Source organism: Pholcus phalangioides, unplaced genomic scaffold (assembly GCF_987345545.1).
Source record: "Pholcus phalangioides strain wild (caught in Gottingen) unplaced genomic scaffold, Ppha-v1.0 ptg000015l_1, whole genome shotgun sequence".
NCBI classification, from domain to species: Eukaryota; Metazoa; Arthropoda; class Arachnida; order Araneae; family Pholcidae; genus Pholcus; species Pholcus phalangioides.
In genome coordinates, this window is record NW_028301608.1 from 31,180,631 (window position 1) to 31,324,809 (window position 144,179).

The following is a 144,179-nucleotide window of genomic DNA, read 5'->3' on the forward strand; positions in this document are numbered from 1 at the left end:
TGGGGGGGGGGGGGTGGCACCCCCCCACACCATTAATGAGTGGCCCGCGGAACGCGATAAATGTTTTATGTGGCCCTCGAGCGTAAAACGTTGTGAAGACCCCTAAATTTAAATCTTATTTCAGAAAGGTCACCGAGTACCGTACAAGTATCGCCGATTTTATACGAGTACCGAGCAGGGCTAGTTTATGGCATGGGCAAAAGGGACACTAATTTTCAGAGGGAAACGAAAACACTGCTTTTTGTGTGTGTGTGTAGAACCGAAATAAGAAAAATCGGGCACACGAATGTTTATAACACATCGATAGGAATGAAAAAAAAAATTAGGATATTTTAAAAATTTTATGGCTATTACTAAACCACATAATACAGTATGATCCTCGTTCATATTCCTCTACGGAGCTTCAAAGGAATTGGTAAATGCTGGAATACACGTGTTGTGCACCTAACGTGAAGCTTATGTGTAGTGCTGTCATCTGCCATTAATTTTTTAAACTATGAATGAAGCGTAATGATTGAATATTTTACCGTTATAGGCCTGTTGCTCTAACATCTTCAATCATTACACTTCATTTAATCAAATATGGCTATGGTTTTCGTTGCCGGTGAAATGGAGGTCGACCCAGACCAACACCTCCTAGAGATGGCAACCAATGAAGGTCTAAGTTCATCTGTAACGTCATTAAAACTACCTAGCAAGTTTTCCACATTTTGAACCACCACATTACATTTCTTATTTTGGCGTAGAATCTTCATGCAGTGTTTGTGAGCCAACCAGGGTCATTGGATTGACATAGAAATTGCCAATTCGAGCCCGATCATTTCTTTTCAGCACAACGATACTTGGCACGAGCAGGAAATATTTTTCCCAGGATATTCAGAGGGAAAATTGACTCCTTGCTTATGTCACGAGCAGCATGCTGAGGCCTATTTCTAGGATATGCTGCCCAGACCCATTGGGCCAGCACCTCCTAGAGATACTGACGTTCCAAGCAGTGTGCGGAGACCTATCTCTAGGAGGTGCTGGCCCAATGGGTCTGGGCAGCATATCCTAGAAATAGGCCTCAGCATGCTGCTCGTGACATAAGCAAGGAGTCAATTTTCCCTCTGAATATCCTGGGAAAAATATTTCCTGCTCGTGCCAAGTATCGTTGTGCTGAAAAGAAATGATCGGGCTCAGAATCTGATTTTTATGCCCACATCCAATCACTATGCGGTATTTGTGAGCCAATCAGGAAGATTCTACGCCAAAATAAGAAACTGAATAGGATGCCGTTTCAAAATGTGGCAAACTTGCTTAGGTAGTCTGAATTACGTTTATAGCAACCCGTGCGGAGGCTTATCTCTAGGAGGTGCTGATTGGTACCACTTGACATTCCCAATACTGCAGCAGGGGCGGAAATAAGCCTCACCGAAACCGGAAAAATATTTTAAAAATTATAATTTGCTATAAACGATTGACGTTTTCACGAAAATAACTGCGGAGTCTTACACGCCTGAACTTTTGAATTGGGCCATCGATATCAAGCATATTCATAATAATCGTGGCACAATTCACACGCACCGACATAGTGTTTTATAAGGTTACCTGTAGAACACCAGTCCTATAATTCGGCCTTTATCACGGGAACCATTCTTCGTAGAAAGTATGGTTCTAATTTAAAAACCACCCGGTACCAGTTTTGAGAGTGAAAACACTGTCACAAAATAAGAATCTAAATTTCTATACTGTCGCCCAGTCTCTTCAGGCCAAAAGGAATCCTTTCCAAATGCAATATATTCGCCAAGATATTCTAATCAAGAAAAGGGCAAGAACATGATAAACTATAACGGACGACGCCTCTCTATCCTCTCATTTATTGTGACGTACTTTTTCATCTTTCCTACGATCTTGGAATTCAAGTATCTCGGCGAATTTCGCAGTTGGAAACACTGAATTTTGTTGGCCTCAGGGGAGACATCAAAAACTTTCTAATTGGAAATTAGAGGATCGTAAATAAATTTTCATAAAACTTAGTTTACATTTGTGGCATCCTATGCAAGTTTTCGTTCAACAAAGTAAAAAATTGTCTGCTTAAAAATGTTTTATCAGACAATCAACTCACTCGTAGATCGAGCAAAATTTGATAAAATTATAGAAAAAAAATAACCGAAAAGACATTTTTCAACTTAAATAAAAACCAATTTTAATATAAGCATGACATTTTAAAAGCCAACCTGCGTACAGATAGTTTAAACTCGTATGAATTTATATGTCCATATTTGATGGGCATGACATTTAAAATGAATTTCGATTCAATCTTGAATTGCGTCAGTCTTATAGATTTCTCCTATTTTCGTAGGATCGAAGTTGGATCAGTCATTTTGAATTTCTGATGCTCACTCGGAGAGCCACCAAATTTACGAACAGCACGAACGGTTGGAGGCATTTTGGACGTTACCCGAAATGATTCGTCCTTGGTAGACGAGTTGGCCGTATTCGCCTGGCAATTTTCCTGCGCGGCTTCCTGCGCCTCGATACGACTACGCGATTGGGAATCGCTGAATAGCACCCGTGTCCAGATTTCATGTCGTGAGAGAAAAAATTTGAGCGAAACGTACACTTTTCGTCGACGGGGGTGGGACGTAGACGCTTGAAAGGTCTCGCCGAGTCGGCATCGGTTTTCGCAACCAAGCACTCGTCGAACCGCAGATACCTACGAGCGTTTTGGAGAAGTTTCATGCGCAGCCCATTGGGCGTGATGTAAGACACGGAGATCGGGTTCAATCCGATCTTGCTGCAGTTTCTGAGAATCGCCACGGAGGCTGTACCGGGACTCGAAAAAGCCACAAAAGCTTTAGGATTGTTTCTTCCGTAGATTTTGATGGATCCCTCTGGAATCGCCAATCCAACAAAGAAACGTTTTATGTCTTCATGAAAAATTCCTTCCGGTAAATTATCCAGATGGACGAAGGCATCACTTTCCCTACGAATTGAAAATATTAAAAGTTAGTTCTTTTTACATATCCATTGCATAGATTTACAGGGTGACGCATAAAAATTCATATACTTTAAAAATTCATAAAAATTTAATTGGTATGTTTGAATATATGGCTCGCGAAAAGTAATTCTCAAGAAAAGGAGGGAAGGGGTTGTTTTTTGTACAGGGAAAAATCCGTTCGAGTTTTCGTCGATAGGTGGTGCTACACTAATAAAAAAAAAAAAATTACCAGAAATATGTAAATCCGGGTCCTATGAAATGCAGGATGTACACTTAACAGCTCACATTCCTGAATTTTCCCGTTACTGGAGCTGACATGGTTTCCATTGTGATGTTGACATTGGTGGATAAAACACTATTGGTGAAGTTGGTCACGAATCAACCGCTGCAACTTTACGGACGTTTCAGACATAGAAGATAGGACCTGAACCTATCATTCCTATCGAAACTTTCGCACAGCACGCACCATCAACAAAAATTTGAACTAATTTTTCATGTACTAAAAGAAAAACTTGATCAGAAACCACATTTTCAAATATACCAATTCCTTCATTATTTTAAAATGAATTTTTAAACTATTTACGAATTTATGGGCTCGCTGTACAAATTAAATATTTGCATCAATTGGCATATGTTATCGTCAAAGTGATAAAATATCTAGTTATTTCATTACTGATCAGATTCAGTAGGGGTGGAAGGTAAATGTGTATTTACACACTTTAACGGAACGTATATGGGTCATTTAACTAGTTATTTCGTAGGAAAATATAGAATACAAACGAGTTTTACGCTTTAACCGACTGTTATTTTATGAAATAACTAGGTATGATATGAAATAACGGATTTCATAATTTAACGATAACACTGATACAGTACCTTTTCGTGGTAAAGTTTTCACGTTTAGGAATTATAGAAAATTGGCTGAAGTTTGCATGTATTGAAATCGAATCCCGTCATTTAAAACAAAGCTTTACTGCGATTAGAATACTTTAAAAAAAGTGAATATTAATTTCGTTAATTAAAACATTTCACCATTTTCCGTTGCATTAAAATCGCTTCATTTCATTCACTCCTAACTACAAAGCGACTCCGATCTATGTTTCGTATTTTGTCTGAGAAATCAATTTAAACCTTTCTCCTCAGAGACACCCAGAAAATATGGTATTCAAGATTATAATCAATGCCCCAATTTTATCAAATTGTATTGTTCGACCGTAATTCCATAAGGCATTATGAATACAAAATCGAATGCGCCTTGTAATTATAATTGAATTACTGATCCGGAAAATGAAATTCGATCGATAGGCAATCACCGAGATAGATTAATGCTGAGGATAAATAAATAAGGGTTGAACAGCTGATGCGGCATTGAAGGATATTTTAAAGAGTTTAGGTCAATTTAACATACAAATTCCAAAACGTTGATCGCATGCAAATCGATACAAGAAATCCAATATCATTTTTAAAAAATTCGATTTACAAAAATAAATATCTTCATTAGACAACTTGAAAAATCTTCGCTTGTTCGGGCATCTTCTAAATCACATATGATGAAACGACTTCATTAGGTTCTTTTTTACGAATCAGAAAATATATCGCAGAATCTCGTCGATAACTTAAAAAGGTTACCAACATTCACTGCCCTTTTTCTAAAGCTAATGAAGAGTGGCTCATCGCTCGAACTGGTTAATTATGAACCACAACATTTTCTGAATACATCGTGAACTTTAAATATTTATAAAGAGCTTCAACTGCCTTCTTATGATAAAAATGGTTCAGAAATTCTAGACGTACCTAATTCAGAAGCGTTAAGCAGTCAAAATAGGAAGTTTTGCTTCCTAAGCACCTATTTTTCAGTCATAAAAATGTTTTTTTTTTTCTCTGTAAGAGACTAATAATTTTTTTTTTTTAATTGGAAAAAACTAAACACATTTGCCATCGGATCGTATTTTCTAGAGAAATGTTCATCTGAATAACCCAATGGGATCCCAACGAAGTTTTATTATTACAATATTTGTAGCAACTGTGATACGTTGGAGGTGCACGATACAACCTCGTATATGGAGTTTCCCTCCGATACTCAAGAGTGGGAAAATGGGTTTAGGTATCCAGCTATAGCGAAAATTCTGCTTCTGACTAAACGACTACAATGACCATGCAACGTAATAATCAAGTAGTAAAGTAAAATTATCAATCGCCAATTGATGAAAAAAACTTCCCTCAAGACGTAAATATAAAACTCTCTTCAAAAGGCAATTTAACACTGCCACAAAAATTATTTTTGAAAAAATTAAAGCGATGATGAGACAAAGCAACTGCGTCACTGCAAGTAGTTAATTGAATGGTTGTGTAGACTTTCATGGCACTTTCGCACAAGGTAGTAGTAGTAGCTCTGTTCATGCAAATAAGGGGGGGGGAGGGTGAATTTATAACAGGGGACGGATTTCAAGCACTTTCCTTTAAGTGAAGCCCTATACAAAGATTAAAAATCATCGATTTTTAAAATAACTCGCTTCAACAGAAAAAAAAAATTGCTTAAATGCATTTCCTAAAAAAAAATGTCTAAAAACAATTATTTCAGAAAAACAAACACTATATGTCATCGGCAAATTCAACCCATCACGTATGGATAAAAACGTTGATTTTGTCCTTACATTGTCTCAATTTCTAGAGAGAATGTATTTTTCAATCCGTGTGTTACTATATAATAGCTAAAATTAAGTTAATAAGTCCGTACACGTACTTGAAATTAGGATCCTTGAGTTTTATGTAGTCCATGTACGAAAGAACGATTTCTGGATCTACGGCACCTGCTCGTGGTAGATTACTCAACGAAAACACAATCGGTTCATTTATATAAGATTTTCGTTGCGTCTTAGCATCAAACATCGCCAAAAACTGTCACCAACTTCCTTCGTTCTAATTTCGCATTAACGCTGCTCATGTTTTCATGTAGAAACGGGAAATGTAAGATATACGGTGTTTTGATATTTTTGCCCGCAACACCCGGAAGTTATCAATGCGAAATAATAATATGCACGGAAGTTAAAATGCTGATCCAAACCGTTTGCTCAATACAGCCAATCAAGGTATTTTCGACCCAGAAAGCATCAGGCTTACCTTACCTCTTACCTCTCTGAGAAATATACAGTCATTTCACTTCACTTATAGTTTCAAAAATAGATGACGGCACTGAAAATTCACGCAAAACACTAGAAATGCAGTCAAACTATTAGATACACATGCACACTTCTGGCACAATTCATTCGGTAGTAAATTGAAGTAAAGTACAAAATATAAAGAATATTTCAAATTGAAATTAATTTCATTGAAGTTATTTAAAGAATTGAAACAAGTGGAATTGTTTGACTAAGTCGGAACAATGTTTTTAATTAATTTATAAATTAGGAAGACAATTTATTTCTTTACAAAGAAAATTCCATAATAAAAATAACTAGATCTGAGATATCTGAGAAAACGATGGAAGACTCATATCTTTGTGATCAAATTTGACTCAATTTTATGTTCCAGGCATGGGAATTTCTCGAATAGTCATAAATTTATTAGCATAAAAAATTAACGAAAGCATTTCTTCATTTTAAAAACATTTGATCATTTAAAATGAGAAAACGAAATATTAAAAAGAAATGTGGAATGATTCACAAACCCAAATTAATTTTATTAAGTTATTTAAGGCACAATAACAAATGAAATTAGTTACGAAAGTCGAATTTTTTGTTAAAAGTATATCTCATAATCAAGAAAGAATTCATTTGGTTGTATAAATTGTCTAGTGAGTAGTATATAAATAGTATGTATATAGGTTGTATAAATAGTAACTAGTGAAATCTGAAGAAAAAGGACCATACATTTAATCAAATTTTGAACCAATTTAAATTTTTAAACGTACTAATTTTCTGTTCTGTCACAAGTAAATGTTCATTATGCTAGCTAGATAGAGATTGAATGAGAGACAGAGAGAGAGAGAGAGAGAGAGAGTGAAAAAAAAAATTATAAGCCCTCTGGTGATCGAACGGTGAACGATAACAAAAAAAACAAGACAGAGAGAGTTAGAGGGTTGACGGACAGGCAGACAGACACGAGGAACGCTCAACCATCCAGAAAACCCCATACACAGAAGTGCAGTACATGGGTCGTGGCGTTGCGTGTGCGGTCTTGACACACACACGCCGAGGGGCGCGCGCGCCCCTTTTTATATAAAAGCCAGCACAGAATTGATCCAGAGTCCACGCGAACTTTCTCCGGTGCGGGTTGGTCGTGAATTTCTCGCATCTGCCTTGTGTCCCGCACACGTCCACATTTTCATTAGAGATACCTCTCTCTCAAGAAGTGTGTCTCTTGAAAACTCAAAGCTATCGCTTGTGTTTCTTCGGCAGATTGTTAAGTTTCGAGTGTTTAGAAAATTAATGAAAGTTGATAATTGTATATAAATACCGGTTAATGAAGGTCATCATAAAGACTGAATTATGAACTCATTTCCGAAGAATTTGCATTAAAAAGGAAAAGAGCCGTGGGGACTTTTCTCGCGCGTGACATTCTGAATAGTCCGTATTTTCAATTTTAAAAACTTAAATTCTTAAATTTTTCCGACGACGTGTTTCGCTTCCTGCTTTCGTTAAAATGTCGTGAATTTTTCCGGCGGACCTACTTCGTTGATTTTTTTTTTCTTTTCAGTGGATCATTTAAATATAAAAACATGATGTTGCTTCAGTTCGTTTAAGGTGTCATTGTGACAGAATCATTTATATAGATGATGACTTTTATACAAGGGATTATCCGTATGAGTGGAACGAGGAGAACATTTTGCATCTTTATTATCGCCTTTTATGTCTTCTGTTTGTGCGACGTGTGTCTAAGTGCAAGAGGAAGAAGTCGGACGCATGGTGAGTTTTTTTTTTTTTTTGGTTTTTGTGATTTTTATGAAATTTTATAAATTTTCTTTAACCTTCTTAAATTCTCAATTTTTTTTTCAAGCTGATAACTTTTTCTAGTTAAACACGCGTTTTAATGCCGGAAAAATCTATTTGGAATTGCACTGCTTATATACAGGATCTTATTGAAGATATGCGAAACCTTAAAAAATCGCACATAAAATAAATGTGTATTGAATTAATATGTTTTTTCCCAAATACGTAACTACCTTCTTTATGATTGAAATTATGGTAAGAAAAAATTAGGATTGCAAACTCCAAGGTAAAAAAAAAAATTCAAACAAAACATTTTGACAAATTAGCAAAATCACAGCCGCACATGCTCTGCAACAAACATTTGTTGTCTTCAATTGGGACATTTGCCAGTAAATTCATAATTTAAAAATATAAGGAATATGACATAATTATGTGCAAAGGTGATTCTGAATTTCTATCTTCAAACTGGCTGCAGTAATGAACGTTTAAAGAATTCTTTGCGCATATGCGAAGCTACAAATTACGAATTTAATAAATAAAATTTACAGAGGTTAATTTCCAGGAATGTTAAAGAATTAAATCTTTTCTCATTCCGGACTCCGATTTACAGATGGATACGTTCTGTTTGAAATTCCTATTATCACAATTTGAATTTCTTTACAGTCAAGATACATCTGGGTAATCATATCCCGCCTGAAAGTTTTAATTATCATGAGAGTTTGTAGGTGTATCATTGGATGTCATCTTATTTATTTCATGTTTTTTATTTTGGCAAAAATTTGCTTTCTGGATTTTAAATAACTCTCCTTAGCAAAATTTACGAAATAGAAGAGCTTTAATTTACTCACAGTCGAAGACGTACGTATCGGATGCAAAATACGAAAGGAATCGAGAAAATCATTGAAAAATCTTCTGGCAGCACTGTCTTTGCTTGTATAATGAAGAAATGCATTTAAAGGTTCCTAACAATCTTGGAAAAACTTCAAGGGAACGTTAAGAGGATGCTAATATTCTTCATCCAACCCACAGGATTTACAATCACATTTCAGTATAATTAATGTTATTTAATATGAATGTTTAACGTTGGGCTAATTACACTGTTAAACGTAGCACATGTCTACTGAAGTTAGATTTAAAGACTTTTTTAATATCTACATAAAAACTTGATCAATCATTTTTATACATGCGGTCTCGTGAAAGAGTTGAAATTTTTGCTGACCGGTGAAAATGAGAGAAATAATTTCGAAAATAAATTCGCAAATAAAATTTTTAATAAAATCGCAGTACTGTACCAGATTTCATTACGTAATTCTCCTCTCCCGTTGACATGAGTAACCCTGAATCCAATCATGCTTCGAGATTTTTTTATTTTTATGTTCCGGGTCGTCTTAACAGCATTATGGGTCAGTCGGAAAAAGTGACTTTTTCGAGGCACCCTCCCTGACTAGAAATGCCTGATTACCAATTTACGTGATTACTGTCAAAAATCTTGACCAGATATTACCATGAGTCTCCCGGGCGAGCCCATGAGTTATGACGGCACTGTCTATGGGAAGTTCTGCTGAATTCTGAAAGTAGTCACACGTTCGAAACCACGATTCCCTGGAAACCTGAATTTTAAGCACCAGAATTTTTTTAATTCCTCTGTGTGTCCACTCCTTCGGGAGCCAGGACCCAAAGCCGTGGCCTACTATGAAAATATGGACTACAATATTTTACAACATCTCAGAACTACAAGGGGGAAGGTACATGGCACCCGGTTGAGAACTGTTGCTGTGTGGCGAAAAACCTAAGTAAATCCAGCAAGTATATAATTTTGTAGCACGAGAAACTCCGACAGTCCATTTCCGCTTGTAAAATTAGGTGACGAAATCATAAACATATTTTTCTCCCGCAGTTGCTTCACAAAAGGTCTCGTTACTGCAAGAACCCCAATAACGACCACACACTGGCGTAGCTACTTTATTTCAATTAAAACATTTCCCTAACCACTCTCTTATAAGTTTTACGCCAGTGAATTTAAACATTATCTTTAATAAAGTCAACGAATTCCTAGAAGTCGCGTAAGAATTCCTGGAAGATGGGAGGTAAGGCAAATTATTTCCCGTTGCCACAGGAATCGAAAGACACTGCACAAGGACATAAACGCAATTAGCATATCTAATTAGTTGTGAGAGACGAATCTCACTCAGAAGTTGGCGAATTCCAATTATAACCGGTGCTATAACATCCTTTTGGTGTCTCTGTGTCTCAGAGTTTTGATAATTCCTCAAACACGCCAAGTTTTCGATTTTGCGGATCCAGGAAATTGGCTTATAATTATTTTTCCTTGTTGCTGCAGGAAATTGTACTTTCAAATGTTTTCCGCGTTACACACTTTTATGTTTCCCATTAATTTTTCTTTTTCCATTATAATCGTATTATGCATTATTTTTTTTTAGCGTTTTTTGCTGGTTTTTTTTTTTTCCTACTGAAAAATAATGAACAGATTACCAAAGACAGCATATTCGGTATATTTATTGTATATTTAATCTGATCAAAATTGAGGCGGAAAAAAAAAAGTTAATGACTTTTTTTATTGAGTTATTCGAAAGAAAATAATTGTATTATTTTATTAATTTTTTTTGTTAATCAGAATTTCATCAATGAAAATAAATTACGAAGAAATTCTGTCAATTAAGAGAAATTGTTTGTTCGTCAGAATTAAGCAGGAAATTAATACATGGATTTTCATCTGATGACTTTACCATGACATCATTTTTATTTTGCATTATAAAAAAATATTCACACACACATAACACCTCTTCACTTTTTAAAGGTTTTAAATGCTTTTTAATGACTCATTTTTCAAGTTAAGACCTGAGATACACTTATAGATTACGTACCAAACTCAAATGGTCCTAGTGAAGATAACCACTCAAATTAATTAATTAATGTTTTTTTTCCAAAGAACATTTCGGCATACAATAAACAGAAAACAATGAAATTTTTTATTTATCTATCAGGTGCACTGAGTGGTGAGATTATAGGAACCCCTATATATATGTGAAGCATGATATTGCCGTCAGCCAACGAAGGCTGATAGTGCCATCTTCGTCCCGCTGAATATCGCGGGCAGGAACTCCTGGAGGCATCCTCTATGAAATGTGACTTGCTTTGATTCGAATCAGCTTAACGATCCAGCGTGACGATCAAGGCTGTCTTGAAGAGATTGAGGACCCGTCACTTTTCACCTTCTGCAAAAAATAAATAAATAATTCAGCGGTAAAACACTGAATTGAATTGTCAATAAAAAATGAAATGGGTATTGGAACAGGAATTGAAAAAATCATAATAAATACACATTTTGGATGATTTTGAGGGCTCACCGTGTTTGGTACACACACATATACATATATATTGGTGATCACTTTACAAATCCACCGAAACAACCGTCTACCTGGGCGTAATTTGACCAATTACTCCGTTTCGTACACTTAAAATAGCCTTTGGAGAGCCCCATGATAGACGCAAAATGATTAACATCAGAGCTGCATCATATCCCACTTCAGGACTCTACAGCCAACGGTACATCCCTGCGCTTTAGCATAGCTTCAAAACCGATTTACTGTTAATTGATGGTGTTCAGCCGATTTCACTGCAACAGGACACAATTATTTTTGTCCACTCAGTTTATATCTTTGCATAATCTTATATTAGTTATGATCAACTGTTGTGATGAGATCCGGACCTATACAGAGTGGGCGACACAGACGCATAAGCCATCACCCAGCGATTTAAAAAACGACTGCGTATTTTAGTTTAAATTTTAAGTTCCTATCAGAGTCCTAGCTTAAAATGATAATATTTCTAGACACGCCACATAAATAGAATGTATCATATGCGTTTGAATAAAAGGACACGCACACATAAAAACAGAACACCCCTCCACACACACACACCCTTTTGGTAAGACTTTTTACGTCACAGCCAGGATTTTTACCGAATCGCTCACATTGATTTTTCTAGTAAATTTGTAATTTATATTAATTTTGGAAATTTATCCGAGTGCATACTTGACAGCCCTGTCATCTTTGTCGTCTTTCGGACCTTGCATACATAGTTTTTAATGAAAACACACTTTTTAGAGCAAAGTTATAATCCGAGGTAATAATTAGGGTGTCCGAGAAATATAATATTAACCGATCTAATCGCACACTAATCAAGACTGGACAAATCTAAAAAAAGTTTCGTGCTAGACCGGGCATCAAAACGATTAAAGAATCATCAGCGGTTTGAAACCAACAACACTAAACTTACTTTAGAAATTATAACAGATAGTTTAATTTCTATTTGACAGGTGGCAGCAAGGGCCCTATATTGTTTGATGATGGATGTTTGTTCCGATATTTTTCTATGAAAAAAAGACAAATGCTACATAATTTTTTTATAAAATTTTTAGAACTGAAATAGCATAGTTCTATCCCTTTTGAACATTTAATATACTGCTTAATAGGGGTGTATAATATATAATTATTTTTTTTGGAAAAATATATATTTTAAATATTTACGCAAAAAATAACTATTTTTCCCGTATTCCATGAATAGGATCAAGTTTGCTATGTCGCTGAAAATGAAATTTTTCATTTTTCACAACAGCTGAGTTGCAGTGAAAGAATACAAAAAAAACCAAAATGTTCAGTTTTTTTTTTTAAATATATATGCCGATAGGGCAATGTGAACGAAAAAATACGTGCCTGATCAAAATTTTTATATGCACAGGGCCTGTGGGGCAATAGATTTGTCCGTCCTTGACTTTCACACTAGCTGTAATCAGTGTCTCTAACGTAATATAAAAATTTAAATAGCCAGACCAGGCTGAGGATGAGAATTATATTTCCACGAGTTTCAAAGACCTTGCAAAAAGTATGTGTAGCATCAAATTATCATCACTAATGCTATATCGAGCAGAAATGGCACAACCAAACCGAACACACGTCAATGATGAGTCAAACTTTTTAGAATATTCATGACTGAAAAAAATCTTTGAAAGCATCTCACGGGTATCGAATTCCATTTCCACTCTTTTATATAACTCATACTTAAAATTTGAAGAGTCTATAAAGCAGCTCCAGGGGGAATAGATAATGTTGAAGAACGGTTAAAATAAAACCGGGAGAAGGTTGGCATCACGCTAATGCTAATGGAGCTACTAAGTCTTCAGGCATCACGTCAGCATGAATATGACCCATGAATACCATTTGAGAACTTAATCGACTCGAATGTACGTCGAATAAAGAAGAAAGACACAAAGGAGGGATGAACTGTCTATTTATAAAATAACAAATTCGCCGCTCCAAGAGAGCTGTCGGCATGAGGAATGAAGAATTGTTGCTTGAATTGAAAAAACTTTGAATTTCCATGTTTTGTAAGTATTATGTTTGAAGGTCTGCCTACGCTCTCTGCGGAGAGACTTCTTCAAATAGTAGATTATCTCGCATTCCCATCTCGAAGTTGGACAACCGCAGAAAACCAACATCCGCCGACCGTCAATGTGTCGCCAACGGGGTTCGAACCTGGATTCTCATGATGAGAGTCTAGCTCGATGCCCACATGACTTATAATACCATATCAGTTGTGATTGAATTTCTTTGATGTAATATCAAAATTTAAATAGCAAGGCCAGGCAGGTTAAGACTTGTTGTTCGATTTTGACATAAACGTAATAAATAAATTACGTTTAAATCATAAAGGGAATTCTAAGTAAAAATAGCGAAATTTGGTGGTTTATCTATAATAACCGGAAAATATTATCACTCGAGAATTATATTTCTACAATTTTCAAAGGTCTTGTAAAGCACTAAAGCAAATTCAGCATCGAATTCTCATCCCTAATACTAGTCGGGCAGAAATAACACAATCAAACCGAACACACGTCACTGATGAGTCAAGCTTTTTAAAATATTCATGCCTGAACCACATCTTTGAATGCAGCTCACGGGTATCGAATTCCATTTCCTCTCTTTTATATAATTCATACTTAAAATTTGAAGAGACTATAAAGTAGCCTCAGGGGGAATAGATAATGTTGAAGAAGCGGCTAAAACACAACCGGGAGAAGGTTGGCATCACTCTCTGCTAATGGAGCTACTAAGTCTTTGCATCAAGCATCACGTCAGCATAAATATGACCCATGAATACCATTTGAGAACTTAATCGACTCGGATGTAAGTCGAATAAAGAGGAAAGACGCAAGGGAGGGATGGACTGTCTATTTATAAAACAACAAATTCTCCGCTCCGAGAGAGTTGATTGTGTGGAGAACAGAGAATTGTTTAACTCGAAATGTCACTCTTGGGAATCTAATCTAGCAATTACCCGCGAAGCATTGCAAACTCTGACCCGTTCCCAACACAAACGTGCTTGAATTCATAATGGATCGGGACTGGATGAATCATGTTTTCCCTGCAAGGCATATGGTTTTCGAGAATACCAGTCGGGGAGAAGAAAGGTACGAGGAAGTCAAGCAGCTGTAATTTTTTTGAGAATACCGGGGTAGATTGTATGTGTAGTACCCTTATTTTCCCAAACCCACATCCGTCGGGACCGCCCCATCCCAGAGTCGACCCTGAATAATTCGCTCTGCTCTTGGTGGTTTGGCTCCAATTTGTATCGTTTCATTCCGATTCCACATGATTCCTTGGCAATTTTTTTGTACTAATAGACTCCACCCGTCATCCAGCTCGGAATCGTATATATCTTCTTTTTTTTTTTTTATATCCTGCATTCGGTATGTGGGTGCACAGAATGAATGTATTGTGTGCCCGTTTCTGTATCATTTGTCTTTTCGCGCCGCAATCAATCATGTCGTATGTAGGTTGTCTGTGATATTTTCTGTATAGACGAATGGCATTGATACAAAAGGGCTTTGCACATGGGAAATGAGGGAGTGCTGAAGTCACAGTATGTGATGAGTCACTTTTTTTTGCGAATTCTGGAAAATTCATGTCGGGTCATGTAATAATGTTTCATTTTATCGAGATCGATTTATTTATGAACAGTGTGTCCAGAAAGCCCTCACAAAGGCCTTTTTTTTCCTCTCCAAACGTTGGGCGTAGGCAGAAACCTCCAAAACACAAAAATGTTTCATATTATGTAATTTTTTGTGCAAACATTTTACGTAACCTAATTACTAGGGCTAAGATTTTTATGACTTTGCGTATTGTTTATATATTTTGATTATTTCGTTATTGTTACTTTATTTTTATGATAAAGAATATATCATTATTTCCAGTGCTTTTAGAGTAGTTTTCATGATCTTCAGAATTTAAGGCATATTTTCATATTTCAGCATAACAATGGAGAGGGTTTTTTTGCCTCTAAGATCTCTCTCTCTCTCTCTCTCTCTTTCTCTCTCTCTATCTCTCTCTCCCTCTCTAGTTTCATTTAACGCAATTGGCAATTTTAGGAATAGCTGGGCTTTTTACTTTCCTTTGAAATCGTTTTTGACTGGCGATTTTTCGGCGATATGTAGCAACTGTTGGCAAATTCATGTATCTTTGGCACCATTTCTGAAAATTATGGAAATTTCGTATGATTTCCCGTATTTTTTTTTCTCGAGGAAATATAGTCAACCTATTTTATAAAAGCATATTTTAGGTTTCGATGACATAGTTTTAATTTTTTTTGGCCATAAATTTATTTTTTTATAGAGCATATTCTGTTGGTTTCTAGGATATAAAAATTTTAGTCTAATAATTTAAATTAATTTAAAAAAATAGAAAAATTTAATTTTTCGCGTTTTCTTATTTCTTATAGCTGGATTCACGCAAAACAAAACAAGTCTCATAGCTGTACGAGAAATATCAACCGAAATATTTAGTTTTAAGTTTGAAAGGAGGTTCAGGGGTCGTTAACAAACTGAAAAGCAAAATAATTAAATTACATTATATACAGTATTATTAATTATAACGGCCACTAAGATAAATCCCAATTTTTTTTTCTTATTCGTCGAATATTAGTTATTCATCCAATATAACGACCTATTCAATCTAATAAAACGTCTGAATTTTGTTTATCCTGTTTTATTTTGTCCCTAAGAATGGCGCGTTTTTCGTTTACCATTACTGTGTTTGACCTTCACCCTTGATATTAATAAATTCGATGTTTAGACGCGTGTATGTGTATAATTCTCTTTCTCTCACACACACAACACACACATTATTAAAGCCGCATGTTTTATATATTTTATTCATTAATTATCATGCAAATTTTCAATCATCTGTACAGGCATCATAGCCTCCGGATGATAAACACGTTTTAAAAACTAATCTAAATCTCTCTGTACGTTGAAAATGAATAAATTCGATTTCGTTTGAAAAAATATAAAATCTCTTAAGGATAATTTTTTATTATCAAACGTTCGATATATATAACGACCTCCCAATATAACGTCCTTTTCGCGTAGAACGATTGGGTTCGCTGAACGTCGACAGTTCATCCCCATTCAGAAAAAAAAAACCATAACTCTTTGGGCCTCCGTGTGTATTTCAATATACGTAGCAAACGCATAGTCAAAATGCAATTATATACCAATTTCTTTACTTACGGTTTCTTTAATTAGTATTTTAGAAAACACATCTTTTAGTGTCATTTCAGTACAGAATATAGCTATATAAGTATTGTTCTCATGTTTTATTATGCAGAGAGAGTTGATTTTTTGAGAGCTGCTTAAATTTCACGTGTTCGGAGATTTATGAAACCGCACCAAACTGAGAAAGAGTATTAAAATTAAAATTCAAAGAAGAAACTTTTCTACTTTTCTAAGCCACATTTTATCTGTTTATGGCAGGATTTCTCAAACTTTTTCCTTCGTGGCCCTAACTCTAATCAACGCTTTCCTCTTATTCTTATCAACGCTTATTCGTGGCTCCCCGGATCAGTTTAACAAAAAATGTCTACAAAAAACCTTTGTTGGGCCATCGCCACGTGGCGCCCTTGACAAGCGAAGAACCAGGGTGACGCGGAGCGCATCTTAGACAACCCCTGGTTTATAGATAACAATCAAATCAAGAAAAATTTTATATTTAATAATTTTCAATTAAGTATGCTGGCAGCACTGATTTTACATCCGTTTTCGTGAAACAAAAATAATAGTTTTAATAAGTTATTATTTATACGGGGGGGGGGGGGGTAATCATAGAGGATTACTAAAATTTAATGAATTACTTTTTTTCGCAACGTGCATTAAATTGCTTTCATTCGTTAATTTCAGCATAAGAAATGTGGCAAAATTATCAGAAAAATTTACTAGCAAGGAAAGAAACCCTAGGTGTTGTCCTCAAAAAATTAAGTACATTGATCTCACCTCTGAAACACATAAAAGAAAAATATATATTAGAGGCGGAATATATGTCTATTAAATTAATATATCTATTATATGTATTAAAGCCTCAAAAAATCATTCAAAATGATAACAGTTGGCTACTCATCGCCTCTTGCGCTTCTTGGCAATATCTATCGAAGATATATCTTTTAACTTTTTTTCTCCTTTCTTTCCTCCAGCTTCTCCGTTTCAAGAAACTATTTCTCTTGTTTTCTATTTCTCTTCCTTTGTCTGCGCTGTACTCGATTACATGCTGAATGACATCACTCTAATCCACAATCAGTTCACCGTTGTAAACCGTATATATGTACCTGTTGCAGGATTTACGACTCGCCTGCAATGTGTTATACCATGTGGTTGTGATAATGTGCCCCACATACTGCTGCAATAAACGATTTGGAGGCATTCTGTTAGTTATTTGCGTATCTTTTCTTGCACTTGTGTACGTCAGCGCTGCCTATCGGCTGTTTTTTTAATTATTTTTTTCCTTGTGTTAAAAAAAAATTCCCGTGACAGCTGGTATCACTGCAAAACTGTTTTTTATTTCGGTTTTTTTCCGTTTTCTACTCATTTTTCAAGTTTCTACTGAATTTTCACCCACCCATTATATTTCTGTTCAATAAAGATTAAATTTTTTTCTGAATGTACATTTGAAAATTTATATAAGGATCCATATCATGATTTCTTTTCTTTGAAATGCAATTTATTTTGTGTGTACTGAGTAATATTTGAAGAAATAGTTCTCACGCTAACGATGTAGCTATTTGGGAGCTCAAGTTAACTTCCAGCCCCATTAAAAGCAATGCGATGACACAACAGGAAAAGAACAATTTCCATTTCCTCCAATTTTTCTGTTTTGCCATTAATCTCAACGACTTGATTGGTTTCTAAGAAAAACTATCGTCTATATAATGACAACTTACTTAAGAAAGGGTGCATTAAATGACTCAGAGTTTTTTTTTTACCAGGCTTCTTCGGGAATGGAAAACGATATATAATTGTACTTATGAGAATTTAATAGAAGAAATATTGCCGATGTGTGTGTGTGTTATTCGAGTTCAGAAGCCGTAAAATGACCGTATTCATTTATACAGGGAATCGTAGGCTGCAAATTGTAGCAGCGGAGATGTTGTGTTATAAATGACAAATTCGCAGATATGCTTTCACATTTTGAATATCAAAGTGTTTTATGAGGAATGGGTTGTATTCTTCAAGGCTCTAAATGGAACATTTCTTTACATTGCACCAAGTCTTAGAAAATGGTCTCATGTGAAGAGAATTTGGAAAACACATTTGGTGGGGATTCCGTTTCGCAAGAAACGAAATCCACACCAAATGTCTTCATGTCCAAATAGTAACATCAGTCTGTATACATTCGGAAGTGCTTTTTTGGGGAATATTCTTTTTCTTTTTTACTAGTCAAACATGATTACTACTACTACTTAACCGTACATCCACCTCCTACATATTGCTCTTCAGAATTTTGGACGACTTGGTACATTCCGGAAAGCGATGTGTGTTCTGAGTGTATGTGTTGCCCAAGTGCAGTGGTTCTCAACCTTTAGAAGTCCGGTTAATTTTTTTTTTCCATTTATTTTGTGAGTGGAAGGCCCGTCACAAGGCAACTTAGATGAAGCAGGTGAGTCTGGTGTCCCCGGCGCTGGACCGGACGGGGACGCTGAATTAACCCTTTTACTCATTAGTTCCTAACCTTTTTCTGCCGCTACCTAAAATTAACAACAAGATTAGCTTCATCACCCATGGAACTCTTTATTTTTTAAAATTAATGAAACCAGTGCATTCATAACAGACAGTAAGTGGATTTGTATGGCCGATTTCGGGGACCCACAGAACAAGTTTTGGTTGTTACGCATCCAAAATTCCAGGCTGTAAGTTGATTCATACAACCCACCTCTGAAGCCTGCTGCCACCCACGTTTGGGTCGCGACCCATAATTTAAAAATCCCTACTTTAACTAATCCTTCTATATTGCACGGGATGCCGAAATCAGTGCTTGCCCTGGCTGACGTAGTATCTAATTGTGACCTTGCCTGGTCATACACTCAACTAATAGGAAATAAATAGGAAAAATTAAACGGTGAATTACCCATGGCCCAGTTTGGCTGATGGCAGGGCCATGTGGTTGAGAAACACTGCCCTAGTATATTTATGTTGTCAGAATCGTGCTTGTTTTATGAATCGTATTGGTTTTTTGTTCTTGCTGGTGCTGTCACCCGTCTTTCATATTCTGAAGTAAAAGCTGTAAATGCTTGAATGTTCATGTTATGGGTTTGTTATGGGCGTCCTTTTCTTAGCCACCTCTTTGGACATTTTGCCTGTTGTGGCCTTGTATTTGTATTTGTAAGTGAATTATTATTGGACTACCTGCTCTCGACGCGGAGACACTTTTTTCAAATGAGAGATCGGCTCGGATTCACGCCTGAAATTGAAAAATCTCAGAAACCAATTTCAGCCGAAAACAAGTGACGTCATTGGGGGTTTGAACCTGGATTTCTCACGATAAGAGTCCAGCACGATATCCAGTGACAATGACACATGACTACATGATAAAAAGCATCATATAGATTCCCAACGAGGGCGATGGAATGTTCCAGTGGGAGCGGTAGAAGCTACAGGTGCAACATAGGATTCTATGGGTTAGATTGCGTTGGGGGTGATGGGAGAAAAATATTTCTGACAAAGGCGGCGATGGGACAAAAAAAGGTAGGGAAACTATGATATAGATGGCAATCACAAAAACGTGTGTTTTGTCTCTATATTGATGAAATGATGAATTTCATAATTTCTGGATTTTAACTTCTACGGGCGCACTCAAAAAATTACTAGAACGGGAATAAAATACCTACTAGTTATCATAACTTTCCTTCGGAATGCATCTTTCTTCGATTAAAAAATGCAAAGTAAAAAACAAAAAAATAAGCTAAATCTAAAGTTAATTTTATTTAAAATTTAGATTGCACTATATAAGTTCCGATATGATCGAGTTTTGAGTTTAGGTGATTTTAAGGAATTATTGGGTGCTGCATGCACAGAAATAATTTGCAAAGTTTTCTACATGGAGTTTTGTAGAGCACCTTCAATTTTTATTACTTTATTTCAAAATAAAATTTATTGATTTTTGGTGAACACAGAAAATATATCTCAAACAAGTTCGATATCCACCTGTGAAGTGAAATACACTTTCTATTTTTCATATGAGAAAGCACGCATTTTTCACCTGTCTCTGTATATATGTAGGACGATTTGTTTCCTTTTTCTCTTATTTGATGTAAGTGGCGTGACTTCATGAACGCAACAGATTTTTTTTTTTTCAAATATGTAATTACTTTGGTCGAGTAATAAAAAAAGGAACGTCTGGTTTGAATATTTGACTTGGCACGTCGATGTCGTAGCAACAGTAAAGTCGTTCAATCTATCGATTGATAGTATCGCATGTTCTGTCGGTGTTACCTTGTTTTACCAGAAATCATCACATGTCACTGATCTGTGACGTCGTGAAGACATATCATGAAGTATTTACGCGTAAAGCAGTAGGTGTAAAAATGCATTATAATTTATTAAAAAGCATTTTTTTCCTTTTTTTTCAAACTAAAAAAGAACATCAACGTTATGGATTTATTCGCATGATGACTAACTGAGACAGTTGCAATATACAGGGTGGTTCAGAAAAGATGGGAAAAACTTTAAGAGAGGTGATGGTACACACCAATACAAACAATTATCATCCTAGAATGCATATTCTAGCACGAAACGCAAACACGCTAACGCGTTTCAAAACGGTCGCTCCACAAACATTAAAACGGCATTCCTGTTGAAATTTATTGGGAGAAGAAGAACACCATCCATGCAGATGTAACCTGGGGAAGAAGAAGAAGCCGTATGCAAATCTGCGTCACATTGAATAAAAGGAGCGACGCCAGCCCTGTGAATTATTCCAGCGTGCAATCGTTCTAACAGTTGTAACGTACTGGATGACGTCCTCGCAAACCACATTGAAGCCACCAATGAAAAAATTGTCCTTCACTTAAACGTCAACTTGATGCCGTATACGAGGGTATACGAGATTTCAATAATATACCGTCAATCGGTAGCGAAAAATCTACTACTGAACCGTACATGCACCTCGTATACATTCCTATACGGAATTTCTGATGAACTGATACATAACGAAATGTGCGTGCACGTGTTGTGAACTTTGACATGAATTTTATTTCTGTGTAATGCTTTTGGAGACTATTTAACGGGTAGATCAACTCGCATTTGCGCCTTAAAGTTGGGAACCACGGAAAGCCAACTTCAGCCGACCACCACTTTGGTGATGGTGGGGTTCGAACCCGGGTCCTCGTATCGGGTGAAACTTCCTCGTCAACGTTTAAAAAGACGCTTGGTGTCATCAAGAGATGACACTTTTAAAAAGAAATACGATAAACATGTTGGAGTAAATCGAAAAGCTCTGTCCATACTTAGAATAAGACAACCATGAATACATTTTATGGGCATTGTATAATATTTTATCATGCATATAATATACTGTTTCTAGTTTTTGTTACTACCTTTTTTATTAGGGTTGATATAATTTTTAAATATAGGAAATCCATATTTGTTATGGCCACAGCCACCTCGTTGGGCATTTTGCCGGTTGTGGTGTTGTACAGTCGAATCCCGTTTTAACGAATACCGATATAGTGAAAATCTCGTTTTAACGAACACGTTTCTAATCCCCAAATAAGTTTGCGTAGGAACAACGCAAAAAAACTGGAATTCCTTTATAACGAAGTGATTTCTCCGGTCTCTTGGAGTTCATTATAACGAGATTCGACTGTATTTGTATTTGTATAAAAGTAGGTCAGGATTCCAAAATTTTTACGAGGAACTCATTGCATCTCACATTACAAGAATTATGTGAATATTTTCTTTTTTTAAAATCTAAATCAGTGTTTCCCAAAGTGGGCAATATCTCCCCCTGGTGGGCGATGTAATGGCCCAATGGACCGATAGATACGGATTTAACATAGGATTCTATGTGTTTAGGAGCCGTTCAAGTATTACGTAAGCAAATTTTTAGCCATTTTTGACCCCCCCCCCCCTTGTCAGCAAAAGTCAGCAAAACGCTCACTCCCTCCCCCCTCCCTTGTCAGCAAAATTTCGTCATCATCTCTGCCCCTCTGAATCCCAACTCATTTTCATAAAGGGTGGTTGATGACGTAAGCATTATCCAAGCCCCCTCCCTCCCCCTTGTCATCAAAAGTCAGCAAATCGGAAACCCCCTCCATCGATGATGACGTAATACTTGAACGGCTTCTTACCTGAATTGGTGGCCGATGATAGAAAAAAAAAATTTGAAGAAGGGGACGACGGAATAAAAAGTTTGGGAAACTGATCTCTAAATCGACAAGTTTAACTGAAATCCTTCGGAAAGAACATCGTCAGGTGCTTCCTACGGCGAAATAAAATAAAGCAAGACCACACTCGTCGATTCTATTCAAAACTTATAGGCGATGTAACACAGAAATCCAATAGGGAATTTAGGAAATACAAATCCCGCAGTCTCGAATTTCCTCAACACTGACATACATTGAAAGGGAGGTCGTTTGCACAGAATGCTTCAAAAACTGCCTCAAACATACGCTTGCCCTTCTTTCTAGTGTTAACTAGGTGGGTTATTGGGGCCTGATCCAGGAACAAACAAACGAGGTCGCCCCCCTCCCAAAATTACTGTACGCTTTCCAAATTCAGAAATTATTTGTCTCGTAAACTGAGAATTTTTTTAATAAATTCATAAATTGTTTCTTTCATCAATTTTCGATTTTCGCTATTATTCATAATATTCCTTGATTTTGTTTCATTACTCTTACAATTATTCCCTTCATTATTCTCGCAATGATTTCGTTCATTCCTGCATTATTTTTCATTGATACTTGAGTTTTCATTCGCTAAGGAAATGTTTTCATTAATTGTTGCATTACCAGTAAATTTTTGCATTATATTAATTCTGGAGGGAAAATATATTTCTTTCATCAATTTCAAATTCTGAATTTTCAGACTGTGTTCATATTTTTCAGATTTCCTGTACATTCTTTAATGATGTTATGCCTTATTTATATACCGATTTCCTCCAAAAATATCACGATCATTGGCTCAAGAAAGGTCCCAAAAAATGTCTGGGTCCCGGCTAATGTAACCGATGTGGTTAAGACGCACTCGAAACCAGTGGCGCAACAAATGGATTTAAAACGGGACTGGACGTCGATTTGTAAAGACTTGTAAGATGAAAACTCGTGGTAGAGAGTTCTAAAATGAAAAATATATATATTTTGACGGTTTTTTTTTGGTCATACTATTATCAACGACGTTTACGATAACCAAGATGTCGATCCACAATTAAAGGAGCTATTAACCAAGTGCAAACTATCCTAGATTTTTCACAAGTTTTCTCCCCGATATTTTGTAATGACCACGTCAGAAAGAATAACGAAAGAATCCTTCTCTCGCCGTTATTTCGAAACGGGCGTTATTGCAGTGCTTAACGTCAAGGGTTTGACATAAATTTATATCCGTTTTCAAGAACAGCTTGAACGAAGCACGGGCGCCGTTTTTCATGTCACTCTTGCCTCGTAATAAAGTTGTCAAAACCGAACGACCAAAACCTCACCAGCTCGAGAGAGAAATCCGTTAAGAAAATTAACTCTCTCTCTCTCTCTCTCTCTCTCTCTCTCTCTCTCTGCCGCTCTCTGTCGATTACGAGCTAGGTCTCAACTTTCATCCAGTAAAGGTATAACTGTAGCAGCAGCACTCGTCAAGTCTCCAATCCAATCGATACCTTTCTCTTACAAGGTCCTACAAACCGAGCGAGAAATCGCTGCAAAAACACCGTCGAAGAGACTTCTATACTTCCATGTGGGTCTTGATTACATATCAATCTCCATGGTTTTGCGGGCCTGAATCTCCGAATCACACACACACACACACACCTTCAGCCCAATTCGATTCGGATCCCTCCTCTCTCTCTCCTCCCACTGTACAAATGATATTGCTTCAATTTTTTGTTTCTTTTCCAGAACGATATGGCTTAAAAATTCAGCCAAAATAAATGGGCGCAGCGTAACGCAAATGACTGTAATTTCTCAGACGAATTGCAATCTTCAGTCCTCATACCTCCATCTGCAACGGAGGGATAACCCAAAAATGCACTTAGTGGCCCGATCCTATTACGGCGGCTTCCCTTTCGTATTTCTCGTCGAGATTCTTAGTAGTCCTTGGGATTCTTCTCACTGATAAGCCAACTGTTCCAGTTCTGTATCGCTATCCTCTTCCTCTCTCCTCCTCCTTTCAATCCTTCAGTATCTTCAGATATGTCATCCACTTTTGGTTACTGATCCTCCTCGGGAAGCATAATTGGATTCCTATTCTCTATCCTTCCCCATTAGGCTAAAAGCCAAAGGCTGCAAAATCACTTATCACGGCTTTCCCCCCCCCCCCCATCCTCATCTAGCTCTTTTCTCTCTCTTATCCTTTTTCTCTTCATTATAGCGATTCAATCCAATGAATTCCATTGAACCATTTTCTTCATTCTTGCAAATTATATGTGCTTTATATGCGTTTCCTCTCTCTGTCTCCAGCGCTAAGCCTAATGCGTTTCCAGAGAAAGAGATTGGCTTTTCTCGCTTCTGGTTTATTGGATGAAGTTAACGAAAACAGCTCTTGAAGAGTTTATCTGGTTATGGTTTCTCGTTAAAGAGTGTTAAAAAGAAGGTTAGGTGTTGGAGGGGAAAAGGATCCATGCCTGCCAAAGATAAGGAATATACAGGATTTTCGATTCGAATCGTTGCTGCCGGGACATGTGTTATGCGTATGAGAGTAAACGACTTTTCTAATCTTATGTGTGATATATAAGGCGAGTAGAGATGTTACCTGACTATAGAATCAGGAGAATATTCATCCATAATAAATGATACTCGTATCGGTGATAATCTTCTGCCGGTAACATCACACTACGAGAAGATCTCACAATGGAAATTTCGTTTCCATTGAGAATATTTATCACCATTCATTTTTCGGACGTTAAACGAACGTTAAAAAATAGTAACAGTGCTTTTTACGAAACCGTAACTATAATCGCAGCTAATTTCCGCTGGATAAGTACAGGTTGCAAATTCATATATCCTTATATATTATACTTTACCTTCTGAACCGTTCATGATAGAAATATTTTATCAATTTGAAAAAAGTTTTAAACAATGCGCTGATTTCAGATATGCTATTCATTCTAATAGAGGCCGTATATGTACTTTATTTCTTTCAAACCGAGCACAACTCAGGTCTATCACCATCTATGAGTGTGATTTACTACCTAGTCAGCAGTGCCGGAAGTGTAACTGTGTGTGTGTGTTCCTAACACTCTGAGAGCGTATGTAGTGTTGTGTTTGATTTGATTTTTCTGTGCTGCCATCTATATTTCAGAAGTGAAGTGAGTGATTTGTTATGATTTAATTATATCTGTACTGTTTGCAGGTCTATTGCTCTCTGTGGCGAGACATTTTAAAGGGGAGATCGGCTCGCATTCGCGCTTTAAAGTTGGGAACCACAGAAAACCAATTTCGGCCGACCACCACTGTGGTGATAGTGGGGTTCGAACCCGGGACCTCGCGACGCGAGTCCGCCACTATAACCATTCGACCACCACAGCAGCCGTATATATATTGAGATGCAAAATTTAATTTTTTCTGTTCGGACCCCCTCGTCTCTAACTTCCGATTAAAAAAAGTTGTTGCCCTGTCTCTCTTGAGACCAATGAAAAATATAGCAGTCGAGATATTGCTGATTGAAAGTTAAGAGTACATCTTATAATTTGAATTACACACACAGTGTGTGTGTGTGTGTGTGTGTGAAATTCTTTTGCTGAGGTGAGACCCTCATCGAACCTTTCGGGAACCATACCCGGGCACACAAGACAACAACTTTGTAATTGGAATTTACAGAACAGCGAGGGGGGGGAGCATAAAAAAAATTTTACATTTTGTACCTCGGTACAGATACGGCGTGTAAAAATGAAATTACGTACCTAAAATGGGGACGTTATTTTGATATTTCTTAAGTGAAAGTATCTTTCCATCACCCGCAGTTCAAAAGATAAAGGGTTTATAAGGAATGACTTTAAAGCACCTGTATTATAGAAGTTTTTAAAAACTTGTGGACTTTACAAGACTGTCTGTAAACTGGTGAATAAAGTGATGCCGCTTTTCTCTATGCTGCACGCTTTCACAAAAAAAAACGCCCAAGTCATATATTAATCAGACTGACTGATTTTAGGCGACCTATTAGGAAGAACGAATAGGGAAATGAGGTGCTCTCTCTTTACTTCCCAATACAGGTAAACAATCTAAAACACTTGTATTAGGGAGAAAGCTAGCGTATTTGAATAGTTAATGCACCAAACACACGACCTATAGCAGCATTTCTTTCTTGCGTTACTTACGAGTTTATTTACCTTAACGCGCAAACGTTTGATTAGGTATCGGATGCAATTCTGGTAATAATTAGTTTGTTTTTGTTTTGTTTTCTATTTGTAAGAAAGCGTGTTTTGTCTTTTACTAGATAGAGTTCCTTTAAAAAGCCTACAATTGTGCATAATCCAGGAATATATTTAAGTTATGATGAGTGAGTAAATGGTTGCACAACATTTTAGCCGTATAATTCAGCTTCATGGGATTTATAATGAGGATACGTTATTTCAATCGAGCAAACCCGATGATTTCCGAGAAGTTTGCTTAACGAAAGATGTGTTCGTGTCGAATACAAAGCTTCACATCTTTGTTCTCGGGGTCATAAATGTAGTGAATCACACTTGGCTATAGCCTATTGCACCTGATTATCTTTAACTGCTAATCATCAGTCGAATTTGTAAATTCAAGCTTTTGCGTCTCCTAAAACTTTTATCGAAGCAAGCAATAGACGAAATATCTGTACTACATCTGCCATGATATATACCATCTTTAACGATGACTGTTCTGCTGGTGTTTCGCTTTTAGGTAGCATGATCACATGCACTTCACAAATTATCCTTGTGAGCAAATAATGCGGATCTCAGTGCTCAAGAGTACGGTATCAGTTATCATACCTTTTTTCCCCCCAATACTGTTCTAGAAACCCTTGAGAAATCGCCACAGAAAAATACTTCTTCACATTTTCATGACCCAACAACTCACTATCTTCTACTTGATGTCAGGGTAAAGGAAAAAATCACCTATGCTCTTCCTTCGGGGACACCAGCGAATGATGATGAAGTAATATCCATATGGCAAGGAATCATCCCATCTATGTCTACAGTACAAGTTTGAAAACAGGTGTAGGAGGAAATCATCTATTCTTACAAAAGTCAGCCTCCCATAAAAATAAAAATTAATTTTACATTTATAAAGGAAAACTCACCAGAAAAAAGAGGTCCCATATAGTAAAATTTACGTCACGTTATTTTTAGCTCACACAAAAAGAAAAACATTTTTTTTTCTTCTCAAGACTCTCAGGTTTCGGTTTCAGATAAAGAATCGATATCTGACGCTTTTATAGAATTCACAACACCAAAGGAATTCCTTAAACCAATTAAAAATGAACTCAACTTCGAAAACCAGATAAACAAACGGCTATTACGTAAGCAACGGTCATCAAGGAACTTAAGTATTTCTCAAGACGTCCCTTCTTTTTCTTTTTTTTTTCCCTTGAACCAGGGCTACTCCAGTTTCTTCTTCTTTTGTTGTTTCTTGAAGGCTTTTTTTTTCTTGCCTCGGGAATTCATCGTTTTCCTTTCCACCACCACCAGTCAGCCACATGCCGGAAGAACCACCAACTTGTCCTGGCTAATGTACTTTTGAACGCGTACATGGCTCCGCGGTTCGGGCTCTTGATCTGTCGATACTAAGTTATTATTTATTGTGGGAGAGAGAGTATAAGCCCCAACCCCCCCCCCCTTCTTTTCCACAAGGCGCTTTTTTTTTCTTTTTTTTTTTTGCTTCTATTCCCATACAGTGGAGTAACGAAAATATCTCTCTTCCGGTACTGGCTCTGGTCCAACTACATTTTCTCCACAGTTTTATTTTACCTTCTCCTTATATTTTATTTATTTAACTCTGCCTTTATTTTTTTTTCTTATCCTTCCTCGTCCTTTATCCGGAGATTATTTTATGTTACCCCTTTCTGCTCAGGAGCTGAAATTCAATGTTGGGACCTGTTCAGCTTTTTCTTCTCTATGGCTTATTCCTTTTTCTTTTTTCTGGTTGGAGTTCCGTTCTCTTACTTCCTCTCTCTTCTTTTTTTTTTATCTCCTTTCCTGGAAACATAACTAAGCACTCTCAATGCATATATGAAAAGCTCCGGATCCGATTTTCTCCCAATCTCCCTCCCTTTTTTTCTACCGCAAAGGATGCGGACAAGTGGCAAAAGAAAGAAGAAAGTCAAGTGGAAAACGCTGCCTCGTTTTCGCAATGTTTCTACGTTAGTCCACTGAATCAGTTCTATTGAGTATCATGACTTGGATATACTAATAAATATTTTATTTTCTTTTGAGATATGGCACTATGATCAGTGGGTTTCTAGTCCGTTAGATATGTTCTGAGCTTGATGCTGGAGCAATAACTTTCATTTTATTGCAAATTTACGATGTCTATGAGGTTATTGATTGAGCCATGAGGTTGGGGGGGGGGGGGGGTGTAGAGAAGAGCTACACACGTGTTCTTGTTGGCACACAAGGCTTGAACTATCCCGAGAGACTTCATTTATTGAATATGTTTGCATTGCAAGAACGCAGGTGTAGGGAGCATATAATCGAAGTGTTTAAAATTTTCAACGGATGGGCCATGAGTCATTAATACACCGTCAATCAACTGCTTCGACAAGGGGACACCGGTATTGTTTGATGATGTTTTGCTTTCTGAATTGTGAATGATGTTACGTGCAAATTTCATGAGCATGAATGAATAAATATATTTTCCTGAGTTCGTCGATAGGAAGCGGTTTGGCTAGGCCGTTCAGATCACTGTTGCAGCTCCAGTCCCCTATTCTGGGATGCAACAAAATTGGATCTCTCATTATTCCTTAGACTATTATGATCACTATAAATAATGTGACTAAACTACATAACTAAATTATCAAATGCTTGGGGTTTACCGATCTTATTTCAGATCGCCACTGTAAACCCAAAACCGACTTATCATATGTCAGTAATGTGCAAAGTGTTACGTCAGCATTGCTGCTTTACGCTACATTCGATGCTGCTGTTGTATATGCTTAGCTATTCTGAACCATTATTTTTCATAGCGTTTTTTTTTTAAATATTTTTATATAGTAATTTTCATTCTTTTTATTGTGAATGTTATTAGGAGCAGCCGCTATGAATGTGCATTAATGGGGGACGACAAGTCCGCTAGGGATGTCAAGGTCATCTTATACTACATGCTGATAAGCGTTGGAATGTGCCCAGAAAAGTGAACCTCCATTTAAGAGATGACAATTGTAATGAGCAAGTGACTTGAGTCTCAAATTTTTACAAATTACAAATATCTGGTCCCAAAGAAAAGAATCATGAAATGGCTCATTAATCTGTATATTCGTTGTATTAGATTTGGTTGTGTCATTTCAATGAGATGAAGGAAGAGCAGATCAATCACTCAGTTGAGTGTAATATAATATTTGCTTCAAAAATTCAGGGTTATTAGCCACATGTCGTCATTTTAAATGAAGTAATGGAATCAAATGCATTTTTCTGATCTAGAATGATAAGACAATTTTTTTTTAACAAGAAGGAAAAAGCAACTATTAAACGTTATTTGCCTCTTTATCAGAGAATGGTGACTCATTTCTATCCAAGGAAATATCCATGGAGAACGAGTCTTAGAAACATAGAAGAACATACATCCACGTTAGGTACTTTTCCTGCTGTGGTCTTTATATTTGTATTTTCTTTGTGCATAAAGAATTGAAAAATTACATTATACAACCAAGGATTATTAGTCTACCGCAGTGTTTTAAGGAGCCGTTGAATATTCACGTCAACAACATTTTAGTCATTTTTAACGTCCTCTCCCCCTCCCGTGTCAGCAAAATTCAGCAAAACTCTGACACTCCCTCCCGTCAATAAAATTCCGTCAGCTCTGCCCTAACGCATGTTGGTGAGATCAGAGCTGTACGCAGGGGAGGGGGGGGGGGTCGTGATCCCTTCCCCCAGGCGATAAAAAATTCACTTTTAATGCAGAAATATTAAAAAAAAAATTTCGAAAGAAAATATCTTTATATATTATTATGATCAATTTCTGTTATTTTCGGTGCTATTTTAAGGCTAAGAACTCATTTTTTTTAAAGAAATTCATTGCCACCCACACTCTAAGCCATATATGGTAAACCCTTGGTCCACAGACCAAATGTAGTCCTGGGGGTTATGATGTGGCCTGCCCCTAAACCTAATTTTGTAAAATTGAACTGACGGGCACATTTTCAGATCACTCAAGTAGGCCAGTGGCACATTCACAGATTAGTCTAAAATAAAAATTACTAGTATAAATTAGAGTTTACCAGTATATTTTACCATAATATGTTAAGTAATAAAAGATCAGAAAAGGTAAAAAAATTATATTTTTTCTTTTGCTATTTATAAATTTTATTAATATTGTAATTTTTGATTTATATTTTAATAAATGTTGTATTAGTTTAAATTTATACGATTTTCACAATATTGCACATCGAAACTGACGGCACTTCGCTTAAGTCGTCACTCCGCTTAAGCCGTCATCATTTCTCCATAACATGAGGTGACGACTTATCGAGGTTTTACTGTATATCCAAATGTACACCGGACCAAGAGGGTTATGCAACATTAGAGTTCATCTTGATAAATATATAAAAAACCTATACATTCATCCTGCATCCAGCTCCCAAAATCTCTTGACGAATGTTCGGAAAGTTGGTCATATACTGTACATAAAATCTCCACCAGTAATACGTCTATAACGTCCTGATAGTGGAATCATTAACACCCTGTAAACCTGACATCAACATTCAAGTTTGCAATCGACAATGAAAAAAAAACCGACTTACTACGGTTACTACTACTATAACGACGACGACGTCGTTTATTACAATGGTTTTCACGGACTCGCATGTCCTGTGCGTATGTATGGCCATCATGAAGTACTTAATAACCGTATGTCAAACGGTATCAACAATAATTTCCTGGTTCTTCATATTTCCCGCTTAACCTTTGGTATCAGTACCAAACAACGGTGTGGATCCGAGAGAGCCATTAATCAAAATCGCTTATTTCTATTAGGATCAATGATAGCCCCGGCATCAAGGAAAATGTCTCGACGTTTTTCCAGTGGGATATAAAAAAAAAAATAAAGACTCGCCACCATTTTTTTTTTTTTTTTGCTTTGAAGAAGAAGAGCGCAGAGCGAGAGTATGTGTATGCAGAAGGCCAAAAGACCGTAAAAGTCATCATTCCCTATCTATAAACGGCTCTGGAGAAATCTTAATGCATTCTTAATGACGAGCGGCTGTCAAGGTGCAAAAAAGTGCTTTTTTTTTTCCTTGGCATTACATGAAAAAGCTCTTAATGTTACCCGACATATCAGAGACTGTAGGACCGTATTAAGCATCAAGAGAAAGAGAAAAGACGAAAAAGGAAAAAAAATGCATTTTTTCCCCCTTTTATATGTCCTTTTCTATTTTTTTGTAGTTTCTTTTATCAATTTTCTCCGAGTCCCCCGGAAAGTTCTAGGACATTATTAATGATGCAGCGCGGGTAGTTACCAGACATGGGTTTAACGAAATAATTAATACGTGGAAATGAAGACCAAAAAAATAAAAAATACAAAAAAAAAAACACTAACACGATATTGAAGGAAAGGAAAAAAAACGTATTTTCTTTACACAGAAACAATACAAGTTTCTAATGCACCGCAGTGTTATTGGCCGGCTGATGGTATGTTTCCTTCGAGAACATTATTAATCATTAACTTATAGGAATTCTAAGCGTGTGGTACTTCAATTATTGGGGGGGGGGGATGTTATACAGGGTATGCACGACTTTCATTAGTCACTGGAGAAAAGAAATAAAAATGGCCGCATCTGCTGATTTGAATTATGATCATTCTATTAACGAGGAATATGACATCACCGGTCTATATATTGGAAATATATTTTGGGACGAAAGCCATAAAATATTTATAGATACATAGTTGCTTATGATATTTCGATTTCTCTTATTTCATAATATAATCTTAAATCTATACTGTATTTGGGGTCTTTTCTTTTTAATTCACCAAGCACTGTATAATAAACAGAATATTATCAAAGACACTCGATTTCGAACAGAGTGGTGGATTAATGATTTCCCCCCCCCCTCCCCCGCTGTATCACTATATCCGTTTCAATGTATGAACTTTTCGAAGGTGGATTTAAAAATCCGACATATTACCGAAGGCTGGTTTTTTAGAATGTGCTTAGGTAATTGGAAAATTATCTAGTACTTTCTAATTAGCCTGAATATTTTTGGGGCTCATTGCAAAGAGTCTGTGTAACTTTAAGCTTTTTATAAAATTCACCATTGTTTTCTCAAACAGTCTGATTTTATGAAAAGTTATTGCAATAAGCCAGATTTTTCAATTCGCCTACGACATATAAAAGTCATCAGAAGTTCATTTGAACGAAAAGAAAATAAATTAATTTTTTATCATAAAATACAATTACGTTTTTGAAGTTTTATTAGTTGCTAATTATTTATCGGCATAAATTGTTTTTGTAGCGTACAAAACTGCTGCATCTGGTTTATCAGAAAAAACAATGGTGAGAATATAGTATGAGTTCAACATTCAGACACCAGCGATCTCTACATCACACTATGAGTAATCGTGAATCACCATTTATTAATCGAAAAGATGCAGACCGTAACATTTTTATGAATAGCAACTTGCCGTATTTGATATCCTCATTCATCTTGTAATGCCATCCTAATACCCTCTTTGAGATATTTTTATTGAACGGGCACTGTTAAAGCTGTTATTTTAGGCTTGGAGCTTAGTACTTCACTACCTGGAGGGAAATGTGACGTGAATTTCATCCAGGGCAACATAGAAAATATGGAGCAGAAAAGGTGCTATGCACTGTTGCTTATGATAGGCCCAAGGCAAAAGATCACGCTCAGCTTCGTCCGATGAGGGACAGTGTAGCTCACATGTTCATCGGGATGGGAGGTGAACATGTGAAACTTAGATAAGAATTCGTTGGACAGTGAGGAAAAAAAATGAGGATCAGTGTAAAACTCCTGCATCAAATGTGTAGAGAGTAGAATGGTGAGGGGGTAGCGTGACCAAAACATTCAATCACTCGCAATCTCTACATCGATCCTATTGGTAAGTCCTCCCGTAGGGTAACATCGTCTTTGGCGTGATGTGTTCATGGCATCATGAAGCTCGACTGATAACCTCTGGCGAGCAACATCGTGTCAAATTCACGATTATCGTTGATCAGGTCCAGCCCCATACGCACGTTAGCCGTTAGCAATATCCCTGGGTTGGTATACAGCTGTACAGAGATACCAACACGGGGAAATTACAAGTTTTTCCTCTTCCCTCCCTGTCAGCCCTGTCAGGTTCCATATGGGGACTATAAGCTACACGATAATCAATGATGTCACGACACTAGTATCATACAAGATCAGTTGGAAGAATATGATATATGTTATAAAGTTACCCGCCCCTTTCCCGCTGCCTTCCTATGATATTTGACCTAGAACGTAAAATACAGGCTGCCCAAAATTTGATACCAAACCATTCAAATACCAAAATATGGTTGCACAGCAGATATCTCTGCAACCATTGACTTTAGAAGCATAATTTTGATTATAAGAAGTTTTCAAATGATTATTCAAAATCTCGGAATTTGTTTGAGAATACTATCGCTGTGTTTTAACACTGGTTCACACATAATTTCATCTTTAGGGACTGTGCACAAATAGAATGAACTCAACCATTTTACACTTTTATTCACAATAAATAACAATTATAATTTGGAGAAAATTGTGGGAATTTAAGAAATTTTGTGTAAACGCACGTCATTTGAAAAATCTTTTTATAAATGGAACTATGTTTCTAAATCCAACGGTTGCAGATACACACTGTGCAAACAATTTGCAACAGCCTGTATAGTGCACTATAAAAATATAGGTCCGGTTTAATTTAGACGTTCGCACTCAAATACATCTACTTTTGAATAAAATAACAGTCAAACCTTGGTTTTGAACGTCTTGGTATGCAAATAATTTGGTTTACAAAAAAAAAATATCCAGCTTACGAACACGCAAAACAGTCTAATTCCCCCGAAGGAAGCATGTTTCAGAAGTCTCTGAGATCACAATTTTTCCCCCCCCCCACAAGATTAGGTTGATATTTCATCAGAATAAAGTTTCCCGCCATCAAATATGGCTCCTCTGATCCAGCCTATGACAGGTTATTCAAACTTTCTAGCCGATATAAAAATGTTTTTGGGATTGCATGGCAATAATATACAGCGTGTTCAGAAAGTCTTTACCCATTCTTTCTGCTTCTCAACCATTTGCCATAAATCAAAATATCCCAATGTCAATGATGTTTTAAATGAGCTAAATATTCATATAATGACAGTTTTACGTAAACGAATGAATTCTTGGAAGATGAAAAAACTTTACTTTTTATATTCACAGGTCCCTATAGTTATTTGCAGAAAACGTTTATCTTTTCGAAAAAAAATGTAAAACAAAAAGATAACTGTATCTAGACATTTTCATTCCTGACCAAATGGTATGCAAAGTCGAGCTTCATGATGCCATGAACACATCACGCCAAAGACGCTGTTATTCTACGGGAGGACTTTCCAATAGGAGCGATGTAGAGATTGCGAGTGATTGAATGTTTTGATCACGCTACCCCCCCACCATTCTACTCTATACACATTTGGCCCTTAACCCGAAAACTTTCTAAAATTCCACAAGATGAAAACAAGGCACCAAATTGACAGCCACGTTTTCTTAATCGATCCTTTATGGTGGTTGAATGAATACTCAAACATAATCAAAGAAAATACAATGTGCCACTTTATTTGTCAATCTTCCTAAAAATAGAGTGAAGTGCATGAGAATTGGATAAGAGAGAGAAGGCGTATAGATTGTGACTTCCCGGTTGGGCATATCTTTGCAATGTTAACGAATGTCGTGAAAACAGTATCGATTTCCAGCCTATTGTGCTGATCCCTCCTTTCGCAGAAGTTTATGTGGCACGTAAATCCCGGGACTTGATGTATTGTACCAGAGGAAAGGGGGGTTAGATAGGAAATCCTGTGCCTTTTATTCAAAACTGAAGTCCCCCCCCCCTCCCACCTTCTCGCAGATTCATCCTCCCGATGTTATCGCGGAAGTTCCATCCCCGGCACTCTCAATTTGGTGAACTGCGAATGGCACATGCATTCTCCCGCTCACTATCGATTCAAGACACAGCATTCCACGTACAGCAGCAGCAGTGGATGAACCCCCGCACGTGTGGATCACACTGGTAGCAGTTAGGCCATGTTACCTGCGGTGGAAACAGATAGCTGATAACGACCCACTACAACACACCAGTAAAAGAGAAGAGGAGGTACTCCTCGGTGTTTCGCAGAAACAACCCCCCACACCCTCGATAACACTTCGATGATCTCCAACTGCTGGAGGCATGACGTGCGAATAAGAGGAGGCGAAGTAGGACGACACTGGGGTGAGTAAATCTGGCAACAATGGGGACCTTGATCAAGAGAAGAGACATGAAAAGACGGATGCTGGGGGGAAATGAGTGTTTCGATTTCTGGGATGTGTTCATGGCATCCATGTCCTTAGTGGTCACGGAGTGGCATCCAAGTTTCCGCCTTCATCCCTGGATGAATGGCTGAAGGAATTCGTTTGGACATACAGTAGAAACACCACGTTTTAGTATCCCGGACAATGTCATCATTCAGGTGTTACTATCATGTTTGCAAAATATTGAACAGACCAACATTGTAACATGTGAAAATAAAAATTTTATAGCTATCAAAAAACTTTGGTTATTGTTATAATTTTTTTTCATCGAAAGTTATATTTTATTTATTTTTGCATATTTTGCAGCTAAGATTGAACCAGACTCATTTTACTCCTATAAGTTATCGTTGTACCCGCAATACTATGTCAGAAGGCTCTCTTGTTGATAAAAATTTCGTTACTCAGCTCACAATGTCCAAACTGGGCCATAATAGCCACTATGATTCATATACGTGGTGGTATATTTATGCTTTCAATACCACTTACTGGCGTGAATTTTATGCACCAAAATATCGGTTAATGTATTTTTAGTGCCAAGTACCACTGATATTACGGCAAACGTAAAAGTATAGTAACAGGTATTTTGACATAAAATTCACACCGTTTTTAGTATAAAATAGATAACAAAAATTACCAGGACACATTCGTTCGTTTTTATGCTGCAATTAATGTATGCTGTAAATATGCTTTAAATATGCTGTAAACTTATGTTGTAAAACATTGGTAATTTTTGCAATTTGTGGCAAAGTGGGTCACTTTGTGAAACTGATTTGTTTAATATTGTAGATATTGAGAATATTTGCAATCGACGAGATTTATTTTGAAAGTAAGTGTAATCTGATGGGATAGAAGATGTTTTAACCCCTGAAAACTGTTAACAGTATATTGATATTGTTTTGTATTAGTGAGAATATTTTATATATATAATTATATATATATATATAAAATATATATATATAAAAAGGTTATATATAATTTAAAAAAAAATTACCGTAGATTGTTTTTAAGCAACCATTTTGCCACTGACTGATCAATATCTCTACCTAAGTAGAGAAACCAAGACGAAGAAGACCAGAGCTCAGTGCTCAGTACTTCGCATCAACTAGCAACGGCAATGTAGCTTTAATTTGATAGGTGGCAGCAGAAATCGCATATTTTTCGATAGATATTCTTTCTGGTATTTTTATGTGGGAGAAAAATGCGCATATATATTGCTATCGCTTTCATGGCGATCATTCCCCGAAGTGGAGAATTTCCGTTTCATTTAACTCATGAGCATGATGTTGATGGAAGAAAACAATTTTCCATTAGACTCGTAACTACCACCAAATCATCGGCTAAAAATTAGATCTCATGAAATGTTTGTACCACCCAGAACATTGAACACTATTTCTTTATGATACATTTGACGTTGGCGCTACGGGAATCGTGATTGGCCGGGAAATCACTTATAGCACGTAACAAAGTGTTTTGAACTTCCAACATATAGGAATTCAATTAAATCATCTGCTGGTGCTTGTGTAGATTAAGCCGAAAGTGAAAGCAATTATTGCTTTTCCGTTACTACTACTACTCCCTAACACCTAAACACAAGCCGATCTAGTCACAGCTGCATCAAAAGCACCCCTCCACCCGGTGCCGCTGTTTCCACGATTAAACGAGGCTGTAGCAGCTCTACATACACATACGTGTAACCATGCCCCCCCCCCCTCCTCTATTCCTGACGATGCTTTTGCCATCATCTCCATTGCTTCTCTATCCAAACTGCTGGTCGATTTCATTCGTTTCGAGGCTGGCTGGCCGGCCGACCGACCGACCGGCCGTTACGCTGGAGTGGTCAGCGAGCACTCCCTCGGCGATTTACGATGATTAGACGAAGCAAACGCTCTGACTCAGGAGAAGGAGGACCGGGATAGCAGTGCTGGGCTCTTCTCTTCTCTCCTCTCCCTGTACCAGAATCGATTCCCTTTTGATGCTGTACTAGGAAATGCATTTTAACAGATTATGGACAAACACAGAAAGCTCCGGCCCCTTCACGTATACGAAAGTGACCTTTTTTTTTTATCTATTTTCCGCCTGAACTTGATTTATTTATGACGAAAGTTTGGTAATGATATTTGGAAGCGAAACGTTTATGACTCGAGCCACTGATGGATATCGTGGGTTAAGTTCCATAGAGATATCGGCTTCTACATTCGAGCAAGAGTGTTTGCGAAATTTGTGAGAAAGAGCGGAATCAATAGCGTCAGAAATTCAGAAGAGCTGATCCTAGCATAAGAATAGATATGCTGAAATCCCATCCATGATTGATGATTATAGAGGATAATTTTAAAATACGCATTTTTTTAATCATTGAGTTTTGAAAATATATTTTATGTTTGATAGAATAATCCACCTTGTTGTGAAACTGTTCGAAGTAGTCAATGTATATCGCTGATTTTAGCCAGTGGTACTGTCATGTGCATAATCGCCTCATCATAAGGAAGGCAGTTCTCATACTTTTTCCACCCACGGTGCCCCTTCCTTAATCGGCAATTATCCTTGGCTCCCCCGAGAAGTTTAACGAAGATTCTCTTAAAAAACCTTATTGGTGGCGCACAGTTTGAGAACTCCTGTCCTAAAGACGCGTCTATATCCGCGTGCTATGCGTTTTCCTTCAGTGGTTTGCTGAAATTTTCCATCGTTGTGCGCTGATGTTACGAAATATTCATTTTATTGGAAGCCAAAGAACGAGCACTAGAAGAATGCCCAACTTGGGGTGAACGGAATCGTGGTGTGTGTGTGAGCACAATGAAAACACTTACATTGTGCCTTTAGGAATTGGTATGGTGTGACTCTGCAATCCCAGCCAATTTGTATTTGGGCTGTAAAAGACGGTAAAGGCAAAAAAAAACATAAGAACAAAAGTTCGGTGAATTTATTTACAGTGAAACCTCGACATAACGAAACTCTGTGGACCAAGGGAAAAATTTTCGTTGTAGCGAATTCTCCTTATATCGAGAGGCAGCGTTTCATCATTAGGGTATCGGCATTTCCAAACAAAACTTGGAAAAATATCGTTGTAGAGGGATTTATCGTTATATCTAGTATGGTTGTAGTGAGGTTTCACTGCATTACCTCACGGTCAAAACGAGTAATCATATGCAGACGTATATTTAGAGAGTACTTGATCTGAAGTTACATCCTGAAGCGGGAGGATTCAAAAAAAGTAAAATACGTAGATTTGTCCGCTTCCTGGAGCAGCACCCTGCGGGTGTTTGGAGATGATGATGTGCATAATGGCACCTGTCTATGTACAGGGTGTCCTGTAAGTGCAAACGCGGTCTTTATCTCATCAATCGTTTGTCATGGTACGGTTTCAGTTCAAAAAATGCTCAAAATGTGTTTTCAGAGTGAAAATACAGTGTGTCAAAAAAATAGAAAATCTAAATTTTTGACGGGCCCCCGTCCTCTAAATCCCAATTCGAAAGTTGTTGTCCTGTCTTTTCTGAGTCCAAAGTCCCATGTTTTTAACTGAAATATTCGCTGAGATACTCGAATTCAAAAATTGGGGAAAAGTGGTGAAACGACAGCATAAATGGTAGCGATTTCCGTTAATTTTTGTTATCTTCCAACTTTTATGATTTTTTATTTGAAATATTTCACTGATTACTGCAGTTAAGTTTTTGGCCTAAATTTGTTGGGCTCAGAAAAGGTAAGGCAACAACTTTCTAATTAGCAGTTAGAGGACTTTGGGACCGTACAAAAATTTAGATTTTTTTCTCACTCTGAAAATTTGTACAGGGTAATTTTTGAACGCCTTTTGAACATTTTTTTTAAACTGGAACCATACTTCTACGACGGACGGTCGATGAGATAAAGGTCGCATTAGCACTTCCAGAACCCCCGTATACAGTATATCTTGTTCAAGCTTAATAAATGGTTAGGTTCCCCGGAGGCACCCGAGTCCCTTGGGATAATGTGCTTACATCAGCGAGTGTGACAGAGCCTGTTTGTCACTCTGTGCCCATCACTATACTATCGCTCTTTTTTCCCGTGGAAAGTTTTTCTTTCTTCTTCTATATTTCTTATCGTTCTGGAAATCGTCCGCGATTTAAAGAAATCTAGTCCAGGAATTGTTTCATTTTGACTTTCATTATTTGCCGCCTATTATTGAATCAATCGAAACAACTCGTTTTTCGTTCTCATAGTGCGTAATTACTACTAACTAATGCGACATCTTCTGACGAATCAGAGAAACTTTTTTTTTTCATAAAAGGGAAATCAAGTCATAGGGTTTCGAATTCAAAAGCTAATCTCACGACGTGTTAAGATCATGTAATGTTAGACGTTCCTCCCCCCCCCCCCCCATAGAATACTAACGTTGAATCAAGTGTTCTCTAAGTATGAGCACGTGGTACAACCGCTGTATGAAGAAGTAGTTTAATCACGGGTTCTAGCATGAACATTCCAGCTCGTCTTATCCAGTGACACGATAGGGATCATCCCGACTGACTTGCCCTTGGGAAGTTTGGTCCCTTCTTTTTTGAAATCTTCCTGGCCTATTTTGAGTTCAAATGTTTTCAAATCCGACCTACAACCATGTCAGAGTTAAAGAATGAATGTCAGAACTAACGAATAGCCAGTTATGTTTTTAGGTAGAGTAACTATACATTAATGAATGAAAACCATGAGATATCTAATCCATTCTTCCCAAAGTTGAGATCGGTCTCTCTAGTTCACCAAAATAATTGTCGATTTATGAATAGTAGTACAACCTAATATATCTCTGACGGTGGCCGTGAAGCAGTTATGTAGTGCAATAGACCTTATTAAATTTTATCTATAAGGCATACATCTGTTTCATATTTTATGATCACTGATGGCGGGATATCTGTGAATTCCTTATATCAAGAGGCAACTAAAAGACGACCGGGACTCGTCTTTCAAACCGACACACGTGCCCAATCTCTTTTTAGGTTGCTTTTTGTTTTTCTGACAAAACGTAAACCTTCGCAATTTCTTAACTCGAAACAAAACAGACAGTACAAGGCAGTTTAGGAAACCAAATATTGAGACCAAGAGAATTTCACACGCGAATGAGCCACCGGTATGAAGAAATCCCAGACCTATTCAGCTCTCTCTGGTAAACTAGTCTCTAAATGAAAACCAAGTACACACTCGCGGTATGTAATAAATCCAAATTACTTTATACTTGGTTAACTGCCCCCGTATTTTTCGGGAGAAGAGCTAAAGTTTAAGCATCTTTCCCATAAATATATGTGTTTGTTGTTCATCCTTTTGTGTGATGTTTGATTCGTTTCCAGCAGGAATCTCCACGCGGAAAAGGCACGAAAGGTGCTTGATTTACAGTTCGATGCTCGTCGTCACTACCGAATAGAAACAAAGAAAAAATAGCGCTTCTCCGCGACTCCCACAGCGATCGTTGGGCGAGACAATTATTTGGAAAGCAGCTGACCCATTAATTTCTTAAGATCTCTCGGGCTCCATTTGCTGAGCAAGTGGGCTGTTTCGAAGGAGGCAAAAATGGCCGCCTGAGAATCCACATCGTTTTCTCGAGTTTCTGCCGTAGAAAAATGTTGCAGCTTTTTTTTCTTTTCTTTTGCCGTCCGTTTTCTTTTTATCTTTAGATGATGGACGTTATTTTCACGATTGTTTCTGATAATTCATCAGCTGTTGTTTGATTGAGGTTGAGATTTTTGTCGGTTTCAGCGTGATCTCAGGAGAATAAAAATTACACCACTGGTGTATCCTCTTCACACCTGAGTCAAAACTGATCATTAGTTTTTTTCTGACTGATTTCTATTTATTGTATGTCGAAATGCCTTTAAAACAAAAGTAATTAATTTGGGTCGATATCTTTACTAATACCATTTGAGTTCGGTACACATTTGTGGGCACCTCAGTCCTTAACTTGAAAAAAGAATCATTAAAAACCATTTAAAATATTTGAAATAGCGGAACACATATGTGTACCTCCAGAGCAAACAGGGTTTATCCTTTTCACAGACCGGAGCATTCATTTTTCGGAATTTTCAAGATGTTTTTGAATTTTCGATACTCAAAAATTGCACTAAAAATATAAATATCAGCAAGTCTTTATTTTTTCAAATTTTAAAATTGTTGTGTCAAATTTTAGAGCTTTATAAGTAAATAATTCATTTTATTTATTTTTTTCAGCTAAGATGATGCAAGGTGTATTCACCTTAACATACATTTTTTTTCAGAATTATATTAGCTAAATTTAATGTAATAAATCTCATTTTTCCCGGCGGCACTTTCTCCTGGAAGCCATCTTGAATTTTTCCCTCTGATGAGAGTCCCCAAAATTCATATTCACCAAATTTCAAACTCAAAACTTACGCAATCTTTTTAGTTAGGGGTTAACGCCCTTCAGTGAAAATTAAAAATTAAAAACTCTAGAGTGATAGAAGCAACGACCACATTTATATATGCAGTGTCTACATATAACATATTAATCTGAGAAAGTACATTATTGTATATAATTTCACGAAATCATAACACTTAGTGAAGGAAACTAATACTAATGGGTTTACAGAGAAGAGGTTGTCATCATTTCTTCATGTCATCATTCAGATCGCTATATTAGATAACGTAATTTTTCCTCAAGTGCCCGATGGCCGAATCGGTTGAATTACTAACTTCCTGCTCACAGCTGCCACTTTCACTGCGGTGTGTTTGCTATGATCAGTCATTTCAGTCATTTTATCTCGACGTTGATGTCTCCGTTGAAGGTCGCGTGTAGGGTGACCTAATTTCACCTCGACAACTACGGGATTTTGAGACCGTACGTATGAGACATCACCAATTGCTACAAAATCATTTATAATGGTTTCTGAAATAGCAAAAAAATGTAACTATTATAAAAATAAAACAGTTAATCAAATGGGGAGTAGAGAAAATGCTGAAAACACTATATTTAGATTCAAAACTATTGCAGAAAAATTAAATTAGAAACTACAACAAAAGAAATATTTTGCTGTCATAAACGTATGTATATTATCTGTATCCCCGATCACAGCGAAAATAACAAATTTGAGTAAATTTGGAGCATTGTAAAAATGACTTTTTTTTGCGGAAATTCAAAGTAGTCAATAAATACGAATAAACACAGAAAAGGCCTATAAAAATGGTGTTATTTATTTAGTTAGCTCAATAAATAGAAGGAAAAAATGTGCGTAATTAGTTAATATCTGTAAATCCGACACCCGATCCACCGCACTACGCCATGCCGAACAACGCAAAAACTGGTTTTTTAATGCTTTCCCGAAGAATCGTCAGTGCTGTGCACAACTATACATAAAAAAAAATTGTGCTGTTCAGCGCAGCGGGTATTGAACGGGGCTAAGATCTGGTTTATCCAATTGCAATAAATAAAATCCATATTACGAACTTCAAGGTAAAAAAAAAAGCAAATGAAACATTTCGACCAATAAGCGAAATCACAGCCACACATGCTCTGCAACAAACAGAGTTGTTAGTTAGGACATCTACCAGCAAATTCAATATAAAATGGATAACATATGACTTCACCATATGTGCAAAGATGATTTTGAATACTTATCTTAATCCTCACTTCAGTAATGAAACGTTTAAAGAACTACTATTTGCACATATGCAAAGCTACGCATTTAAGGGTTAAAATTGAGTGAAATTTCCACATGTGAATTATACGCCACTAAAGACTGCACGCAATAAATTACGGAAATGATATACAAGATTCAGCTTCCTCTTCCCCATTAGTTAGAATCTTCTTGCAATAAGAACGTGCACACATCTATTGAATGACCAGTGCTGTAGATTCACGATGAACACATGAACAGCTTAACTTCCCCAGCCATTATAATAGCCCATGACGGCAACTGACTGTTGAAACCATTTTCTTACATAAAATCCAAAGGGGATATCTACATACACGGATGGAATGAAGTACACGAAGCTGGTGATAAATGGTTTTGTTCTACCCAGGTAGAAAACTGTCAAGAAAAGTAGATAGATTAGTCATAATCTCAACGAACCTCAGCACCACCCCGAGACAGTCTCCTTTAATATAGCCTCTCTATTTCTCTATTACTATATACGGTTAGTATTAAACTGCGTGTGTTTAAATCTGACATTTTTTTCTTCTTTCATATCCGGGGTCGGAAGAATGTCATGTAATAGCGTCGGGGGTTTCCCGAGTTCAGTTTACGTGACCAAAAACGTGAACTCATTAATCTTGTGGTGACGCTGAACTGGTTGTCGTTAAAGTCAGTGGCGTAATATCGAGGAAAAATAGAATGAAAGCAGCGCGGCGGCGGCGGCGACGGCTTATCAACGGGAACTTCTTGGCTCCGGCGCATTTTCCTCTCATCTAAATTGAGAGATTGTATATTTTCTTGAGAGAAAAGAGAGAGCAAAAAGCTTTAATACTTTCCCCGTGTAGCGCCTATTATGAATGTAAATTGCCTCTCACGGTTCATTGCCTGGCACCACATTCTCTAGGACAGGAATAATGAGAAACTTAAAGTTAAAAAAATAAAGGAGATGGGTATGTGTGTGGATAAGGCGTAACAAGAAATCCAAATAAAGCCATAAATTTAGATTTTATTCCGAATGTCTCTTCTTGTGTTTCCTGTAATTTACCAGCCGAATAAATTGCGTTTGCTAAATTACGAAACATAAATATATGCAAATTGAAGTGTGACCCCTTTTTAGCATCTATGAAAAAAAAAGTGAGATTTTTTTTATAATATATATATATATATATATATATATATATATATTTTGGGGAGGAATTTTTATTTTATGTTCCTGCCTCGGATTTTTATGAATCTAAGCCAAGAGGGAGAGAGAGAGAGAATCTGCCATTCATTCATCTCATAATTGCCTTCGAAATGAGAATGAAAAAAAAACTCCGTGCATGTTATAAATGATGCATAAATTTATGCTAATCCTTCGAGACTAATGCTGTAATCTTACAATAGATAGATATCTATCACAAAAAATATGTATTTTTCAAAAATGATTTTACATTAATTTTTCCACGTAAATATTTGTTAATGTGCACGAAAGAATAGCATATTTGCATGTATATATAATCAAATGTGAGGTTTTTACAACAAATTAAATCAATAGGTTTTTGTTAATGATGATATTCATTTTCATGGAACCGGTAGGATTTTGTTTAAAAAAATTTCAAATGATTTTTTTATCATAATTTTTTTTGTGGACTTTAAAAGAAATAACAATTTTAAGTTTTTGTTGCACAAAATTATAATTCAGAGGACTATTCGTCGTAAAATTTATTGTTCAAGTTTGTGTGATTGAAAGTTTATTTTATGGCCGAAATTCGAAGTCTGGCCAGTTCATATAATGATCAGTCAGACATTTTCAACAGCCATCGCCGCTGTGTTCGTCACATAGTCATAGTGATAAGTCATCGCAGTGACACAGGTTCGAACACCACCGGTGCCACTGTAGAGGCCGGCTGAAGTTTGTTTTCTGTGGTTACCGACTTCGAGCCGATCTAGCAGTTAGAAAGTCTCGCCACAGAGAGCAACAGGCTTAAAAACGGTACAAATATTCAATAATTACATTTCACTCACAATTTGAGATATAGATGGCGGCATTGAAAAACAAATAAAGCTCACACAGACTGTTGGGTACAAGCATAAACTAAAGATATAAATATATTATAAAGATATACATATATTATTCTTACTCTGTGGGTACAAGCAACACCACCAATAGAAGAAGCCCCCCCCCCCTCCCCCCCGCACACGAAGCTCGAGACGTCACTGAAAAATGTAATATCACCTATAGCTTTGGATATAGCTCACCGACGCATGCGCGATCTTTACATTCTTTGGAGTAGTAATATTTAATGGCTATAGGTAAGATGGCCTTCTTCAGTGACGTCACAAGCGACGTGCGGAGGCTTTCTTCTATAGATGCTGTTGGCACAACTCACAACATTTGCCCAAATTTGCGCAAATTCAATTAGGACAGAATTTCGAAATTACTTACGAAGTTCGCTAACAGATGACACTGCAATCTGCAAAACTCACACAAGTGCAGCATTTTCAAAATCTCGTCGCAGCAAACGATGCATTTCTATAGCTTCCCGTTGTTTTCATTATTCATCATTCAAAATAGGCCCGTGAATTTTGTGACATCCGGTACATAATATCTGTCTTCATGGTCATTTCTATATGTGAAAAATGTTCAAAAAAGAAGAAACCGCATGTAATAACATTAATATACTCGGAAAAACTGATGACATAAATACTCGCGCATTGATATTTTAGTGGGTGATGAATATTGAATTTTGTTTGATTAACGACACGATACAAGTTTGATCTAATTCAGGGGTGCTCAACCTTCAAGACAGTGCGGGCCACTTCACTGGTTTGAAACGTATTGCAGGACACTTATATGATCTATAAGTGTGCCACGGGCTACTTAATTGGTTTGTAAATGTGCCGCGAACTGCTTAAGGGATTCGGAACAGTGCCACAAACTGCTAAGTGATGTGGAACTGTGTCATGGACCACTTATGTGCTCAGAAACTGTGGCTAAGTCACTTAAGTTGCCTTGAAATGTGCCGTGGCTGCTTGAATGATCTGGAACTGCATCGCGGGTTGAGAGATCTGGAAATTTGCCGTAGGCCATTGAAATGATTTGGAACAGTGCCGCGGGTAACTTAGGGCCGTATTCACCGACATGGTTTAAACCATCGGTTCTCAACCTTTTTTGACTTGCGGAGCCCTTTTAAGTGAAAAACATTCTGTGGCGGACCCCCTTAGGCCAATTTTTTAATTATTCATAAAATTATTTATTATTATTTTTTTAATTTTACTGGTTTTTTATTTTCCTCGAGCGGCCGCGGAGCCCCTGGAGAGTGCACAAGAAGCCCCAAGGTCTCCGTGGAGCACTGGTTGAGAACCGCTGGTTTAAACTGTAGTCACATATTTTGGTTAAGATATCAAGACAGATTGGTTAAAAACCTGAATATTTAACCAATCCATGTGGATCTCTTATCAAAAAAATGTGACTATAGTTTAAACCATGTCGGTAATGTGCACCAGCAATGCGGACCACTAAAGTGCTCCGAAACTACGCCGCCGGTCACTAACTGCCTTGTGCCGCTCGAATTATCTAGAACGGGTTACTCAAGTAATGTACAACTTGATCCGGGAGTGTGCCGCTTAGTTCATTTTTACAAAATTAGGTTTGAGGTCGCGGGTCACATCAGATGACTCCGGAGGCCAGATTTGTCCCGCGGGCCATCGTTTGATAGTGTGCGATTCAATTCCTTTCCAAACTAAGCATCTTCTTCTTTATCACCACAGAAGTTATCGCGTGATTTCTGTATTTAATCCAGACCTTTCAAATTCAACTCAGTTACTACGTGACCGAGCAACAACAATGTATGATATATGACGATGAGGAAACAGTTTGGATCAGCGATTGTTTGTGTGCTAAACATGAAAAAAAAAAAAACAATTCTGAACATGTGACGTGCTGAAAGAGGAAAAAAAAATACATTAATGAAAAAAAAAAAGGCATATATCGACAGTTTAAGGGAATCACAACGGAACTCGAATACAGTCGATCGATAGATAAGAGAGGGGGGAAAAACGTTGGAATTGGGTTAATTTTCTTTCCCGTGTATTATTATCATTATTATTATCATTATAAAAAAAAAATAAATTCACGAATGAAAAACAAGAAGCGGAGAGAGAAATAGTCGATATAATTGTTTCGTACAGAAAGCACATGTGCTTTTATAGCTAATTATATAGTGGAAAAAAGCGGTGACACGAAGACCACAATAAAAATAGAAAAAAAAATATACATATACCATAAATTATTCAAAAACCATTTTTTCTCATTTTTCAGTTTTTGGTTTTTTTTCTGTCCCCACTATTTTCCCGGCACGGCGACGAGAAACTGATTCCATTTTTCCATTATCTGGTTGGAGAATTGCATTTACTAGACGTCGAGGAAACACGATAGAAAAATAAATAAATGAGAATGTATGTATATACATTCATGTTTGTGTATATCACATACTGATTATGTTCCGTTAGTTTATTTAGGGGTCTGTGAATTCGGAAGTTTTTCAACTCAAGAATAAAATACATGTATAATTATTTTATTTTAGATTGTTTTATAGTGTGAATAGATGGTTCGTATTCCAGACATAGCGGAATTTCATGAGTATATGATAGATTTTTTAATTATATCATGTACATTTGCACATGATATAATTCAAATGCACATTTATATTTTATGTATATGTGCGTTTTGATGTTCGTCATATAAAAAAATCTATGCTTTGTCTATTTGAAACGACATTTTTGTATAGAAGCGATCGATATATAAATCGGTAGTATTTGCAAAACAACTGACTACGTACGGGGCACTATTTTTGGAAACACTGATTTTCACAAAAAAGTGGGGTTTGAATCAAAATGCTGTACAGAAATAAGGAAATCCGTGAATTTTCTGAAATATCTATATAAAACTTTTTCATATATTCTAAATTATGTCCTAAAAATTGGCTCATTTTCAATAGTTATGTCAGATATTATACATTGAAAATCACACAAAGTTTTTGATACTGTTTCACTGTATGTTTTTATGACTTTTATCTGTGACTGAAAAATTTAAAAAAGATACTGAACTGAACGTTTTAAGGTACATAAAATATTGTCGGAGATATTTCAGTTTTCGTGACACAAAATAATGAATTTTTTTTTCATTCAAACAGCTGTAAAATATTAAATTCTAGCATTATAAGACTGATACTATATAATTTATACGTTTTTATCTGTGTGTGTGTGTTCATAACATTTATTCCTTTATTTTCATTCACTTTAATTTATATGGCAAAGCAGGTGTAGTGCACCTTCACGTACGAGAGTGTGAAATTAAGTGATCATATTTACCAGCTTCATTTGAAAACTAACATAAACAACCGTGGTAGTGTGACGATCAGTAATTATGCATAATTACCGGCTATTATGGATAGTCACTGATTTATCACTTTTGCCGTAACATATACAACAAACCATATACAATAAGGAAAAACAATGAATTAATAATGGCTTTTAAAATCTGTCGCGAACAAATCGAATAATATGCTATCGTTATGGCTGAGCATGGAATGAAAAAGGACAAGGTTCGATTCCAGTGACTGCACGGTGATGATCACCTAGGCTGCATAATTCTAAATTCACCCTATTTAAGATTGAAAAGCCTTAAATTGTCCTGTAGTAGCAGACACCATGGCACAGGTTTTTATTGGAGGACATAAGTAGGGATGGCACTGAGAGATTAAGAACTGGAAATTACTATGTGTGAATGAGAGGTTCCCGATAAATACCTCCTCCCAGTTAGTAATCAGGTTGGGAGCTTCAGAATGCGAGTTCTGCGTATGCTACGGGATTTTTTAAACACGTGTAAAGCCACAATGAACTCCTGTCAATCAAGAAATAAGCGGCCGGTAATTCAAAAGAGTACATTTCAATAAGCTTTTTTCTCTCTCATTGTTTCGAATATCAACGATGGCCCAGTACATGTTTTCATAGAATCTGAATATCTTTCCTTCCATGGACGACATGTGGCATAATTCAAGGAAAGAGGAATTAATCAAGCCTTTAGGTCTTATCAACCTTTTTTTCCTCCACCCAAGGAAGTATGAATTCAGGTGTCTTGTTCATTTGACATAGTGAGATTAAAACCGACGGCTCGAGCTGAATTGAGAATCTAGCTCAGAAACTTAGGGAAAAATGGCATACAGTGGAGAAAATACTGTATTATACAGTAAAAAAAATCACTGGAACATACAACGGAAGTTATGGAAAAAAGTCTTGGAACACGCACAGACAAACTTCCCAGAGTGGATCAAACTTTTCGAGAGTACGTGACACTCTGGGATCTGCAAGGATTAATTCTACCTTTTCGTAACCAAGGAAAGGATTGGAACTTCCTCGAGGAAGGGGAAAAAAGGGCTCAAAATTCTAATGAAAAAATAATTGAGAATAGGGGCCCACACATATTGCTCATTGTGCAAATAATGTATCCGAGCGATTAACGAAGAGATCATGGGATTTGATGAACTCCGTTCACTGCGTGATACGAAAAATTTAAAAGCAAATAGGATTGAGAGAAATGTCCCAATTTTATTTATAATATAAACAAATTCAAATCCAATTAATTAAATGAAAAATGCGTGACAGTACGCGATATAAACTGATATTCTAGTTAGAGTCGTAGAGGCTTCCTATGGGACAATCACCTGCTTTTATGCAACATTCAAACATTTTGTATTCATTTTAATTACTCAGTTTTCAATCTCATTCTGTGAATAATTTTATACGATTTAACTCTTCGAAAGTTATAAAGTAAATTTTCAGGACTTTAGTTGTATATTTTTCGATTTCGACATCATGAAAATGTTTCAAAAATCACAAAAAATTTATCGCATTTTGTATCATAAAACTGCTCTAATTAATTTTGATGAGATATTCACCCGTTGATGATAGTGCGACGATAAATGCAATGTTTGAAGACATTTGAACAAATATTGTTTGAAAAGTTTTTCCTCATTTGACAGCAAACATAATTTTGAGAAGAAAGGATTTTAATAGAAAACCTTAGCATAAATAAGGCTTTCCGGTATATTCTATTAAGATAGGATCAAATATACCTATTTTAATCAGTTCCTACATTTTACAAAAAGTTAGAAAAGATCAGAAAACTATATAAATCAAAAGGAACGCTCAAAAAGATTTTGTAAAAAAATAAGTGCACTCTTCCACATATTGCTCCTTTTGTTACCCGGGTGTAAAATAGATTATAGACCATATAGCATGAAAGTGTGCACCCCAAATTGATTTCGAGTTCGTTCCTTTGCATTTAGAAAATTGCATAGGGTTTTTCTGAGCCCCGAATTCGGCTGTAAAAGTGATCCTGTAGAAGGAAATCAGGTTCAATATCAATGAGAACTGACGTTTCCACATCATATGATAGGAAGAAACGACCAAAAGTATCATGATCACAAGCTCTTCATCATTAAGAGCAATATTGCCAAGAGAAATTTAATCCCTTTCATCCAAGTCGGAAAAATATGGCTTTAACAAGCTCATCCTTTAAATTCTCCAATTCGATTGATGGATTGATTAGATTTTTAACACCCATTTGAACACATTATCATCTTCACAGAATAGTTTCCGCTTTTTCCTACGGTGACACAATTTTTATATTTTTCCTCTTTATTTCCTTGTAGAAAAGGCAATAAGTAATGACGCTTTCAGAAAATTTGCCATCAAACTCGTAAAGTTGGGCACAGCTAACAAACAGGAAAGGGTCCCAAGGTAATGTCTTTACAAAGTTCTAAAAACAATTACCACTGATTCTACTCATTTAAATATGCACAGAAATAAAAAAAAAATCCGGCAGAATTATTATGGATCACCAAAAAAATAAATATTAATACTTTGAACACCAATAGAGGCCAAGAATGGATTTAAAAAGCTTGCAACCCTGAAGTGACGTCATTAATACAATATACAGCACAAAAACAAGGAAAAATAAGATGGAAGACACAAGAACAAAAAAAAGGAGAAATAGAGTGTGCGAGTGCGAAAGAGTGGAAAAAAAAAGAAATTGTTTACAGATATAAATGAACAAGTGCAAGAGGCGATGAGTAGCCAACTGTTATCGTTTTTAAAATTTTTTACGGCTTCAATATAATTGCACTCCACCGTTTTTGTTTTTTTTTTAGTTTTATTTCATGTGTTTCTGTGTGAGATGAAAGTCTTTAATTTTTTTTGAGGGAGGACATCATAGAACCCTGTATGTTTTTCTAATATCGTCGCCCTACGTGACATTGCTTGTTTTTAACCACTTTTTTAAATTAGGGTGATTTGATCCGGAGACCCTGTATAATTGAATTAATTCTGGTTCAGGTAGAAGAGCTAGAAAACGCTAAATGCAAAAAAAGGTTTGTGGTATTTAAAGACTGGAAATTAGTTTTTTAGCAAATGTTCGTGCATCAACTTTCCCTGAAGGTATCGGCAAGGCAAGGGTTTTAAATGGGCTTCACAATGAAATTAACATTATGCCGCGAATTCAAGGAATCTGCAGTCTCGAGGTCAAATGATCACGTGATATCGCATCGTTAAACAAAACTTCCCAACTTTCAAAGATTCTTCTTCCCATAAATATTCGAGATATAGACCCCTCAAAGTTCAGTAATTTCATTGAAAATCGATAGTTAGAGAGAGAAAAATCTAAACGCTATATTGAAGTTTAAAATATATATATATATAGCCAACTAAAATCAGCCAAAAAATAAATAAATAAGAGCCACGATTGCATGGGTCAGTCGAATTATGATCCAACATCATTAATTATATCCGTCCAACCAGACCAAATGAACGCATACTTAATCTTCGTCCTAATGTCCTTTTCGACGACATGAATAACATGTTATTTCGGTACCGAGTTCAGTAAGATGTCGTCTATTAAGTGCTCTTATAAATTATTGCTTGTTAGGTTTGAATTATGTGTTATATTAAAAGCATATCTTGCCTTAGCGAAATAATAGTTATGTCCTGACAAGGGAGGGCAATATTTTGTATTGTATAAAGGATAATTGAGACTGATGTATAAATTTTGCTTTCTTGAAAAATAAAATTCCATTAGAACAGAATGCAGTCAAACTCAGTTTGTCACGACAGCTCGGTGAAAACATTGATAATTGGCGGTGCGGGTGCATTCCCGCAGAGAATAATGTTAAGACTAGAACGGCCGGATCAGTCATTTTGACGGTTTTTGATTTTCAAAACGCTATAATTTTGACATTATTTAACGCGCACACTCCATTTTCGGTGACTTTTCATTATTTTTGTACTTGTTTCTGCGTACAAAAATTTGAGAACATTGAAGGTTTAGTTCCAGAGATATCGACGTTTATACCTGAAACGGCCAGGATTTATGATGGGATGCCTTGAAAATGGCCTTGAAAATGGCTTATGAATTATACCTTCTTCAAAATGAACGAATTGACCATGTGGGATAACGCTTGTTATTTTTTATTGCAAAAATTCAGTGTCATTAAATGTATTGCATTAAAAAGAAATAGCAGTCACAAAATAACTGCCACCGGCCCTTTTAGGTATAACGTATAGTCTGGCCCTTCTATTGTTAATAAACCTTGCTTATAATGTTGATGAAAACGCAATGACCTTGAATATAACGACACATTTTTTTTTGTCTGCTTGCTTCCATTTTTTTGCGGTTTTCCCAAGAATTTCATGGAATTAGAACTGAGCATGAGACATTGAGGCAATGTTTGTTTATTATTCTATATATATATATATATTTATATATTTATTTATTTATTTATTGAAGCCCAACATTGAGAAAAAGATTTATTACATGGTGTTGCTTTTTTACTTTCTCATGGGCATGTGGCCCGTGTTGCCCGTAATTTCACCCTTCCCTTTTCTGTTTTTTTTAATTAAAGTATAAAAATTTGTCGTTTTTCCAACAAAGCTAGCTTTAATTCATAATCTTTACTAAAATCGGGAGGGGGGGGGGTTGAAAGTAATTTGCATAATTCACAAATTGTGCTATAATGAATAAGACTATAAATATTCATCTGACATGTTTGTCATGTTCAATTTTTTCCCCGTGAATTTTGAATCACTGTAGAGTAGCTACACACTGCATTTCTCGCCAAGAGTTATTTATAAAGAATAATTGGCGATATCTGACAGAATTGGCAACATTTTTAGCGAGAAATTTTGTCGGATGGTGTCCAGTATTCATGACCCCAATTTCCTGTATTTTCTCAATCAAATATGGTCACCGTAATCATCATAATAAAACAACAACGTTCGATTGCATCCGATTGCATTTTTTCATATTTGAAACATATAATCGGAATATTGGTCGTTACAACGAAAACTGACGCTTTTAATTTTGGTTTAACGGCACCTCAGCTATAACGACAAAATTGCTCGGAATATACAATATTGTTATGACCTGATCAGGGGCGTAGCCAGAAATTTCGTTCGTGGGGGGGGGACCAAAGTGACAGAACAATGGATTTGGCCATCTTTTTCCCTTTTTTGGGTCATTTTCTCACATTTCGGGGGGGGGGGACCAGACCCCCAAGGCCCCCCCCCCCCGCTACGCCCTTGGACCTGATGGGTTATCTCAAATTCTGTAGCACAGCTTTTCTGGGTAAGGGTACATATAAGCATTATTTGGAATTATCGCCTACCAATTACACTATTTTTGGAGAGAATTGGCAATGCTCCGTATTTATGTGATAAAAATTTACCATATTTTTATCTATCAAATTTTGTCTCTCCTCATCATAATGGAATATACACTTCATTCAAAGTATTTACACAACATAGTGATTGCATTTTTAGTGAATAAAAAAGATTTTGAAAACCTCAACCTCGATTGCAACGAAACCTCAGTTATAACGACAAAATTTCATTAAATCTGCTATGTTATATAGCCGTAGTTGGCTATATATGATTTCCATGAAAAATTTCTTCTATATTTCTCTCAATACCAGGTTAATCCAATCTTTTCTCAAAGGCTTAAATTCGATACTGTTTCTCGAAAGTATAAGAAAGTACAAAAAAGTGTTTAATAAAAAAAAAAAACGGGGAGGGAGGGGGGCGTTAGGAAAGAGAAGATAAATGTTTGTTTATGATGTGTAGATTGTACCTCAGGGACATTAAATTGCTCTTTGTGTTATGTCAGAGGGGTTGTAAAGGATGGTAAACGATGAAAAAAAAAAACGGGTCCATTTTTAAAAATAAAATTGAAAGCATTATATATATATATATATAGGAAAAAAATAACTCTGGAAAGGAGAGAAAGAGAGAAGCTCAGGTTGTTGAAAACGGGCTTCCAAAACATTACTCAGGGTTTAATGCTGACAAGTTTAACAGGAGCCTGATAAGATGTGATGGATGTTGTGTGAAAAGCGGCTCTTCCCTTGGGGAGAGTTTGAAACGCGATTTGAACAACTTGTTTGTTAAATTGTTCCAGATGTTGCTCACTTTTCCTTCAGGGTTGGTTTACGAGTGCGAATTTTACTGGTAATAATGCTAATACACTCATACACAGTGAAGGAGGGAGTGGGTGGGGGGCTCTCTCCCAGTTTTCACCTGATTGTGGAACTGCATTTCAGTCGTTGTTAGTCTCTTGCTGTTATTCATCTAGGCACGCTATAAGGGTTCAGGTCAACAATACATTCAGAACACACACGTAGAATCTTTAGAAATTCCACGGAGAAATGTGCGCCATTTGCATGTACGGTCAAGTAAGAGTGGTATTTTATATACATAGGGTGGTTTATAAAGTAATATTCAGTTTCCAGGTGGTGTAAAACAGTAACAGTTGAAGAATCAGACTGCAAATGCTATGCGTTAGGTGGATGTGTTCTGAAATTTTGCGTGGATGTGTTCTGAAATTTTGCGTGGATGTGTTATTCAATAGCGCTTCTGCAGACACTAGTTAGTCTAAATATCTGCGTCTGCAGTGGGGGAAGTGTATTGCGTCCTTGGATCGAGAAACACGGAATCAGTAACTGTTATGCAACGAATGAAGTTGCCACTGTCGTCCTGCGTATCCAGAAAAGAGCCTCTTGTGACATTTTATTGTGAAAAAAAAAGGACATTACACTTTCTGTATGAACACACCGCTAGAACAGATTATTCAGGTGACATACGAGCTATTGGTTAACGTCAATTTCTTTAGTAGCACGATACAAACTTTATGAACACATCTACCTAACTGATTACAGTTATAGTTGTGGTCCTTGCCTTTTCAACTGTTATTGCTTTACAGCATCTGGAGCATGTATGCTTCTTTATTGAATCGCTGTGTATTACCATTTGACGTACAAAATATTCATTATGGCTCATGCTGAAACAAACTCGAGCCACACTAACAGTAACTTCGCGCGGTTTATATTTAAAAAAATCACTTTTAGGTCAATCATCCTTCATAATGAATATAAAGTAAAAACACTTTTTGAGCAGCTTAAGACGCAGTAAGATGGTCTGGAATTGACAAAATAAGGTGCTGGAAGATTTTAGATCAGCGTTTCCCAAAAATTGCTTGTTCCATCACCAACTTTTTCTGAATTTATTTTTCTCATCGCCCCCCCCCCACTTCACAACTCAAGCCAATCCGAAGGATCCTATGTTATACCCTCACTTTCTACACCCCCTCCCCCGCACAGTGGGCACTATCGCCCACTTTAGGAAACACTGATCTAGATCCAAGCAGGCTGCTGTTCATTAGAAGTGAACGCGGACTTCTCGAGACAGAGTGATTAAAGCAGGATAGCGTGACAAGTCCGCTGATGGAATATTATCTGACGGATTTGATGTGCGAGTAAAACTAATACAGGGTTACTTCTAGAAACTCGGAAACCTTAGTGATTCCATGAAAAAATTACTGGTCTTTCAATGATGTATTTTTTCCGTTAATTAACACAGTTTTACTAATTTTTCCTTGGTATAAGCCAGTCATCTTTAATATGTTGCTCACAAACACCGTGGTGCTCAATGGAACATCTTAAAGTGCGTATTTCTTCTGGCTGAACTGCATTCATAACGAGAATGACCGACGGTCTGAATTAACACCACTTGTAGTTGCATTAACGGATTAGCGTACCCAAATCTAAAATAATTTGAGTTAGGGCAGAATGGCACGTGGGTACACTTTTTTACAATAAATGGGCATAGAGGGTGCTCACAACTAGAAGAGAATCGAAGACGTCTGCTGTAAACCAAAGAAATACAAGTCGGCCCCGCTTAATCGGATATCAACGATTCCAGCACACAATATTCGCTTAAGAGGAGAACAATTCAATTGTCATTTTACAATGTAAGTATGCTTTGTATATTGAAAACTGATAAAGGATCAATATTAATAAAGCTTCTCGAATAAAGCAGACATCGAAAATGAAATGCAAATTGTATCTAATTACAATTATCATAATACCTAAGATTTTTACTTTTCATTGGGAAAGTTAGCACCCTCTATTGGTTCAACAGAGAATGAAAATTAAATAATTAAAGGCGCGTATTGAAGACAACTTGAAAACTTGGAGGCCAGTACCTACTCTCAAATGCATTAAAAAAAATTAACATTCTGAATAACATATTTTCCATTAATTGCAAATGTTTCATTCAATAAAAACATTTATATGTACAATGGTTAATGTGTGTTAACGGTTGACGTGTGAATCGTTATATCCTGATTAAGAATAGTTGAAATTATCATATCAATGACTTCAACATTGTCTCTATGGGGAGAATTTTGGTGCCAGAAGATTTTATCATTTAAGCGGGTCTGACGGTATTGTGAAATATATAGTGAATAATAATTTATTTTTCGTAACATTTCATACAAAAACAGTGACACATTCATCAAATACAAGTACTGATCAGCGAATGTGTTCAAAATAACGATATTTGGCCCATCATCACATGTGAAATCCTATTCCAATTTTTTTTTTTTCCAGAAGAAATCGGTAGACGAGAATGGAAATGACAAAAACAAACAAATAAAAGACAGAAGGAAAACCAATTCCAAGGGGACATTAGCAGAAGTTGAAAATCATTTCTATATTGTATTTCTGTTTGGATGTGATCCTTACTTTTCGTACGATTTCTTTCTATTTTGCTGCTTGATACCACCGAGTGCGGCATTAGTTTTTGGTGGAAAAGGCGCATCGCGTGACAAAGCGGCACTTACTGCTCTTGTGTCTGGAAAGAGAAAAGAGATATGTTCGTGACAATGGGCAACAAAAGAGCCCTTTCCGTTTCGCGCTCTGTGCCGTACTATTTGGGATAAAGTTTGCTTGTGCCTCTGCTGAAACCCCGGCTTTGAGCAAGATCAGCTGGGAGCACCTGAATCACCGGGTGTGGCATGGTTGTTATCTGCTATCGATTCCCTTACCTTACAATGGGTATATATAACTCTCTCTCTCTCTTTATTTCTTTTTGTTTTGTTTTTTTCTTTCTTCTCCCCCCTTGCCTTACATCCAGATATGTAATCGTGACTGCGGGGCCCGGTGTGTTATTATACAGAATGATAAACCTAATTTCGTTTGCCCAACACCAACCACTCCTTCTGCCCGTGGCCGGGAATTAAGGTAAATGTTTTTGCGACTAAATTGTAAAGCTTAACTTCGATCGTTCTTTTTTTAAATGCAATTCTTACTGTGGTTTAGTTTTTACTACCATTTATTCTCCGCTTGCGGGCTGTTTTTTGAGTTACACGCGTCTTTTTATTCGACTGCCTGGACTGCATCAGTTGAATTTCTGAAAATTTAGTGTACGAAAATACTTTAAATCCTCATACCTGGGGAAATATAACGAATATAAAGTAAATTTCCTTTGCAAAGTCCGGGTTGGCGGGTAATAAGCAGATGCGAATTTAGCTACTTTAAGAAGGAAACAAAATATATTGCGCAGTGGCGTATAATAGACACGTGAAAATTCAATGCATCAATTTTGTGGTTTGTTCTTGCCTTGGAGCTCGTGTACACTGAGAGGAACTCGTGTACACCGTACATGGACGGCCGGACCTGACTCAGGCCAAGCTCACAACTGCTGACGCTGCCACCAGATGGCGACGTATGCAAGGATGACGTCAATCTCCGCTATCATACGGTCTGAGTCAGGTCCGGCTGAACATGTACGGCCCCTTTCAGTGTACACGAGCTCCAAGGACAGAATGAAAGATTCGTTGCCTTTGTAGTCTAGTGGTCTAGGGCGGGCGTTCACTCGGAAAGTGAAAGGACGAGGGTTCGATTCCCCGCAAAGGCAGTTGAATTTTCTCTCTTTCCAAAAAAAAAAAAAAAAATCTTCGCAACAGCCTGTTGTAGAAAAATCTTCGCATTCTAACTTCCCAAAAAAAAAAAAAAAAAAAAAAAAGAAGAGAAGGCACAGGAGCATATAATCTGCAGATACACGGTGTATAGCTAAACAGCAATCACATCACTGTAAATTAATGGCAAACCGTAGATACTAGAGGCATACTTTCAGTTAGAAAAAAATTCCAAACGATGTGTAGACCTCACATATACGTCACTCATGTTACAAGGGGTTGTTTAGTTATTAAAATAACAAAAATAAATATTTATACGAGCACCCCGTCCTCAAAAACCCAATCAAAAAGCTGTCACCCCTATTTCTCTTGAAGCCAACAACAGAAATTATACATTTCTAATTTAAATATTCGCTGAGACATTTGAATTCCAAAAACGGGCAAAAGTTTTGAAAGGATAGTATAAATGAGGGAAAGAACCACTGTCCGTTAATTTAGATGTTCTTTCCCCGCTTTTCTCTGACAGGCAGGGCAACACCTTTCTAATTTGGTTTTTGAGCACAAGGTGTCCGTAAGAAAAGTTTTTTTTGTTTTATTTTGATAACTATACAGCCCCTTGTAATATGAATAAAGTATCGGAAGTCTACATGCCATTTGGATACTTTTTGTCATTGAAGAAGAACGAAAACAAATGACGAGGTTAAAATCAAATTCAAAACGGTTTTCAGCAAGTTATTTAAAAATGTCGTTGTAGCGGTTTTAAAAAATTTCAAAAAATATCGTTATAAATGGATTTACAGTAGTGAAGGATATCGTTGTGTATCGAGAGGAGTTTAACATTAGACTACGGTCAATTCCAAACAAGATTTGGAAAAATAATACCGTTTTATAGGGATCAACATTAGCGTACAGAAGGCTCACTAGTAAAAATGGTAATGCTTGGAAGTATGGAAGGAAAGAGAGGAAGAGGCAGACCGAGCACCAGATGGATAGAGGAGGTGCTGCAAAGCACCGGAATGTAGCTAGTACAACTGAGGCATGCTGTGAATGACAGGCCAGCTTAGACAGCTATGATCTATAGAGTCACCAGAAGTCGGAATCGACTCGATGGTTCCTAACAACTACAAAAAGAGGGATTTATCGTTATATCCAATATCGTTGTAGCGAGGTTTCGGTGTAAAATAATTGACTACATTATAGTGGAAAATTTACACTGTTCTGCAAACAAATACCTTTTTTTTCGAATTCTAAATTTTGTTTAGAACCAACATTTTTCACTTGAAACACCATCACGTGTATTTTTACATGACATATGATCCTAAAGTGCTCAGCCAAAAACTTCAACTCGCATTAATTACAGGAGTTTTTGTTTTGTTTTTCCCCATCCACACGTTAAGAAACTTTTTATTGCGTCATAAAAGTATGGTTACGTGAGCAAAGTTTTCTGCAGACTGTTCCTTTTTTTGGAACTAAGGTAAAGTGAAATTAGTCGGCCGTAAATGAAAACGGAGGAGGAGGAGGAGGTCGGGCCAATTTTTCTCTTATTAAGTAAGTCTGTAGATTTTTGTTATTTTTCTTTGTGCTCGCGTCTAATAAAAGTTGGGCATAAAGCAATCAGCTAACTGTCAAAGACATTTTTGACGACGGCGGAACCCCTTTATGTGTAGATATATATAAACGTGCCGATATATAGCGGCTATTTTTTTTTTTTTATCGATCGGGACTTTTCTTCCAGGACTTTGCAGCTCGGGTAATGTCTGTTCAAGGTGTCAAAACCGAGAACGAACACCTTCTGTGATGCAGTTGACGCTTAACAGCTGGATGTCCTTCCAGCGAGTATCGATTTTCGCTCGCAGAGAAACTAACTCAATCAACGTCGCAATCATCTTGAACTCTCAGCCCTCATTTCCACGTCGCTGTTGTAATAACGCCGCGGCTGCGATAACAACCGACTCGAGTTAGGGCTTGTGTGTGTGCAAAAACATTATTTCCTTAGTTTTATTTATTTTATATATTTTTGGTTTTCATATTCACTTACTTTATATAAAACGCATCTTGTCGACGCGTGAGGACTCGGCATATTAGTGAGGTACCAAAATGTCTTCAGAATATTTTAAAACTGATATATATATATAGAGGAGCAGGCACGAATCCATGTTAGGAGGGCCGACTTGTGGGTCTGAAAATTGTGCATCCCGTTTTTACGGGCCAACCGCTTTTTTTCTCCAAATTATTCGGTTGTCCAGTCATTTTGATGATTAATAATTAATTATAATTGTGATTATTATTAATTATAATTTTGATTCGTATTAATTATAATTTTGATTCGTATTAATTATAATTTTGATTAATTATTAATTTATAATTTTGATTATTATTAATTATAATTTTGATTAATTATAATTTTGATTAATTATAATTTTGATTAATTATAATTTTGATTATTATTAATTATAATTTTGATTATCATTAATTATAATTTTGATTAATTATTAATTTATAATTTTGATTATTATTAATTATAATTTTGATTAATTATCATTTTGATTATTAATAATTAATTTTTGGTGATTTTGATAACTAATATACACATAAGAATTACTAAACACAGATTGGGGTAAGTGGAGTAAGATTGTTCCATCAGCCCCTACAGCACATTGCGATGATAGGTGTATACAGGAAGGGGGCATAAGATGCTCGTCTCCTTTCCCCTTTCCAAAATTATCAAAAATGTATTACCCATGTAAAAAAAATATATCGGAAGAAAAGTACCTTTTATATGTTATTATAATCAATATATCAGAGTTATACAGAAGGTGTGAATACCTTGAAGTGGCAACAAACTCAGAGTGGTGATACTTGGCACCAAGAGAAACAAAAATTGTCATAGAACATGATATCGCAAACCACGTCTAGTCGGTGAAAATCGCAAAACTACTTACCAAGGGTGTGACAAAAAAAACGAATAATAAGTAGAAAATACATTTATTTGACAGCATGATTACTACACAGCCTGTGGTGCACAAAATAAAGTACAATAATAAGTGCAAAATAAGTACAAAAAAGTAACATTGATAATTATAAAAACCATTCACTTGACAGCATGATTACAATACAGCTTATACTCTCGACGTCTATTTTTGCGATTTTCACCCACTAAACGTGGTTTGTGATGGCTCTATGGCAATTTTTGTTCCCCTTGATGCCTAATATCACCCTCTCTGAGTTTGTCGCCGCTTAAAGGCAATACCCTGTGTAAAATGTCAATACTATCTGAAGAGTTGATAACTGATTAAAATTTTCTCTTTAAAATATTCCTTTCGCCTCTTCCTCCCCAAGCTTGTTTTGCCCCGCTTCCAATGCTCGGGCCTGCGTAAGCCCCTGAATAGAATTTTCCTTCCAGAATATGTATGGAGAGTCTGACCACTACCGTCTGACACTGCTGTAATGAACTTCGCCATGCATGCACGAGAGGAGGGATCATTTTTTCACATGATTACATTCTGAACACACTATATTTCTAGCTTGTGTGTTCAGTTTCGAGCATTAATTAATGGAGTGGTATAGATAGTGAAGATAGAAATTAAAGGTGGCATTAAGAATATTTCTTATTTTCATAAAGGGCGGTTGTGACGTAATAATCGTTCTAACCCCCCTACCCCCGGATAAAAAGTCAGGTAATCCGAACCCCCTTCCCCCTTTTTTAATGCTTGACCCCAGTCTTCTGATCGAGCTACACGGTCCAGAGCCTGTAATTAATTATGACGATTCACTTATTTGTTAGGCAATTTATGTATAAAAATTTTCTTATATTCATTATAATAAATATCCTAATTAATTTGGGGTCTCGCGGCCCTGTTGGTCCACTCGTTAAAATGTCACTGGCTAACCAAGGTATGGATGAGTAGAAGAGAAGATGATGATTGCTTTTCGTGCCTTAAAGTGGCCATATTATCTTTCCCCTCATTCTGAAACGACGGCTGATTTGGCGGAAAATATACAGTAATCTAATTAATTGAAAGTATTTCTTTTGTGAGGAGGTCGTCGTCCCCTAGATCCAAGCCTGTACAGTTCATAAATAATATCATTAATATGCACAGTGAAAGCTGCCGGAATGCTCCAGGAAATGAAGAATATATAGTTCTTTTAAAATGAAAAACGGATTATTAAATAGGAATTTTTGAGTAATAATTACATTTTTGAGTAATAAGTGGCATTTTATCACTCCAAAACTCACCTTCATTCTCAAATAAAAAGCATTTGTCAGTTTACCTATTCCTGTTATCAAGTGTTTCCATATTTTTCGTATTGCCCTGTTTATATGTGATTAAATAAAATCAATGCATAATAATATTGTACTTTAAAACCTGCAGGGACGTAAAACACCTGTTTATACCTGATTAATGTGATGTTTTTAAAACAAATAAAATAATTTGAACAATTTAGTCCTTGCATGCGTACAAATGTGGTAGTTAATTTTCTCACAATATTATTATTTTTTAACTTCAGAAAGTTGAGCCCTGTGTTTAGAGGACTGCGTGAGTTTTGAGTTAGAAATATGGTGAATATGAACTTTGGGGGGGGGGGGTTAATTATGTCCAAATGAAACTGTCTCCGGGAAAAGTGGGATTTATTACATAAAATGTAGAAATAGAATTCTGAAAAAAAATTGTGAAGATATAGCATAAGTCTCTTCAAGCTATTCTTCTGCGTTTAGTACTTTTAGTTTTCATTCTTCTGCCCCTTACTGGGGCAAGCCGTAAGGTAGTGGTTCCAAATTTGTGGGTCGAGGGGTCACGTCATTGAACCAGGGGGATCGCAAGAGATTCTCCGAAATAAAAACTTCCAAATAAGAAATTAATTTTTATTTTAAAAATATGTCAAAACTAAAAAATATCTTTACTGATCTGAGGTAATTGCCATGTATCATACAATGTAATTTTATCAAATTCTACTTGAGCAATGATCAACATATCAAACTTATATTTTTACAGGGTGACACTAGCTAGAATCACCCGATTTCAAAATTGTATATTTCTTCAAAATCAAAAACAAAGAATAGGATAAGAAGAGCCTTATATTTCAGGGAAAATACATAAATGCCTTTTTTGGCCTATTTTTGAACATTTCTTTTTGTAAAAATGTGTTTTTTTTTCAAGCTATATGCACATGATAAAATATTATGCAATGCCCATAAAAAAAATTTATGGTTGTGTTATTGTAAGTACGGATAGCTTCTCGATTAAATCCAATATGTTTGTCGTATTTCTTTTTTTCAATTAGAAAAGTTATTTTATTGAAGAGAAGTTTTTTCTATTAAGAAGTTATTGCATAGCTTCTCAAATTTCCCACTGTTAATAACATTTTTAATTTAAGTCATTATTCACCCAACCCCATTCAGTAATATGTATTACAATAAAACATATGGTCCATGTTAGTTGATAGAAATCACGATTCACAAATATGGGATCATATTAAATCTGTGAAAAATTCACGAGCGCTTAAAGGGCAGTGTATTTTTGAATGAAAATAAATTTCCCCTCAACGTTAATTCTTTCTGAAACTTCTTTCGTTATTACTGTATCATTTATAAATTTAATGTTGCAATAAATCACATGGTATCAAACACAAGAATCTCTTAATTAATGTACACTTAATTAAGCTAATTGATCTCGAACGCGACATGATTAAGTCTTGAAAACTAATCAATAAGAGTCATTTCCCTTTGAGTTTTTTTCAACAATTTATTTAAAAAAGTGGATATGTTTGTTCACAATCAGTTTTACTGCGACTTACAAAAAAAAATTTTCCTAATAAATGATTGTTTTTCTTTCCTTCCAGCTTCCAAAGGTTGTGAGTTTCCGTCCCGCTGGACCGGAACGTGGTTCCAGAAAGGAGTTCATCCTCCAATCAAGGTAGAGAAAGATGTTTTCTCTTCCAAGGGAAAGTGCATAGACGCAGATGGACATATGTTCTTCATTGAAAATACGTAAGTTAAACTATCTAAGAAATCTAAGAAACGAAATTAGAGCGCGTCGATAAGAAATTCGCCTATAGTACCAAATGATGTTCAGAGTTAGAGGTGTCGGGGGTTCAATTACCCGATACGATGACATGACCACACATTAAAACTATTGCTACCGCAGGGACTCTCACACCGAGGGGTTAGCGCACCAACCTCTCGGTGAATATGACCGGACTGTTGTTCGGAATCGGCAACGAATTGTAGTTCTCGGTCTAATTATCTCTCAGAAAATGGCCGTGGTGCGACAAAATGATCAAAATGATCATGGTCAAACCAAAAATTAAAATCTCAGTATTCACCTAATTTAGATCTCTGCGCTCTCGAAATATAATTTTTTATCAAGAAATTTAAAAGTGAAACAAAAATTTTCGTTTGATTTATTTAATCGTTCAAAAAATTAAGATCGTGTTTTTTTTCGTCATCAATTTGCCTTCATTAGTGGAAGACTATTGCAAAAGCAGCTCCACGCGTACAGGGATTACAGCATCTCAGCGATTACTATGGACTGATTGCGACATTAAGTACGGGAATTTTTGTCACTGGGGGGGGGGGGGGGGGCGGGGATGAACTCGTTCTAGCCTTCTACGTAATCTTGGAGCCTGATAAAGATAATTTATAGGGGAAAAAAGTTTGGTTAAACCTTAAGCTTCAGAATGCACACATAAAAAAACTTTCAACGGGAAAAAAAATTGATGACATTTTACGAACTCTCGATCATTAAAAACATTTTCGCTTTCCATGTTATGATATTTATCTGTTCCATTCTTTGCAAAAATGCTAACCGTTTCCGAATGATAGCGTTATCCGTGATTCTAATAAGCAGCGTGTCGACTGTATTTTGTATAGGTGATTTTTCAATGGAACACTTTTCCACCTATCCCTTAGTTTGCACCTACTGAAAATCAAAAGAATGCCGATTTCATTGGAGAAAATATGACATTTTGCAGAGGGTTTAATGATTTCTACAAAACTTCTCTCGTGTAGGGGAATTAGAGCCTTCTGCAGTATCGAAAAAATTACATTTTTCTATATCGATTACCCTTCGGCGAATTGTGTGTGCAAAATCCTCTCTCTAGTGCACAACGTTTTTTTTTTCCTTTGTGTCAAGAAAACTCTCTTCATTCGCCAAGAGACACGTGATGAAAAGTTAAAAGGTTATAGGCTGAATTATGAAAAATTTAAATTTTTTGCAAATTCCCATTGGCACCAAATCGCTGCGTAGTAAGTGCATGGGGAAAAATTATTAATCTCATATTAAATTACGATTAATTTTGGCCCATGCTAGTAGTTCTTAAATACGTCTAGTCATAGGCCCCGTAAATCTTGATGCCTTCCATGGACCTCCACTTATAGCAGCAGAAACCACAGCCATATAACAGCGAGAATATTCTCGAACATAACTATATAGAGTATCCTCTACTGAATTTCAAAAGAACTATAACAACGTTTCATACTCTTACTGAGAGCTGTCGCCACGATCAAAATTTCTATCAAATCGTGACGATGTTATACTGCAGTCTTTCAACTTTGCAGCGGTAATTTTTCGCATTAATTGAATTAAAAATATTTTAAAGTAATTCATTTATGCAAGGCGATTCTTATAGAACCCGGTCAATGAATTTGCTAATACTTTCCTAGTTGATGCGTGTAACCGCTAAACATTAAGAGATATTAATGTCGTGGCTTTGTAGAGTTGAATAGTCGAATAATTTATGAATGTTGCGAACAGGTGGCAGCACATACGGTGCTAAGCTGAAGGACACATTATATCCTAAGATTCCCAGACCTCAGAAGCCTTGCTTTCTTTTTATGGGAGGGTTCCGAAAAACAGAGGGTAAGCATTGAACATTGAAGGACCGGAGACACCGTTCTTCACATCTGAGAGAAGTATCAAAACGTTGCCGAGTGAAAGGTGTGTACCAGAGTGAACACCGACAAACCTCACACTCACACATTACAAAATTTGAAAGACAACATTTCCACTGCGATCAGAGCAATCACCAAAGGAACACTGCAACAAACACATCATTAAGAATACGAAGTATCGACTGGTCGTGTATCTTCAAGAAAACGGCACCAGCTCTCAACACATGCTCTAATCACAATGAATGTCACTCAAAGATACAGTACGCAATCCAAGGTCAGCTATATATCAAACGACTGATTATACGTATGATATCTTTAATGGAACAGGTTCTACATGAATTACACTGCATTATTTTTTTTTTTCAAATTATAATTTTTATTACTCAACAATTGGGCTGTGAACCCCAATAGGGCACCACTGGTACCTATGTTATTGATAAGTATTGAACGTTTTGAGATAGAAATTCGAAAAATTATCAAGATCCATGAAGTAAGAAAATTGTCACAGAGAATTTCATTTTCCTCAAAATGAAGCCTTAAAAAGAAGAAGTATATGAATCTTCACAAGTAAATTAGCTCAGAACAAAAGGAGAAACCACTGAAAAATTCTGAGAGAAATTCTCTTTGGTCCAATTAAATTTCCAGATCATTTGGTACGAAGTTTCTGAGATAAAAAAACAGTAAGGTTATATAAAAGATATGATATATATGAAAATCGAGCAATTGTGCGGTCATTTGCATCTCCGTGGCATCTGAATTCGGTCCTTTTTTTTTCTCATGAACGCGGATGCAATAAACCACAAATTGAAGTACGTACATCATTCCTTCCTCGTTTTTTTTATTTCGGTTATTCACTCTGACGGCGGCGGCGATTCTCCTTTCACTCCAACGAAAGCTACTTTGTTCTTGGAGTTTGCTCTCCGCCGCTGTCCAATATAACCTTAATGGACCGTCGCCATTAAACGGAAATTACATGGGCATGTAATTATCTAAAGCTTATTAAAACTGCATTTACCCTGGAAGATTAAATGGTTTTATAGGACGCCTTGATGATAAAAGCGCGGGCTGAAAACGAGCTCCTAAGCGCCATTCGGGTAGATAAGGGCAATTTCTGAAGGTTATAATCATTTAAGATCATTAGATAATTCCTTCAATATTGAGTTAAGGAAATTTAGATTCTCTTCGATCTGGAGCCTTGATAAAGACTCTTTCTGTCCCATCCCCCCCGTTACTCCTGTCGCTTTTATTCGGATCCTGAGGACACGTCATGAGAAGTTCCCGATTGAATACATTTATATTCTAATGTGGCATTCACATCAAGCCTAGAAAATGATATGAAGATTTTGGGCATGGAACTTAATTTTCACGAATGCAATTTTTTTATTGTCATATTCAAAATATCTAAGGATGATGCCACTCTCTGATATTCATACGAAGGTTTCGGCAGCTGGCTGATGCGAAGATGAATCCCGGAAAGAAAGAAAACTCAACTGCCTTGCCGAGACTCGAACCAACGTGTTCTCACGTACCGGATGAGCGCGCTAGACCACTACGCTACAAGGGGGAGCCTTGTACCGTAGGCGATTGAATTTTCTTTGTTTCTTGAATTCATTTGTGCATCAGCCAACTCTGTTGGAAAACCTTCATATTCAAAGTATTATACTGTATCTTTTGGTGAAGTGTTGCAATGTTAAAAAAAGTATTAAAATATTATTTATATGAGCTTAATTAATGTAAGTGCCACAATAGCATCTCTACAGACCCTTTCTCGGATGAAATTAAACATTTGTGCAACCACTGTTCATTTAAATTGTGATTGTTCATGTTCGCAAACAGTACGGTATATTTCAAATGTAATTCAACTGAATTCATACATTAATTTTTTCATTGTCAATTTCTTGGGGATGATCGATTTCTAAAAACAAACAATTAACAATATGTATGCAAAATCAGAAGCCACAAAAGGACGTTGCTCACCAAGGTAGCTTGTAACCTAAATAAAGAATATAATAGAAAAAACGAGTACAAAAAATAACATTGGAAAAATCCCTTAAAAACATGGTTGTCATAGTCTAAATGGAGCAATCAAATACCAATAAATCAGCAGAAAAAGGTAAAATACACTGCTCATAAATGTATAGCTGTCATTCATTCGAATATGAATTCCCACCTACCCTATCATATTTCCTCTTGAAGGACTCTATTATAGGGAATTCGCGACAACAGAGGGTAAGCTATTTCATTTACAGCTCTATTAGAAAAAAACAACTTCATTCGACACAACAATCTAGAACTGTCCCTAACTAACGTAGGCACTGAATCAGTTCAGGCATATCCTTCCCTTCATAATAAGGTTTACAGAAAAAAAAATATTCCAAATTTTATAGATATTTGTGACTAGTGTTAGATATTACACAGCATTAACCAGACATAAAGTGGAATCTCTCGACAACGGACACTCTTGAAAACGAACATTTTTTTCGGCTAATGAGGAATTTCCGTTAATAGGCAGTAAAATACATGGAGGTGTCTGTTATAGAGAGGTTTCACTACAGTATGTGCAGTTAAATTTATTGCCACCCTTTGAAATTTGTAATATATCCGTTCATTACAGACGTGATAAGTGCTTCCGCTGTGTGGTGATATATGAGAAGCATCCCAACGTCTTGCAATATAGGGAAAGTGAGTATCAAATCATAAAAATTAATTACTCGCAGTTTTAGCATCGTAATTTAAATTAATATGTTGATTGTACAGTCGACGCTCGTTATAACAACCCCCAAAGTTCCATGGGAAATGGAAGTTATATTGGGAAGTCGTTATATGGGAACATTTAGACCACATCCTACCGGTCGTTGTAGCGGTGTGGTTGTTATAACGAGTGTCGACTGTATAAATTTTATAAGCGAATTATTTTACCAGTGTGTAATAAATTTTTTCTCAATAATCGGATCCATTAAATTATTTTGAGTGATAATGATAAAATTGCAGGCATGTAGTTAAATACACGAGGGTCATTCGGAAAGTAATACCTTTTTTCCAAATAAAATAATAACTACATAAAAATATTTTTACAAAACTCTTTATTATACATTTTCATACCTTATTGTACTCGTCTACATAGTTTCCATTTAAATTCAAACATCTGTCTTACTTTTAAGGACAAATATTTTTCGAATACCAGCATTATAGTCCTTTGCCGCCATTCCATGAATAAAATCTGAGGCCTCTTCTTTCAGCTCTTCATCGTTTTCAAAACGTTTTCCCTCCCACAACTCTTTGAGCTTGGTAAAGAGAAGTCAGGACCGCGTGGAGGATGATCAATAATTTCCCAACGAAACTTTTTAACGATTTGTTTCGTTATCTTGGCAACGTGAGGCCACGCATTGTCATGCAGCAGCACGATGCCTCAAGACAGCACTTCCATTCCTTCGATTCCGAATTGACCGCCGCTATTTCTTCAGTGTCTCTCAGTATGCATCTGCGTTTATGCTTGTGCCTTGCGGCCTGAACTCAATGGGCAAAATTCCTTGACGGTCTCAAAACAATGCTATCATGGGTGTTCGAGTCGAGATTGATTGCTTGGATTTTTTTTGGTCCATTCGGTGACTGAGGATGATGTCACTGCATAGACTGACTGTTAGTTTCAGGTGTAGCACAGAAAACCTAAATTTCATCCCTTATTCAATATTTAAGAAAGAAACTCCTCCTTTCATTTGAATAGCGCTTTGAAAACAGAGGTTATGCGTTTATGTTAGTGTTCGTTGGTGAGCATGCGAGGAACGCAGCTTACACAAATATTTCCGTACTTCATTAGTTTTAAGAACTTCGTAGACAATAGTGCGATGCACACTTGGAAAATTCTCACTAATCACACGTCGATCTTGCTTAATCAGTTTGTCGACAGACTGCAACAAATCACCCGTAATGACGGAAGGGCAGCCACTTCGTCCATCATCATCATGGACACATTCTCTCTTCCAACATTGGAACTTCGATACCAACGATGCACAGATGACGCACCCATCCATCACATTACCGAACACATGTTTAATATTTCTAAAAATTTCAATTGGCTGCCCATATTTTGCATAGAGATAACGAATTACAGACCTCACTTCACACAAACGGCGGCACGCTCGATAATTTTAGACATTTTGACAGCTCACCAAAAATTCAAAGATCGTCAGAATGCGATGCAATCTTGTACACAGACGACTGAATGAAACTGGTTGACCATGTGTCGTACACTTGCCGAATCTAAAACGGCGCGCATGCTCAAACGGATATTATTTTCTGAACAACCCCCGTATACCCAGTATATTTAAAGTAAATATTTTGTGAATAATACTTTCAATGTGAGAAGAGAAAGTTAAATTTTTTAATTGCATTTATATAAAGTGAGTTTATTGTTTTATTACTACAGTTATATTTTATTTCCAGCATACTGCTACAGTTATTCTTCCTTACGACAGGCTTGCGGCACACTCAATGCAGATGCACCACTTCATTCAATGTTCCGAGGTATTGCAATTCATCATTGGCATTTACAGTTTCAGATTTTTATCAGTAGCAAAGTATTTATTTCATGCGAAAAATAGTCATAAACATTTAGGTATAAACAGTAAGAATGAATATATTTGTTCAAAGATAGCTCGTCATGCCACGTTGATAATACGCATATGAAAATGCTCATTACTAGGCTCCGGATATTTATGACCTAAACATCTTAAAAATATGCAAGCATTTATGACGTAAAAATATTAAAATATGACCTTCAAATTTGGAAATATTACCTTATAATTTTCCCATTATTTCACATATTCTCTCTTTTTTTATTGCTTCTTATGTTAAAAAAGAAACAAAGAAATCCATCAATTCACCTACTTAATTGAAACTTCCTCTAACTGATTGCAAAAAGATATACCTAACTGATACCTATTACAGTGAAACCACGATACAATGATACTCGATATAACGATAAATCCATATTTATCGTTCAATTTCTGGAACGATATTTTTTTCATGTCTTGTTTGAAAACATCTATACTCTAATGTTAAACTGCTGCCTCTCGAGGTTTCACTGTATAAGTAACCGCATGAGTGCGCATTTTATGTGTAATCTGGATTTCGAATTTTGAGTGACGTATAACGTTTGCATATATTTATAGTTGTAGGTAGGGTCATAAATAGAGGGTGATGCCCGGACCACCAGTGGTGGGTGCCAAATGTAATTTTTGTTCATTCAAAATTACGAGGATAGGGCACCAAAATAGGTATTTGGCCTGGGCAACGGTGTCAATTTCTGTTTTTGGTTGCGGCCAGGGTTGTAGGATTTTTTTCGAGACTTTTTAACGGGGAGATCGACTAACGTTTGCCGCTGAAGCAAGAAAACGACAGAAAACAAACTTCAACCAACCACAACAGCAACGGTGGAATTCGAACCCACGTCCTTTCGGGATTCGGATCCCTCGTGATAACCACATGACCGCACAGCGGCTACGATTGATGCTGAAAATATTCTGTCCAAAGTCGTGGAAAACATTTCCTCTACATTTTAGTCTGAGCTTTATAATTTAGGTAAGGCCAAACTTTCGGTGATAAATGACCAAAAAAAATCACTTGAAAATTCCAAAAAACATGAATGGTCGCTCAAAAATGTTTAAAATATGGCCAATAGCTCAAAACTGACCAAACTATGAAATGCCATAAAAAAGATGGCATGCCATAAATATCCAGGCCCTACCCATTAGTATATTCATCAAACTGAATAGGGTGAAATTTAAAAATAAGGTCTATTGAACAAGAAAGTAGAGTTTCTATATAACGACCTGGGATCCCTTAATAGATTCCTTTTTTTTATGAATCTGTACTTGGATTAAGTGAACAACTGAATTATTAAAAAAGCTCCTACCTATAACGGCGTATTAATCACAATTTCGTTCGTTTGTTATGCATTGCGAATTGATTCTGTCACAAATTTCCTATGTATTCTAATTTTCGGAAGTCGCTTTACTTGACTGTACACGTGAAAACATTTTTTTATTTACAGTACGAAATTTGTGTTCCTCAAATTAACTACTTCAAGTATCTTTCGATGATTGCTAACAAGTACTATTGTTGGAAAATGACGCGTCACAATGAGACTATTTTCATATTTTCCGTGTATTTTTGAAATTTCTGAAAAACAAAACATCGGGAAATATATATACATATATACTTAAAATCGTGAAAATTATCATGCACCTGTGGGTAGGTTACTTATCAATACGCTTATCATTGCAATAAATTCAACTTAAAAAGTATTGCACGCGCACTGGAGATTGATTTTCTGTGACTGGCACATGAAAACGCGAACTTGTTTTTATATATTTACTTTTCTGCTGAATAATGTTATTAAATAAGTATTATATGTCTCTATATATGTGTTATTGCCAAAGCCCGAAATGCGTCCACTTAGCGAATCGGCCGAGGGCTTTGGCCAAAGTCCGATTTTCGGAAATGATTCGTTCTTTTGCTGGCCAATTTGCGAGGTGACTGGAGATCCCTGGCCAAAGTTCGATGTGCTGATGTAAGATGGTCTGGTAGGTGCCACATCAGTTTTTCCATCACCAACGCGTGACACGCGACTATGTGTAGTAATTGTATCGGATTAGCTCCATGTGAAGAGGAAAAAAAAGATGAATTTGCGAGAAAAAACTATTTATATGTAATAATATTTGCAGTTTTTTCCGGCAAACTTCGAAAACAAATGGTTATCGCATCGTGACTGTGGTTTGATGGGTTGCCATAGCTAACGTGACCATAATTATCACGAAAAAGTACTTGGTGATGACCCCAAATAATATCTTTTTCATCGGAATTTGGCTAGAGACCTCTGGTCACTTCGTGAATTGACTCGTCAAAGCTCGAAATTCGGACATTGGCTGGGTCAATTTACAACAAAATTGGCCAATTTGTGAACTAGCCAATTTCAGGGTTTGGCGGTAACATCATATCCAATCAGCATTTGCCCCAGTGAATTATTTATAGCAATACTATTATTACATACAGCTAGTCGATCTTTTTATGTCAATCTATCAGTGCTTCTGCTGGGGTGAGATCAAACACAGTTTTTAGTCACGATATTCTTCAATCAAAAAATTAATTTTATTCGAAAACTTTTATGTCCGTTCCGTTTACGTCATTTTGCCACATGTATCAAAAGTTATTATTTTCCGCTACAGCAAACGCAGAACCAGTGTCTTGTCAGTTGAGGGGACCGTTCACTTTTACATACAGTCGAGGAGGGGGAGAGTGCAAATATCCCGTCTCAACTATTGATTCCTGTACTGATGATTCCAGGCTCCTATTTCGTTTCCAAGCCTGCGCTGACGTCATGGGAACCGAGAGTAGTGGTAAGTAATTTTCTCTGTAAATTGCATTTAAAGAAGAAAAAGAAACGTAGTACAGTAGGATCTCCCGAATCCGGACTCCACGGGACCTAAGTGATTCTGGATTAGGAGATCTTCCGGACTATGAATCCATCTTTTTTCAAGTCTTCATATTTAAAGCAGTAATATACGTGTTTGAGCATTTTGGTTCATAGTTTCCTTTGAAGAAAATTAAGAAAACGGTATATGTATATGCGTATTGCAACAGATAATTTAATTAAAACCGTAATTTATAATTTATTAAGTTATCCGTGAAAAATCCAGTAAGTTATTCTTTAAACCTTTTTTTCCGCTCATTGTTCGGTTCCAGAAAAAAGAACTGAATGTTATTTTTTTTGTTTCTGAAAATCGTAAAAGGTAGAGATTTTTCATGTTCTGCACACTCTCCACATTCGTACTGACGTTTTGCGTTCTAGCTTTTCAAAAATTAAACTTTCTCACATATACAGATTTAAAACATTGTTTTCTTTCGCCGCTTGTACATGCCACATCACTTGACGTTTGCAGTATATTTAAAATCTCACTTGGATAATCACAGAAAAAAAAATAGAGTGCTGGGCGAATTCTAAAACACCGAGGTTGCTTTACCACAACGTCGACGAGAAATGAAAAGTTTTCTTTCGATAAAAGCTGACTTTTTAATCGCTTTACTAATCACATCAATTGAGGCTCCAAAATGCCATCATTGTTCTCCAAAAGCCCAAAATTTGCAGAGAACTCAAACAATAAGTGGTACAAAAAATAAATAAAATGGCCGATTAAAAAGGCTGAAACAGAAGGTAAAGGAAAATATCAAAATGAAAAAAATATTCTATATTTATTTATTTATTTATTTTCAATGCGACCACAGCATCGTTGTGGTTGAACAAGAAAGTGATTTTTTCACTATGTATTAAAAACAGTTTCTGAAAGGAAAAACGAAATTACTGTCGGGTTGATGATATAATAAAAGTGAAACATGCAATATATTCTAATAAACAAAGGAATATTCATTTGTTATTATCTAGAAAAAAAAATCTCGGTGCAATCCCGGCTAAGCATGTATGGCCATTTGAGGGAAAAATAGAATGCTTGCAAAAAAAGTGATTAACAAATTAAAAATGTTGTTGCGGCTGATCTTTTTTTATATTATTTTATATAAAAAGTCAACTGTAGTGCATTTAATTCTCTCTCTCGGACTCTTCGTTGAACTATGTGCATACCAGATTGTTTTATTGTAGTGGATTTATTTTACTTTGAATATAATTTAATACTATTTGCTGTATAAATAGAGCGATAAAGGACAGTTTTTCCCTAAACCGAAGATATCAGGAAACATATTTCCTGGATATTACGCAGAGGTAAGCTCGGAACTAAAACTCATCTGGTCCCCGCCGGAACTCGTACCTAAGCCTTCTTGCAAACTGGGAAAGCATGCTACCATCTACACTGCTGGATACACGACTCTGTCTTCCTTAGAAGGGCACCAGATGGCTTTTTTTTCCGAGTTCACCTCGGCATAATACCCAGAAAATATCTCTTTGCTATATTTAGTAAAATTTGACAGCATTTATAGTAAACACGAGCATTCAAATCTAAACCCCTGTGAGTTATTTTAAATTAATTAACATGGATGCGTGATGATGATTATTCTTTTGCAGTGGAAGAGCTTAGCTGTTTAGCCGTTTGGAAAGAAGGTTCCGCTCATTATCTAGTTGGGAAGATGTCCAACAAAAAACGTCACAATCTGCCTTTTACGGATGAGAACTCGTACAGATGTTTCGTGAGTTTATCGCTCTCTTCCAGAAATTATTTCAGAGAATTTGCGCTGTGCCATTGCTAGATTTATAAACCATAAATTTCATTTAAACTCGTTTCCCTATGTGGGAGAGAAATGAGTTTAATACAGAATCTAACATATATATGTATAAATATGTTTCGCAGTGAATTAATATTTTAAGATTTTAATATTCCAGTCAATTTGAATATTTATAAAGGAAACATTAATAAATTAATTCTACAATTCTCCCATAAAAATCAGAAATCGAATCGTTAACTATTTACATCGCATATCCCAATATTTATTTATTTAAAACAGAATAATTGCGTTTTAGATGGAAATTTGTTTCTTTGCTGAATGAATCGAGAATAAGTTCTTAAATTATCCAGATCCATTTTTTTTTAAACATAACGTGGCAAATATTCGCGAACTATTCCATTTAAAATTTAATACGAAAAATCTTCGGCAAATAGATCCGTAAAATTACATTGAGGAGAAAAATTCATAAAGAATGGATATCTCTTTTTGAAAATAAAATTAAAAGCAAATAAATTTTATATAATATCTGGTTGAACAAAAAGAACGTGAACAACAAATTGCGAATTTATTTCGTATTTGAATAAAATGGAGGTAATTTTCGTATAAATATTTGATTAAAAATATATTTCTTTTTATTTCATTTTACCTTTTTTATTACTCTTAATTTTTTCAGCGTGATGTAAATCAGAGTTGATGTTTTATAATTACATTGTTCAAAAGCATTTGTTTTCTCTTCAATCTCTCTGATTTTGATTTCATTACGTTTTTATCTGCAGATAATGAATATAAAATTAACAATAATGTAAATGACTGTACGACAGAGTTCTGTAATAAATAGAAACTCATTGTTTTCACATTTTTATATAAATCACATTATTATTTTCTCTTTTATATGCATTTATCATCACATTTTTTTGCATTGTATTTGTATAATATGACGTTTATCAAATATCTCAATTTTTTCGGATAAATAAAGTGTATATATCTGATATGTGATATTTATATATCTTATTTATTTACTATTAAAGACTTAGAGTTATAAAATAAATTTATATATTAATTTATAAATAATTTATTAAATTAAAATTATAGATAAATATATATATTTGTTTTAACATCATTTATTAAAAATAGTTATGGATTCAAATGTATTGTAGCAAGTAGTTATCGAATGGAATAAACATATTAAATTGATTCTATCCATTTATTATGACTTATTTGTATAATTTCAAGGTTAAATGCTTCAAGTTTGTAAGTATGCAAGTTTATATTTTTATTATAAAGTAATTAATACAGGGTGCACCGCTAACGCCGTGCACGGCAAATTACTGGCGGATCGTTGATCGTATAGACATATTTCTAATTGAGAAAAATTATCAAACCTATGTATATAACTCAGGTACGTCATTCCAGTCGCAAGTGGTTGCATAGAAATTAACATAAAATAAAAAATAACTTTTTATACGGACACCTTGTGATCGAAAACAAAATTAAAAACTTGTTGTGCTGTCTAATTCTAAGTGCAATATTCGCAGAAATATGTGAATTAAATATCGAAAGAAAATTGGGAGGAACAATCTAAATGAGGGAACAGCATAAAGAAACATCACTTGTTAGTTTTGCCCTTCTTCCCCAACTATTTTTAGAAATTCCTATGTTTTTTCAATGTATAATTCACGAACTATGCACAGGAAAGTGCAGTACTTGATATTATCTTCATTTTTCCCACAGGTTTTTGATTACTTGCAAGAAAAGAAAGAGATCCAAATGTCGCAAAGCTCTGATGCTACATGCGATGGTCTCGTGACACCATGGGAAGGATCCAGAACGATGAGGCTCATAAAAAGTGAGTAATTTCCAAAAAATATACGGAATAAGCAACATTTTACCAAGAAATTATGTTTTTTCGGCCCGAAATATACTTGGAAATTGAAGTTTTGTGGATGTTATGCCGAAACGAATATTTGGTAAGAAAAATTATTTGTCCCCTCCGGGAATCGAATTGAAAAACGTGTTACTGGTGTATCCGTTAGCGCACTTGCCCGATATGAAGAGAAACAAATGTGCTAACCAATACACCAGTCGCACGCTTTTCAATTCTTTATAGCACGCATTATTATAGTAAAGAGCTGAGTAGAGACACTGTAGTCTCCCTTTACTTGGTTCCCAGCTTCGATACGCGAATTCAAGGCGATCTCCTTTTTAAAAATTTTCGTCACAGAGAACAGGTCTACAATGGTACAATTATTTAATCATTGCACTTCACTCATAGTTCAGAACATTGATGGCAGATGGCACTACTACACATAACAAGCATTACACACTAACAAACTTCATGTTAGGTTCACAACACGAATATTCCAATATGCACCAAATCGTCAAAAATTCTGCAGAGGAATGTGGATGAGGTGCATGTGTGGTTTAGTAGTAGCCTCCCTTACCTACAGAGATTTTTCCCCGAGGTGGATTGGCATTGTATTAAGTGATGATTTTTTTTTATAACGAGAAATTAAATTTTCTGGATTTTATTCCGAAACGAGTATTTGGAAAGAAAATGATTTTGGGAATGAAAAGTGATCACTTTTCTTCCCAAATATTCGTTTCGGAATAAAATCCAGAAAATTCAATCTCTCAGTGTAGCGGCATTTTGTTTTACAGTTAAATTGAATTAGAGTACATATTGCTTTTGACATGAAAAGTTATTTAATAATAAACATAAGTATGCATTTTCTCCTTTTTCGGGAAACATGCCGAGGCATTGCTTGCTGCTTCATACCAGTTTAAATAATTTTTCCATCACATATGCTTCTGACGTGTTTGTTGTGTTTTCCCCACCATAGTAGTCTCTTGCCGGAAACCACTTAGTAATCGTGTTTTATATTTGGTTCTCTTCAAGGTGAGCATCCCGTGAGTCGCTGTCAATTTCCGGGCTTCACAACGAGTCATCGAAGGTGGCACTCGCTTGACGGCAAAAAGACGTACGTCTTCAGCCATAGGAACACGTCTTTCAAAATACACTTGCACGATGGCAGCTCTGACACCACTTTCATCTGCGCTGACGACGTCTCATACTCGGCAAACACCACTACGGTCGTCGCACATGGAATGTCTGGATGGTCAGTGAAATCTTTATGTCAATCATAGTACTATAGTTCCTTTGTTAGATCTAATTATTATATATAGGTGTTATTCTACAAGGATGTTCATAACTTATTTTGTGTTTATATTAGTTTCTTTCCCACCAAATAATTAAGTTCCATATGATGGGTATGTTAGGGTAAATGTGATGAATGTCAGTGATTAAACGTAATCGTCGGTTATTATTAAGTGATAAAGACTAATCATCAGTCATTTCGGCAAGTTTGATCATTTTTCTTAAAATGTTAGATTTTTTCCCATTTATCTACATTTTTGAACATAATCAACACCACTGATGGAATCCATCGTCTTAGACTAATGTTTGAGTAAGTTGTTCGGTAAATTTAAGTAATTAATTGAGCAGGATTTGCCAAATTTACCGATACGAGATAGTGATTATACCTAATCATCGTCAAATATGATAAATTCACAATATTTATCAAACTTACCAAAATAGTCAGTGATTATGCGTGTTAACCGTGAACACATTTACCGTAACAGATGAATAAATGTGAAAAATTCTCTAGTCCTGGGATGCACAACCTTTCTAATTCGCGGGCTAGATTTGCGATCACATTACCTTACGATATATACCTTTCGTGAGTCAAATATTAGTATATACATTATATGCATGGGATGATATAGGCCTATATATCACCATATCACCCATATTTTATCTTAGATTGTCATAATTTCGGTGTCAGGACATTTTTATAATTTTGTTCAGTTTTTTTCCAAATCTTGCTTGAATTTTTTTTTTATTTTTCACTGAAATTCCAGATCAAGATTATCATCATTTCCCATAAGTTTCGTGTTAATTATCTCTATAATTATAGTAATTAAATGTAATAATTCTAACATTAATCTCCCGTATGTGTCGAACAAAACGTTTTTGTTATTTTTTTTAAGAATCAAATTTCAATTTACTGTAATTTGCAGTAGCATTTCATTTCCCGCCATTAGTGATTTTTCAGTGATTTTTGTGATAAATGACAACTAAGAAGCAAACTTCGACAACGTTTTTTGGAAATAATTGGCAATGCCCCGCATTTCCCGGTAGGGATCGTGATTCACCTTATGTTTATCGAGAAAATACTGTCAGCCGGATTATTATATCGTGTTGTGTGTATTGATAATTTTCTACTTGAATACATTTTATGGACGGAATGGAAGTCCTTAGGGGTTGCATTTGGTTCGCGAGTCAAAGATTTTGCACCCTGGTATGCGTCATTTGTTTCATTACTTTTATTGATTTTTTTATAATTAATTCATTGATTACTCAAATAATATTTTCTGTTTTCGCTGCAGTGAAAATGGATTTGTATGCATGACATTTTTTAAGAGACACGATCACATCATAGAAATACAAATGGGTAAGTGAATGTCATATACGTTGTGATTTTATCATCATGACAAGTATCAGTCACATAAGTTTAATTCACATTACATGATATAATACAACTTCTATGAAATATTCGATTATATATTGTTCGGATTTTACTTATGTGAAGTATAAAAGATGCGTAATAAGTGTGTGTGTGTGTGTGTTTCAATAATGAATGATTTTTAAGGAAAACGCTTACTATATATCAATGCACTAGCATACACGAAATCGGAATCTGTTTCACAAGTTCTACGCTTGAAATATTGTAAGTTGAATCTTTTATTATTTTCTATCTTTTCTTTAAGGTGGATTTTCACGAACCTCATCAGATGCTTGCCAACCTCCACATTCTGAAAGTACGAAGAACGAATATGTAACACTGGTAGGTAAGTGTTGAAAATATGCATCAATATTCAAGTACTTTTTTTCAGAATTATTACCGCTTTACTTTGAATTAAATACCGTCAGCTGGGGTAACTTTATCCAGTTTCAAAATTGAAATTAAAAACTTTTCCTTCATCTGACTAGGATAGCTTTGATTCGCAGACATGATTTATATTGTTTTTGTTTTAATGGGTCACCCCTCTTTTTTATGAGAAAAAAATGAATATAGGGTGGGCAAAGTCACCTGGCACATAATGGGGTGACTTTGTCCGCCACCTGATTTGTGTATATAACAAAGCTGTGAAGATTTAGGGCAATGTGAGAGTGCGTGTGTGAAGCGGGTCTACGAAACATTATGACAAATTAGAGAAGTTGTAGTTTAAACACGTTAAAATATTGGAACTAGGCAAGTTATATTTGTACATTGAAAATTCATTTGTTATCATAAGTATGTAAGCATTGTAGAAAAAATGAGTTTCAAATTCGAATTTCGAAGAGAACGAAAGAGAAATAAGAAACGATCCGCCGAACCGATGGTTTCATTGCCATATAAGTTGGTATACACTAAAAACAACTTAACAGTTTAAACGCTCCATCCACGTATGTTTAGAAAATACGTAAATCTAATATTGAAAAAATTTGGAAAGAAATCCGGAATCGAAAAGAAAACATACAAGTTAAGACAATAAAACTTACTGGTTGAATGATTCCCACAGAAATTTCACAAGTCCGCTCTGGAACAAATCATTAATAAAGTCAAGCTATTTTCTAAGCATATTGGTTCTTATCAGTGAATCTCGTGTTTAAAATGAACTTTTTTTTTTCCAAGCTCTTGAATAGTTTCAATCCATATTTAAAATGTATATGATTCATATACGAAACTGATATGGCATTGAATGGCGAACTTTATTGGAGAAGCAATAAACACTTAACATGTAAACGTGGTGAATCAATGCCACCCATAATCAAGCTAGCCAGCCGATGTAGCTTCAGGAATGATGAAATTCTCTTAATTTCCAAGGAGGTATTAAGATGTAGGATACTTATGGAATAGAAATGTGTGCCTAGAATGAGCTAAAACACCTGGGTGTCCGAACATGGGCTGACTTAGACCAGGACTCCATGTGACGCCAACATAATATAGATTTGTCGTTGTACGACCTACAACTACAACTTGTGACATCCAACGAACGCGGACGGATCGCCAAACGGAACTTTGGTTATCGAGTACAGACGTGCCACGGACGCTACAACATCAATTTAGGCTTCGATTCTTAGACCACGATTCGTCATAATTATTTCGTTAATTTATACTCCTGTAATTGAACTTGCTATTCTGTTATACAAATTTATACAGATATATATACAGGGTGGGCAAAGAGTCCGTAGAAACTTTAAAAATTGATAAAAACCGGAAAAAAACCGAAATAAAAACGGTTTGCAGGGTTAGCATCGCTAGGTCACGGAAATTTTCAGGAAAATATAATTCAAAAAACAGTCGATAGATGGCCTGGTACGAGTGACTTCGGTGGAAATATGAAAATGAGACGGTTATAAAAACTTGCGCTCCTAATCCACAAACCAGTTCAACGTTTTAAACGGTGTATGGGGACAAGAATGCTGAGTGTGAAGGATAAAGATTTGTTGGATTTGTGACTCGCCTGCAATGTGTTGTCCCATGTGATGGTGGTCATGTAGAGCACATACTGCTGTAATAAACGATTTGGAGGCATTCTGTTCCTTATTTGGGTAGTTTTTCTTTGACTTGTGCACGTCAGTGCCGCCTATCGGCTTTGTTTTTAGGTTTTTTTCCCTGTCGTAAAACAATTCCCGTGACCTAGCGATGGTAACCCTACAAACCGTTTTTTATTTCGGTTATTTTTCCGGTTTTATGAGTTTTTAAAGTTTCTACGGACTTTTGCCGACCTTGTACATATACGCATATAATAAAATTCCGGATGCATCCATCTTTCAGGAACGCTTCGATATCTCTTTGAGATGAGAAGCAGGGTGTGTCCGATCCTTCAATATTCAATCCATATTTATATTGTATTTCATCCACTTATACCTTTCAAATTGGACGTCTGACGCAAAATGACAATTAGAAAGTGAGCAAAGTGACCCTGCATTTCCTGTGGAACCTAGAGAGACATTGCCCACTGTAATAAAAATCTTCCGCAAGATAAAAAAACGAAAACAGCAACTGTTTTACAATCTTTATTACATCTACTAATTATAATGATAACTGAAGTGACTCACCTGGTTATATCAAAAAGACTTCACCAATAAAAGTTTGAGATGTTTAAATTTTCCTTGATATGAAATCTCGTCGCGAAACCAGCTTATTAGTGATATCTTTTATCAGGAAACGTCCCCAAACCTCAGGTCTTCTCATGTATATGCAAAGCTTATCACTTGGGGGCTGCAGTGCAACAAACGATCAACTAATAAAGTTTTACACAACCAGAAATGTATGTTGTTTCTGATTTGGGCAAAGTTACCCCAGTTGACGGTAGCTTAAGAAAAAATAATTTTATCCTAGTAAATTCACGAGTAACCTGTTCACTAGCAAACAAATATTGTGAGATGTGGATACAAAATGGAAAATGCAATTAAATGCCTGTTAAATATGTTGGTTTTCTTGAAATACCGTACTGGAATTAATTTCTATAATTGGTGGCTTTTTTATGCAGTTGTATGTGCGTTTGTGTGTGTGTGTGTTTGCGTTTCTCATTATTTGTCTGCATATTTTTTCCTAATAGCTGGAATGAATTTGCCATCTTCCGGCTGCCCACAGCTGGTGAGTACGAGTGGACTGGGCGTTCATCTTGGAAAAGCGGGTTACGCCCCAACAGACATGTGCCGCGGTACATCAACGATGGTTGTAGGTTGTCGGTCTAACGACCGGATAGAGTTCCTCACGACGTGCGCGACTTTTGCAGATGTGAAAAGTGAGTGCTTTACGTGTATTGATTAAAATGCGCCATATTCAATGACTTCACATCCAATACGTACTTGTGTTCCGACCCGGAAAAACATTTTCCCGATTACCAGAATGTTTCTTATCTTCAAATCACATGTTACATGAATTTTGAAAATATGTTATTTCTTTTAAACACTGACTGTTACGTATAATCGCATTTTTCGTGCACAGTGTAAAGGATGGTGAACGAAATTTGTAGTACATTATATATTTTTTAAATACTGTCAGTTTATTATACATAATAGTTATTCAGGGCACGTATTTTTAGTGATATTAATTTTATTTTTGTGTCATAGGTTTTCATTGCCATGGTCACTGGGAGGAAAACGGAAGAGGCTATTTGGTAACCGGACTTTCAAACAGCAGAAGTAAATACTGCTTCGTAAGTGCTGTCGTGTTCAATTTTTCAGTAAATAGTTACCCAAGTCCAGCTGAGTTTATCTTTCTTGCATATTAGGGGTCATTATAATATTTTTAGTTGAATACTTATACCCTGGCACATAGGTGGACACAGGCTGATCACTCTCCCCCGCTCAGTTAAAAAATTGCACTTGGAATAAATGGTAGGGTGGGGGTGAACCTTCCACTCCGTTCGAGGAGCCTGTATCCTAGTGGGGTCTGCAAACTTTCAAATTTTTGCGGTTAAAATTATTATGCTCTTAAATTATTATTGCTCTTATTTGGTTGCTGTATTTTTGATATAGTTTAGATCTTCGACAACCATATTTTTATGGGAAACTTTTCTCAGCCACCTCGATAGGCATTTTGTCAGTTGCGGCCTTTGTAATTGTATTTAAACTAAACTATTCGTGAAGCCCGTGTGCCACCAATTCACATACCGTGGTATTCTCGGTTATTAAACACGGTTGTTCAAATTATCGAACACTTTCATTTTATTCAAAATTTACCTATTTTATTAAAAAATCGAGTTTTTATTTATTCTAATATAACTACTTTTCATTATTAAATAATTTTTTAATCAATTATTTCTTTTATTAAATCTGAAAATTCTTCCGATGATTCTGGAACTATTTATAAATTTTCATTAATTATAAAATCATTTCTTAAAAAATATCTTAATTTTTTCACGAATTACTACTTTTAACAATTCTGAAATTATTTCAAACATGTGTTCGGAAGTTATATCTTTCAGTAGCTCTGCAACTGATTTTTTTTTCATTAATTTTAAATTTTCAATAATTATGAAATTATTTTCTTCAATAATTCTAAAATTATTCCTTTCATTAAGGGGCTTTTTAGCAACTCTGTAAGTTCTGTAATTCTGTATACCTATCTTGCGCCGAATTCGACATCTCGAAATATGCCGCCTAATGAAATCATAGGCTCCAAAAAGTGGTTTGGCTCAGGTGTCGCCAAATTCGTTACGACGGCTCTTTTATTGTATCATTAGCCTACTATTGAATCCGAAAAGTATCTCACAGTTCCAAATTCAGCGGTACAAATTTTAGTGGCCAGAGATTTTAACGTACGTGCGCGTACGTGTGTGTGTGTGTGTGCAGTTTTTTTTGTAAAGTAGCTATTTTTAAAAAAAAGGTAGGTGGCCCACAGCAAAAAAACAACAAACTCGGAGGACCACATTTGGCCCTCGGGCTATTGCATGAACACCTTTACTATGTCCACTTACGCTCTGACACATAGATGCGCACGGGGAAAACAGTTAAAAAATGTCGCAGATGTTGCTACTTTTCAATTCTAGGTAGTTGTGGTAATGAGCGGCTGACAGGTTGGTGGTGGAAGAACCCGCATAGGATAATGTGATGAAAGTCTCGAGTATGGGGTTGGGCGTTATTGCTTCTGATACGAGTATAATATTCTTGGCATGCGGGATAACATTGGCAAAAATCGTTAAGTGAAGGACATACATTTACCATAATTTACACAGTAAGTGCTATCTTTTAGTTCAACCAGAGTTGATAGGTTGAAATAGAACTCTTTTATATCTATTGCAAAGGCTGTCTGTTGCTCCTAAATTTAAGAGTAGTCGTTCAAGGCCCCAAGGCTTCCCACACACATGCCAAAAAATTGTTAAATTGTATTTAATTATACCTGTTATTTAAGGTTGAACATAATCCTTGGGCGCGCTTAGGTGTGAGCGCATGTTCCGAAGTGCTTCTATCTATCGTTCCGATTGTATAAAATCATAGATTTATTATCTATGTGCTTTTTATTGCTATCTGAGGTGAGACATTATTGATGAAGTATTATGTGAATATAATCTATATGACCATTTTTTCCCACTCTTCCATCACAGGTATATTGGAGTAATGATAAAACCACACATTTGACTGGTGTCCATGATACTTGCAGGAGGAATGTGGATGCTAGTTCTACAGGAAACTTCACATTCAACATCTCATCTACAGGTACATGAATTTGACGAAGTTCTAACATTCGCATAACATTGAATTTTTTTCCTTCAAAGCTTGTATGTTTTGGAACAGTGTTCTTTAAGCACTATTCTGCGGACCGGTGTCGATCCGTGAGAATTACCTGCCCTTCCGCGAAACATTTCGCGAAAGTCTTGAAGCATGATTAGGAAGCTGCATTGTTGAGGGGTGAGAAAGATGATTAAGAAATTCCTATTCATGTTAAACAATATCATTAAGCCGTGTTAGTAATGATAGGCTTTAGCAGAATTGAATAAAAGTTGTTGCAGTATTTTATACTTCAGGAACAGTACTGAAACCATGTATATAATATAAAAAAAAGCGGATGTATAACTGTTTAAAAAATGGACACGAGAACCTTAATTCTTATAACTGGGTAGCATAGACGAGATTATAAAAACTTTCTACCTCGCTCTCTCTTTCATACTCCTCTTTATCCTCGCTCTGCTAATTGCTAATTAATTGCTCTAGTGCATTAAAGCCATGGTTGGTATAAGAAAGGTAGGGGTGATGGCAATATAAGATTCATCTCACGCCATCAAATGATGATGAAGGTAAAGAATATGAATGAATATTCTTGCTGGAAATGCATTTCAACCCCGGGAGTTACCAGACCCACATTTTCTGCAGTTTAACTAAAAGTACCGGAACATGAAAATGTAGATAATGACGCTATATTGAATTAACGCTAATATCAGAATGATAAATTATGTTGCGTGAAACATTAATGAATGTGTTCGAATACTATTCGATTTTTGGTTCCGATATTTTTTTGCATGTGCATAAACATTGATTGACGAAGGAGAAGCTTTGCGCTATTGCCCGTCCTGCCACCTATTCAATAAGAATAAACTACAACTTGTATTTGTTATAAATTATCCTAGCAAAATTGACTGTTGATTTAAAACCGGTGTACAGCTTAAAAATAAATAGTGTATAGTATAATATTTTGTACGTATATTATTTACTTTTGATGCGATATACCAACGTAAATCTGTAAGTATAAAATTACACCATGATTTAATCATTTTTCATGCCGCGCACCGATTTGAAACAAACAACCAATCTTATTAGGCATTAGAATTAGTTTGATTTTACTTCATAAATGCACCATGTTTCTCAGCGCTATCTTTTTCTTTTTCTGCTATGTGTCGAAATGCTATATAAAAACATAGTATTCAGTATTATGACACAAAATTTGCACCGATAAGCATCGTGGAAAAAAGGAACAAAACAAACCATATACATATTCATATAAAAATTCGAACTACCATTTTCATCCTGCCCACCGGTTTAAAATAAACAACAATTTTACTTGAATAATAAAAACAAATAGTTTTGTTTTTATCTGATAGGTGGCAGCAGGAGTTTCAGTTCAGCGTTGTTTCTTTCATGATAAAATGTAATAAATTAGCAAACTTCGCTCCTATTATTCATTTTGTTTCACTGGTTTGCAAATTATGGATCCCATTTATACCTGTCCACGAAATTATTCACCTAACCTCATCGGTCCACCAGTAGAAAATAATTTGAAAACACTGCACTATATAGAGTAAGTACTCAAATACTTATGGTATTTGCTTTTTTTTTCAGGTCACTGCGAAGGTCTACTCAGCGCCAATTCCACAAACAGGCACTCTCCATGGACTCTCCATATAATAATAGCTGCCCTGGGGTTATATATATGGTTTTCGACACGGTGACAGGAAACCGAGGTCAGTTTCCTCTGCACTTAGCATCTGAGTGCCTGACGGGTCGAAGATAAAAAAATAATAATAATGTATAACGGGCATAAAAAAAAAATACTTAAAAATGAAAAAGAAGTATCATTTTTTTTAAATAACCAGAAAGTGGACCAAAAAGAAGTACAAGATGGTGGACGGATGGCGTTCAGGAAAAAAAAAATACATATAGATATATATGGAACTATTGATTGCGAAATTATCGAACTCTTGCCATGGCAATCAATAATATTATATTTTGTGTAGCCATTTTTTTTTTCCGAAGAGAAACGAGTCCATATGAAGAAAGAGAGTATAGCGTGAAAGAGATGAACTTTGTACCCGATAAGGACTGAGATATTTTGATTATGACGGACAGTATGAAATGACCGGAACGAAAGGTCACGTTGATGGTCAGTGAATGACCATTCAGTATCAGGTGAAAGAAAAGAGAAAAAACAAAGCAGAGCGATATCCAAATTCAAGCTGTGATGTCATTTATTAGAATAAAACTACATTCAACTTTGTTTTCTTTTCCATGTTATTATGAACATGATGGGCTTTGATTAAATTGAACTGTATATTTTGCTGTTAGACAGTTTTTTTTTTTTCGTTTTTAAATGTGAACTTTGAAAAAATGTTTATTTGAACTTCATAACATTAAGAAACTTTGTGAAACTGCTACTGTGATGAGATTACGGGGAGGAAAAATGATAGTTTTTTGAAGATATTGTCAAAATTTTTGAACTGATTCGGCATGTTGAAAAATTAAAATGTTGATGATGGAAGTAATAATAATTATTGATGATGATATTGTCTTTTTTCCGTTTCATTTTTCTAGTCATTCATTGCCTTTCCTAACTTTGTATAGGAAGAAAACAATATTAAAGAGGAATGTGTTGATATTGTGTGTGGAACTTATAGATATATGACGAGTCCTAATAAAAATTTTGTGAAATTTGTTTCTCAGTCCTGTGTTTTTATTTCCAGTATTATCAACAACACTGCGGTCAAAAAACCAATAATAATGGGCGGGTGGTTATAAATAATCTGACACTACTCAGATTGTATGTAGTGTCATTCTCATGGAGGTATTTGGAAGAAACTTGATATATATATAGGACATATGAACCATAGGGAAAAGTAAAATAGATTCAATAAAAAAACAATGTTCATTTCTTTAAAAAAGTGGCGCTTTTTATCGCAGTTATATTTCTCCATCACTGTTCAAACAACGTATATACTAAGTTTCAAGGAAATTCGTCCACCGCAACGGGCGCTACGGAGGTCGAAGTGTCAGTATAATTAAACTGAGTAAAGTGTCAGCTGAATTAAGTATCATCATCATCTAAGCCTCGTCCTGGCCCATTGGGATATACGACAAGATCTGTTAATCTGACGCTGAGTGAGCAATCCCGCTTAAGATGTTTTCTTTAAAAATTAAATATCCCTATGTCAGTGATGCGAAATGGTTTCATATAGAGCTGTGCCATACATCGTCATCATTGTGTCTCCTCTCCCGGGGGCCCCTGCTTATCCCCAACCTAAAAAAAAAAAATTAAGTATGAATTAAGTATGCTGAAACTACTCCGGCCTATGTAGCGCCCGTTGTGGTGGACGTATTTCATTGAAAATTGGTATATACGTTATTTGGACCATGGGAAAAAGATAACTGCGATAAAAAGCATCACTTTTTGACCAGGAAGTCGAAAATTGAGCTTTACTTCATTGAATCTTTCCCCCAAGGTCCATATATCCTACATATCAAATTTCATCAGAATAGGCGTTTCATACGGCTGAGTAGTGTCTGTTTATTTATAACCACCCTGTAACGCAAACCCATGTTAAAATTTACCAATTTCAAATACAGCAATCGAAATCACTGCACTAAATTACGGCTGAAGACTCTTACGTAATGAAGTAGTTCTCAGACTTTATAGAGACTTACAAAACAACGCACCTCAGTTTCCGAACTACGTGAAGCTTATACTCGTTCATTCAAAGAAATTATTAAGCTCTTTTACAGGTGATTAATTACCTCACAAAACGCAGTGAAGGGTTAGAGTCTCGTTCAATACTCTCACTATAATCGGGCAAATACAGTAGTACCCCCAACTTACACAAACCCGAGTTGCGCGATTTCGGAGTTACGCGATTTTCTGTGAAAAATTTAGGTTTCTGAATTTCTTTAATCATAACCACCGGATTATTGCTCATTTAGTAGAGATAATTTAGTGATAATCAAGTAAAAGAATTGTTTTATTCCATAACAATGTGGTATGTAATGAAACTACAGATTTGTGAGAGGATAATGTGTATATTACGATCTAAACTTTAATGGGATTTACAAAAGGAATCCTAAGGCTTGTTTGGCATCTGTCATTTTTACAAAGAAGGTCACAATTTCATAGCCGAAGTCCAACGCCAGTTTTTAAAAAAATATGTTGTTTTATATGATGCTCTTTTTGATAACAATTTACCTGGTGTGTGGCATTCAATTAATTTCAACTCATGGCGTGAGTTGTTTTCTTGCCTCCAAACACGCACTGATTATAAGACATGAATAGATGTATATGGTCTTACAGACAGAGAATCGATTATTTCCAATCATCACGTGTCCGGTCTCTCTCTCTCTCTCTCTCTCTCTCTCTCTCGAGCATTGGCTATTAAAATCAATGTGATCTAGGATTCTGTAGATGATCTAACGAACGTTGCATAGTCCTCCCAATGGCGTTGTTTAAAGCCCCAGTATTATTACGCTGTTTCTAACCGAGTTGTACACCTATAAAATTCAGGGATATAATCATAGTCATCCAACGTAGTCAAGTTAAAGTACCGCCATGTTGTTGTCGTAAGATCGATGTTTAGCCAGTATTTTAGCACTCACGGAACACACACGGAAAGTTTGTAGTTGAAAATTTGAGCTTTGCCTTATTTTAATAAATGCAGTAACCAATGAGATGGAATTACTATGCTCGTAGTGCAATCTCAATAGTGATGGACATAATGCTATAATAATTTGTATATATAAAACTATATTATACGTACGTTTAATTATGTTTAATAAATTTTTCTCCAACATGGACCCGCCACTTGACAAGTACAATGGCTGCAATTGGCTACAGCCGATAGAGACAGGGCCGTGTTCTGTTTCAAAGAAGGAAAGAAAGTGATGGTCATAAGGTGGAAAGTGCTCTCGTAGCTTTCCTTAGATAACATTAAACAGGGTGCATACTATTCAGCTGTTAGCGAACAGCTGGCACCTCAATTTACCGGCGAACCGTTTATCTTAGAGGCATACTTCCAATTAGAAAAGTATCCAAATAACGTGTGGGACTGAGATACGTCATTTATATTGCGAGAGATTATATAGTTATAGGAATAAAATGTTTTTAACTTTTTATATGTACACCCTGTGGCCGAAAACCCTAATAAAAAAGTTGTTTCCCTGTCTCTCCGGAGACTAACAAAAGAAATTCTACATTTTTAAGTAGAATATTCATTGATATACATGAATTCAAAAACGAAGAAGAATTTGGGGGGAACGGTATAAATAAGAAGAAAAAGCATTTTCCGTTGTGTATGCTGTTTTTCCCCCCAATTTTTCTTCATTATTTGAATTCAGACATCTCAGCAAATATTGCGCGGCGAATATTGCAAGGAAAGGGTGCAGTAGTCACGTCTTAAAAAAGCTGAAAAAATACCTCCGATTCTACTCATATAAACGTGCACAAAAAAATATAAAACAATAATATAAAATATAAACAATATCCCTGAACGGATCATGCTGATCCCTTGGGAATACGTGAAAGATTACGTTATTATTATTTATTATTTAATAAGGCGAAATTATTATGGATCACTCATTTTTTCTAAATAATTATATTTTAGACTACAATACAGGCCAAGAATGAATTTAAAAAGCCCGCAACGCTAGAGTGACGTCAGTCAAGCAACACATTATGAGGTACAGCACACACAAAAAAATAATAATAGAAAAATATCTAGTTTTTTTCTGAAACAGAGAAGCTGGAGGAAAGAAATTGAAAGAAAGAGAAAATATAAGTTTTTTATAGATATCGCCAAAGCGCGCAAGAAGCGATGAGTAGCCGACGGCTCTTATCATTTTAATGTTTTCTCTTGCATCTTTAATAATTGCACTCCACCGCTAATTTTCATGTTTTCATGTGTTTCTGGGTGAGATGAATTACTTAATTTTTTCATAATCTTTTGAGGACGACACCTTTTCTTGTTAGAAATGGAGAATTTATTTTGTTGGCTTCAGGAGAGACGAGGCAACAGCTTTTCTTAATTAGAAGTTGGAGGACAGGGTGTCCGAAATAAAAAAAATTGATATTAATTTAATAACTACACAGCCCCTTGCATTATGAACGATGTATTTCGAGGTTCACACGTTATTTGGATACTTTTTTTTTCTGATAATTAGAAAAAGTATACCAATTATTGGTAGTAAGCCTTAACATCAACGGTTTACTAATGAATTGCGGTGCAAGCTGTCAACTCTGCACCCTATATCACGAAGTGACAGTGAGTGATATATATATATATATATATATATATATATACACATCACTCGGGCTGTTGAATAGTCTTTACTTGCTAACTAAGAGAAAACCCTTTAATTGTTTCATTATGAGGACTTGAAGGAATCGACTAGGAGTAGAGGCTTAAAGTCCAATCGCACCTTCTCGTGGTGCAGCCTGTAAGTAGCCATGTTTAACACGTGGTGAACGGACGCGGATGGGCTTCCTCCAACCCTCACTGGCCAGCGTGGAGGATTACGGCCAAAACCCGTCTAAAAAGAAATATGAACTCTGTCAATAAACTAAGGTCCTCAGTCCCCAGCAGTCTGAGTGCCCCTGGTTACGGCAGCAACCAGCAAGACATGAAGACAGAGGGTGCTAAGAATCTCTGTGTTGGACCAGGCTGCCATAAGATGATGACTTTGGCCACGTGTAACGGGCGATCTCTTTCTTCAGAAAATCATTTGTAGGAGTTGGAAGAACTGGAAATAATAAACTGGGACATCTCTTAGGCATCTGTGAAGTAAGCAAAAAGGAAAGGAGAAAATCTAACTTGCCAGTGGACATGTATTTCTGTGTAATTCTGAAGAGTCACATGCCATTATGCCTGAAACGATAAGCTTTCAACCAGTGTGTGCTACCAGTACTGATGTATGGAGCTGAAACAAGGACCTCACAAGCAAGACGATACAAAGGCTACAGACAACACAAAGAAGCATGGAAAGATGTATGCTAGACATCACAAGGAGAGAAAGAAAACGAATCACTTGGATAAGGAACCACACAAACGTATATCATGGAAAGAATTAAGCTTTTGAAATGGAAATGGGCTGGACATATTGCAAGAACACAGGACAACAGATGGATCACAAGTATTCTAGATTGTTAACCCCATGGTGTTAAACGTCCGAGAAGGCGTCTCCACGCAAGATGGATTGACGAGATCAGGAAAGTGGCAGGAGTCAACTGAATGGCTAAAGCATCAGACACAGCAAAATGGAAAAATTTAGAGGAGGCCTTCATCTAGCAGTGGATTGGAAATGGTTGCTGATGATGATGATTATTACACAGTTTTTAGGTTTTATAATTGCATTTTTAATTGGTGGGATGGGAGTTGCTGCATTTTAGAAATATATGGTATCCATATTTGTTAGGGCCATCTTTTTTTCGGCTACCTCGTTTGGCATTTTGCCTGTTGTGGCCTGGTATTTGTATTTGTATAACTTTGATGAATAAATAAAAAATTGGCCTACAGGGCTCAGCCATAGAAATTTTGTGAAAGAAAGGGCTCAACTAGTAAAAAAATGTCGATGCTGCACATCTTTATTAATTAAACATAAACTAGTAAAGTCAAAATAATAAGGGAAAATACTTATCAACCTCTAGCAAATCTCATTAGCAAAACTTACTCGCATGTGAGTACATTCACATAACTTGCGTACACGAGAAGGGCATTTCTCTAATTTCCATAATTCAACCGCATTACAGTAACTCGTTTCTACTCGCTTCGACAGATATTTCCTGACAACAAAACTTTTTAGAAACTTCATCCGTTCTTGGTCTTGATTATTGAATGTAGGACTGCCCATTGCCGGATAGTTATAGCTTCTAGTATGAGCTTTCTTACAAGACACTAATTACGATACCTCAAATATAAAAAGCTAACCGATCGCAGGCAGTTTCGGTTGACTGTAATTGCCAAGTCGACTAAAATTGTGGAAGCTGACACGTCAACGCCACCAATTCATACACTCACGTTCACGTGCACGTGGCCATTCTCCATGTCAAGCAACGCTTAATTCGGGAAACAGCTATGCTTTTCTAGACATTATTTGTATATGCAAAGTGCTGCTGATATCTTAATTACAACGTCGGAGGAAAATTAGAGACCATCGGAAGTACTGTGTGGTGTAAGTGCGTGAGTTTTTGTGTATTTCTATTCTTTTCTCTCCCTCCCTCCACCCTTTTTTTTAATTAAACGCTCATTTCAAAGGAAAATGCTTCAGAAAATGACGTCTAAGGCTTTTGGTCTAGAATAATTATCAACGAGGAACAAAAAGAAAAGCAAATCCGAAATACTCTCGTTGTCATGTAGAAGTAATATGACTTTAATTATTTCGCATTCCAGACGTAAATTTTCTCCTCTTTCCCACCTAGAAATTATTCTTTTGTGAAACTAAATTAAAAATTGAGAAATAGATAAAGAGAGAAGTTTTCCCTTTAGTGAATATCGATGATTAGGAACATATATTTTCTAACACACACTAATGAAGAATCGAGACATTTCTAAATTAACATTCGAAATTTTCCAGTGAAGATTGAAGCCTTTTTTCAACACGAAAAAATATCTAAAAACATAAAAGAAATTCTCGCATTTCTTGATGGTAATGATGCATTTGATAGTGTTCTTGAGAACCCCCCCCCCCCTTCTTGATGACTACTACTTCAACGATCAGCTTTTCTATTCATTTCTCTATTGAAAATGAAAAAAAAATCTGTTTGTTAATCAAATATTGAATTACAAATTTATTTTTCTCAATTTCAATATATATATATATATATTCCTTATTCTCAATCGAATATTAATCATTAATACTTCGGGGATTCTTTTGAGAGCCTGTTGTTACTCGAAAATTTCAATTACTGTGAAACCGAGATTTCTGAAGCGTTCGGAAAGAGAAAACTCGAGAAGAAAAGCTTCTTATCCAAGCAGTCTAACAATCGTGAATTCTAGTTTCGACAGGATATTGTTATTACATATTTTCTCATTTGATATATGTATTTCGAAAATATTCGTTAAAACTCGAGAAAAATATAATTCGATGAAGAAGTATCGTGAAATAATCTTAGACGGAAAGTCTCTCCCTAAGATCATTGCAACAGTGCAAAATATTTTGAAAACTCCCTCTCTCTCTCTCTCAGAAATTTTTGAAAATAAATTTATAATTAACTACCTGAAATTGTAAGTTTTTCAGCGAGTTTGAAATAGGAAAGAAAGTCAAAATATGTACGTATAGCTCTCGAGTGAGCTTTTATGATGTTCTGCTCCCCACACGGGTAAAGAACTTAGATCCCGGAAGGGACAAAGCCCGGGTCTTGTCTGGTCTGACAGTATGATGTTCTGTGGTAACGATCCCATGGAAGTATCATATTGTGGTAAGGAGGAAGGTTTTGAACAGTTGAGTCATGCCTGTCAACCTGTCAAAACAGCCCTCATTTTTCCATTAAATCACAAATATAAAAGTAGATGATGTAGATGTAGATGAATTTATAGTTGCATATCTCAAAAATTTATGAGGTAAATTTGTGATTGTCTGTACATTTTAATAATCGCTGTTTTAATGTGGTTTTATTCTTACTTTATCGTGAATGAGATAACAAGCTACGTTTTAATAGCCTCGACTAGTGATGGGCAAACTACTTAGAAGTGAGTATATATGTGAAGAGACACTAAGAGAGAACTGTGATTATCACACACAGCAGCATTTTTAAAAGTTGAAATAGATTAAAATATTTAGAAAATCGAATATAAAATTATTTTTTTTTATTTATAGAGGTTATATAGGGTATCCCGGAACAAACTTGGAGGGGAAGTAGAAAGCGTATTTAGGAATTATAATTACATAGGAAATCATGGAAATCCTACCCTCAAGTTATAAAAAGTCATGAAGACACAGTAAGGACACAATATAGAAAGCAATGTAAAACACTTTAGTACCCAACAAAGAGTACCATAATAGTTACAAGCATCACAGGAGGAGTTCAAAATTTTGCCCATTGGCATTGATGAGCGTATGCCATCTACGCTGCATGTATTGCTGAACATTTTCAAAGGTACCGAGCATTTCGCGGGTCGTAGCAGCAACGATGGTGACTGGTGACACCATGTCCATGTCTGTATCAACTGGCGTTGCGTTTCATAAACAATAGTCCTCAAGGCACCATGGAAAAAAAAGTCAAGAGGAGATAAATCCGGTGATCTGGGGGGGGGGGCATGCGAAGGGACCACCACCCCCGAATCCATTTGCTTCAAAATGTCCGTACAGCGCCACCTATCCGTTTCCGACCATGATTTCCTATGTGTCTGATTATAATTCCTAACCATGTTAAATCCCCTCGACGTTCGTATGTAGTTGCGGGGCACCCTGTATAAATGTAAGTGGGGAAAAAACCTTTCTTCTTTAAAAAAAATTCAAATAACCCAAACAACTCAAGATAATTAATTTCCCATCTGCAGATTACACGTGAGAAACCATGAAACTATGTAGAGAAGACTGTTACTCCTCATACCACAATTTTTTTTCCCAAACTTTTTTTTCTCAGTGAATTTTTATGGTAAAATTTCACTAAATTTCAATAACTGTACGTTGTATAAAACGTCACATAAATTTTAAATTCCTTTCTTTCTTACTGCAATCATGAAATATGGGCTTTTGAAAAAGTAGAAATGTTCCAAGGTACAACAAGGAGTCGTACTTTGGAGCATACACTGTTATGCCTTGAAACCAGGGTGAAATTACAAAGATAAAAAAAATACAAAATATTACAGGAAAAGTAAAATAATAAGTGTTTCTTTTTTTAATATAAATTATATATTTAAGTATAAAATATCAAAATAATAACACAAATATGATTATTAGTATATTTATAACTCAGAACCATACTATTATCTTATGTCCATTTGAGTGATATTACATTATGAAGAAGAAAGCAATAATTCATCTCGTTATTTTGTTATTTCCTCGAAAATTATATTGGGACACACTATAGTCTGGTTTTGGCTACTTCATTTGTAAATTATTTTAGCTAAATTACAATACTATATCTATACCTCAGAACCTAACTATAGACCTAAACTACTAAATGAGAACTACCAGATCTCAAAATTGACAAAAATCGATTTACGATAGTATGGATAGTATGGTTCTGAGGTGCAGATGTATAAACAAAAGTAGAAATAATGGAGAAAGGAATGCATTTATATAGATGAAATGCCTAAACATTCTTTGGTATATATGTAGAAAAAAAAATTATGATTATAAATCTTTAGTTCTGGCAGTTCCTTTGATGTTCGGTGATTGCATCAGAGATGCAATGTCCAAGATGTCAACGTTTGCTGTACCTGGCACTGATGAACAATAGAATATTTTCTTACCTCTCTTCCATTGGAAACTCATTTGTTCAAAGATGTTATTTGACGTATCTCACACTGTTAATTTCATGTTTTTTCTAACATATTTGACAGGAAATAACCGAAGGTGGATGGGAAAGAAAAAATAGATATAACTGAAGTTTTATGGAAAAAAGTATAGAAATATAGCATTTTTAAAACATAAATTGTATTTAAAAGCTAAAAAAAAAAGTATTAAAAATTATTGTAAGTTGAGTATTCCAAGGTAAACTAGAAAAATTTCAAGTTTTTTACTGTTCCAAGGTACACTATGCTCTATTATTTGTGAAAAATATTAATAACTTTTTCCATGATGCTTGATAGAATTGAGCGCTTGGTACGATTTATCAAGAGATTGCATCGATTATAGTCACCAAATATAGTTCACAAAACTTGAAACGTTGAGAAGAAACCCAGCAAAAGCCAGAAAATGTTTTTGTTACTTTGTCTACTTGCGAAATCCCTGTCAATGCCATAGAAAAAGAGCTGAAATCACTTTCACTTGTAAGTTTATTTCTGATCTCTTACACTGCAAAAACATCAGCTGGAATGCAGTACCTTCAAAATATTTTCAAGTGTTTCAAGGTTTACTATGGCCAAAAAAACAACAGTTCCCGCCTAATTGATTTATCCGTTCATATCGTTCTACACTCATTTAACACTTACTGAGCATTTGAATATCTGTAACACATATAGTATAAAATACTTGAACTTTTTGAATTATATGAAATAAAACTCGAATTTGCGTACTCAAAAGAGAAGTAACGTATATGCTGAGAGTTTTTTTTTTATATATATATATTCCTGTAAAAAGACAAGCTTTAACGTACAAGAGGTTTCAAGAAGTATGATCCGAATTCAAGACCGAATATTTTTTCAACAAATGCACTTCAAAAGGATTGTTTGCCAGTTGTAAAGTACGATAAAAAAAAAAGTAGTTCGAAAATCCAGACTTGAAAGGCTTAGAAAAGGGAAGCTACAAGGGAAATATTTAAAAGAAAAATAAAATACTGTTGGTTTTTATCGGAAGAAAATAAAATAGCACCAATGAGAGAGTGTGAATTTCTCTTTTCAACTTTAAAAGAATTTATAAGAAAGAAATGGAAGAGAGAAGACCTCTACAAAAACTGCTTAAGATGGTGCTCAAGAATAAACTGGCAATCGTATCACTTCCGTATTGACGAAATGTCTTTTCTCTTTTCAACTACTCGAATATACGTCAAGAATTTCATCAAATACAATAATACAGTCGACACCGCTTACTAAAATCACTGATAATGTTATCATTCGGGTACTGCTATCACTTCTCCAAAAAACGGAACTGACCAATCTCACAACATGGGAAAAAATTCGTTTGTAGTTATCGAGACTTGGGATAGTGTTATGTTTTTTTTCCCGTTGAAAGGTGTTTTTTTGCGCATATTGAAATAAAGCTTTGACCTAACTTATTTTTTTTACCTGTAAGTTATCGTTATCAGGCTACAAGATTATATGGGATACTAGAAGGTGTTCTTTTCGCCCTACCCTGTTCCCAAACATTTCCGTACTTCGTAATCGATCAGTACAGTAGTATTATTTCCTGTGACCCATATACGTTTGTAGCTACCTTCCTATAGTGAATGCTAATGTATGGCAATAAAAGCCTTTTTTCAGCTCTTGATCAGTTTTTTTCAGTTAACCCGACTCAAATTCATTATCCCGAGAGATTTTCCGAAGAAATCTATGAAAAATATTGTTCATTAAAAAAAATAATTCATGATATACATTAGTCAGTTCCCTTTTAACGCCTGAATGAAAAGCAAATGCAGAATTTTAACTTGAATGGAAAAATCCCATTTTAGAATTTTGAAAAAATGAAAAAAATGGATCGATCGAACATTTTGCAACCAATTAAGATAGGTGCAAATGCAGCCACGTGAAAAGTTCGCGAGTGGATCAGACCCGATCGCGATGACGTCAACACGCCCGACACGTAACTAACGGATTCGCATGCACAGTTCATTTGTGAACTCTGAATGCAGGCACCAGAAAGGACGAGCGTATTCGGAAAGAAACGATTTCCGGGACAGGAACCTTCTCATTCTAGACGCTCCCTGAGCCTATATATTATACAAGGTGTAGTGTAAGTGCTAATGCGGCCTTTATCTCATCAACCGTCTGTCGTAGAGGTATGAATCCAGTATAAAAAAATTATCAAAAGGCGTTCAAAACTTACTTTCTACCAGTTTTGAAGGCGTTAGAAAAACTGGTGGTAGATGGCAGCACTATACATGATAAGCGTTAGGCAGACACAAAGAAAATCACGTCAAGTTTCACTACACGTACGCACGCATTCCAACATGTACCAATTCGTTAGAGGTTCCGCAAAGGAATATGGACGAGGTGCATGTATGGTTTAGTAGTAGTAGTAATTTTGAAGGTGAAAATGCAGTGTCTAACTAAATAAAAATCCAGATTTTTATACGGTCCCTGTGACATTTAACTTCTGATTAGAAAGTTGTTGTCCTCTTTCTAGTGAGGCCAGCAAAGAAATCCAGAGCTTCCAATTACAATATTCGCTGAGGTATTCGAATTAAAAAATCGGAGAAAAGTTGGGAAAGGACAGTATAAATGAGGGAGTGGAGCGTTGTCCGTTAGTTTATGCTGTTCTTTCCCAACTTTCTCTGACGTTTGAATCCAAAAAAAATATGTCTGTTAATATTGCACTTAGAAGCATGGCATTTTTTTTCGGTTGGCATCATGAGCTATAGGGCAAAAACTTTCTAACTGGAAGTTAGAGGGCAAGGGGACCAGTTAAAAACTCATATTTGTTTTATTTTGTCTCACACTGTCTTCACTCTCAAAGCTGGTACAGAGTAATTTTTTAATTGGAATCATACCTCTACGACGGACAGTTGGTGAAATGAAGACCGCATTAGCACTTATGGGACACTTTGCATATTGGCGAAGAAAGTCGACATTAAAATAAAGCCATGCCCTCAATTAAACTATAAAGTACGGGAATGCTGAAAAATATCTATTGAAATATATAAAATCATGAAACACAAAATAAGGAAGTAATAATAATGAAAAATCAGGATTGATGGCAATTCGAAATTCATGAATAACTCTAAAACTATTGAAAATTCTGATTTATTGATACGATAGTCCTCAATTGATGAAATATCATTAATGAGAATTCAGAAGTAAAATAAAATTATTTCGTAATGATTGCCTTTCTGGAAAAAAATTCGTGTCTAATGGGTTGGTGCAGGGCTCTGTGTTTGGTTCACTACTGTTTGTACAATTTGCTGATGGAGTTGAACTGTTCTTCCCAACGTCCGAACACACAGAACTAAACTTCGCCTGCCAACGTTTCTATAACTGGACTGCAGTCAAACGTATTCCAATATCCGTTAATAAAAGTGGTGTCATGAACATAATAACACTGAATGAATTCTAGCTACACGATGGGTGGTGAAGAGCCCCAGAAGTTCACTTGCTACACAGACTTAGCAATCACCATTTGCAACACCGGAAATTTCGATCTACATTATTTAAATATAGTGTGTAAAGCGACACGCGCTTTATGCTCTAACGAAAGGCCTATCATAAATGTGACAGTGGAAAACTCATGCACGCATCTGCAGTTTTTATACGACCCATCCTGGAATATTGTTCGCAAATATGGTGCCCGTGCAAAAAGTGAAAGACATAAAATTCATCGAAAAGGTCCAAAAATCATTCATCATCTGTGGTCTGCGTCACCGTCCATACGAAGAAAGTCTGGGGGGGGGGGTCCACTCATTGGAATGGTGTCGCCTTGAGGCCGACTTGAAACTGTGCTACACAACTCATTCTATACGGGTCAGTCATCTCGCCATTCTTTGAAATCTTTGCCAGACCATTACTGAGAAGACAGCCGTTACAAATTAAAATTCGTGTCAGGGGTAATACTAAATTTTATAGCTTCCGATGTAAAGTTGGAAGAGTATGGAACAGATTGCCACCAGATCTCGTGCGTTCATCCACATATCAGAGGCTATTTGGCATAATATTTCTTTTCCGGCAACTTTACAGGATATTCAAAACTGTACTCACATACGTCTTCATTTCTTTGTTTCGTAAAAATAAGTAAAATACATACTTAATGCTTTTCTGATGAAATCTAATGTTTACAGAAAAAAACATGAATTCAAAAAGGTTGTTGAGGAATATCGTCCATTACGAAAAAATAAAACCCCCATGAAATATTGAAACATTTTCAAAATAAAAAAAAAATTATGAAATATTCCAGATGAAAATATCTGAATAGACGTAAACAATGCGTATAAAAGCAAATGTCCGGATTACTTGAAAAAGTGCCGATCCCTGTTGATTAAATTTGTTCAGGAAATATGAAAAAATTCTGAATCAGTGAAAAATACCGTAAATGAAATCCACACAGGTAATGTTCTGTTGGGTTTTTTTACCCCAAAGAGAGGTAAATGATTTTCTATTCTTTCCACAAAAAAGCTTTTAACCTCGCAAAAAATATTCCAATAATTTGCATCTGGTATCGGAAACACTAGGTATAAAAAAAATAAATTTATCCTTCCTTTCTATTGGTAACAAATCGGATCTCAACTCAAGGATAAAGCTAATGTTAACTCAATCTAAAATGACAGAAAGAAAATCCTACCGGATCGATCGTATAAGGTCGTATCAGAGAGTTTTGCAAAAAAAAAAAAAAAAAAAATTATCATCAGTCGATATAACCTAGTAATATTTCGAGTACCGGCCACAAATGTAAGCCCCAGCAGTAATTACGTGGAGAGTTTCCATTGCCTTTAGGGAAACCATAGCTTCTAATAGTTCTAGAAATTCTATTCATCTAAAATAGCTCTTCCTCACCTTCCGATACTTTTTAATTAAATATGCAAAGCAAGAGAGAGGCATAAAGGATTGAAATTGAAACAGTCCGAACGTATCATCTCTTAAAAGCGTGGAAACGTTCGTGGATAACAACTTATTCGCGTGCATATGGTTATCGGATTTTCGAAGTAAAATAGCCTCGTCTCATAAAGAACGTTAAGTATTCTCAGATAATCTTAAACTCGAACTTAAGCGTAAGAGGAAAGAAAAACTTGTTTTGCTCTTCGAAAAATGCATCTCTTCCTTTACAGGAAACAAAAATATACATGGAAGGCAGAAAAATAGTTGCTGAAAACCAAAAAAAAACCATTTTTTTTAATCTCTTGTAGTAAAAAAGAAGCAAATCCATTTTGCGAAGATGATGCCACTATTACTACGAAGGCTTCAACAACTGGCTGATGCGAAGCTAAATCCAGGAAAGAAAATTCTACTGGCCTTGAGGGGAATCGAACCAATGTCCTCTCTTACTTGCCGGGTGAGCGCACTATACTACAAAAGGAGGACTACGAGGCCTGAGTTAGGTCTGGCTGTTCGTGTACGGCCCCATTCAATGCACACGAGCTCTATAAGAAAAGAGCATTCGTCACCCGGTAAATGAACGGTCGTGAGCTAGATTCCCCCTCAAGAGGCAGTTGAATTTTCTCTCCTAGATTTATTATCGCATTAGCCATCTGTCGAAAATCTTCGAAACCATTTTCATACCTAAATCTCGCTTGCATAGAACAATAGTACTTCATTAAAAAGTATCAATTTTCTGTTTCTAACCAAGTATAATTTCTCAGAAACATCATGGGGGCCCCCGGGCAATGGCTATTCAGGACGCTACTATCTGACTATAATTCCGAGTCTGCCTGTTTTGCGGGGCAGCGTGGTAAGATGCTCGTCATTTTCAATGGTTCTATCCCGGGGATGGACATGTCTGATCTAGTTCTTTTCCCCTACCGATCCCGAAGCGATTAGTGATAGATGGTGTCTCAATATGCTATTGCCGGAAGTCCCAGTCTGTCCAAGACGGGAACAGAAGTATAACATGGCTTTCTTCAGAGAGAAAGGTGTCCGACCCAACTGGATCGGTAGTGAAATGATGTGCGGCGATGTGACAGAAGTTGGTGTGTGGTAAAATAGTAGTCTGAATGTTTACCTTCGAAAGACCATAGTTTCAGATCTCATAATCAGGAGGCTTTCCTATGCAATGGATGCCCCTGGGTCATGCTCGGGTGGGCCCATGCCCTACGACGGCTAGGATGGTTCCATAATAAGAGTTACAAGCAAGTCGTTTTAGAGCAATCTATCTTACTCAAAAGAGAATTAGTACAGAATTACGAAAACTCCGATGTGTTTTGTCTATTTCGCAGAAGTCGTATCACCATATAGGGCTCGGAGGTCTGTTTCATATTTTTTTTTTCCGGTTTGCATATTTCGAATTTTACGATATAAACATTTTTTCACTATTTTCAGGAATGTTTCAAGATTTTCAGAATTTAAGTCATATTTCGATAGTTTAAGGGCATTCTTTAGCATATTTCAGCAAAACAATGAAGAGGGATTCTCCCCTCACAAAGCTCACTGTTCACAAGCTTCATTTCCCAGAATTGGCAATTTTTCCGACGTCATTAGCAATAATTGCCAATTTTACTTACATTTAGCTTCGTTTTTTTCAATGATTGACGGTTTTCCATCGATATTAGCAACAATTGGCAATATTATTTGTGATCGTTTAGCATCATTTTAGAAAATGATTCCCGTAATATCCTCATGGAAATGTAGCTAGCCTATTTATAAAGGCACATTTTTTAGGACTTGAGTAGTTTAGTTATGTGTTGCGGGTCACACTTGACCCTCGGACCATGGGTTAAGTATGTATGATTTAAGTAATCCATAAAGACCACGATAAGATGTTAGATAAGTTTCAACCGGTGTTGGACTGTGGTCAATCCTGCTCGATTTGGTTCAAATCTAGAGAGTTAGGGGGTCAAAAAAGGTAAGTATTCGGAAATCTTATTCTCCCACTTATTCTCTGACTTTTGCGTTGTTGGTCACATGAATGGACAAGGCATCATTCGGATTCACAGTTACATTAATTAACGCCAAATAAAAACAAAACAAAAAAACACGACAATATTAACACCAACACACCAACCGCCATCATTGCAGTCAACCGTACACTCCAACAACAAACGACTCTCTTTTGAGCAAAAGTCCTCGCTCGATGTGCCATGTCATTAAATCGTTAGTGTCGCTCCCCTGTTCTACAAGATTTTGTAGTGACGCAATACTCTTCGAGATTGCTGTTGTGACACCCTTCTCTGGCTCTCGAGTCGTCTCGCGCGTCCTCGTATCTGTCTGAGATTTTGATTTGCCTGTATAGTACTCTCTAGGAGTCTGCTTGTTGTGGTAATCATCACAGTCACTTACAATTGATGCTCATTTTATTTATAAATTTTTAGTTAAAAATTTTTTCTCAAGGTAATTTAATAAAATGTTAATAATTTATTAACTTGCGATTATTTATGTCACGGAATAATTGATGACGTCGACAGTTGAATTCTCATATATGAGAGATTACCAACATTTATGAATATATACATGATCTACAAGGATGAACTCATAATTAGATAGATCAAAAGCATTTTCTCAAAGTAACAGAAAGTTCAAAAAGCGCCATAATAACCTCAGGCAAACGTTTTTGCGATCGCTAATACGTGTTGGCAAATTTCGAACATCATCAATTACAAAAACAAGTTTACACGAGAAGTTCTTGAAATATTTTACAACTATTTCAGTAAAGTGAAGATAAACGAGCCACTGGTGTGAATGATTAAGAACACTCGCAACAACACCATATCTCATAAAATGTGAAAATGTTTTTAAGAGAGTTTCAAACAACTTCTTCACGTCAATTCAAACTAATCGACAGAAACAAAGTTGAATTGACCAAGAAACTCGAAAAGAAAAAAAAATAATAATTCGAGTAAGAAAAGTTGACGTAAACTACATATAAGTGAATTCTCAATAAAAAAAAACAAGAAAGGAAAAAGTCCAATTTTAAGTCCAAAAAAACTAAAAACCGACTCGAACCAACTGAGACTTGAAATCAGAGAGCCATTGAAACTTAAGACAAAAGTTTTATGGTTGGATACAGCAAAAAAAAAAAAACGAAACAATCCACAGAAAGCGCTGAATTGAATCTGCAGTAAAAAAAAAATGAAATCTTTAAAAAGAAAAGGGTATTTTTGTGTGTAAGAAAGAATAAAGTAAAATTGAAACAAACAAACAATGGACAAGAAAAAGCAGTAAATTCCTAGGCCTTTAGACATAAAAAAAGAGGAGGGTTGGAGAGAGAGAAAAATCACAGAAATGGAGGCCCAGCCCAGTTTTATCGAGTTCCGCTGTCCAACCTCTCTGGCAAATAAGTGTCAGCCGAGTACAACACACTTTAAATTACTTTTCTTTCTATTTTTTTTCTCAAGTTTTAGTCTCTGGACTCTTTAACCCGAGAGTTTTATTTAGAATTGAGACAAAAAAATATCGAAAAGCTGGAAAGAAATTTTCCGCAAGTTTTATTTTATATATATATTTTTTACCCCTTTCATCTGATTTGGCGAATTTCTTCCGTATTATAACTTATTCTTTATTGACCTAACGCACACCTTGCATGCAGATAAAATTTCGGACCAGCGGAAGAATTTTTATGGTGGATATTAAAGTTCTTATGAAAGTTTTTACTCTTGATTTTTCAGACGCGAAAAAAAAAATTAAATACAGTCAAACTCGGTTATAACGACATCAAAGACTCCGCGAAATTTTGCCGTCATGACCGAGGTGTCGTGAAGGCCGAGGTTGACGTTTCTAAGCCCTTTTTTTGACGGGAGATATAATCAGAGGTAATTAAATAATTTGCATGAAGTTTTTTTTTTATTTCTTTATAGTTTAGTTCACTAATTTGATCGAGAAAAATACGGGGAATTGGGAAAATTAATACGGGACATCGCCAATTCTCACCAAACATGTTTTGCCAAATGCCAACGAAATTATCAAATATTTTTTTTATAAGTAATAATTGCCGAAGAAAAGAAATGCTACAAAAAAAACAGGTCTGCTAAATTGCATTTCGCGGCAAAAAGAAAAAAAAAGACTTGGCAAATATGTTACTACTCCAGGCAGAATGTTTTTGATCATTCAATTCTCATTTAGAGGAAAAAGAAATAATTTATCTTTGTCCTTTGCGTTATAAATGAACCGACAACTGGGTTCACTTTGCCAGCAACATCATCTATAGCAGAAGGCCCGAGTGTGAAGCGTATGCCGTCACTAAAAAAAAGGTCGTCTCACCTACAAGCTATTCGATGTAGCAACCGACCCATGCGCCATCTTTACCTATAAATATCCAACATAGTATATCCTATAATCACCTATGTATATCCAACATCACCTATGTATATCCAACATAGGTGAGATGACTTTCTTCAGTGACGTCATGAGCTTCGCACGGAGGGCTTTTGCTATCGATGGCGTTGCCTTTGCCCAGTATTGAAAAAAAAATTCTCCGGTTGTGTAAAACTTAGTTGATCGTGTGTGAGCTGCAGTCGTTAAAGGCATCCACTTTTTATGTAAATGAGATGATGACTTTGTGGGGGGGGGGGGTGTGGGGGGAGACATGATTACAAAAAATTAAATTTTAAAATATAAATATTAAATTCCAAAACTTTTTAAAATTAAAATTTAATTTTAAATGAGATTGAGTTAATGAAATCCCAACCTTTTGCATCATTTCATGAATTGAACAGTTTCCTTTATTTTTAATCAATTTTTATTCATTACATTGATGTCATGGTATTTTATCATGCGCGCAAGCGGTTTTTAATCTATATTTTTTTGAAACTTTACAAAAATGAAGTAAATGAAGATATGTAATATTTCATACCAGCATAGGATCACACATACAATCAAGAGCATGTGTAAAACTTTTGGAATAAATCGATGGTTAAATAATATTTTTATTGGATTTCTATTAAAACATAGTTTTTTTTCACCATGTTAAAGGGTATGAGACCCTTTACTTCGTTTGTTTTCTTTCGATTCCGGATCTTTTCTGCAAATCTTTCAATATTAGATATAACGTATTTTCTAAACATAATACGTGCTTTGAGCTTTGGAATGTGTTGAGTTGTTTTGTGTGTGTGCTAACTTATATTGCAGTGAAAAACCATCAGTTCAGTGATTTTTTTTATATTTCCATTTCTACTTCGTTTTTTCTGAAATTCATATTTGAAATTCATTTTTTCTAGAAAGCTTGCCCCTTTATAATAACAAATTAAATTTTTTATGTGTGTTATTCACTTAATTTCAACTGTGTTTTTCTAATTTATCGTAATGTTTCTTGTACCCGCTTTAAGGAAGATTCAAAACGATAAAATAAGTCATATGTTTTGAAAATAATTCATTGCATTGTTTTGCGTTATTTCTGTTGTCATTGCGGTGCTGTTGATATCCCGCATTGTTCACATTGCCCTAAATCCAACACTTCATGGGCAAAGTGACTTATGCCGGGTGACTTTGCCCATCCTGTTCTTATTTTTTTTCATGAAAAGGGGAGGAGTAACCCATTAAAATAAAAAATGCATAGGTCGCAGCTACGAAGCATGAACCAAACATAAAAAGAAAATATTTTCAACTTTTAACCAACGGGTTGAATGAAATTTTTTTGTTTCACTTTGAAACATGGGCAAAGCCGCCTCAGTTGACTGTACCATTTCTAATGTTTCGGTGAATCATCCAACACTTTCTGCCAGGGGTAGTATTCATAGGCATATTCATTGTGGCATAATTTATAAATTGTGCATGTTACCTCCAGTCTTGATGCTTGCAAAGATTTGGAATTAATGCAAGCCTTGTTTAAAAAGTTTTAAAGTGGGGGGGGGGCATTTAAATAAAAAATAGTTCTTAAGGGAAAAAGACAGAAATGTTTCGTATAGTGGCCATGTCAATGAGCAAGTCGGAACGTCAAATGTACAATAGATTTCTTCTTTTTTCAACGTTAGGGAAATATTCCTCGGATATGATCAGCTGTACTCAGCAATTCCTTGGGAAACGTCATTGAAATAGAAACAAGAATGACAAAATTTTTATCGTTATATCCGAGATGTTTGCTTGTCATAGATGTTATAAGTTATGTGCATTAACATTATTCTATATGCGAAACATTCCGAACCAGTTAAGACCACCAACCAACCTAGGTGTCATCAACATAGATCTTTATAACCGAGTTTAACCAGCACCTCCTAGAGATAGAAGGCCAGTCTGCTTGTGACGTCAGTAAGTAGTCCATCTTTCCTCAGAATATTCAAGGAAAAAAAATTCCCTGCTCGTGCCAGTATCATCGTTGTGAGGAAAAGAAATAATCTGGCTCAGAGCTCAGAATTGGCGATTTCTATGCCCCACATCCAATCACTATGCGGTATTTGTGAGCAAATGAGGAAGACTCTCCATCAAAATAAGAAGAAAGAAACGAAATAGGATGCTGTGTTGCAAAATGTGGCAAACTTGCTAGGAAGTGTGAATGACGTTTATGGCAAACAGTGCAGAGGCCTATCTCTAGGAGGTGCTGGTTTAACTGTATCTGGCACTAACTGTCCAAGAAATGAAATTAAAACGTGTTTCCGTTTATATCCACCAAAAGCATCCCCAGATATTAAAAGGAAAACTATGCAATACTCTATCTCTATTTTCCTCTTCGTATGTTTTAATTATGTGTCATGCCGTGTGATGACACCTTTGTAATAAAGTGTGACGCAAATATATATTCTGTGTGCTATCAAGGGAAATATTCATGTCCAGAACACAGTGGCCGCTCATGTATTAGCCACTCTATTAACCGGGAAGCTGAAAACTGCAGTCGGACTAATAAATACTAATGGAGAAAAGTGAGCCGGAATGAGATGAGAGAGTAGATTCTTCTGAAGAAAGGAGAAAGATATTCAAGAATACGTGGTTGGAATGTTAAGAGCAAAAACGTCTTGGAAAATATCCCTCTGTATAATTTTTTCCCCAAAACATCTTAGTTGGTGACATTATTGCTGAAACTAATATAAATAGGAATTTTTAGATTTGGTTAGTTTTTTGTACTTGCGGCAGTTGCTGTAGAGCAGCGTTTGTCAACCAATGGTCCGCAACGATGGCACAGGCTGCCCGCAGGCAAACGATAAAATTATTTGCCCGTTGTATTTGATATTAGTAATATCCACGAGTTCAAATAGAATTATACTTTAATGTTAGGTTTACCATACACGATCGAGGAGAGTGCAGGAAATTGCGATATCCTATAAATAATATCACTAAATTTTGCAAAAAAAATTGCAATTCATTGTTTTATATTCAATTTACTAATTACGTTAAAACAATGAAGTTGTGGAGATAAAAGACTGCTACAAATCGCAGTAAACAAAAATGTGTTTGACGAAAAAAGTACTGAAATGATTTGATGACCATATTTCATTGACAAAAATAAAATTCGGTTTTCTGAGATATTAAAAAATAATCCCTAAAGTATACTAGGCATTAAAATCATTGTCAGAAGTAGATGGAACTGTGAGATGAATTTTCGTAATTTTTGCAGTAATTATCATAATATAATTCATGTTATGAAAACACTGTGAATTCATGTATTTTGCAAATATTACAAATTCAAATAAATATCGTTGAAAAAAGTGGAAAATATGTAAAAAAAAATAATCGGAACAGCGAAAATTACAGGGATGTCTCGTAATAACGGACACAAGTGTTCCTTCAAATTGTTTTCGGCATTTTACTGGTCCTCGTTTTCAGAAAAGTTGAGGTAACACTGCTGTAGAGCCGTGGCTTCAAAACGTTTTGTATTACGGGGCTCCCTTGGCCTAGTGAAAATGTGTCCGCAACTCCTCAGAGTAGTCTAACAAAGAACCACTTCACGATTATTGAATAGACACATTAACAAAGACACCTCATCGAGGAGCCTCTGACAATGTTTGGCGGTTCCCCAAGGAGCTGCGGCGCACACTTTGAGATTTACCGATGCAGACATGTAGAGAAACGAAATGGCATTTATACCACAAGTCAGTGACATACTTACTTTAGACCCAATGGGCTTTCCATTTCCCCTCCATGATAATGATAAGAAAAAAGGCTACTCTTAGTGAAGGAACTTCAATGTACACAGTCACGATTTTTTCAAAACGGAAGCGGCAGAGCTGCATAAAAACTGAATTTTTCAGATATCGTACATCACAACAGTGTCACCAGACTCCACAGTGCTTATGGGGGCATTTTCATTATCTGCGAAATACGTTCGACGGTCGTTATAACAACCCACATCGTTCCCTATCGTTACGTCGAAAACGACGTTATATTGGGTGGTCGTTACCAAATTCAGTGAGAGGAAAGCTAAAAGGGACGGATATACTCGTATTTGTTGGACCTCAAATCAGAAAACTGTTGATCCAAATTTTGATACCAAGCTGAAATCACAAATTAGTTTCTCGACCCTCTTTTAAAATACAGTGGACTCTGGACTATCACGCATAATGTGGCGAAAGGGTGTTCCGGGTAACAGAAAAGCCACATGGGCCGAAGTTCTATAAATGCCCACTTCCTACTTCCACCCATACCATCAAAAAAACACTCTTTTTATGTATACCAAATCCCACTTCTACTCATATTTCCTGACCTCTAAGTACAGGCGAGTACTTAATAAATGTTTGTTATGTATTTCTCTGACCTGTACTGCTTTGAAAATGTATTACATAATTTCTGGTATACGAATTGACAATATTGGACACATTTTAGGTATTAGGATAAATTTTCTTATATGTTCATCTTGACTGGACGACACATGAAACCACATATACACTATAGAGCATGAACACATACCGCGTGTTTAAAAAAATTAACGCATAAATCATAAAGTTAATTCTTACATAATTTAAACTTATTTCACTCACCATTCATAAAAGATAACGCAAATGCCCCAAGAGAGGTTCTAGGATGAAAGAGTCAAACCGCATTGTGTTTAGATTTTTAGAAGTCCTTGAGTAATTCGTTGGGCAACTACAAGAATACATAGCATGCAAGATGCCATCAGAGAAAGTTCATTTTTAAATTCTAATTTTGTTTTCTTCTCAAAAGATTTAGATGCTCTCACTATGGAGGATGTCTATCACTATCAAAGACATTAGGTCCCTGCAATGGTAGGGGACAGCTTTTGGTTCTTAATCAGAGAGACCGATGATGACCTAACAAAAACATCAGTTTGGTGCTTATTTTGTCAAATCAAATGAACGTTAAACTTCTGAAATATATTGTTAATTTAAGTGTTTTTTATGCACATAATCAAATCTTCAATTCTTCGCGAAAAAAACTCTTTAAACTCTTCTTCGGTTTTTTTTATTTACTTAGAACCAGTCAATATTAGCCATTATTGTAATTTCGCAATGCTGTGGTAATTGCGTATCTAATAATTGTGATGAGACAGAGAAAAACTGATTTTTTTTCACTGAATTACGCACCCTCAAAACAAGATAAATCCACTCATTTTCTAAGCAGATACAGAAAAAAGTTTTAATGTTTTGACAACTTTTATCAAAGACGTATAATTATACGAGCAGAGTAGGCATTACAGACCAAATCCCCGATTAAATTTTCCGTTTCATTACTAAATTCTTATCTGACGAACTCGTAAGAATCGGCCATTTGTACGTAACTAAAAGTCACCGAATATTCCACGTGACACCACTAACTTTGAAAGCTATTCGTGACTTAACCAGTGGTTACGAAAGCGATAAAACTTTCAAATGTGTCAACTTCAACTGATACTCAGACGTACAGCGATGGCAATAAAGTAATCGATTTTCCAGAGAAGGTGGAGAAACGTTCTCGCGAAACGGGCATTAATAAGTCAGTGACTGAAATAATTTGCACCTATAAAGCATCCCGATTATAATCATCCATGTTCTTTCGGGACAGACGTAATCAAACAGGATCGACTGTCGGTGATTCTAGAAATAATCATACCAATAGAGCCACTCAGAGCTAATTCCTGATTCGAAACGCGTGCGATAAAAAACACAGCGGAAACTCTCACCTAAATGTCGTCGGAAACGAGAGTTGCATGATCAAACACTTGACACAGTCACGCCATCTTTTCTCTCATTCGGCGATTCCCATGGTGCACTTTCATTCTCAGAAACAATGGACATTTATACCTATATATACGTATATACACACACACACTGATATGTTGCGTTAAGCTGCGGTCGAAAAGCTGTTTTTTCCGTTTGTGTTCAAGGGGGTTTCTTTTCTGGTTCTGAAATTCAACCGTGATGTATGTGTTTAGATAAAGTCGAGGCGGAATTAATAGTTTCGTGTGAACGTCACCTAAAAGTTCCGTATTATACTAGACACGCATGTGTTACAAGCGTTTTCTTTCACCATTGGCTTCTTTCCTCTCATTCACGGACGAACATGATTCTATGCACGTTCCGCCGATTTCAAAATCAACTCCCACTCTTTTCTCTAAAACACATTTTTTTTTAAACAATAGACACCGTTTATTAGAATCACGTATAATGTCATCATTCAGGTATTGTTATTGCTTTCGCATGGACCAATATCATACATTGGGAAATATTTCGCTTATAGTTATCAGGACTTTGGTTTATGTTATCTTTTACATTATGTTATCAATTACATATTTGGAATATTTTCATATGAAATATATGCTGCAATATGTTTATATATGAAAAATATATTGCAATGCTTTTATCGAACTATGTTGGAGTATTTTATATAAGAAATATGCTGAAGTATTTCTCTCTCTTTGTACGCGAAATAAGCTGATATATATTTTTATATGAAATATCGATGAAATATTTTAAAAACGAAATAAGCTGATATGACGTATATTGTACTCAGTAAGCTGCTATTTTTATATGAAAAATAAGTTGAAATGATTTTATATAGGATTAAGGCTAGAACATGTTGATTACACAAAAAATGTGCTGAAACATATTCATTAAACGGAAATGAGCTGAAATAGTTTTATACGAAATGTATGCTGTTATATCTTTAGTATATGAAATAAGCAGCAATTTCTTTATACACGGAAAAAAATATTTTGCAAATGAAGGAGTCTAAAATATTTTTTTATATGAAATGGACTGAAAATTTCCCCTTTACGTAATAAGCTGAAATATTTTTTATGTAATATTTAAAAAAATTATTTCGAAAGCATTTATTTTTTATTTTTGCATATTTTGAGGCTAAGGTAAAGTTAAACCATTCATTTTTTCCCCATTAAGTTATTCTCATCAATCTACAAGGGAGGTCAGAAGGCCCTCTTATTGACACTTCAGAAGTGGACCGTGTATGTTGTATGTGTGTGTTCCCATACGTCGTACTATTTTATGTTTCGCTGCCTTTATGTATGTGTGTATGTTAATAATAATAAAAAAATCAGTTTCAGATTACTAAAATTTCCGTACTCAGTTCACTAAGTCCTGATCGAGCCGTAATAGCAGCTATGATCCTTGGACGTGTAGCGCTTCTTTTGCAATTCCTTTCCTTTGTAAAAACATGTGTGAGGTCATGATTACACTATAAAAGTTTTACAAAAGTTATTTTATAAAACTTGCAAAATACTGCAAGTAAGTTGATTGGTTGCATATGCTCGAATGTAACAGATCAGCTTATTGGTTGTATTTTTTAAGTTTTATAAAAGTACTTTTACAACATTTTTATATTGTAATCCTAGCCTTAGATTAAAAAAAAGTCATTTTTTTCAGTTATTGGTCATTTTCTATCAACTGGCTACATTCACAGTTCCTCGGCCGAAAAACTTCCACAAGGGATATATGGAACATACTGTACATTATAAAAAGTACCGTAATAAAACATGGACAGTTTTTTCCATAATAACTCCAAAAAAAATTGTAGCTCAAAAGATGCAAAAATTCTGTTTTATAACAGTTGAAAAAAAAAGACGTATCAAAATTTTGAAATCTTGTGTAGTTAAGAAAAACGGTGTTGTCTAGTTTCACCAAAAGAGACATACGGTCATCAAACTCACTACCGGTTGTGGTAATGTCGGGTTGATCAGAAACCCCGAGTCCTGATGTGATCACATTAAGCGGCATGAAATGTATGTCTGTTTCTTTATTTGAATTTGAACTAATTTTTTTCTGGAATTCCTAGAAAAACTAATCTACAGTTAGAATAATCGATCCCATTCGCGTTATGGATCTCCGTGACGCCATGCATAAACTGACACACAAAACAATGCATAATAAGCGAGAATTTATATTCAAAACTCATTGAATCTAAAAGAAACAAATGTTGCAAATAATACGAGAACTTGGTGCTTAATTACAATGAGAATGAAAGCCCCTGCATTGATTTTGCAATTAACGCTTGTGTGCTGTTCATACTTCGTTTCAACATTTTTATTTCATGGTTTTCGAGGACTAGCGTAGGAAATGTATCTGGAAAAACCAAAAAAAAAACCCTTGATATTCATCCGCAGAATGTTTAGAACTAAATCCTTAGGCCCTCGTTAAAGTTGAAATTGCAATTAACTTTTTTCTGACTGGTCGTTGACATACACCATTTAATGCTTTTTCTTATGGTTCATCAGATTTGAAATTATGTTTCAATGACAGCTTCTGCAACTCTTTAAGCTGATTTCCTATATTATCAATGTGGTTTTTTTTCTCATATTACTCGGTGACATCAATATTCTATTGAAGTTTATAATGGCTATTTATGATAACTGTCAATTTATTTCAAATAAAAACCATTTCAACCCATTTCGTACACAAAAACGTTATTTTATTTAAGCTTGTTTCGTTTTTAACGTACTTCTGCTTATTTCTTACACAATCAAGGTCACTATTTCAGTTTAATTCGTTTTTAAATGAAATATTTCATATAAAATATGTATCAGCATAAAAAGTATAAAAAAGTACGTATAAAAAAGTATTACAGCATATTTATTATAAAAAAAAATATGGCTGCGTTTTCTTAAAAAATATTATTATATATACCATGGGTTTCCGACTAGTGTTTCCTGGTGGTACCTTGGGATTTCGTAACAGCTTCTTTTTGGGGTTCCGCATGATTAAATGCCAAGAATCCCTTAAAAATCCCGAAACCCGGAGAGCTTTCACGGAGAAGAAATTTTTCTTGTCACTAATACTCGTAAAGCTGTTATTTAGTTTGAGTTTTAAAGAGACAGTGTCTTTTTAAATAAATAAAAAATAACTAGATTGAAACAACAGCATAAATCGTGAAAAGAAGTGTTGTCCGTTATATTATTCTGTTCTTTTCCAACTTTGCCCTGTTTTTCGAATTTGAATATCTCAGTGAATATCGCATTTAAGAACGTGGCGTTTTTTTACCCAGGAGAAGTAGAGCAATGACTTTCTAATTGGGTTTCGTGGCATACGGTGAGGGTATATAAAGTTAATTTTTTTTTTCATTATTATGTGACCCCCCCCCCCCCTTGCAACATGAATAGCATATCTGAGTACTACACTTGATTTGGATACTTTTTTATTGAAAGTATGCCTCTAGGATCAACGCTTCGCCAGTAAAATGCCATACGACCTATTATCTAATGTAAGAAACGTCACTGAAGTGGAAATACTGCTGTCGCCTATCAAATGAAAATAAAACTGTTGTGATGCTCCGATTGAAATTGGGATTTTCGGTTTTATATAAATGCGCCGCAAAGAGAAAGTCAATGTAGTATGATATTGATAAATATTTATTGAACAATACCATATTGGTTGAATTATCAAATTTGCTTAAAAAGTTTGACAACTGCTGTTTGTGAACAGTAAATTAACATTAGTAAGTTGCAAAATCGGAAGAGATGTAAAATTTTATTGAACTGAGTATAGTCAATATTTTTCGTGATTATTGATTACGTTAATGTTATCAATTTCGTTAGGAATGCTTTCCAAACAAGTTATTGCCCATCTTACTTATGTTAATTAACCTCACGTAAAGATCAACTGTTAAAATTTTGAAGTTAACTTCACTATTTATATAATCAATATTATTATTCAAAAAATACTTTTTAATATCATGTCACATTGAAAAACGGGATATGGAATGATATGAATTATACTTTTTACAACTGTAGTGCTTCTTCGATTGATATTGTGGATCGGTTTTTAACCCGGACAAGGGGGTTCACCACTATAAATGTTTGCTAACTTTTCCGACACAACTCTGCCTCTTTTGAGGTAACGGAAGATGTTCCGGCATCTATCAGTGGCCGCCCCAGGATAGGTAGGTAAAAAACTTGTTTCTGATGTTCTTTGCCTAGATTCGAACCCGTGGACCTTGACGGTAATCTTCATAGTGGAAGCCGAGCATCTTATGCGTCACTCGGGCACGGAGACTGTAGGCTGGGATCATTAGCGAGTTCCCAGGTCAGAATGTTAGCGGACTCATATATTATGGATTTATAGTGGGAAAACAAAAACTAATCAGGGACATAAATAATCATCTTGGGTTTCTGGGCTGCAGCCCTTTCAGTCTCCCCTCCTTTGTAGACCACATTGCATAGAGGCATAAGGGCTTATACGATAAAATCTGGCACACTGATTTCTGACAATAAATATGTATATTATGCGGTGATGCATAAAACCCTCCTTCATTTTGCACTGAGTCAATGATGCTTTTGAGACGGCAGTAGACGACTTCATTTTTATTTATTATTATTATTTTTTTTTTGATAAATATCCAAATTTTTGTTTGAGTTAGGTACAGCAGGCTCATATATAATTATCAAGGTTTATGTGGAGAAAGCTTATAACTATCAAGTGTTCCGCGAGAAACTTCACGTTGGACACCTCCTAGTACATACTCGTATGATTATATTTTAGCTCATTTTGTGCAATGAATATATTCCAGCCTTATTGCATGTGAAAAAAGTTTAGCTTATTTCGCATGGAAAAAATTCGACCTACTTCGTACCATAATTGCCTCTACTGCAACATCTGTTGCTATTAAAATCTCTATTTGATGTTAGTCTCAACTGGTTTATTTCACAGAGACCGTGCCACAATGGACAGTAAATTATATCCTTACAAGCACGATTTTAACTTCTTTAGAGTCAATAGGAGCCAAATTTACGTACATTTTCTGGGATTCAAAATTCATTTGAAAATACTTTGGATCCAGCCTAATGTCAAACGCAAAATTTGCATTCCCGAATCTCTAAAAATTCGATATAATTTCATTTGCATGAAGCCAACCAATGTGTATAGAGAATAGCACTGAATTAAATCATCTAAAAGAAGCCAAAATGTATGTACGAATTAGAAGCCGGTCTGCAGTACGACTTGCCCCGAAAATCTGTTTTGCCCGCTCGCTCCAAGGGAAAACTAATGCTAAGTGGATTAAGCAACGTTTTATCTGCTTTATGATTCGTGTAAACAAAGCGGATTTTACATACGAGAAATTTACTCTCCAACCTCTCTCTCTCTCTCTCTCTCTTTCTGGTTTTCGCTTCTCCCTGACGCGTACTCCATTTTATTTAAACTCTCGTATGCATTTTTGAAGAGAAATTCTCCTCTATTCCTACATTTTCCCAAAAGGCCTCATTTCACTGTTTGCAGAGGGTTAAAATTCCTAGGATGATGCATGAGTACTATGGTAGTGAAAGGAGGAAGGGTGCCCGTGCACGTGAATGATTAGGCCTCATGCACAGAACCGTAGTACCCATGTACCACATTTTGCTTTGGAAGATCTCTCCCACCAACCTTGAGGCAATGAGGGCAAGATTTTGTAAAGAGGGAGAGATGTTTGTTATCCAAAAAATAAGAGGAATCTGTGTGAGGAAGGGTGAAGTTGAAAGGAGAGAGGATAAAACAAAAAGTATCGGTAGAGGGTAGAACATAAGTGAACTAACATGATAACAAGCTTAATTTTCTATACATTCGCTGTTGTAATATGCATGAAATCTCTCCATGTCCCCGAGACTTGAGTTTGTATACTGAATGTTAATTCAAAAAGGATAGGTTGTATACACCTACTGGCCAAAAACATTTGACGTCTACGTAAAATATATTCGAATAGGCGGTTTGAATGTTCATCTCCAATATTCGACCCAATGGTGAATGGGTTTTTTTTGATTGATGGCAAGAACGATTAAATTGGAATAGGAAGGTGGCTATCTTCATAACAAGACACGGCTCATTCATTAAATACACACACGAACAAAAACGCCGCCAAACAGACAAAATGTACCTGCGGTACGGTTGGTATCCAGTTCACTATGCCACAGAGTGCAAATTTACAAAGCATCTACGCATGTACATATATTCCGAAAACAAGAGTAAACAATTGTTCACTCAAATAATCAAAAACAAGAACACAGCAGCAAGGATTACAAGCCTTGTCAGATATATACACGCCAACGAAAAACAAAAAAATCTGTCCTCCTGATTTATAAAATAATGTTTTAAATATTACAAAAATAAGGAGGGAAAAACAGAAATGCATAAAAACAACAACAAAAATCATATCCACATGACTGCCACTACTAATACATAACCATTACATGTACAAGATATAGCATGTACTAACGGGGCCCGAACAAGAATTTTTATGATATTCCCGTTACAATGATGTAAATGTGATAAACACAAGTATCCTTCATTCCGCTATTCTAGCGAGGGTGCTAGGCGGGACGGCACGAATGGTTTCATAATATAACCATTACATATAGTTTATATTTTATGTATATATATATATATATATATTCATTATTTTTAATATAAATATAACCAGATTCAACCGAAACACCAAGACCGAAGCTAATCCTTAGCGAAGGCTCTCTCCAGACAATCCCCCATGTAAACCAACCCCACATTGCTCACCAAAATAGGTTTAGGACGAGACGACTCGACCTGGCAGTTATATATATATATATATTATATAAATGTATGTATATGTGTATTTCTCTTTCCTCTATTGAAGTTCTTCATGCATTTCATGTCCACAACACACGCGCCTACTCATATTGTCGTTGTATATATTCCCCCACACAATACTTCTATTTTGTATATTTTCATTAAATTCACTGGAGCAAGTGAACTCAACCCAATAAAACTGATGCTGGCTTCTAGTCCGCAAGTTATCAAACCCATTTGCTCACCAATAAGCTGTTAGGCGAGATGACTCGCTCCGATGGATATTTTATATTTCACAATAAGATTCTCATTCTTTTTTTTTTTTTGTATCCTGTGTATATAATATGGCAAGTGTAAAATAACAGATGAAATGGCATGTGCCCCCTTCCCCTCCAACTGCTTTTAAAATATACCTCCATCCTAATATGTGTACATTCAACCGTCTTAACGAAACCCCGAAACTTTTTACAACTCCCAACCCCATCTCGTCTATAATCACCGCAACATTTGTTAATCGTGACAGCACCCTGCTGTGTGCCCGAGTGGCATGGTGGTAATATGCTCGTCTACCATCATGAAGGTTGTTGTCAGGGTCCCGGGTTCGAACCCAAGGGAGGAGGATATTGATAAGATATTTTCCCTAACGAACTCGAGGCAACCACCGATAGACAGCGCCTTCACTTCCAACCCATCTCACTAATGGCAGTAAATTGCAGTATAGCGATATGGCCAGAGTTGGTGTTTGGTGAAGTAGTACCCTGTTGTAAAAATATTTAAAAAATTTTTATGTTCTTTTTTTTTCTTCTTTTTTTTATTTTTTTGACTCAAAATAGATTGTTCCAGACTCTTCCACGAAGATGGGCTGGAAGAGATCTCGGCAAAAGGATAAGTCGAGTGGCAAAGTTCTTGTATTCAGTTATTCATTGACGACAAGAACGTGCGCTTTGTTGCTGAAACACTCTCACTGGAACCGTAATTCCGCAACAAAATGGCACTACCTTTAAACAAAAGGTATGAATGCACCTTGGTGCTACTCTGTACATTGCCGATTGCAACTTACAAAATGCAATTTTAAGACTATAGAGTTGGCCCCAGTATTCATAATGCATAGTTAATTTAAACTGAAAATTTTATGTTCTTAATATGATTTTAGGCTTTAGGGAAGTGTGGTTCATAACCTTCATTCCATACCGCATAAATGTGATTTACCTTCCCGCATCCTCTTGATATTGTGTTTCCCTATTTGCTAGAAAGTTTATTTTTTTCACTAATTAACTAATTTTTATTAATTCTTCTGCACATTATTAACTTCGTTTTTCATTTTCAGACAACGTCGTTGACTGCTGGAACCGGAAAATAGAGACTTATAGGTCACAATAGACTTCTCTGGATGCAGGTGTACATCTGACCCCTTATTTTCAGATTCAAGAAGTAAATTGGGTATCTGTATGGGATGGTAATTTTGTTTCCTATCAAGATTTCGCTCATGTCAAAGAAGCTGTATCTTCATCTCCAGTAATGCGCATTTCTCGTGTCGTGCTCTCCGTATCAATACAAGAGCACAATATAATCTCCGTAAAAACACTAATCCTTGATTGCATCTTAAGTCGCGGTGTTCAACTGAGATCTGAGGAGGCGACCAAGATCTCGTGAGTATTAAACAGGACACAACACAAAGTCTAAAACATAAAATCGCTATTTGCCGAAATTTTTGTCGTAAGCATTTGGAAATGAGGCTTGTTATACAAGAATTATGGGCTGCCTGAATGAACGCCAGAACTTTGCCACTGGACTTACCCCGTTGCCGAGATCTCTTCCAGCCCAGCTAAGATTTATGGGCCCAAAACACCAGGAGGAAAGCTTTGGCTCTGTGTCCTGAATCCAAAAAACCGATATGCTAGTTTTCGCATATTTGTTTTCTCAACAGCAAAACATAAAAAAATCTGTTATGTTATCTTATTTTATGTTTGTGGAAAATACATAAAATATAATAATAATTCCAATAATATACAGAAATGCATAACAGTAGTTTGCAACAATGGATTTTTCAATAGCGTGGTATCATCGTTTTAAAATAATTGAACAATGGAAATGAGTGAGAATGAAAACATATAAATTGAGCTTTCCGTGCGATTGAAATTCGTGCGCATAAGTGCCGAGAGGGCAGTGATTCTAGATTGATCTGCCTCATTATGCGATGAAATGGGGAAAATTCCTTCGGGAGTACCATGAGGCAGAACATTATAATTCTTATGGGTTATAAGTCTTTTTGTCTGTGGGAATGGGTCTATGGTTTTGATTTTACTTGGTATTCTCAAGGGAATGTTGGAATTTCCTCTAGACGCGGGTGAACCATGACATGAGGATCTCAATGTCTAGTTGTAATAAGAGGGTCTTTGCGTGCATCCATGAAAGTGGACAAGAAGTTTGTCATTCAAACTTTTTGTTTCGTTGAAATAAAATAATTATCAATTCATTTTGATTCAATATAATTTGCTTCACAGTTTTCTTCGAAAATATTTCGTACGTTTCTTATTATGAATTGTAACTAGATTTTAAGAATTATTTACATAAAGTCAGGGTTCAAAGAAGTTATTAATCAAGTTTGGTCATGAATGACTTAATTCTAAGGCTTCCGATCCGTTGTTCTCGAAGCAAAGGAACTGCACAAAACTTCCATAGAAATTGATCCAAAATCTTTTTGCGTTGATAGAATACACAGTTGCATATACACATAGAATAGGAATAAATTTTTTATACAGGGTGATTCAAAACTCGACGTACAAATTTTTAGAGGCGGTAGAAAGCACAAAAAAAACAGAAACACATAGGAATGAGTAACCGGAAACCCCCAACCTGATCAGTTGGAAGGTAAACGCAGATGAAGAAATGACAAGCCAATAACGGTTGGAAAAACTCTTTATTTAGCGATACTTTACACGAGGACAATACGTGTGCACATTGTTTCACAAGGGCTCAAAGTTCTTACCATCCACAGTTACGCAGGCCTGAGGGCGCTCCGCAGCAACTGCAATCTGTTCCAAGAGTTTTCCCACCCATTCTTGGCTTGTCATTTCTGCATCTTCGTTTATCCTCCAGCTGATCAGGTTGGAGTTTCCGGTTGTGCATTTCTATGTGATCCTGTTTTATATTTTTGTGTTTTCTACCTCCCCTAAAAGTTTGCACGTTAAGTTTTCAATCACCTTGTATATGTAGCAATTTTTGCAGTTACAGAAGAAAAAAGTGATTGTAACTCAAATGAGACACACTACTGTCAAGTACCTCCCTAGAAAATAATATTCAATGATTGTTTTGTAAATTAAACAAATTTCTTTCATGATAAACACTGGAAGAATAATAAATGATGATTCAATGATTCATGAATAGGGGACGCAAATAGTAAATCATTTATTATTAAAATAGCTCGAAATCAAAAGTGTTTTTTCTGAGTCTGTTGATCATTTACTGATCATCAGAAAATGGTCACCTTTATGTATACTTGCATTTCAAGTATACATACTTTAGTTAAATTAAATCAACGTACTAATAAAATTACATGTAAATTTATTTATGGTGTAAAGAAGTTTTAAGGAAAAAATTCACCACATAAATTTTTAAGGTTATGATTTCAAAAAAAAATCTGGAACTCTCTTCCAATAAATGATGAATTACTGCTGTGGATAAATTACAATTCTTCTAGGGGCCTCTGCGAATCAAGTTTAGGTCGTGCCGCCCCCCCCCCAATCTCAACAATCCCTGTCTCTAAGTTGATAAATTACTGCTTATATAAGTCTTACGAACCTTAGAATATAGGAATTGAATCCATCGCATTAGTTAATCACATTATTATTTCTATGTAACTTTGTTTCATCAGTTAAAAATTAATGGCAATAGCTGAATTCTAAATGATTTTTCCTCACCATCAATATTCAAAAAAAAGTCACCAAAAAAGAACCAGTTGCATCGTATAAAAACTCCTATACCTATTATTTTTCGGTGCCTGACGAAATCAATTTGTTGTTGAAGCCTGAAAAGAAAATTTGGTAATTTACTTTCTCCGGGAGAGAAAATTCAGTACATTTTTGGGAAATAAAATGAGAATTTATACTTGATATTTTTAAAGCTGTTGAATGCTTCAAACACATTAGCAATTTCTTTTTTTCCCACACATCTTTTGATATATTTTATTTTTCTCTTTTCCCAACTTTCTTTGAGCCCAAAAAAATTGAATATATTTTTTTTTTCCAAAGCAACAAATACACATTAAGGCATATTCATCTGAATAAAATGAGCGTATTTCCCACGCTTTCCTTATCTTTTTTTCCTTATATAGTTTTTCTTTATGGTTGAACTTTGCATAAACTTTTTTTTTCCTCTTTCTGCAACTTATTTTATTATTATTATTATTTTGCGAAAGATCGTTGCGAGCTGCTCGATGATGGATGACTCTATGATGATGAATACCTCTATTTCTCTTCATAAGAAAGAGACCAAAAAAAAAAAATGTTTTCTGAATTTCATTGCGTCTGATGATAAAAGGAAAAACGGCGAGAAAATACCTACGTGGAATCGGGGTTAATTTGTGAATAGAGTAGAGAGAGTGGCGATGATTTCTTTGAAGTTTGTTTCTGTTATTTATAAACGTGTATATTTTTAAGATAAGAATACCTTACATATCTTGAGCTTTCTCTTTTTTCATTGCAAAGTGTTCTACCCACTAACATGATTATTTACTGTATAATGTTCTCAGAGAACTATTACTATTATTATATGCTTTCATTTTGTTGGGTTAAGGAAATTGTGTGTCGAAAGCCATTCCTTGACTTTCCCGTAAATTATTGTGCTTATTTATGTATATGTGATGAATGATTACTTTTTTATACGGAAGTAACTTAGTCGAATGTTATTTTCAAAATAGAGAATTAAAGTGCACTCTCCTTCAAATTTAATGAATGCGGCGACTGTCGATGGAATACATTTTTCTCTCTGTAGGTACAAATTATAGTTTCATACATACAAATACAAAGCCACAATAGGCAAAATGCCCAACGAGGTGGCTGAGAAAAAGATGTCCATACAAATATGGATGTCATATATTTCAAAAATATAGCAACTCAATTAAAAATGCAATTATTGTACATTGATGCTTCCTTTAATTATACATCGGAGGTAAAAATTAAAGGAAGCATCATGGAAAATATGTATATTTTCCTTTTTATGAAAGTAAGAAATTTATATTTTGCAGAAACTTTATGGTGCTACATGTAACATATCTTCGATATAAATCTTTCATTAATTCTGAAATTATGTTTTTCATTAATTCTAGAATCAATCGGTTTTCCGTGTTTTCAATCATTTTCTGAAAATGACCGGTGTGCCACAACAGAAAACTCCGATTATGTGGCCCGTGGGCCATACGTTGAAAGACCTTGCCTTAGATGCGGTCTTCCCCCCCCCCCTAGCTTATAAAAATGTATCTCCTCATAGAGCAGTGACCCAGTTTGTGCATTTAAGGGTTAAGACTGTCAGGTGGTCATAATAAAGTGACCACTCAGTGTATAATTCCGAAATAATGCTATAAATTGTCATATACGTACGTTAATATGGAAAAAACGTCACATAAAATGCAAATAGAATAATTTCAAATTACAAGCATGGTTTTGGAAGGGAAAGGGATTAAACTGTAAGCATTATGTATGCGGAGTTTATTTCCCTAATAAAATGAATAAAAATAGCCTTTCCAACTTGATTACTGTTGTTCGCATTGGTGAAATTAAATGCCAGCGAAGGGTATAATCCCTCTGACACATGCGAGATCTTGTCTCCTTTATGTAACCGAAACACTTAACAAAAGGCTCGCACTCAATGAGACAGCAACTAAAAAGAGAAGACACAATCCCTTCTATCACACGCACAGCCCCAGCAGCTCGCTTTATCTTGTTATTATTCCCCTTTATAAAGCTCTTTTTGTGTGTTGACATTGAAAGGTGATCTTATAAATCCGATCCTTTTTCTTTTTCCTTTTTTTTTCAAATTCTATCGAAGCGAGAAAAAATCGCTGACTTTGATAAACCCAGCCATTTTTTCACCCCAAATTAAATACATGATCATGTATCAGTGATAGGAAAAAAACAAATCCTCCAAAAGCGTTTGATGGTAATCGAACGATGGTGTACATACAGCTCGTACACGAAACAAATTAAATTCACACATTCTAAAGAGATTATAAAACCATTAAACGCTAACTACGATTATTAGATTCTCGCGTAATTGATAGTCAATTAAATTAATATAATGTTTTTGGAGATGGGAACCGTAAATTAGTTAAATATCGAATTGGCAAGATTCCATTTAAAACATCGTCCCCCCATGTAATGAAGCATTTGATGATTCCTTGAATAATTCAGTTGTTTGGGGCACATCCAAAATGACGGTTTCAATAATTCAGGAGTGAAAATTTTATCTGAAAAAATCTTTCCCGAGGAGGCAATAGCGTCAAGTACTCAAAAACGTAGAAGCATTTAGACGACCAGGGTTACAAAACTTCTGGTCCGTGAGAGGTGTTTCGGAAAATCAATACACGCAACCTAATATTTATCTGACCATATTTCCCCGAGAAAATAAGGTAAATCGCAATCATTATGACAAAACATGTGATCTCACCAATCAGTACCACAAACTCAAAAGGTGAGCAAAGGTCAGAGAAAACTAAAAGGTTCTCCAGTGTGAGAAAATTTGTCATTTATTCCACTGAAAAAACCGAAAAATCCCGAGGAATAAAGTGCTGCAGCAAATCGCAATAGATTAAGTCCTTCATGTACAGGCTTTGGCAAAGTACCATTTCTATTTGACGTACCGGCCATGAAATCTGTAACCTTGTTGGCACGTTTTAGAAAATAAAAAAGAGGAGGGGAACAGAAAAATATAAAAGACAGAAAGATAATTGAATAGAAGAGGGGCGAAAACAGTATAGTAGATAAGAAAGAGAACGATTACAGTAGATTTATATTTCCCCTCACCCTACGTGTTCTCTGTCGTTCTCGCATGTATGTGGTAGACAGATACATTGCATGAGGGGGAAAAAATCCATCAACAGGAATATAGTAGAACGACAGTGGGAAGAAAACAACTTCGGTTCATAGGGTTACAGCAAAGTTCCGCGATGATGAGGAGAGAGGAAGTAAACACAGAGTACTGAATTGAATTTCTTTCACTGGCGTTTGGACGAAATATTTCGTTCCTGATGGTAAAGAGATTATAATATTATTAATGAAAATACATTTACTTTGACAAATCTATGAGATGAAAATACGTCTGTGGTTAATTTGGATAACTGTAGTCATAATTATCATAATGTAATTTTTAAGCTATGGAAATAGTCTCAATATTTTATTTTAGTGAAGAATTAATACATATTCGCACAAGAAAACTTGATAAACGGGAAAATGGGACATTTTTATATAATAACATCGGGACGGCAAAATTTCCGGAAAAATGAAAAAAATATCGAATAAAATAATAAAGGTCATATTGAAATTGTCGGTGTCTGGCCCGTGATCACTTGCAATATTGCTATATCCTTTGGACTGGAAAGCTTGTCTCAACCCGTTATTTAGGCATTCAATCACTTACGTATATATGTGTAAGTCACAAGGGTGTAATTATTTTTTTGTTTTTTTTCAGAGTTGGTGGTTCAATATGATTTTTATGGCAACACCCCCGGTAACAACCGGATGGATCTATGTGAAATCTGTGAGTTGTTGGTTCCTAGAACGATGTTATATCGCGATTCCCTATAGCCGTTTTATATAAACTTTATCAATTTCCTAGGAAGAAAACTTGAGTGCTCTTAGGAACTTTGGATTTTCAAGTCTTCAATTTTAAAATTCGAAACTAAATGACAGCCCCTTGTTTGTATATAAAATGCCTCTTTCTATTCAAATACATCATTATTGACTTCTTATTAGTGTAGTTTGTTGAATTAAAATCCGTCACAGTTTCCTTTGTTGATGATCCAACATAAGGAGAAAAACCTAAAATTTCTTGATAAAATGACAAGTGTAAGTGACAAAATAAAAATTATGAAATTGGAAAAATTACCTCATTTGATTATTTGCAAACTTTTTCTAAATCTCAAATTGAAACATTCTAATGCAATAGCAATCGCTGTTGCATTATATGACACAATCATTTTATTTTTTTTTAAATCAACTTTCAAAAAACATCACATTTTTGAAAAAAAAATATTCAAAATATTTCACGGAGAAAAAAAGGTTGTTTCACAAGTCTCACAGTTACGTAGGTTTTTCCATTGAATTTTTAATACTAATATTGATAAATCATAAAACATAAAAATATTCTCAAGAAATTAATATATAGAAATTTTTCTTCACAGCGTTTTTCTCAAGTATCTGTATATATAATATTTTCCTTTTATTTATAATTTTCTTAACGTTTCAGTAATAATAAATGGAACGAGAAAAAAAAATGGATGGCAATGTTTTGAGCTCGTATGATTAGAAAATATAATTACATAGAATGTTTTTTTTCTATAAAAACACGAACAATTTCTTCGCGTTAATTTAATTTCCTGCTTTTATCCGATGAGAAAATTCGATTTTTTTCCCCGTTCTCTTTTTGTTGGAATATTGTCGAAAATTTAATTTAAAATATTTCGTTTTAACAGCATTTTAAGCAAACTTTAAGATCATAATTTTTCCCCCTTTTTTTAATAGTTTCTTCTTACAATCGATATTTTCTGCATTTTTTTCTGCATTGGGTTCTTCAAGGCAAACGAAAGATTATAAAAGTCAATGATAGAATGTATTTTCTTTTGCTCCGTAATAATTTCTAACCATTTTCCAACTAAATATTTTCCTTAAAACAGAAAAAATAATATTGTTTAATCATGGAAAGAGTTGTCAGAATTTTTTTTAAAGATAACAGGAAATTCGGGTGGAAAAATGTAGTAATGTATTAGTTTATTTATTCAGTCACATGGAAATGAAAGGATAGTATGGATTATATGAAGAATGCCAAAAATGAATCACTGAAAAAAAAATCATGTAAATCGAAAATGCCAGACGTTTTTGATTGAATAGAGTAATTTATTTATGTTTCAAATGTAGAAACGATTTGGCATATTCAAGGAAAATGTGGAAATGGAAATACAGGGTGAAAACTTAAGTCCATTTTAGGTCAAACAACTCGTTAACCGTTGGTTATAGAAACATACTTTTAATTTGAAAAACATTCGAATAGATTGCTAGTTTTATACAGGGTGCAACTCAAAGCGTATTAAAACTTAAACTAATACTTAAGACTTAAAAAAGTTTTTGTCTATTATTAAGTTATTAAAACTTAAAAAACTTAGATTGTTAATACGCTTTGGTGCAATTCCTATTCGATTAATATGAAGAAAAAAAATGAGTTTAGAATGTGTGATGAATACAGTCGAATCCCGATATAATGATACAATATTTGTGTGAATTATCATGTATGGTGAAATATATTTTGAATATTTATCATGTTTACCAACTCGACGCTACGTTTCGGCACTACTATGCATAATTGCGGGTAAAAGTGGTGAATTTAGGGAAATTTAACAAAATTTTGTCGACGATAAATTTTAACGATAATTTATCAAACTTACCAAAATGCTCCGCGATCAATCATAATAACTGGATTTATCACATATTTTGCCGACACAGGTCTTGACCACAGTTGCAGAAAAATCAACAAATCGAATTATTTTCACAGATGGTTCAAAGACCGTGGACGGCGTATTGGCAGCCTGCATCAGTATATACATGGGTGAAGTAACGAACAAATGGAACTGCCGATTGCTCAATAACAACACTGTATTCCAAGCAGAGTTATGCGCAATCTGGATGGAGGTCAATTATGCAAAACATTTTGCAGAGAAATCAACTATAAATACAGACAGCATGTCATGTATACAGGCAATACGAGACGTAGAATCCCCTCATAGCCTAGTGCATGACATTAGACAAATACTGATGGACAACAGGAAGATTTCAATACGATGGGTAAAAGCTCATGTAGGCATTGAGGGGAATGAAATGGCGGATAAATTCGCGAAAGAGGCTACAAAACATCAACATGAAAACCACCTAATGAAATTACCGGCATCCTACATTAAAAATCTGCTCTCGCAAGAAGCGTCAGAGAAATGGCAACACCATTGGCAAATATGCACAACTGGAAGAAAGGTCTTCGACGTTATACCAAAAGTGGGTAAAGTGAAAGATGTCATGCCGAGAGAAATAGTAATGTTCCTCACAGAACACGGTCCATTTGGTGAATACATGCAAAGGTTCAAAATCAGCCAGACCAGCACGTGTAGATGCGGCCATCCGGGAAGCGTGATACACTATGTGACACAGTGTGAGTACACAAAGGGATACCATTTAGAGGCGCCGCCGAACGGACGAGAGATCTTGTGGAAACGGAAAGTTATTTTACAAAGATCTGCAACGAGAAAACTACAACAAGTCTTGGGCTATTTGATGAATAATAAAGAAACTATTTTCATAATAACTGAAAGCAGGGAACAATCCACTAGTGATTCGGAAGTAGAATCTGAAACAGATGTAACAGATGCAGATTCAACATGGAGGGGCGCACTTAGGCTCCTAAATTTCAGTAATACACCCTGTATAAATTATGAATGTTTTTGTATATACAATTTCATAGTATGATGGTGGTTTAGTAACCTTGAATATTTGTATGAGCTCATTATGGCATTTTTTCCAATTTATGTATCGTGCATAGTAATGTGTATGTAACAATTATATAAAAAGGGAAATTTATATTATGTAAATAGCGTATATTATATAAATATATTATGTAAATATATGTGTGGGTAATTCAAATGTGATCGCTGCCACCCAGCACTGTGAACGGGGGCTGGGTTTGATTGTTCCCGCCGCACTTTTATAGTATGATAGTAATTTTGTAGCCTTGAATATTTATATGAGCTCATGGTGATATTTGTACCCAATACTACCTTCATAGTAATGTTTATGTGCATTCCCAATAGTATAAAAAAGGGAAATTTTAGTAAAGTAAATAATGTATGCATGTAATTCAAATGTGAATGTCCGGTACTGTCAACGGAGGCTCTGTTTGATTTTTCCAGTCGCAGTGTGGGCTCTGTGTGTATTCTGTGTGTGTATATATTGCATGTTCTGTAACGGGAAGGGCGAGCAGAACTGCTCATCGCTGTGGACGGAGGCTTTGTTTCTTCGTTTCCCGTCACAGTCGAGGTGCTGTATATATGTAATTTGTATGCATTGTGTATTTAGACCATTCTCAAATCTCTCCCACTTCAACATGCCAGCTTCTTTTTCTTCTTTCTTGCCGATAAGTCTTTTCCCACCCTTCTTTCGAAATCCCAGGCTGCGGTCTCCGGCCCTTATGTGCCACTGGGCGCACGTGCAATTTTTCTCCATAGTCATTGGATTCAGTCACCCATTTTAGTCAAATGGCTTGTACGTTGCATCGAGTTGATGGCTGTCTTCATGGGGAGAACGACGCGAGTAATTCGAAACTTGCGAGCACGGGGCAAGGGGAGCCACCACTATAAATCTTCGCTGACTTTTCCGACACAACTCTGCCTCTTTTGAGGTAACGGAAGTAAGGTGCTTTGCATCAGTCCGGGGCTGTGAGCGGTTCTATCTATCTATCTATCACATTTACTGTGTGTAACATGTACATCGCCTAGTAGAAGAAATTGAATACCTAAAAATTATTTGCATACCTAAAAGTTAAAAAATAAAGCTCATGCATTTCTTACAGTCAAATTCTTACTTTAGAGACAGACAATTTTGTTTTCTGGCGAATAAAAATACTGAGATGGGTATCTTAAAATCTACAGAATATGTTTATAAAGCAGTCAATGATAACAAAAAAGCTCTAGCTGTTTTCTTAGACTTAAGAAAAGCATTCGATGCAGTTAATCATGAAATTATCCTTAAGAAATTGTTTTGCGCTGGACTTAGATGTTTTAGTATGTTTTATAGTATGTTTTCCCTACAAGTTGTTTTAAACGTTATTTGTCAAATCGGATGCAGGGCGTAAAAATTGATACTGAGCAATAATTATATATGACTTATATGAATATAACTCATATATAATTACTTATTATATTAGTCATATAATGACTTATATGAATATAAGTCATTTTCTATTTATAAAGAATGGTGTTCCTAAAGGATCTTAGGCCCTGTATTTATGTAATTAATATAAATTAACTTATGAATTACATAGTAATGTCATAACTCATAAGTTATTCCGATCGCAAAGCCCTCATAATTATTGAAAAAAAATCTTTCGACATAAAAAAAACCACAATAAACATGATCTGGCCATATTAAATAGTTGGATAAGAAATAATGAATTATCATTGAATGTGACTAAAACAAAATGTATAAAATTTCAAATATATACCTGTTCCTGTTCCATAATCCATGAAACTGAAGAAATAGAATATCTTGGTGTAACAATAGAATATCTTGGTGTAACAATAGAATATCTTGGTGTAACAATAGAATATCTTGGTGGTTTAACTATGCATAAAAATTCAAAATGGAATGCCCATGCATTTCGGGAATGTACGGGAAAAAAAAACGTTAGAGTTCGTAATATTAGGCTCAGACTCTTTCTCACTATAGTGCGGTAATCTAAATATTAAATATTTTCACGGAAATGGGTACCGGTATATCAGATTTTATCGGTGGGAAATGGTGATCATGTTTAATAACCTACAAGTGTGACGAATTTAGTACGATTTATTAAATTTATATCAACCACGCTTGGGTATTTTGCATAATCACCAGTAAGGGATTAATTTAGGGAAATATATCAAACTTACCAAAATTGTCGGTGATTATGCTTAACATGAATTATCACATTTACGTGGCATGAAAGATGATAAATCTTATTTCCTAGACCAGACACTAAATATTTCAATTAAAAAAAAGGTAAATTTCATTAGTAAAAACTTATGCCCACATTCTAATTTTATTTACACTAGTTGAAAAAAAAAGTTTAAAATAATAAATACCCCTAAAATGAAAAAAAAACTATTTTTAACTGTTAATATTATTGAAACTACTGTCACTTTTTCTATCTTAAATACGACAGTGGGAATCCATATTTTAAGAACTTGTACGGTATAATAGTAAAAGAAGGTTTTAATTGAGCGCCAACCTAGATGACGCTCCAAAGTCATAAACAGCAACCGCATCTGGCTTCGCTTTCTAGTGACACAATTCTGACCTTAGTCAATGAGCTTAACCCCATGTAAAAATCGTATGTGTAGTATTGAATAACGCCACTCGCCACTTGAAATTACGGTTCGAAACGATCACTGGATTCTTTGAAATATACGAACCTGCTCACCATATTTTGACACAGAAGACGTGTTCACCTAATTTGATTCTCACTGAACACTTTCGAGAAAGCAATACAAATCAATAGTCTGCTGCTCTGCAGTTTAAATGTTTAATGCATAAACTTGTTTATTTTATTTATTTAGTATAAAAACTAGTGAAAGGCCAACGGGCTCTGACTTCACTAAGTAAACAATACAAACAATCAATAAGAATGGAAATAAAAAATTTATATTACGCGAACCCACTGTTTCAGAAATCAAACTAAGTTTCCAACAATAACAATAGTACAGATAACTTATTTATAACATTTAATTTAAAGCAAAACAATTGGATTCTGACACGTATCATTGTGGAGGTGAGAACATAAAACAAGAGAAATTAGATGAAAATGAGCCGAAAAATTATTATTTTACAATAAATGTTTTCCCCTCGAAGTTCATTATCAGCTTCATTACTTATAGAAATTTACTTGTATTAGAATAAAATGAATATCCAATTTCCCAATCAGGATCATCTTCTTTCATATAGAACACATCATAAACCAAAACAATCGCATTTTCTTGCAAATGCAAATATTTACAGTTGACATAAGCAAAAAGGGCTTCCCGTCCATTCATTCATTGATCTCATTCCCGAAGGAATTGATTCCTATTTTACTCGTGAATCCACTAATTAGGTGAGAAGTGCGATATATATATATATAACTGTGGATGTCAAAGAACGTGTTTCATTTTCTTCTCGCTATTGTTTATTCGCAGACAACACCGGTCTCTTTTCAATGCAGTAATTACTATTGGGAAAATGTGTAACGAATTCGAAATCAGATACAATGCTGCGATGTTTATGATACACATTTGAGGCCCTTAATTAAAAAAAAACGATTTTCACAATAGCATCAATGCCAATTATGTTAGGTATATATATGAAGGTTCAAAATAAAATCTGTGGTAACGGCATGGAGTCGTACTCATAATGTGGATGCTCATAAATTGAAACAATAACGAAGAAAAAATCATATATTCAAACTTTTAATTGTTAGTCAATATACTACAATCAATATAGCTCGTCGGCATTGCTACACTAATTACGGCGCACAATGATATTTTCAGATATCATTGCAGTACATGATATTCAATCTGGTGAAGACAAAATTGTGTGTTCGAATTGTAAGGCGATATTCCACTTTGACTGCGCTGGACTTGTAGAAAAAAATTTCAGGAAATTAATAGTGTCACGTAAATCAGCATCGAAATGTGGCAGGTGTGTTTATGGTGTTCCAACGAGTTCTGGTGTTTCAGCGGGCAAATCGGTAGCAAGTGATGTGCCTATACGTACAGAATCAATAAGTGTCGCCGAACTGGTGCCGCGTATAAATGAAAATTTCGCTAAAGAAATTGGCGAAACTTTAACAGACTCATCACCGGAATCTACCTGTGTCTCAAAAAGCGTTATCGCAATATTCAAAAAAAGCAGTTTCAATCTCTGATGGTCTTACATCACCAATTTACAACTTATTCACAATCAGTAGATTCATTGAAATCGTTGCTAGAACAAAATTGTAATGAACTGAGGGAATGCAAAGAAAAACAGCTGCTGAAGAGGAAAAAATTGGGGATAATTCAATCTTGAAAAATGAAATAAAACGATTGCATTCCGAAATTGTTGAACTTCAACATTATTCTAGGAGGTTGAGATTTTGTGTATGCCAGAGACAACTGATGAACATATTGAAACGATCAAGATAGCTTTGTTTCAACACTTAAAATTAGATCTAGCTGAGAGACTTACAGCCATCCATAGAGTGCAAACTTCTAGAAAGGACAAGATTAGGTCTATTATAGTACAATTTGACTTTAAAAAAAACACCATGACATGTGTTTAGTTGCGGTGCGTGAGCTGAAATTATGTACTTTAAAAATTTATTCTAGGTTGAGACCCAGTACTGTATATTTCAATGAACATTCAGCTCCTTATTTGAAACAGGTATTATATGACGGTAAACAATTCAAAAGAGTATGATTACCTACAAAACCCTAACATACAAATACTCTTCATATCAAAATTATGCTCCTGCCTATTCAAATAACAATAACCCTCAATCTATGATTTTTTCTGAAATAAGTTATATCGAAGTTTCAAATATTATCTTATATCTGATATATTTTGAGGTAAAAATTGTTCTAACAGTTCAAAGATACTAATAGTGCTTCCAAATAATGTGGTTTCTTATATATATATATATATACAAATACAAATACAACGCCACAACAGGCAAAATGCCCAACGAGGTGGCTGATAAAAAGATGCCCATAAAAATATGGTTGTCATATGTTTCAAAAATACAGCAACCCAATTAAAAATGCAATTAACACAAATTACAAACAATATATACACATGATAAAATATTATACAATGCCCATAAAGAATACTTATGTTTGTCTTATTCTAAGAATGGATAGCTTCTCGATTTACCCCAACATGTTTATCGTATTTCTTTTTAAACGTGTCAATTGTGTTACAATTTACTACCTCCGGGGGTAAGCTATTCCATTTATTAACAACCCTATTGGAGAAAAATTCTCTGCGGCACCATAACCTTGCATTGTCCCTCACCAATCGATACTGGTGTCCCCTTGTAAAAGCAGTCGATTGGCGGTGTACTAAAAGTTCATGGTCCATCCTATCCATCCCATTGAAAATTTTGAACACTTCGATCATATCTCCTCGACACCTGCGTTCATCCAATGTAAACATATTCAAAAAATGAAGTCTTTCTTCATAACTCAAGCCCTGTGTGCCAATAAGGACACGCGTAGCTCTTCTCTGCACCCCTTCAACCAAGTCTATGTCCCTCTGTAGGTATGGTCTCCAAAACCTTACAGCATACTCCATTCCAGGACGAACTAAGCCTCGAAAAAGCGGAAGAATGACTTTAGGAGAACGCGAAGAGACCTTTTTGAAAATGAGACCAAGCATTCTATTCGCTTTTTTGACAACCGCTGAACAATGTTCAGAAAACTTAAGTCGCTCGTCAATGAGAATTCCCAAATCGGTGACTCTAGTTGCATCCGGGATAGTGACACCATTCAACTCGTAAGAGAACCGTAGGTTGTTCGAACCAAAATGAGCGACCATGCACTTATCTACCCTTATATACACATTGAGTACATGTTCTTTGCCCGCCCCCCTTCCCCTGGGAAAAGTTTGCTCCCCTGGAAAAAGTTGAAATAACGGCCCTGTGTCCACCAAAGGTATTGAACCAAAACATGAATGAAGCTCTCTTTTAAAAATTCGGAATTGGCTTTTTATTAATAATATGGAAATTAATCTTGAAAGCAAATACAGAAATACGTGACATGACAAATACATGTTAATTCCCCTACGTGATAATCCTCCTGACCCTATTCAATTGATATATCATGCTAACCAATGTAATCTCACCTCATGTTCATGTAACTGTCTTGAAGCTGTCAAAAGTATTAAATATTTCCGTCTCTATTTCGATAATAATTTAAAATGGAAGTCACATGTAAATTTTCTGCATAATAAATTGAGGTACGTGATTTTCTAGTTTTTTCATCTCAAAGGTCATGTTAGCAAAGTGTTCATCAGAAATTTGTATTTTTCGTGGTTACAATCACACATATATTACGGTCTTTGTATATATGGTAGCGATTGCAATACTATTCGTCCTATAATTAATCCAGAACAAAAAATAATTCGACTAATATATAATGACTGTATAACATCCCGTCTAATATGCTCTTTCGTAATACTGACGTTTTAACTATTCGCCAGCTGTACTTACTTGAAGTAGCAATTATTTAGAAGACACCAACGAATAAGGCAAATACACAAACAATTGTTACAATTTGGAACAATTGTTACTCATTATGAATGACATAGACCCTCATGTTCAGTTTTGTGTATTTTCCTTATTCATTGGTGTCTTCTAAATATTCTTGGGCAAAGTGGATCAACTCTTCTAAGTAGCAATTACTCTGTACAAAAAGTAATACCATTTGCTCATGCGCACTACAGTAAATCCATGTAGACCAAATTATATTTATTCTCTACCACGTGCACACAATAGTATTTTGCAAAAACACTTTATTTTCATAGCGCCAAGGTTTTTCAATTCAATACCATATGATATGCAAACAATTCCAAAAAAAAACTTAAAGAATATCTTCACGCAATAAATGATATTGAAATGTTTTTTCACATAGTTCCGTAACTACAAAATTTAATAATCTACCTTTTAATATCTATAATTGAAGTAGCACTCCGAAACTCAACCACAATATGCACATGCATATATATTTCTTCTTCCCCCCCCCTTTTTTTTGCTTCAACATAATGGACACACTATACATAATTTAATATTTGATTTCAGGATACTTGTCCTACTAATTAACTCGATTTTGCATTTATGATTATTTGTGTGTTTGAATTCATATATATATATATAGTTTTTTCTATGAAAAGTTTGTATCAGTTATTGATTTTTTCATGATTATAACCCAAAGTATTGGCAGCCATTTGCCTCTTGGTTAATATTATTTTTGAGAATGTAACAGTTATTTAATAAAAATAAATTGAATATAAATTTTAAAAACCAGAAATTATATATATATTTTTCTAGTTTTCTGATTTCTGCTTTTCTTTTGTGATCACCATTTTTAATTCCCTACGTACTCCAAAGTACAGAATCATGGTGTTATTTATTAATGCACATGGACGTTTTAATATACGAAACCCATGTAATTATTATAATAAATTTAAGAATAACTGAAACAATAATAGCTAAAGAACCAATAAATGCGTGTGCATGAGTCAAAAACGATTACTTTCAGAGTAAATAAATAACGCGTCTAATTTTTTTCCCTCTCATTCTTAAACTTCGAATGTTTGGCGAATGTTGCGTATCTTGCATATCTTAATAAAAATCTGAATCGTTTTAATATTTTTCTTTTCATATAATAAATTTATTCATGCGTAATTGCTGTCGTGAAAAATGTCGCAGGCATCTCAAAATATATTTTCATTGCGTCCATGCACGAGAGAATTAAATTCTGCGAAAAAACTATAACTTTTCCTATTCTCTTATTTTTTTTTCGCATTATTCACTTTCCGAAAACTCAATTTAAAAAATTGATAATTTTGCTGTTTCATTGGGACAGTTTCTTGGATTCTTTCCAGATTTTGACGTTTAAAGAAAGTGACTGCTGCATGAAATGGTACGTAATATCATATCCGATCTTTGAATTCAAGCCGCTAGTATTTGTTTACAATGGGAAAAAATCTTATTTATCCTCTTCTCTATATAACTAACAAAACCGATATGTATTTTGTGACATAATGGGTTTCTTCCCCTTCTTTCCTGTCTCGATTTGGTGTCTGATTTCAGTTTTTTGTGTAAGCAGATTTATAGTCACCTTAAATCCTCAATGGTGAAAATAAATTTGATGTTATTAGTTTGTTTACCCATCAAATTCGTAATTCGTACTCCAAGCACATCTAAAGAAATGTTGAAAACCCTCAAGATTTGTTACATCTTCCACAAAAAAGAATGGGAATTGTGAAATAATAAAATATATTTACTTCTCGAAAGAAGTGTCATACAGACTTGGAGATGTTTAATGAGAATTCTCCCCACGGTAACCATTCATATCTCCACACCGTTCACAGCAACTTGGTTTTTGACGTTCTAGCGTTTGTACAAATCGCAAACTTATACTACGCATGTATAAATTTCAATAAATGATTGTGGAGAATTCCCCATGCGATAAAAAAAGAACTAGCTCTCTTAAATTTGGTGAAAGTGCTGGCAGTAACGGCCCTTCATAGACGCGATCGAGACGCAGCCTTGGGCATCACGGGTGAAATAAAATAAAAAGAGTAATTTCTATAATTTGAGGCCATAAATCATATTTGTATACTTCTAGTAAATGTTGTGGTCGAAACATCTTTTTTTATTATGCAGAATTTTCCTATACAAAAAAGCTAGATTATTTTTGTAAGCTTCTCAAAGCTGAGCTCAGTTGAGTGCAAGATAACGTTCGGAAAAAGTCCCCGGAAGTGACAGCGAACGACAAGACTTCAAACAAAAATGCAGTTATACTCATTCCAGAGGATTCAAGAATAAATGGCGCACATAATTTATAGGTTCACCACCGCATGCGACTAATCTTATCCTCCTTAATTTTCCACTACCAATCAAATGGCCAGTAAAGGTTCGTCCAGATACTCACGCATGATTGAAGATCATGACAGGGTGCTGTGTCCTGCTGAAAAACACTTTGTCACGAATTATATCTGCATGTAGTTGTGGTAAGTAAAGCTGTTCCAGCATACCTAGATATACCTTGAGAATAACATCAGCAGCTGCAAATAAGTTCTTAAAACTTTTGAAAGAGTCCAATCAAAGCTTCCTGATACTTTCTTTATCTAGAAGACTCTGGTCAAACCAACCTAAAATTAGGGTATCCCATAAGTTCACAAACACTGTAAAACTAATAAAAAAATGAAGGAATTGGTATATTTGAATGCGGTTTGAGAAAAGTTATTCTGAACGAAGGAGCATTTTATTTGGGAAAAAGTTCAAACTTTTGTCGATAAAGGGTGCTTCATGTAAGCAAATCATAGGAAATATGAAAATCAGAGCCCTATGCGTTGTCAACGATTAATTGCTCATTCCTGAATTTTCTTGTTATTAGTGCTTCCATAAGATTCCCAGTGTAATGTTGACTATTGGTGAATAAAGCACTATAGTTGAAGTTGTTTCACCTTAGCCGTGAATCACCGGATGGAGATTTAGAAATGTTTCGGACGCAGAAGACATTGGAGAAAAGTGCAATTACTTTCGCCGGACTATTTTACAACGCCCCATATCGAAAAAATCATTCTTTACTAAAACACATTCCTCATCGTGAGAATAATTTTTCGCGTACCGCATCAAAATATACCATTATAGTGACGGACTTGCGATGCGAGGATCCGGGTTCGAACCCCACAGTGGTGGTCGGCTGAAGTTGGTTTTCTGTGGTTTCCAACTTCAAGGCACAAATGCGAGCCGATCTCCCCGTTAAAAAGTCTCGCCACAGAGAGCAACAGTCCATAAATCATTCAATCCTAACACTTCACTCATATTTAGAAAATGGTGGCAGATGGCAGCACTACACATAACAAGCACTACAGAGAAACAAAAAACTTTACGTCAGGTTTCACTACACGTACACGCACATTCCGAATCTGCGTGTACGTGTACAATGTACCGATTCGTTGGGGGTTCCGGGGGGGGGCGGGTGGGCGGGGTGCGTGTGTGGTGTAGCAGTAGTAGGTAGGGGCTCCAAAAAATGGCTCGGGGATCCATGATGTTCTTAAGTCAGCCACCTCGTTGAGCAGTTTGCCTGTTGTGGCGTTGTATTTGTATGTTACATTAAAAATTGCAATTTCTTCAGTTTTTATGCATTTTCAAGCCATTTACGTATTTATGGGACACCCTGTGTAAATAACGTCGCTCTGTGCAATAAAGATGCCAGTTAGATAAATACATAGTAACATTGAAGACACACTGTGTTTTAGGGATTCAATGTTTTCCCAACATTCTAAACATATCATTTGATTCCAGCCATTACTCCCTCTTGAAATATTTTCAAGAAAAAATAAAAACTTACATAATTCATTCATTTACGGTAGTACGCATATCACGATTCTGGATTTATGGGTAATGATAAGTCATCGAGTGTTATTAATTGAAGTGATGTTTGTCACAATACGCATTCGGTGTCTTTTCGATAATAAAGAAGGATATTGGATTAATGCAGCGGAGCGATATCGTGATTGATTGAAGATCGTCGGTTAAATGGTTGGTAAATTGCAATGTCCAAAGTCTTTCAGCCGAGAGACGATGAGATAGAGGTTTAGCTCTGTATAATTTATCCGAAATTCCCTTCTAATGATTGAAATAATGGCACTCAGTGGAAAGTGGGCAGCTCGGGTTTGTTAAATTACCCTGTTTCGGCGAATGGTGACTCGGTGCGAAAATTGAAGTTCCCAGAGAATCTCGCTCTGGCTGCAATCATTTCTAAAACTAGATGACTATCGGTGGTGGAAGTGCGGCACCACACCCCCCTACAACAAGCCTATTCATGAACTGGCCGATTATTATTAACGCTACAAAGCGTAATCATTGAGACGTCAGTTGGTGCCGTAATTGGTTTCCCAACTCAAGGTGAATTGGTTTATGCACACACAAATACACGCGACTGCAATTTGTTTATGCTGATAGTCGTCAATTAATGCTCTTGATATTATTCTGATTAAACTTTTCGTTATGTTTAGCTAATTTGGAGCAAAAAAAAAAACGAAACTTTCGGGGTTCAGATCTAATTAAATTATTTCAATCCAAGTAAGGTCATTAATCTGGAACATATACTACTCAATACGACCGGCAAATCAAATTTTCCTCCTGAAAAAAAAATACTTATTTTTGATGTTAGATTTCATTGTTGGACAAATTTCTAAGCTAGGTACTTACAAAAGCTTTGTTCGCAATATATATATACTGGTAGATGTACAACTATAAAATTTTCATTCTCGTGTCATGTAGCAGCCTATTATTTTAAGGGGTCTCCAACCCTTTTTTACATGGTGAAAACATATGTTCTGGTATAAATACCATTCAAAAAAGGTTATTTAATCATTTATTTCTCTCAAGTTTGGTACATATATTTTTGATTATAGGTACTATTCTATGCCAATGGAACATTTGACATTTTCCCGTTACTCATTTTTTTTTCGAATTTAAAAAATGAATATATTATTAACACCATCTTTGTGAATGATAAAATAACATAAAGCCAATGTAATTGAAAAACAAAGAAGAGAAAGATTCAAAATAGAGAAACACACTGTTCAGTTCATAAAATGATATGAAATTCATTCTTAAGTTCTTGGGTTATAAAAACCATATAATCTGTGGTGTTTGGTCAGAACATGATAACTCCAAAATCACAGGTTTGAAGTGTAAGCATTTTCATTGTCATTTAAAAATCAAAAATAAAGAATACACTAATACAAAGGAAAATATCATACACCGCATGTTGTTTAGCCGTACGCACATATTTGTGCATTTATCTCGCTTCTAATCAGTTATAATATTAGCAAGACTTACTTTTACATGAAAAAGCCATTTTTTGGATATATGTTGTGATTTGGATTATCGTGGTGAGAGCTTGATAAATTCTCTTCGAAGAAATGTCGAAATTAAAACCTAGTGACTGTGACTAGTAAGTCACTCGTCAAGCTTTGGATTATCTTCTGGGCGTGTACTCCCAACAAGAAACTCGTCCGATTGACTCTGACGAGCACATAGGAAACATAAAATCTTAAACACTCTGTACATGGCAGAAATTGTGTTCTGAGTGTATATGTGCCCCCCCCCCCCACCACCACCAACGATGTCAGAATTCGCACTTCATGCTTGCTGTGTTCAGGATTGCTTTAAAAGTGTGTGACACAACAACTTGGCGGCTACGGATGGTGTTTGCGCACCCATGTTCCTATGCGATTTTGGATTGTTATTGTTGTGTTGATATGTTATTGTTGCCTGAATTACCCTTTCAGTTTGGCGATTGTTTTTTTTAATCACCTTATATACATATAGGCCTATATATATAACCAGAAATATTCAATAAAATATAACCTTTAAGCCGGCTGAAAGGACTTCGGTCCCTTGAGGTCAATACGTTTTTATTAGTATAATACATAAATGTTGGAATTTGTGTTAGAAGTTGTATATGATTTTATTTGTCCATCATTATGTGTTTGCATTTGTGTAATACATTAAAAAAACCTCTTATTATTAATATATATATATATTAATTCCCATTTGACGAATTCTGAAATCGGACCTCGTCATATCGAGGTGATTCCTATCTAACAAATTTTACGATCGTTTCCCAATATACCGAACTCCCATTAGACAAATTCTTTGACTTAACGAATTCATATTCATGAAATCACGATTTTTCAATCGTTAAATCACGAAATTCATTCATTGGAGGTACGTTATATTTGAGCACGACTATATGGTTTTAACAAAATTACGCAAAGATGTATACCGATAAGTAACATAAAATGAATCATCCATAATTTAAAGCCTAGCAGGAAACGGAAGAAGAAAACTTCATATGCAAATCAAAGTTCATGACGTCAAAAACCAGAAAAAGGAGATAAGGGCAGAAATCGGGATGTTGCAGAAACGTCTGTTTTACTGCCGTAACTGTGAAATTCGATTGCGCAGTATTTTTTTTTTTGAAACAAGGTGACTTGAGGATGTCTCAACAACGTGATTTACCGGAATCCATGGCATGGCGTGTTATAGGCAGACTGGAATCCGGGCAAACACAACGTAGTGTCGCGGACGCTGTTGGAGTCGCCAGAAGTGTTGTTGCAAGGCTGTGGAATCGATTCCAAGAAACAGGAAATGTTAGACGTCGACCAGGGCAAGGTCGGCCACGCGCCACTACAGCAACTGATGACCGGTATGTACGGTTAACAGCCCGTCGAAACAGAACAGAGAATGCTACGCAGCTGCAAAGACGGTTGCTCTTGGCAACAGGACGAAGGGTGTCCAGCCAAACAGTACGTAATCGGCTTCATGAGGGAGAGCTCTATGCACGTAGGCCAATGGTCTGCATTCCGTTGACCCCACGCCACCGTTCGGCCCGAAGAAGATGGGCTGCTGAACATCGAGATTGGGAGCAACATGATTGGAGCCAAGTGCTGTTTACAGACGAATCCCGATTCAGTCTGGAGTGAGACACCCGACGTGTTCTGGTATGGAGGGACAGGGGCACTCGAAATAACCCCGCATTCGTTCGTGAAAGGTCACAATACAGACGAGCTGGTTGGATGGTATGGGGTGGAATCAGCATAGGCGGACGTACGGACCTGCATATCATTCGGAATGGCACTTTGACGGCCCGAAGGTATGCAGACGAGATACTGCGACCTCATGTCA

General features: G+C 35.7%; 2 protein-coding genes across 2 annotated transcripts; one reads left to right on the forward strand and one right to left on the reverse strand.

Annotated features, from left to right (window-relative positions):
* Window positions 1-2,168: 2,168 nt before the first annotated feature.
* LOC149075806 (uncharacterized) lies at window positions 2,169-6,042 on the reverse strand. Its single transcript, XM_089245459.1, has 2 exons — window positions 5,724-6,042; window positions 2,169-2,965 (listed from the first exon to the last, which is right to left on the reverse strand). The coding sequence occupies exons 1-2, from the start codon at window positions 5,867-5,869 to the stop codon at window positions 2,437-2,439; spliced, it is 675 nt and encodes a 224-aa protein (XP_089101585.1). The 5' UTR covers window positions 5,870-6,042; the 3' UTR covers window positions 2,169-2,436.
* Window positions 6,043-7,110: 1,068 nt separating this feature from the next.
* Window positions 7,111-89,142, forward strand: LOC149075807 (uncharacterized). The gene is made up of 14 exons (XM_089243316.1): window positions 7,111-7,884; window positions 64,875-65,022; window positions 69,539-69,606; window positions 71,368-71,448; window positions 74,151-74,321; window positions 75,998-76,119; window positions 77,887-78,001; window positions 79,052-79,271; window positions 80,602-80,666; window positions 80,983-81,063; window positions 83,824-84,012; window positions 84,341-84,426; window positions 86,317-86,428; window positions 88,046-89,142. Exons 1-14 carry the CDS (start codon window positions 7,752-7,754, stop codon window positions 88,153-88,155), a joined length of 1,701 nt encoding a protein of 566 aa, XP_089099442.1. The 5' UTR covers window positions 7,111-7,751; the 3' UTR covers window positions 88,156-89,142.
* Window positions 89,143-144,179: the final 55,037 nt, after the last annotated feature.

Excerpts from the sequence above, each read along its gene's own strand:
- LOC149075806 (XM_089245459.1), bottom strand. The coding sequence starts at position 5,869 with ATGTTTGATGCTAAGACGCAACGAAAATCTTATATAAATGAACCGATT. Across the intron at positions 2,966-5,723 it reads CTCAAGGATCCTAATTTCAA|GGAAAGTGATGCCTTCGTCC; the intron begins GTACGTGTACGG and ends TTCAATTCGTAG.
- LOC149075807 (XM_089243316.1), top strand. The coding sequence starts at position 7,752 with ATGATGACTTTTATACAAGGGATTATCCGTATGAGTGGAACGAGGAGA. Across the intron at positions 7,885-64,874 it reads AGGAAGAAGTCGGACGCATG|CTTCCAAAGGTTGTGAGTTT; the intron begins GTGAGTTTTTTT and ends CTTTCCTTCCAG. Across the intron at positions 65,023-69,538 it reads ATGTTCTTCATTGAAAATAC|ACGTGATAAGTGCTTCCGCT; the intron begins GTAAGTTAAACT and ends CGTTCATTACAG.